At 39.9% G+C, this 143,044-nt stretch overlaps 6 protein-coding genes and 1 non-coding gene across 14 annotated transcripts in view; 4 read left to right on the plus strand and 3 right to left on the minus strand.

Annotated features, from left to right (window-relative positions):
* Positions 1–12,009: 12,009 nt before the first annotated feature.
* On the minus strand, positions 12,010–24,549 carry SLC7A13 (solute carrier family 7 member 13). Of its 2 annotated transcripts, none has more exons than XM_065053901.1 (5): positions 24,415–24,549; positions 18,536–24,248; positions 15,913–15,984; positions 13,866–14,230; positions 12,010–13,099 (listed from the first exon to the last, which is right to left on the minus strand). In XM_065053901.1, exons 2-5 carry the CDS (start codon positions 19,257–19,259, stop codon positions 12,854–12,856), a joined length of 1,407 nt encoding a protein of 468 aa, XP_064909973.1. In that variant the 5' UTR covers positions 19,260–24,248; positions 24,415–24,549; the 3' UTR covers positions 12,010–12,853. The 2 variants fall into 2 exon arrangements, with proteins under 2 accessions (XP_064909973.1, XP_064909972.1); XM_065053900.1 differs by having other exon boundaries at positions 12,019–13,099; positions 15,913–16,044.
* LRRCC1 (leucine rich repeat and coiled-coil centrosomal protein 1) lies at positions 24,540–44,352 on the plus strand. 4 transcript variants are annotated; one of them, XM_065053896.1, is made up of 19 exons: positions 24,540–24,727; positions 25,241–25,446; positions 25,795–25,860; positions 26,605–26,772; positions 28,572–28,735; positions 28,835–29,044; positions 29,821–30,023; positions 31,026–31,209; positions 31,552–31,700; positions 32,874–33,078; positions 34,787–34,926; positions 36,231–36,432; positions 38,273–38,458; positions 39,667–39,841; positions 40,551–40,714; positions 41,555–41,763; positions 41,952–42,089; positions 43,354–43,489; positions 44,061–44,352. In XM_065053896.1, exons 1-19 carry the CDS (start codon positions 24,669–24,671, stop codon positions 44,181–44,183), a joined length of 3,087 nt encoding a protein of 1,028 aa, XP_064909968.1. In that variant the 5' UTR covers positions 24,540–24,668; the 3' UTR covers positions 44,184–44,352. The 4 variants fall into 4 exon arrangements, with proteins under 4 accessions (XP_064909968.1, XP_064909970.1, XP_064909969.1 ...); XM_065053898.1 differs by lacking the exon at positions 43,354–43,489; XM_065053897.1 differs by lacking the exon at positions 25,795–25,860.
* A 3,189-nt stretch (positions 44,353–47,541) lies between these two features.
* On the plus strand, positions 47,542–62,883 carry E2F5 (E2F transcription factor 5). The gene is made up of 9 exons (XM_065053902.1): positions 47,542–47,763; positions 53,887–53,996; positions 54,634–54,795; positions 56,033–56,076; positions 57,479–57,543; positions 59,224–59,491; positions 60,177–60,377; positions 60,799–60,843; positions 62,150–62,883. The coding sequence occupies exons 1-9, from the start codon at positions 47,635–47,637 to the stop codon at positions 62,257–62,259; spliced, it is 1,134 nt and encodes a 377-aa protein (XP_064909974.1). The 5' UTR covers positions 47,542–47,634; the 3' UTR covers positions 62,260–62,883.
* On the minus strand, positions 62,841–67,300 carry RBIS (ribosomal biogenesis factor). The gene is made up of 3 exons (XM_065053906.1): positions 67,134–67,300; positions 64,094–64,210; positions 62,841–63,007 (listed from the first exon to the last, which is right to left on the minus strand). Exons 1-3 carry the CDS (start codon positions 67,251–67,253, stop codon positions 62,939–62,941), a joined length of 306 nt encoding a protein of 101 aa, XP_064909978.1. The 5' UTR covers positions 67,254–67,300; the 3' UTR covers positions 62,841–62,938.
* Positions 65,718–88,558, plus strand: LOC102092154 (carbonic anhydrase 13). Of its 4 annotated transcripts, XM_065053905.1 has the most exons (9): positions 68,274–68,619; positions 74,742–74,939; positions 75,303–75,351; positions 76,074–76,099; positions 78,374–78,492; positions 81,792–81,887; positions 83,008–83,070; positions 83,913–84,068; positions 86,360–88,558. In XM_065053905.1, the coding sequence occupies exons 1-9, from the start codon at positions 68,589–68,591 to the stop codon at positions 86,471–86,473; spliced, it is 852 nt and encodes a 283-aa protein (XP_064909977.1). In that variant the 5' UTR covers positions 68,274–68,588; the 3' UTR covers positions 86,474–88,558. The 4 variants fall into 4 exon arrangements, with proteins under 4 accessions (XP_021137174.1, XP_064909977.1, XP_064909975.1 ...); XM_021281499.2 differs by lacking the exons at positions 68,274–68,619; positions 75,303–75,351; positions 76,074–76,099 and adding an exon at positions 65,718–66,812; XM_065053903.1 differs by lacking the exons at positions 75,303–75,351; positions 76,074–76,099 and having other exon boundaries at positions 68,298–68,619.
* Positions 88,559–103,133: 14,575 nt separating this feature from the next.
* On the minus strand, positions 103,134–105,821 carry LOC102091973 (uncharacterized). The gene is made up of 3 exons (XR_010470651.1): positions 105,769–105,821; positions 104,558–104,713; positions 103,134–103,357 (listed from the first exon to the last, which is right to left on the minus strand). It is a non-coding gene; the product is annotated as an uncharacterized LOC102091973 (transcript).
* Positions 105,822–133,722: 27,901 nt separating this feature from the next.
* LOC102085370 (carbonic anhydrase 3) overlaps positions 133,723–143,044 on the plus strand; it is a 14,142-nt gene continuing 4,820 nt past the window's right edge. Inside the window, exons 1-5 of the mRNA XM_005499469.3 lie at positions 133,723–133,825; positions 133,890–134,087; positions 137,165–137,283; positions 139,004–139,096; positions 140,960–141,025. Coding sequence (XP_005499526.1) covers positions 133,789–133,825; positions 133,890–134,087; positions 137,165–137,283; positions 139,004–139,096; positions 140,960–141,025 — 513 coding nt within the window. The 5' untranslated portion in view covers positions 133,723–133,788. The remainder of the gene's footprint in view (positions 133,826–133,889; positions 134,088–137,164; positions 137,284–139,003; positions 139,097–140,959; positions 141,026–143,044) is intronic.

The following is a 143,044-nucleotide window of genomic DNA, read 5'->3' on the forward strand; positions in this document are numbered from 1 at the left end:
GTGAAAACCAACTTATTTACATATTAGAAAGAGGAAAGGAAATTTTACAGAAAATACTTCAAGGTGTATGTTTGAAGACAACTACTTTTAAGTTTGTCAGACACATTTAATGTGTGCAGCTTTGTGAATATGCACCCAAAATATTTTATAAGCATAAAACTCTTTATATTATGTTAAGGAAAAATAAAGATTATTGTACTGACTAAGACAGTAAATATTTTTCAAGACAAATATCCATAATATAGGCCGTGTGCCTGTTTGGTTTGAGCAGCACTTCGCTCTTAGGAAAATAATTCATTGTCAGTGATTCGGTAAATAAGTTTTGCTCTCATACTGTCTCACTTTTTTCTGCTCCTTTCTTGGATTCTTTTTCCACACTAACTTCTAAAGTTTTTACAAATATTGCTCTTTAACTTGCTCTTCAGGGAGAACAAAAATAATAGATGATATTAATGCTTTGATTGAGAATGGTATATTTCATTACCTGACTTGATTATGGTAACCTTTAGAATTAAGTTAATGGTGTGAATAGAAGAATTAGAAAAGTCATAATTCATTTATTAAACACACTGCAGCCCTTGCTTCAAATTAGCTGTTTACCAGACAGACAGTTCACATACAGGAAATGCAAAATGGGTGCAGATACAAAGAAGACAAAATAATACTCAAATTAAAATGAAAACATATGAAGCTATTCTGTTGTGACCTTGGACTTACAGATTTCTTTCAGATTAAAGCAAATACTTCACCAAGTACATAATAAATGCGACTGGTAAGAATAAAAACTTTACTGGCATAACAATGCTTTCATATTCTTGCAAAATGGACTACAGATATTGCAAAATTATGTGTGTAAATAATCAATTCCAGCATTTCTCAGGTAACAGGGTTTGAAATGTTCATCAACATAATTTCACTAGTTTAAGCTTTACTCTAACTGTGTCACCTCACATAGCAGTGAGGTGATGTGGAAGCCCACAATGATGCACCCTGGCAACCGATGACTCAATTAAGGCAGAGGAAACACTTCTCTGTCTCTACATACACTGAAAGATAAAAGAGGACTCCCTGCTTTGTCTCTTGTCAAGTCAATGAGCCAGAAATGTGGAGATTTAAAATGCCAGCCATCTCTCCCAGAGTCCTTGGAAGGGACCTAATCCACCCCTAAAAAAAACCATTCTGGTAGGAGTCATCAACTCTCAGCAACACAAAACAGGTCTGGCGCCTTTTACAGGACAGCTTCACATCTTCAAGGGTGACACTGATGATGGAGGCAGGGACAAAGGCTAGGAAAGCCTCAGCAAATGTGCTGTAAGCGTTTCTGGCACAGAAAAGGCAGAGCAGAAAAGCGAGTGCAGGCTGGAGGCCAAGGCACAATCAATGGAGAGCTCCAGCATGAGGTGCTCCCAGGGTAGCAGCCTTTGGACTCACCTGGGAGCATGCACAGGGCCAGCAGAGCCACGCTGAAGCTTTCTGCTCCATTCCCTCCTACAAAATACCCTGCATGCAGGGACAGGGAGTGGATCATGGAAAACTAGTGAAGTTGGCTTTTTCACCAGAGGCTCCCTGTATGTCAGAAGTCCCAGCTCCCTCAGCAGATTTCCAGCTGGCTTCCAGCAATGAAGTGGTGCAATGCACCTGCAACAGGCACTTAAGGGACCACCAGAAGGCTGTGCTGCCATTCAGCGAGACCTGGACAGGCTGGAGGACTGGGCAGAGAAGAACCTAATGAAGTTTAACAAGGGAAAGTGTAGGGTCCTGCACCTAGGGAGGAATAACCCCAGGCACCAGTACAGGTTGGAGGCAGACCTGTTGGAAAGCAGCACTGCAGAAAAGGACTTGATTGACAACAGGTTGACCATAAGTCAACATGAGTCAGCAATGTGCCCTTGTGGCCAAGAAGGCCAAACCGCATCCTGGGGTGCATTAAGACAAGTGTGATCAGCACATCAAGGGAGGTTGTCCTCCCCCTCTACTCTCCCCTGGTGAGGCTGCATCTGGAGTGCTGTGTCCAGTTCTGTGCTTTCCGGTTTAAGAAGGATAAGGAATTACTGGAGGGAGTCCAGCAGAGGGCTACGAAGATTATTAGGGGTCTAGAGCACCTTTCTTATGAGGAGAGACTGAGAGAGTTGGGTCTGTTCAGCCTGGAGAAGGCTCAGAGGTGATCTCATCAGTGCTTATAAATATCTCAAGGGTGGGTGTCAAGAGCAAGGGACCAGATTCCTTTCAGTGGTGCCCAACAATAGGATGAGGTGCAACAGCATAGACTGAAGCACAGGAGGTTCCATCTGAATATGAGGAAAAACTTCTTTACTTTGAGGATGCCAGTGCACTGGAACAGGCTGCCCAGAGAGGTTGTGGAGTCTAATTCTCTGGAGACATTCAAGACATGCCTGGACACATTTCTGTACAATCTACTCCAGGTGAACCTGCTTCAGCAGGTGGGTTGTACTAGATGATCTTCAGAAGTTCCTTCCAACCCCAACCATTCTGTGATTCTGTAAAAGGACACCAAAATCAGGGAAAAAGGAAATCTCAGTTAAAGTTGCTGTTCCGACTCCATCTCAGGCTGCTGAAACAGTACGAGAGGTCATGGGGAAAAAAAAGGGTATGCAGTCCCCTTGTTTTGGGAATACATGCAGACTGTTTGAAAGCTCCCATTATTTATCCAGAAAAGCAGATTACAGCAGCTACTGATTGCATGAGGACGTGCAAGAACAGCAGTGGAGTAATAAATACTGCAGTAGTTGGTGTGGACCTTCAGTGCACAACGGGACTGAAAAGAAGAGATGTTACATGCAAGTACAGTGATAGAAAAAATGCTGAAAATTCTCAAAAAATACACTAAGGAAAAATTTCAAGAGACAAATTCTGGTGTCAAAAGAAACTACTGCAATAGATTAATTTTAAACAATGTCATTTGAATTACCACAGTGAGAAGAGACAAATGCTCCTTTTTAATATCTGAAAATGTTCTAAGAGATGCATTTCAATAAATTTAATGAGAATGTTTTAGAAACTTAAGAAAAACACCCTCAAAGGATCTTCAAGGAGTTAAAATGTAGGCAGGGTGTTCTAAATGCATTAACATTTATGTGGAATGAAAGTTCAAACAAGACCCTTCAGTCCTAGATATGATTCAAGCCAATAAAGAACTAAAACCCTGCTGTGTTAATGGGAGCCTATCCATTGGTTTCACTGGGATTTCACTTCAGCAAGCCTCAGATATAGTCCTACTTTAATTTAAAGTTAGATTTTCAAACTCAAATCAGTACTTTTTATTTGAGGAAGATTTCTTAAACTGCACTGAAACTCAGCAGACAATGATAAATGCTGCTTTCCTGCCTATCTCCCAGTTTCTCACTTTTTACACATTTCAGACCAGATCACAGCCAGATACTCACTGATCAGCATCACTCTGCAGCTACCACCACATTTATTTTTGCCTGTTCCTCTGCCAGATCCCTGATCTCTCTTTGGTGCGGTTAGCTTATACTAAATACATCTTTCCCCAGCTTGGGTCTGGAGCAGGGAAGTCTTCTGGCTCTGACGGAATTAATCTTTCATTTGTCAACCTCTTTGACCACCTCAGCTGATGTTAGATCACAGACAGGGAAATTATGTTTCTTATAGTAAATGCACAGAGGATGGGGACAGACACTGTGGCTGTGGTCATTTATTTAGGGCTGCTGGTTCCTGACACCTCCACTGGTCCCAGGAAACCTCCTCTCAGAGGTCTCACTGCAGGTGAAAGCCACCTGGCCCTCACACAAAGTGCCAGACATGGCAGATGCAAATATTGTCACCCACCGTGCCTTCAGGTTGCGGTGGTTGGAAAGGTATGGGGAAGTTGGAGAAGTAGTAAATCTGTCCTTTACACATGTATCAAGTAAATTAATTGGCTTTAAGGATATACATGTGTTGTTGTTGTTGTTTTCTGGATTACTGTCTAGAGTGCTTGGAAAGCACAGCTAAAGGCTGCATGACTAATACATAAATCTGTGAGCTTTCCAACCAGCCAAGCAAGGGATCAGAGCGGGAGAGAGGCTTCTCTGTTTCCAGAGCCGTTTAAAAGGAAGAGTGACTTTCCTTCCTACCCACAACTTGCTGTTGGTGGATTTCTCTGATGAAAGACTTCAGCATGTAGTCAAAGACTGTTACATTAACCATGGGTGAAAGGAGATGCTTCTGCTAGACCAGACACAAAGGGAACTGTGGTCTGAGATATACCCTCATCTTTGAGGGTTGCTGCTGACACCTCCTATCTGAACGTGCTATTTTGTGCAGATCAGTCTAAAGTGGCCAAGTTGCACCATTGACCCTGCAGAAATCACCATGGCAGGCTCCTGGTAGGAGGCAGGTCATTTAAAACAGATGTCTTTTTCAGACATCTCCACATGATGCTGAGGCCTCAACGTACATTTCCAAAAACCCACCCCCAAGTTCTGAATTACTTGATCAAGATTTTCAGGGGAAATACTGTGAAATGATCAAGGACTGGATGCAATTCACCTGGGTCCCAGCTCTAGTTATTAATCTGATACCAGCTTTATTAATACAATGGCTCTGCCTCTTAGGCATAGGAATCCCTTTGTCTAACATACTGAAATATCTGGCTAGTATTGTTATGCATGCATGTTCTGAAAACAAAGAGCTAAACCAAAATAAGTCCTTAATTCAGGCCTCAAATTACATGTCTGATTTAGAATAGTTGAATAAGAACGCATTTTAGGAAATAGGGATTTGTGAGACTAAAAGATCAACTACAATGCTGATCTTTACATTATTTGTTTTTTCTTAATGAAACACCTTGTCTCTGGGGTTAATATATTATATTATTTATATATATGATTTGATATTGATTTGGATTATATACAATATCATTGTTATTGATTATATATAAAATCCCAAAGATTAATTATGCTTATAGTGATGATGCCCTAAATATTGAGTCTTCCAGTTGTGCAGATTACTAAGTTTAGTAAGGCTGAAGCTAGTACTAAGCAGGGAATGTGTCAGTGGGTTTCAGCTCCAGAGAATCTTTTGTGTTTTCTCCAACTAAAACATAGGCATTATCTTGATTGCAGGAAGAAAGCTAAGAAGAGCCCAACTCAAAATATCAATGCCACTAAGAGAATCAAGAAGTGACAGAGTTGCAAACATGATCAGCTACCACAAACACAATGTATTCTTCTGTTGCACTGGGAAAGTGATTATGAAGCATGTTCAGAATCCCCCAAGTTAAATGTAATAATGGCAATGCAATAAGCTTATATTTTTTCAAGATACTTGACTCATTCCTACTTTATACTTCTGTTCCACACCCAGAAATTATACAAAACTACCACAGCACATGATAAATCAATTAAAAGCTGGTAAATTACAAAACACAATTGTGAAAAAGCATGCATCCTCCAACAGATATATATTCCTAATGGAGTCATGTATCGCCTTTCATCCTTAGGCTCTTCAAAATATTTTATCTAGCCTGGAGAAAAAACACAAAGCTATCCCTGACATGCTTTTGGTCTGTCAAAGCAGAGGAAAATCACAAGTAATGAAATGGCAAGCTGCTGCTACAAGGCATGCTGGAAAATCTGGACACAGTCACTGAAATATGAATTTCTGTATCACCTCTCCGAAACAAGAAATACAAGCCATGTTTCTGGAATGTGGGAGTCTCTCCTGGGAATCACTGCTTTGGAGCAGGTGTTAGAAGTCTTGGCAAATAACGAGTTAAGCATAACTCCTTAGAGTGACACTGTGGCCAGGCTCAGAACACAATTCACACAGTGCAAGTAAAAATTCCCCTGTTTCACCCTATAAGAACTGTACTTTACATCATTTGTGCATCTGCTTCTTGGATACAAAGCCCAGTTTTACTGTCCTCAGAGGGTGCTGATCGGGCTCACTTAAGAGAAAATGAAGAAAGAATCACAAAATCAATTTCATTAAATAAACTGAAAAATCACTGATTTTAATGAAGATTTCCCCCTGTGAGCAGGGAAAGCTCTATAATGACTTGGTCTGTCTAATAAAATCTCTATGGTGAACAGAAATTCAATAATAGCAAACAAAGAAAGCGCTAAACGCAAATCAGAAAGTCAAAGAAAACAAATCCAAAGGGAAAATACTTTTAGCAATGCATTTTTTACAAACCAGAACAATTGTACAAGCTAGAGTATCAGTGGAAATAAAAACGAAATCAACCAGCAAGTGTAAGATATCAGGCAGAAAACTTGCACAGCAATGAATCCACAGAGGAGATGTTGTTTCTGACAGCAAATTCAGAAATTTCTTGTGCTGGAAGCTGAAGACCACAGTTCAGTGCCCTGCATGTTTTCATGTTTGGGTGACTTTTTGAGTATTACTACAATAGTTCTGCCAAACTAGTCCAACCACTGTTTGCAACGAGGATAAACTGCAGATCAGAAAAGTCTCTTTTACAAAGACTGAAATCCATATGATAAAACTCAACTGACATGTTTTGGCAGATGTCATGTTTATCCTCAGGAGTTTTTGAAAGTAAATTAAAAATGATTCCATAACCTTTTTGGCTTAGAGTGAACTCACAACCACAAACTGAAATCATTAGACAATTCTGAGGAAAAAAATAGAGCTGCCAAAATGTGCTGCATAAGAGAAACTTTTAAACAGTGACAGGAATTGCTTTGACAGAAATTTCTGCTACCAAGTGTGTCAAAGGGTGAAAATTTCTTACTGCAAAAAGGGATTAAGAATAAATAGGATAAATAAAATTTATTCTCATGTTTCCTGAATATACTTTCATTTTTAAACAGGACTGAATGAACATACTGAGCATAGCAAAATAACATATATATGGATTTCAAATTCAGTCTGAATTGCTTCAACTTTCAGGTCCAGGGTCTCGATATATCATTATCTGCCAAATTAAAGTGTCTATTAGAAATATTTTGCTCGCCATCAAGTAAAACAATTTCTGTGTGGCTAAACCAAAATATCCAGGTTCCAGATATCCTTCATGGTTGGTTTTGTGTCATTAACTTACTGCTGTTGGAAAGGATTCAGGGAGAAATCACAGCCACTTCTCCCTTTGTGGACAGAGAACTGGAACCAGTTCTTCAGAGGAGGTCTCAGCGTTGCTGCCAATGGAACACAAAGCAGGACCTCACCAAACTTCACTTCAGTTGACCTTTCCCGATGACTGTGGACCATTTCTCATAGCCACCAGCAACAACCCTGATCTAATAGTGTGCTGCCACCAGAAAGGAGGCAGTGGTTTTGGTTATTACATGACCATAACTCTTGCAGAGTACATTGTTTGCTTCTATCCAGCTGATCACAGAATCCTGACTTTTTTGGCTCTGTGCCCTGCCATCTTATTGTTTGTTTGGGGCTTTTTTTGGCATTTTCCATTGTAGGCATGCATAAACTTTTCAGTGATAGCTTCATTTTTACAGATCATTGACAGGCATATGAAAGAGGGTAGAATCAAGGTCTGATCTCTGTGGGGCTGCTCTAGAGACTGCTTTTCACGGGTTAAACTGAGATCTCATTTGACAGTTTCTAAAGCATTTAATGTGTGTCATGTTGATTTTGCCATCTTCCAGACATTTTGTAAGACTTTTCTCATCTCTTTTCAAGTAAATTTTTAATATTATACGTCAACATTATTATCCTTTAATCAACCAAAATTACAGAAGATATAATGTAAAGCTGGTTTGATAGGATTATTTTCCATAAACACAAATGAACTGGCATTAATTATGCTACTCTCTTTTAATCCTTTATTCAGTTTCATATTAGCTGTTCCATTATTTTTGTAAGGATTTATGTCACACTGAGAAGCCTATAATTACTTGGGTCATCTCTTTTATTCTTTTTAAATGTGGCAGACTAACTTTCTTTTACTCTCCTAAAACTTCGCATGTGTTACAAGAGTTATTAAAAATCAACATGAACAGTTAGGCTCCTCTAAACCTGTCAGATACAGGTTATCCAAACCTGCTAATTTAAAAATGTTTAATTTCCTGTTCCAAAGCAGAACAGCAACAGCTTTACAGTTCCTGAAGCGCTTGTGGCTCTTACCCCTCCACATCAAGCCAGCAAGAAATGGGAATGTTCAAGGTCCCCCATCACTTGGAATAAGCCATAGAGCGCACGGACAAGAATAATTCCTGACTGTGATCCAGAAGAGAAGGTGACAAGCGAATACGCTTTGACCTGTAAGCTGGTAAAACATGATTGTTTCTGGTTTAGCAGATGTGGGGAACCTCAGCAAGGCCCACAGTGCCACATACCAAACCTAAGATTAGAAGTCAGAAGGTCTGAGCTGCTCCACGTCTTACAGCTGCAGGCAGCTCCTCACACACCCTCCCCTGTGCAAACCAGAGGTTACAGCCAAAAAACACGAACAAAAATGTACAACTGCTTATTATTTATTATCTTTTTATTGGAATCACAGCTAACAATAACTATGAAAAGGGAAGTAAATAAATTAATTGCTGATTTTTTTTTAATTTCTTCTGTATGGTTGCTGGTTTTTGCCTCATAGTGAACCTTTTCATAAAGTAGCCAGCACACATGGAATTAGCAAAAAGTATATCTACAAGTGATTTTTAAAATAAGACTGATTATCATTTGGGTTTTTATATTGTCTTTTTATAGTGATAATAGGAAAAAATATTGCAGAAATACATATAAATATTATGTTAGATACCTAGAAAAACAGCAAGGGATGTTACAGGCCAAACTCGCCAGTATAGTATTGAAAAAAAAATCCACATTTTAAGTTTATTTGTTGTAAGGTTGAACTTCTGAAACATGCAAGTATGCATGAGCTTACAAGAATTATGAAGTTAAAGGTAAAAAAAAATAAATAAAAAATGTAAATAAATATCGGATATAGTCTAGTACTAAACCAGTCACACTTCTATACAGCATTTTCTGAGATATGTTCAAGTAGGAAAGCAGCTGAGACCAACTAGTGTCACTGAAAACAAGCTATAATGTTAAAATATTGAATTGCTCTTGGCCAGAGCAGTTAATAGGAGCTATACATTTGAATTCTGTTCCTTTATGCTTAGTGCTTGGAAATGTGGAATGATCCAGTAACAACGAGAAATCTATATGAATTGGACACTGCATTTGCTTCTTTGTGATTTGGCATTCTAAAACACTCAAGCAAAAGAAAGGCTGCATTAAGAGAACATCAAGTGACTCATATTCAGAAGACAGAAAATACCATATCCGAGATTGCTTTTATAATGTTAATGCAGCTCAGCTCTGTAAGTCCCTTTCCAAACAACAGGCCATTTAATAAGAGAATTATTTTTCAGAAGACATCCACCTCACTCGGATCTGGGAATATGTCAAGAGTTTGTGTTGAGGAAGACACTAAATTTGAGACAGCAAATCCTGCATTTGCTGTAGAAATTGAATTTGACATAGTAAATGAGGTGGTACTTGCAGAAGGGTTGCTGGAGTAAGAAATTTGAATATTGCCCAGAAGAATTCAAACCTCTCTCCCCATAAAAATCCAAGGTCATACTAGAATAATTTAAAACAATATTTGGTTACATTTTCATTAATTATGTTTTTCTCATTTTCTATACCCCATGTTAAATGCTTATGTTTTGATTTGGTGGAATTTTAAACTCTCATAGTTGTAATTTAACATTTCATAGACTTTATAATGTCCTAAAAGAATCACAGCTACCCACACTTGGTCAGAGGTTGAGTTATACGTTATCTGTTATTCATCCAAACCAAAGTGACTGTGATAATTTATTCTTCTTTCCTTTTTCACCATTCTTAGAACTTAATTCCAGGAGACTATGCACTCTGAACTTATTAATTATTACGAGAAATAAGGTCCCAGGTATCCAGGCTTAGGAATCCAACATCAGCAAACAATTTTGGCTGTACTTCCTTTGTTCCCACCTAAAAGGTATGGAAGAACTGAAATCTGCATATGGTGACTGAATATCCACACAAGATATGTATGCATCGATTCCTTTTCCTCTCCACTTTTTTGTCCTGCTTCCTAAGGTAAAGAAACATCCATAGCTGGACCTGAATCTCCATCAGTGGTTCTCCATCAAGATGTTTGATCTGCACTGAAGGATCTCACTTGTGCAACCCACACATCAGCTTAATTCACTTTCCCCAAAGCAAAATGATACCACTGCTTCAGCTGATGAGAGTGAAGACAAATTAGTAGTTGTTTGTGAAGTGCTCAGATGCTGTCATGAGGAAAGTCTGTATGAAATTAATAACCTGTATCAAGAGCAGCATCTGAGCAGAGAGTGATAAATAAAGTGCAAGGTCACACGTTGAAAAATGGGAAGAAAATAGAAGTGAATAATCTGAGCACCATCCATTTTATCCAATAAATGAGGTAAGGGTATACTGAAAGAACAGTTTATGATTTGATAATCAAAGGCCATTCTAAGGTGCCTCTACAGAGGGAGCAGATTAAATTTGGATGGGAAGTCTTAATTCTGACCTGGTTTTACTGTTCTTGTCCTTGTTGATTCTTTGGCAATAATAACTGAAAATTTGGGTTGTGTGCATGCCTGTTTATATGCCATTTCCCCATTTTTTGTTAACAGAAAAAATATCTGCTAGGTATTAAAAGAAGATACATAGATGCAATCAATTTACTATTACATTTCATTGGGTCTTTTGAGTTTTCTAATTTGCTGAAACTGCTAAACCTCTAAATTCAAGACTTGTATCATTAACACACACATGCTCCCATTATCCAAACATACCCTGATATGTGTATTCCCTAGGTACTCAACTCATTATCGAATTCTAGGGTAAAAACAAGCTCAAGTAGATCTACTGACAAGAAATTACATAGAAATTACACAACCAATTGAGCAACATCCCCTGGATGTCCGCTTTTTCTAACCATGTGGTCTTCAATACAACATCATTGCCCTATCCCCTTTTTACTTCTTATAATTCCCATTTTTATTTACAGATTAAAACCCAGGTTTAAATAGATTACTTGATCAAGACCAGTTGAAAATCTGTGGCACTGCCAGGCATCACACCTACATCTGCAAATCCCTGGTTAGTGCTTTAGTCACAGTAAAATCCTTCCTTCCTTTTAATATTCACTAGAATCAGTTCTTAAAATATTACTTCTATAAAATTGTGTCTAGTTTTGTGATTTTTTTTAATATTTAAATAACAAGAGAAATGTCTTTCTGACAGCACTATTGAGCTAAATTAAACATTGATTCCTGTCTTGCTTTCAGCAGGATCCAGTCTCCAGCTCAGCTGTATTCATTTAACTCCTCACTTGAATAGACTCTTCCTACAGCATTTTAAAAGGCCTAATTTTTACTTCAGATTTTCATTCTGTATATATCATCAGCTGTGAGAAAAGCCACTTTCTTCATGTACCGGTTTCCATTTGGGGGCTTTTTCCAGTGGAAAGTCAAATCCTCCTGAACCTTCAGTTCGTTCCTAGCATTACAGGACCTATGCTTCGGGTAGCTATGGATAAAGTCTTTATCTAATATTCTGACCTCTAAATTTTTGATATATCAGAGAACTGGATGTTCTAGCGCACACTTTTTCATTCTACTGTGTTAAAACCTAATGCTCTGTAAAACTATTTCTCTCACTGGCACACAATCCAGCAACCCAGAACATCACAAGAGCGATGTTAGTCCAGAGCCCTCTACTGTTTGTAGTCCTGAGCTTCACACAGACAGATTTGGAAGGGGGAGGAAAAAAAATTACACACATAGTTCGTGTAATCACAAAAACAACAGCACATATTAATAGATGAATCACCTAAGTATGAGATGTTTCTTGTGTACTGATTCTTTGGTTTTAAGTTTTAATATTCAGTAGACATAATATGGCCCAATTAACAAAATAAAAAATCAAGAATTTATTTATCTTGCTTTCATAAACAAACCAAAAGTGGAGGGAAGGAGGCCTAAAACACTCTTATTTCTCAATAACACCCAGAAGGAACTAAGAAACAAGGTAATATTAATGCTTGCTAAGATTAAAAAAAAAAAAAAAAAAAAAAGAGTAATCTAGATATCCTGAGTTTTATCACTATAACAAATAATATAAATAATTCTTATTGCTTTACTTTTTGCTTAGCAAGATTACACTCTGCATTCATATGTGTTGATCTAAAATAGCTAAGGCACACCATGCACAGTTTTCTTGGGATTAAAAAAGGTCTCAGTCAATTTTATAATGTCTTTCAAATGTTTTTATTAAAAATAAATTCAGACAAAAAAAGTAGCCAACGAACAGAAGTATAAAGCCTCTATAGCCAGCTACTATGAACTATAATTAATCCAGATAGCTTAATATGGAGACCAAAAATAAGTTGTACAAAGATGTTGATAAGTATGCATTTACTCATTTATTATATGAAAACATTAATAAGTATTGGTGCTACAATTTAGTCTTATTTCTATTAATGTGAGCGTATATGCAGCTTTAGCTGTGTCTTCAGGAGCAAGAGAGAGCATTTTACAGATTTTACCAGTTCAAGAGAGATTCCTATTTTAGATTCACCTATTAAATATGTATACACACAGACACACAAAAATATATACATATTATCTCCTGAAGCTAATGTCTATACATACATATGCATATAAGTATATATGCAGATATGTGCATACATGTATATGCATGTATATATATACACATGTATATACGTATGCAATATATGTATGCTCATGTATACATGTATATATTATATATATACACACATGCATGCACATCTGTATATTACACCTAAGATCCAACTTGTGCCTTCTACAATTACGGTTAAAGAAAATCCTTGGCAGTTCTTAGTTGCACTGGGATTAAACATTTGCCATTATTCACATTTGCTCTCAGCAGATCCATCGGCAGGAGAAACTTCCAACAGCAGCTGTAACTGGCAAGTAATTTTATCAAGAAATGCAAAACGCAGTTTAAAATACACAAAAGGGAAATAAACAAGAAGACTTCCCAGCATAAACAGGAAAGAATAAACATACTGCATGTTTGGAGACCAGACTATAGGAGCTACAACCAGGAAGAAAGACATTGCCACCATCACAAATGGAACTGGTAGAAACACCTGCAAGAGAAAGGAAAAAACTGGTTTAGGAAATAAACTCCACATGATTTCATGCATCATTCATAAGAGCAATAATGCAGTCTTAGCCACATTTGAGTACCGTTTCTCCCATTGCTGCAATCCTACCCAGGATGAGATTCATCTGACCTCAAATTCCCTACAAGACAGGCAACTTTTCTAAAATACTTGCTAAGCCTCCTTCTCCTGTCAAAGCAGAGAGACAGGCAGGCCCTAAAAACCATTCATCCACATCTGATACTATGGACACCTAGAAGAAACTCGGGGTTGGGTGCCTGCAAGAGGCCTTGACAACGAGCACACACTTCTAACCTGTGTTTCTGACAGCTAGATTGAGATTAAACACACCCTTAACGTCTGCAGCTGTGTCAGGAAAGATGACAGTAGATCAAGGTTTAATTAACCATGAGTGGCCGCTTTGGACGCCACACTGTTCTGGTTACTGCTCCACACTGGTTTGGTTTCCCATCTCACACTGTTTCCACATCTTCCACTTTCTGCACATACCCATCCCTTGTTTTCAAGTGCAAGCTCTCTGGGGCAGAGATCATCTGTTTTGTTTTGTTTTCTCCTTTCTTCCTACAGTGTGAAGTAAACGTGTTAAATAAGGCTCTAAACATTGTGGTTATTATTTGTATTTTTGCAGTGACTATCCACTTTTGACTTGCATTTGTTCCATAACTTTTGCATGCTACCCATGACTCAAAAAAAAGTCTTTAAAAATATTTTGTTACTTATTTCCATTTACTTTGTATGGTCGATGTAGATGAGGTTCCCGGTATCGAAGTACAATCAGGCTTGTACAAGTCAATCCAATCATAAGCCAGGCAGAAAATCCAAAGTAATTTGTTAACATAATAAGGTCAGAGGGGATTATAAAAATGGATGCAATCATGGTTGAAAAAATCATGGCTGGTGCTGGAGTACAGGAGTGGACATTAAGCATGGATATTAAAACAGGTAGATGTCCCGACTGACTTCCAGCATAGCTTAATCGACCTAGTGTGAACATGCTGCTGTTGAGGGCACCAAATATTGAGACGGCAACAGAGAGAGGAATGATCCAGGCAACCGAGGGGATCACTCGATCAGCCCAAGTGACTGCCACAGCAACTGCAAGAAAGCAAAGCATTAGTGTCACATAGGTACCATGTTCTAAATTACTGTCAGACTCAACAGAAACTTCACTTAAAATACGTGAAATCCCTATTATTTACCAGCAATGTCTATTTTTTTGTTGCGGTTGCCAAACATGACTCCTCTAATCCTAAGGGTATTTAATTCAAGAGCTAAAAATTTCCTGGGGGGGGGTGACAGCAAGAAGGACTGCTGCCTGCCAGAGCAAGCTGGGCAAACCTGCTGGGGCCAATACCAGGGTAATGAACTGCCCAGCGGGAGCAACCTGCATCCCACCACCATGAATCACAAACCCACACGCATGGGTAAGGCCACACGGGGAAAGAAAATGAACACATTAGTCCTCGGCGTGACCACAGCGGTGACATGATCTACTGTTATGAGGGAACCGCCAACAGGAGTGCGTGTACGGGCAGAGACGGGTCAGCGAGCGTGTTATTGATGAGGTTTTAGTTTGGGTGGAACAGGGAAATTTGAGAGTATTTCTGAACAAGAGATATTCAATATTTCTTGGAAAAAAACTATGGCCCATATTATAGCAAGGACTAATATTCAGTGGGCCTATAACCAACTGCCATCAGGAATATAGGTCTTGCAGCAATGTGGGCAACACACAATGTTATTAGAGTAGGGGAAAACAACCACCAAAAAACCTGTAGTGAACAAACAAGAACCGGGGCAATGTATAGCAGTGTTTGAAACAAGAGCTATAATTTTAAGGCTATGTCCTCAGCTGATGTAGATAAGCACAGCCCCCTCAGCATTTTTGGAGCCACTCATGCCAGCTGGGCAGCTGCTGTTCGCGGATACTCTGATATTCACTGCCTCTTTCATCGTAGGACAGATCTGTAAATGTGTGCATGTGTCCCAGCAGATCGCCTGACAATGGCTCAGCGATAATACCGGGTTGCGGAGTGACAGCTACACCACTCCCATTTATGTAATTGAGCTGTTCTCACAAGAAAAAAAAATAACCGATCTATCCAAATGACAAATGTTTTTTGGCACTCCTGGAGGCAAGGTCTGACAGCTCGGTCTTGTTAGAGTGGTATTTAAAAGGTGTTGTTTGGACAGTCAAGGAGAAATAAAGCTCCTCTTGTACCTTGTCACTGGTGCAGGATCTGAGAGATGTTTTACATACACTGGACTTTAGTATAGGCTCTTCTAAGGAATCACAATACTTATAATGAATAACCCCCCCACACACACACAAAATGGCTTCAGTTTTGTATCCATAGTATTTTCTATATTCCTTATGGTAGATTTGTCCACTTGCTGAACACTATTGGATTTAACCGGAGACACCATCAGGTAGGGAAAGAAGGAGGAGAGAGGACTAAAACCACAGGAAAACAAAGGCCTTTTCTATACTCAGTAGAGACCTGATCTCCACCTGATTTTCCAGGTTTTAACACACTTCTGATTTCTTTTTTGACAGTGCAGGTATAAGCCAACATTTTCTACAAATAATAACAGCTGTCTACATTCAATCCAATGTGTTTCATACAGTAAACAAGAATTCCCTGTTAAAACTTCGAAAGAAACCCAAACTTCCTGACTGTGAAGTTATATGAGCAGAACTAACCCAATAAACTGACATCAGATGGGTATGCTAATTGCCCACAGCTTTTTAATTAAAAAAAAAAACAAATCCATACCTGAAGATACAATTTCCTTAGGTGTGAGGACAGTCAGATATGAGATGTTCACCAGTAAATAAAAAACAATCACTGCAGGAAGAGCAGTCATCACAGTTAAGGGGATATTTCTGCTAGGGTTTTTCATCTCTTCTGAAAAATACAATTTAAAAAGACTAATAAAGCAAGCAATGTAGCTTCTGCAAGTTTGTTTCAGGAGTGAATCTGTGCAGAGCATGACAAGGTGAATACCAAAGTCCTGCCCCAACCACTAATCATAGCTGCTAAGCTACATTGTGAGGTCCTACTGTGGTTCTCAAATAGTCTATTACTAAATAACCCTAAACATTTTTTTTTCTTTTTCTTATTGAGCTATTTTTTAAGTATTACGGAAGGAAAGATGGATGGAGGTCTGATTAACTGATTAAAAAAAATTACAAAAGGACTGATTTGATTAAACCCATATTTGACTTACATTAGAAAATTGATGTGGTAAGAAATTTTCAAGTAGCCATGCTTTTAAATCACTAGCTTAAACATGAGACTCTGAAGTCATATTATTTATTCTTACATCACCTCATGTGTCCTGATCTGACACTTTCTAAGTGTATTTTCCTGCTCCTGCACAAAACCTTTATCCTTGCCAGTACATCAGGAAATGCAGAAAAGGTAACGGGAGAGACTGAAGGTATTGACAGAGGAGCAGTAATGCAGTTGCTTTAAAAGGGGGTCATTCCCAGCTCGATTCTGCTGTTGATTATCTTTTGCAGGGCAAAGATGACAGAGGAAAACTGTTCAGTGCTAAGCCTGGCATCTTAACTTAAAACTGATCTTACAAATAAGAAAAACCTCAAAATTTTGCAGTGGCACTGGCACAGAGGCACTGGCACACATTCCTGACTCTGTGATAGTTCCAGAAAAAGATGGAGTTGGTTTCCAGAACTTTACTAATTCATTCTCATCTCAGTCAAAAAGCACCTTTTTTGTCTCTTTCACTCTCGCTCCCCCTCCCTTTCCCACTTCCCTCAGCATTTACAGAAGCCTTCCTCAGCATTACCAACCAATAACTCACAAGGGGGATGAAGTGAATAGTCAAATGTGGAGCTTACTTTAGCTCTTCATAAGAGACAGAAACCCCTTTTCTGCCTCAAATATAATTTCTGTCTCATTCCCAGAGCATCAGTTTCGAGCCACCCCAGCGCCAGCCAACAGGCACAGAGCCAGAGGGACTGAATGAGCACAACAGCAGAATTCAGATACGGACTATCAGAGAATTTTGGATTTATTTCAAACGTAAGAAATACACTTGGTAATTTTCAGCCCAGAAGTGGACAATCCTCAAAATTGCCAATTTAAATTTATCTTTCCATTTGTTTTGTTACAGTCCTGCCATCCAGCTGGCACCTGATGCTTCAGCTGAAGCTCACAGGAATGAAGTTATTGTTGAAGAATAGGAAATTCAGTTCAGAAAAGGACAAGTACGTAGGTTGCATCTGTCTAAACAGCTGTGCTGCTCAGTGTATGGTATTTATTATTACTGCTAATTGATCAGAAAATAAATTTTACCAATAATTTTGTATATTCTCAGGCTTACAAAGCTAAATGCTTGCCTCTAAGGAATTCCTAAGATTTCAAAATTATACTTTGCTGATTTATTTCACTTTTTTATTGCAGCGTATTGTTAACACTGGAATAGCTGGTTTGTAATAACAGTAATTTTTTTAAACATTAACCTGATTTTCACACTGTTCCCACCATTGAACTTTGTGTTATGCATTTCACACATAGTTTATTTACTGTTCTACATGTGATAGAGGTCAATGGGTAAATAAAGATATAAAAGTAACACTCACTTGCTCACAACTTAATTCTATAAATCTGATTATATTATGAAACACTATTCAATTCGTGACAAGCATAACTAACATGAACATTATCTCTGTAGCTTTAACAAAAAACTGCTGTATTTATTATTGCCACATGTGTCATCGGATACAGAATAGGATAAGTAAATGGATATTCAAAAAGCTTTTGAATGTTTAAAAACTAGTCCAAGTTATATGAAGGGATTTAGACCACTTTCCTTAGATTCTTCTTCGCCTTCTGTGCAAAACTCTGTTTTCTCAAGGAAGTAACTACTGACCATCCCATATATACTATGTAATTATTAAATTTTAACACAATTCAAAATTAATTTGTCCAATGTAAAAAGCCAACTACGTAACCTCAGAGATTTAATACAAATTAATAAATTACCCTTTTTTTTTTTTTTTTTTTGGTCCTTACTGTGGACATAGTTTGGCATGCATATCTTAATCCTTTTCTAAAAATGTGCTGACACTGAGAAAGACAAAATGCAACTTCTTAAGGTATGAAAAAATCTGTTTATGCCTGAGACTTTAAGTGAACTATTCTGATTTCTCTTATACTCCTTTGGAAATGTCAGTCTGATTCTGGAGACTGCACAAGATGCAGGAAACTTCCCTAGAGAGGAACAAAGCCACTTCTACCAGCCCAGACAAACTCAGGACCCACATAGAACATGAAAGACGCTATGGTCTTGAAAGAGAGAGAAATTCTACTAAGATGAGCTGAGGAACGTAAGAACGGTGACTGCAGAAGAAAACTGAAAGGAGTGAGATACCTGCCATATAATTGAGGGACCACCAACCACCGTATGCATACAGCCCTTGGAAGAAGGCTTCGGCAACCTGCGACGAGTTGGGGATCTCCGAGCTGAACATGTCCTCAAACCTGGCCAGGCTCTCCTTCCTCCCTCCAACGAGGAGGACGATGCCACCGACAGCGATCACAGACAAGGCCATCATCTTCAGCAGGGTGAAGACTGTCTGCACCCAGGCAGCCAATCTGACACTGCGGCCATTCAAAATCCCCAGAGACCAGAGAACAGCCAAGGCCAAGCATTTCTTCAGCGTGTCTGGTGCAGGGCAGACGCCGTAGAAGGGCTGGGTGGCGTATTCAGCAAACAGCAAGGCTCGAGCAGCATTTGACGCCGGCTTGGTAAACGTTGACGTCCAGATAAACATAAAGGCAGGTAGGGATCCAAGGCCTCTTTTGATGTGGTTGTATTCTCCTCCGGAGAAGGGCAGCGCCGTCCCCAGCTCCGCATAGCAGAGGGAACCCATCAGAGACACCAGTCCAGATGCAATCCAGATCATCAGTGCGACCCCGACGTTGAGTAAGGAATGCTTTAGCACCCCCGTGGGAGACACAAAGATCCCTGCCCCAACAATCGTTCCTATAATAAAACTTACCCCATCGAAATAACCTATACTTCTTTTGAGTTGCATCTTGGCCTTTTGTTTCCTTTTCACATCTTTAGGACTGTCGCTCTCTTGTTTTCCCATTTTGTTCTGTGTTGGTTTTTTGGGTTTTTGTTTGTTTGGTTGGTTTTTTTCACAGCAGATTATATGACTTCGGAGGACTACATGTATTTCTGTCTCACTTCGTTGTTACCAGACTGTCACAGCCCTCCCTAATTGCTAGTGAAATGCTATGGGAAGCCTGGCTTAATCATTCAGAAAAGAGAGCATACTTTGGGTTCTGATGCCTTGTGTGTGAAGATGATTAACCAAACACTTCAAGAAGCACTGGCAAATCATGTACATGTTGGTTTAATATGTACTTCAGAAATTTATGGGGGTATTTTTAAAGAAACTGCCATAACAAATAGTGCAGAGTAAATGCTCTTTTCTTGTTTGATTTTCATTGACAGATTTCAAATTTTTTATGTATGTCTTCAGAGACAACTGTGAGAGGTGGGTAAATGTGACCTTGGCATCAGACCTGGGGGAAGGGGAAGGACATAGCAGCACGAAGAAACATGTCAGCCGTCTTTATGTTATTGACAGTGACACAGGCATTAGTTGAACAGTCTGGCACTATTTTTCCACCGTCGATACATAAAAATGAGAGTGACCACCAGCGAACACCATCATATTTTACCAAATCCCCATCAGTCACCAAGTATAGTGGAGCTTGTTTATACTTCACTCATTAAACACTGCCCTAGAAAGAAAATGACCAGTTTATTCCCAGCTTTTCTCAAGCGCTCATTGTTACAGCAGTAGCCAAGCATTTCCTGAGAAGGTATTAATCTTTGGACTCTGCTGCAAGGGGAAGGGGCTGTATCATCATTCCTCTTGTCTGTATGGGGAACAGAAAGATGAAGGATGAAAGGTCCCACCACCTCTTCAGGTGTGGCCACTGATTTTTCTACATATTTAACAATCCGTTGTATATTTTCTGTTCAAAATATGGAAAAGGAGCTTCTCTTCAATCAGATGTGGATATGTCACTGCCATAGACATCTGCTCCAAGAATAACGTATTTGTTCTTTCTAAGAGATGTTGAGAAAAATGGGCAGAGAGTGGTAAAGTAATAGAAAAAGCAGCTCAGCATATACTTTTAAGGGTTGTTAAATGCCCAAACTAGTACCTGCAAAGTTCTTACTTTTTGCCAGCTTTTTCCTGAAGGTCAAAGCTCCATAAGGCAGTGAACAGAACTCATGGTTTTACAGGGTGCAACTTGAAAGACACAGTGGTTCAGATCAGTCCTGAGCAGCTGGATTTTCACTCAAGTACCAAATAAATTAGTCTTAAAAATTAAGTTTATGTAATATGGCATCAGGTAGACATCTGTAGTTAAACTAGGCATGTGCATTGGCTGTTATTTTAATTTTTTTTTCCAATGATTCAGTTTAAGTAAGTGTCCGTCACTATGCAGAAACTATGGAGCATGGTCAGTGACAGAATCCACAGCTCCAGAAGAGCTTTTAACCATAAGACAATTCTTCCATCTTCTGCAAATCAATGCAGCACTCATTATATACCTTCACTTCCAAAAAACATCAAGTCCTACAGAGTACAAAAATTTTAGTTATACATGAACATCACCTCTATTTATAAAATTTTGCATGCATTTTAAATGGCATATATTCACTTTAGAAATTGTACTATGTATTTAAGTTCAAGTATACATTTACCATTTATTATGAATAATTCATAATAATTCAAAGTATTTATTTACCTGTATTCATGAACTGGAAATTAATTGTGACAAATGTTTTAAACAACTAAATATCTTATTTCCTGTTTTATTTCAATGCCTTCCCTGAATCTCCTTCTTTGTGAATGCATACCCATTTTTTGATATCCAGCAATCTTCCAAGTCTTTATTTACAGCTGGATTTGGATTACTATTTCTAGAACAAATAAATGTTACACTAAATGGCAGCTTGAAGTACAGATGCAACTGATTTGGTTTCGCTGTTCATCCTAAAGTACGTTAATTTCTAGCACAATAGAGGCATTTACAAAATCTCCCAAGCAGCAGATTATTAATAATAAGGATTTTTTACTCACCACAAAGCTGACTGATTTCAGAAAACCCTACTGAGATTATTACTTTCTCACGTGTGCTTTCTGCCTACCTCAAATCAATGTTTCTAGACTTTCAGTGAAATGCTTTGGAGATTTATGCAAAGCATGCTTTTCATTTTGGTGTGTTGTTGCCAGAGTAAGAGGAGGCAAGAGCAGAGATAATGACAACATTCCTACAAATCCAACAAAAACTGACGTTTGGGGAACAGCACACTGACACGAGCATTACCGGGGCAGAACTCAGTAACACAGCTGGTCACACAACAACAGGTAGTTTTCAGCCAAACTTCTTTCTTTTTCAGTAGGTAAGGGTAAGAGTTTTCTGAAGCACATCATAAATATTCACTCCCCAGGTTTTCTGTAACACATCCAACTTCTCCCTCTGGCTGAGAGGATAAATTGCCACACTCTATGTGATTATCTCCAGGTCTCATATGTCAGCGTCTCCTGCCTCACATCCAGCTGTGTACTCAATACCTGGTCACAATCACTTTGATGGCATTATCCAGGGACTCAACCGTTGAATATAGGGCAAAGATAAATGATTAAAATAACTCAGACACATTTGTAAGACAAGCCTGAGATCCCCCAGGTACATGGAGTACACTGAAAGGTCGTATCATCATCTAAATAAAACGACACAGTACTGCAGTTTTTACAGTCAACAGGGAATGACAACATTTCCTTTGAGTGCCAACTACCGAGTTCTCTTTGACAGTAAAGTGCGGTCAAGAGAGTGCAATAAAACAGCTACAGCTGATCCTGAAACTTCAGCTGATCATTTCCAGTTCTCCTAGCATTTAGGATTTTCCCTTTTAATTTTCTGACTTCCAAAGTTATTTTAGCCTTCAGTGTCAAGTTTTTCACTGTCAGCTATCGAATGCTTATCATGGCTGACATCTTCAATCACTGTTGTTTCTCTAGATTTAAGACAAAAAACAATACAGAAAAATAACGGAAGCATACTTTTGTGGCCTAAAATGGATATGTATTACATCCTACATGTAACGAACTTAATTTCAATGTACTTGGGTAAGGAGTCTCAATTTCCATCTTGTAAGAATTTCCTGTGTGTACTCACACAGTCTTTCCTATGATCCACTCACTGATTAGATGGACTAGAAAGAAGCCCAACTGTTTAAACAATGTCAGATTTTAAAATATTTGTTTAGTTCCTTTTCAATTAACTACACAGTGTTTCAAGCATGATATTGACTTATCTCTGCATCATCCTAAATCCTTTAATGGGAGAAGACACAGCAAAAATTAGAATCTAATTTGTCTTGCAAAGTTTCAATAAATATTCTTTGTGGTGTCTATAAAGAAGTTTACTGCTGCTGACATTCAGCAAGGATAAAGAAGCAGAGGAACAAAGCAAAACCTGAAGAGAGATTCTAGAAAAAAAGCAGTCATAGCTAGTCTTCCTTAGGATATGTCGAGACAGACTGTATTTAATGACTGAAAAACTTTATTTATAATCTTCCTTTTTTTCACCTCTTCTTTACCTCACCTTTTGTGGGAAATATGACATTTTAAAGTAGCGCTTCTGAAAAGAGTTCAACAGCTATTGACGGGTTTCTGTAAGTCCCATTAGTTAGAAATCAGTTTGCCATCTGCCGCACTGGATCCCATGATGTATTCACAAGCTTTCACTTAGAAAATTAGTCTGCACATAGGTGCAGGGGACAACCTACTACCTTGGCAATATCCTTTTTCCCTGGTACTCTGCCAAGCTTACTATACATCTGCCTTTTAATAAAAGACTTAAGGACCTATTACAGGTGTTTTTCTGGCAGGTATATCACTCTTCTTTTACTACTGATCAAGAAAGAGACCCCACATAGTAGTGAGCTAATGGCAAACCAAACTACACAGGGAAACCCACTCAATCTTGATACACTGCAATGTTTGCACTTTCATCCTATACAACTGTTCACACTAGCCATAGAGCTTACTTAAGTATTCCTCTTTGTTAAAATATCAATATAAGTGTGTTTACATGAGCTGCTGTATACATTCTTTGTTGGGCTGTAATGTGTAAAGAAAAGTATCATGGATTTTTTCCAGTAACAGATATTAATAATCAGTGGCTGGGAAGCATGTCCAATGATAACACTTTTTTGTGTAAATGTAGGTATTTAATAACTAGGTGTCTAGACTTTGTTAGGCTTCCCCTGTAGTAAAAAGCAAGAGATGGGTTGAAACTAATCCAATCCCACCGTCTGTACGAAGTGTTCACTGGAAATTATTCCACTTTACTTTTAGATGGTTAGATAAATATAACCCACCACCCACACCATCAGGATGCACCTGAATTTCTGTATCAAATGCTCAGGGTTGTACTGTAAGCTTATATAGTGATGCTATACCATCCATGAAGAAATTTCAGTATGGTACTGTACATGGCTACTACCATAGCACTGATATTTAAAAGCATGTACAGTCCAAGTAAGAAGTCTGTTAGAAGAGGTCTACCTGGGGGAGACTGGGGAGACCTCATTGGGGTCTACAGCTTCCTCACAAGAGGAGGTTGAGGGGCAGGTGCTGATCTCTTCACTTTAGTGGCCAATGACAGAACTTGAGGGAATGGCAGGAAGATGTGCCAGGGCAGGTTCAGGTTGGACATCAGGAAAAGGTTCTTCACCCAGAGGGTGCTGGAGCACTGGAACAGGCTCCCCAGGGAGGTGTCACGGCCCCAAGCCTGACAGCATTCAAGAAAAGACTGACAATGCCCTCAGACACATGGTGTGAACTGTGGGGTTGTCATATGCAGGGGCAGGAGTTGGACTCGATGATCCTTGTGGGTCCCTTCCAACTCAGGACATTCTGATTCCAAGTGGCTGAAGCTCAGGCAGGCCTGGGCAGTGCAGCAGGTTCGGCCATTGCCCAGGGGCCTGCCTGTTCAGGGCCGGTGTGCTGAAACCTGGGGATTCCATCGCAGTGCTAGAATCATCCCTAAACAAACAAACAAAAAAAACAACAAAGCAAAGCCCTGGTTGGCGCCGCTCCCGCTCGGCGCGCACCCGCAGCCCCCGCTGCGCGCTCCGGGCTCAGGGAGCGCCCCGCCCCCACAGCGCCTCAGCCCCACCCCCGCCCTGCGCCGGGCAGGCAGCGGCCTCACCTGCTGCAGTGCGCATGCTCCCAAGTGTTCCTCCCGCTCCCTTCCCCCCTCCGCTATCTTCCTGTGTGTGCGCCCTGACCACGGCGGCGGCGAGCAGGAGGGAGGGGGGAAGGGAAGTGTGGAGGTGTTGCTTTACGGCTGCGTTGTCGTGAGGGTGCTGTATTTCTATTTCAGCCGTAAAGCGCTGAGTGTCGCCGTTGGGCGGCGAGGGAAGTTTGAAGTGGGGCGGCGGTTCGTGCGGGTGGTCCAGCGCGATGGCGGGCGGCCGCGCCATCCCCGGCGAGCTCAGCCTCATGGATCAAGGCGTTAAGAGGTGAGGAGCGGGCGCGGAGAGCTGGGCCCTTGGGCTGAGGGGAGGCCGTGGCTGTGGCCGTGGGGGGCGCCGGGTAGGGCGGCCCGGCCGTGGAGCTAATCATAGGATGTCCTGAGTTGGAAGGGACCCCCAAGGATCATCGAGTCCAACTCCTGTCCTTGCATATGACAACCCCACAGTTCACATCGTGTGTCTGAGGGCGTTGTCCAGTCTCTTCTTGAACACTGTCAGGCTTGGAGCCGTGACACCTTCCTGGGGAGCCTGTTCCAGTGCTCCACCACCTTCTGGGTGAAGAACCTTCTCCTCATGTCCAACCTGAACCTGCCCTGGCACATCTTCCTTTCATTCCCTCGGGTTCTGTCATTGGTCGCCAGAAAGAAGAGTTTGGTGCCTGCCCCTCCTCCTCCCCTTGTGAGGAACCTGTAGCCGCGATGAGATCTCCCCTTAGTCTCCTCTCCTTCAGGCTGAACAAACCAAGTGACTGAAGCTGATGGCGATACCTTTCCTTTGCAGCCTGCTGGAGCTGCCCCTCTGCCCAGACCTGCACACGCTCAACGTGCATTGTAATCACATCACCAGAATCGAAGGGCTCAGCCATCTCCGGAACCTGCGGCATTTGGATTTGTCTTCAAACCAGATCCGCCGGATTGAGGGGTTGAGTTCCCTGGCTCAGCTGCGCACCCTCAGCTTATCCTGTAATCTCATAACCAAAGTGGAGGGTCTGTGATATTTATTTCTCTCTGTTTAGCAACTTATGAGGCTTTTCTAACACTTGTGTTAGAGCTTTCTTCTGGAAAATACGTGTGTAATTAAGCTTATATTAAGTTAATATAAGCTACTAACCATATTATGTAAATTTTAAAAAGAGCACATAGTCTTTGTAAGCTTTATCACAGAAGGATGCCTTAATTTAAAAAAAAAAATGGTTTTTAGTTTATGATTGTAGTTTATTATCACAATTTGTAGTTATGACTTTAAAAGGCTTATTTTGCAGGATTTTATTTGATGAAAGCAGAGCATTCTTCTGAAAATCTTAACTGTTTTTACTTTTTCTTCATTTTCTTTAGGACTGGAAAAACTCTTTAATTTAACTGTACTGAATTTGTCATATAATCACATACATGATCTCTCTGGTAAGTGACTTTGGCATGTGCAGTAAAAAAGTATTTGCCTCACTTAAATTTTGAAAAACTTGACCAAATGCATTTTTAGACATTTCTAGTAGTTCAGCCAATTGACTGAGTAATGCTACTAAAGGTGGCAATTGCTGCTACTCTCAGCCTTCAAGTTTCTAACATAATGGGTTGTTTTGAACTGGAATTTATTCTTCTGTGTTTCGCCAGACCAAGCATGTTCACAAAGTAGTCCAGTAAATATTTCAAACTCATTTCCAAAGTGAAAAATACAGCAGTCTCGGAAGATGCGAATTTGGATATGATATGCAAGTTTTCTTCTAAATCTGTTAGTAGGAGCAACAACTGACCGTATCAACAAAGATTCTAAGCTACAGAATCAAGGGAGTTCATAATAGAAAATTAAAAAGGACACCGATAACAATTTTGTTGATGAACTGAGTAATAGAAAGGAACTTGAAGCGAAATGCTTATTTTTCCCTGCTTCTTAACACTTAGAAACTAATCTGTTTCTTTAAAATTAGCTCCCATAAGTAGCTTGACTTTGGTACTATGTAGTAGTGTACCATAAATAATTATACATATATATATAATAAACAGGGATTTGGAGGAAAAGTTGTTGCATCATTACCAGTTATGGTGAATTATTTACTGAATATTTTTCAACAAGATGCTGTTTTTCTAAACCATGTAGTCTAGGATCATAGCAGAAATGAGTTTGTCCTTTTTTCCTCAAATTTTCAGGATTTCTGCACCTTCATGGAACCAATCATAAGATTAGCCGTATTGACCTTCACAGCAACTGTGTAAACAATATTGATCACTTACTTCAGTGCATGAAGGGGCTCCGCTGTTTGACGAATCTGACACTGGAAAAAAATGAAAAGGCCAATCCAGTTTGTCACACAGCAGGTAGGGATCTCATCTTAGGTATGTACTTTGTGCTTCTTAGGTCAGTGATTTCCCCGAAGCTGTCAGCAAGGTTCAGAAGCTTGTAAAATCATTCATAAATTGGCCAGCTTGCAGAAGTCTAAATTCTGTCAAAATGGATTTGTTTTCCATAGAGAAAGCTCCCTGTCTGCTGCCCTGGGCATATGCTCAAAGATGTAACTTCTTGTTTGCTTTGATAAGGTTCAACTTTTCACATTTTAGGCCAAGGCAAGAGATGGACAAAGAGTGATAGGAACAGAAAGTATTGCAGAAATGGGAGGAAGGCAGTATTACCCTGTTTCCCCAAAAGTAAGACAGGGTCTTATTAATTTTAGCTCCAAAACTTACTACTTTTTTACATGGATAGCTGCTTGGACACTATTTAAATTGACATTTTTAATGAACTGTAAGTAGGGCTTATATTTTGAGAATCCTCAAAAATCCTGAAAAGTCATGCTAGGGATTATTTTCATGGAAACAGGGTAATACTATAAGGTTGGAGGGTGGAGAATTTGAAGAATATACATAAAGATATTGTGCTATACAGAAAGTGAGGAGGCATGGGAGTAGGTGGTTGTCTTCTACTGACAGAGACTACAAGAGGAAGATGAGTAGTAAGCACTATCATCCTTTCCTCCTTTCCCCACAGCTTCAGTAAGCAGTGACAGACTATAAGTTGCTCTGCAGTAATTAGCATTTTCATCAAAATGGTAGGCAGTGTGGAGACAAGTTGGAGTGTGTGTGGGTACATCACTTTCAGTTCTGTTGAGGGTAGGTTTTTTTTGTGCTGTTTAAATACTACACTCTGTATTCAAACAAACTAAACTGTAGTATCCTATTTTGGTGTAGGTTTTGTTTGTTTTCTTCCTTTGTGTATAAGAAAGGAGAAAATCTCTTACAGCAAGTTAGAAGTGGAGGATTGATACTTTTGGGACAGCGCAAAGATCATTTTGGAAGTATTTTAATGTCAGTCCATGACTCTTCATGCTTCCTGAAATATTTAAAACTCTGAAAATTTCATTGCCAACTACAAAGTGTAGAACAGTAGGAATTACAATTACACAAAATAACAACCCATATCGTGAGCATGTAAATGATACAGATGTAATACGTGTACAGTTCTTGAAAAGAAACCTGAGATAATTGAGGGAAGGCGAATAAGGCCTTAAGTAATGTTTTCAAAAGCACCCATGAACAAGGTTTACAAATGCATTTAGACACGATGGAAGCAGGAGCAGGACTATTAAAGCTACCTGGATAACTGAGAAAATTCCATTGGTCTTTATTCTGGAAGTCTTTATGTACCTCTTCAAATCTACCTCATTGGTGTCACTTTCAAATGTAACTGCAATGTTTAGGAGCCCAAATTCTATGAATTTCAATAAATTTGACTTCAATGCCTTACAGTTTCATAACGCCTTATTTCACTCGCTGAAAAAAGGATGAAATTATCTCACCACTTTCAGAGCTTGTCTTTCCATTATGTTTGTCTGTCCTTGCACTTGGTACAACTGTTCTGGTTGTGTGTGCGACTGCAGTATGCTGAAAATAGGGAAAATCCCTGTGTAGACCGGGACCAGGCAGGCAGCTTCCCAGTTTGTGTAATGTTGCCTGCTGAAAGTCTTATGGTTGGGGAAAGATGAGACACTTGTAGATACCTCACTACTTTTATTTTCTTCTAATAAAATGCAATGAATAATTTAAGATGACAGGGTACCCAAAAACCACTAGATATCGCTTTTGGAGATTGATTTCAATTTAAATGTGGTCTTTTCCTCAAGGTTATAGAGAAACTGTTCTCCAGACATTGCCCCAGCTAACAGTTCTAGATGGAAGAAATATTGCTGGCGAACCAATGGACCCAGCAGAAGAAAAGCGTTCAGATTTGCAGTGTTTAGAAGACATTCTGGGCTTTTCATATGGGTGCCCATCACCCAGAGATCAGGTGCCATAGTTTTTGTGTGCTGATTTTAAGATTAGTAAATTTTATTTTTATATTGCATGCAAGTCATTATTGTTACATGGTTGTCTTTCCTTTTGATAGAACTCTGTTACCTTACCAGTGGTGACACCACATATCGACCAAGCGTTGGCTCATTTTCGTCAACGTACAAGAATACCAGTACAAAGTGCCATCAGCTCCTCTACAGAGCTTGCCTCATCTTCAGAACCAGAGAAGGCTGAACTTCATAAAATATACAATGAGATAAGAATTAAAAACATAGAAGATCAAATTTCACAGATACTGCAAAAGGTAACTTTTTTTTTCCTGTGATTGCACAGAAGTTTTGTTTATCAAGACATATACGCCTTTTACAATGCAAGAGTTTGCTGGGACAGACTGGAGCTTTTCTGCTGGTATGAATGTGCTGACTTAGTGCTAATGTAATTTTGAGAAACTGGCAATAAAATAAAAAGTCTTTAAAACTGAGTATCATACTTTGAATCATGAAAACTTTCATCCTAAATATGAAACATAGTTCTCCTAGTCCCATAGACTATCCAATCATATTACATTAGATACAAAATTTTCTAGGTTTGACCCTGAAGCTATCAAAATATGTAACTGAACCTGAGTAAAATATGAAATGCAGTAAAATATCTGTATTATAGACTTGGTGAAATTTAATTTTGCTAAGTAATAGGTCAAATTGGTCCGTTAGGTTTGTTAGGTATGTTTTAGTAACAGTTGATTGTGTACCTTGCATGTTTGCTGGGCTTTTTTCTTTTTAAGTGCTGCACTTGTTTTACATTTTGCACCAAACTTCTGCACCAAAGGATTCTAAACGGACTTCCAAGTACTTCAGAAAGATACAGTTACATGTTCTGAAGCATGCTGTTCTGTTGGGTTTTTTTTTGTCTTTAAAACAATGTTTTAGCAAGGAGGGATGGGGTAGTTTGGAAGCAATTCTTCTGTATCAGTATTATTTTGTAAATGTTAACTTTTTAAAAACAACACCTGAAAAGGTGTTAGAGATTAGCCTATTTGAAATTGAGAAATAAACAGATAAAACTTGTATCTGTTCTTAGGTATCTGATACCTCAAGAAGTGAAGCTCCTCCAAATGTTCTCAAAGCTAAGAGAGACACAGATCCAACTTCTGAGAGTGAAACAGAGAGTGGGAAAGAGAACAACAGGAAGGTTGTGAAAAGAAGCAAGATCCCTACTTACCGTAAAACTACTTTATCTACTATGGGTCATGTGAATCATCCTAAAAACAAAATAACTGACAGGTATCCTGATGTTTGCCGTATAAATCCAAAATTAATTTAAGCTGGGTATTGTCAGAGTGAACATAATTTGATTTGAAACATTTTGCTGAAAGTGACAAGTCGGGTAAATTAGCTCTGTTAATAATGCTCTAAATATCAGTAGGTACTGAGACTTTATAACAAATCTGTTGATTAGAAAACAACTGTGTTAAGCTTTAGATGCGTTCCACTTGCCCCAAATAAAAAGAGGTATTTGTCAGCTGGCCCTGCTCATTAATGTTTAATATACAAGCTGCTTCTTTCTTAATCTAACTGTTCATATATAACCTTCTGCATCCTTGTTTTTCTGTCCTTTAGGTGCTATGTATTATTGAAAAATTTTTGAAGTTTGCTTTTCACTCAGGTCATTTCACTATATGAGCATTTTCTGTCATTAGGTGACAAGGAAATTGAACTGAAGATTCCAAAATTAAGACTTTCAAAATTCTAATACTATTTCAACTTAGTTATAAATTGTGGAGACAGAAGAATTCTCCACAGACAGGAGAACTGAGTCAAATTAAAAAAAAAAAAAAAAAGATTCATGGTGTCAGAATGATGTTCAGGAGCATAACTGCCCATATCTTGTGATGAAACCAAAGATGTCATAGTAATTTGTTTGATTTACGTAGTAAATATCAGAAGTGATTAATAGAAGAAGATATAAATTGGAATATGTCAGTTTAGTCAGCCGCTGTAGGTCTACAGGTACTCTGCTTCTCTAACATTGTTTCATATCTATGTGATCATAAGATGTTTTTCAGATAGCATCTGGCAGTACTACACACTTTACAGCTGAAGATTTTAATTTAGCTGTTTGTTTTATGATCTGCTTGCAAATTATTTTCTGGGTGTTTTTGAACTCTGCACAATTCAGCTTTTACACAGAACCGTAAAATTTCATCCTGTAAAAGTGTCTGAATCCTCTGTTACTGTTTAAACTCTGAATATTCCTAAATATACTTTGATGTCCTGTTATTATAGAGAAGAGAAGAGTTCCTCAAAGTGTCTACGCTCCAGTCAGAGAAATGCTCATCTTAACTCATCACCTGATACAGGAGACTTGGAAGTAGTGGGAAGAAAAGCTGAAATATTAACTGAAAGACAGAGCAATATAGAAAAAGTAGAAGAAATTAATTCAAATGCCACAGAGGAATCAACATACCGAGTATGTTTTGCATAATTTCAAGTTAAATATGAGTATGTCTTCAGCTGAAGCCAAGCGTATGTCTCCTGGTGGAACTTTAGAATTGGAGGTGACAAAAATAATTGTGTAGATTAGCATTAAAAAAAAAAAAAAAGTAGAGTTCTTGTAGTGTCAGCTGGAAGAGAATTGATTTTATTTCATTTTTAGGGGGTTTTTGGCCTGGTGGCTTGCACTTTCCTCTGCCATCCATGTATTCCAGAAAGGGAAAAAAAATCTTGTCCTGCAATTATTAACATTGTTTGTCTTTTTTGGCTACACTTGAATGTTTCCTAATAAGCTGATTCTTAACACCTTCTTCCTAAGGTGCTGATTCAAGAACTGGATCAAGAGAAAGAAAGGAGGTGGAAAGCAGAGCAAGCAGAAAAGAAATTAATAGAGCATGTCCGAGAACTACAGAAACATGCAAAAGAAGAAAAGAACATTCAGAGTATGGCTGTATACACTACAGGCAGGTAGGGAAACAGAGTGCTGTAGTTGGAGTTTTGGGTTTTAATTCAGGACAATTCAAATTAAAGCCTTGAGAAATGAGAACAGCTTTAAACAATATACTTGCAAAATAATGCATCAAGTAGTAGGCCTAGAATTTCTCTCTGTATTACCTACGGAAATTTCTTTCTACAGCTTTCTTCCTGTTCTTCTCTTGGAACACTATCAGTATGTCACTTACCTACATTTCCAGCCATTACTTGCCAAGCAATCTGTATCATAATTGTACATTTTCTTTCAGCTCAAATTCTAGTAGCTGTTTCATGTCATAATTTCAGCTTCCAATTTCCAATCTCCCTTTCCACCTATACAAACAGCTCTTTTTTTTTTTTCCTGTGTGGTGCAATTGAGTGAAGATGTTTCTGGCAGGCCAGAGCTGGCCAATAGGCAATACATTGTGTGGGTCAGGTCTAGCATATCTTTGGATAGACTGCTATTGTCATCCTTGTGTAGTTCTGAGCAGTGTCCTTTTTTTTTTTTTTTCAGTTCTCCCTTCTAACAAAGCATTGTTTGTTGTCAGCTATGATTGGAGATGTCAGCTTTATTTGATGAATATGATGCAGTTAAGAAAAATCCAAAGACACATTTTCTTTCTTGTAAGGAAGAAACAAGTCAAATGCTTCCTGAGTTACCATCCATGTCTGTGATTATTTCCCTCCCCCCCCTTTTTTTTTCTTTTTTGTTTTAGGTTCACTTTCTACCTTTATTTGTTTTACCTTGGATAAGAGGCTTATGATGTTCCTTTTCTTTTGAAATAGTTCTTGTATCAAAAATTATTAGAATATTTAAGGGTATGGCATATTTTTCTTAAGAAAACTACCAAATTACAAATTGATGCTATATGTTTGACTTCTATATAAAGTAAAATGAAACCAGAATGTCATTTCCTTAAAGAGCATCTCTGAGGTTGTCTCCAGCTTAATTTCTCTTAAAATTAAACTACATATAGTCATGCTACACATGACTTTAGTAATAGTTTATATATCTTTTTAAACAGGTTTACATGATGGCGCTGTATATAGTAAAACTCAGCAAAGAGCAAGATAAGGTGCTGCAACACTTACTAACGTCTTCTTCTCAATGTATTTGGTATCAAACTAAATACTATTTGTATACAATTTTCTTGCATTCATTCTCAGGTTAAAAGAATTTATATTGAAAGAGAGATATGTTAAAGCACAACTGCAAGCAGATGTCCAACAACTGAAAGATGAAACTGAAAGACTTACTAATGAGTTAAATCAGGCAAGAAATAAAGAAGCAGAACATCAGAAGGCCATGCAAACTTTAGAAGAAACACTATCCAAGATGGAGACACACAGACTGCAGCAACAAACAATAGAGGTAAATATTTTTCATGAGTAAAGAATAACAGCAACAGGATGGCTACTCAAGATATTTTAAAAACACTAGATTTTTCAAGCCTTAAGTCTGCGTTTTCCACAATAAAAGCTGATTGTTTTTTCTATGTAGTAGTAGTTAATAACAAGTATACATTTTAATTATCAATTAATGCATTTTATAAATATAAATATCTCATGTGATGTGGTCTTAAGACAAAGGAAAAAAGTCCTATGTACTTAAAACTGAGAGTTTATATTTTCTGAAGATACGCAGTAACAAAGACATTTTTTTTAAATGTTGCTGAAATCAATAAAGATCATATTAGTGGGATGGAAATCTGGTGGTTCTGTTTGTTTTGTCAGTCTAAGGAGTTAGATGCTTCTAATTGCAACCACAAGAAAACAGTAATTGCTGAGAATCGTTTTGAGGTTTGTTTGCTTTGGGATTAGTTCATTTAGTTTCTACAGCTGGGGAAGATCATGATGCTTTTGTTGTCAAAGTCACTTTGTTCAGTATACAAATACGTTAAGATCAAGATGCTGGACCCACATATTGCCGCTGTTTCTGACTGAACAATTCACTGGTGACTTCTCAGTGGCAAAAAATCAAGTTGAGTGGACAGTTGTGATGGCAGCCTGCAAACAGATTTGGGACTTTTTGTTTTTTTGGGGGGGTTGTTTGTTTTCTTGTGAGCATTGGCAAGTAAACTGGGTTGCTTCTTCATTCTAGCTATGCCATTAGACAACTGACACTTAGTCTGTTAATCACTCACAGACTTGGTACTCTGGAAAGCAAAGAGATTACCACTGTGTAAGTAGCAAATGTGGAGACCGTTTGCTTTCCTTAGCAAGATAGTAGTTACTGCTCAGTGCTTGAGCACAGAAGGATTGAGGTAAATGCTACAAGTAGTGATTAGAAATAAGAATATCTCCATTAATATCACCTCTACTGTTTCTTTTGCATGCTCTAATTTGCAGCCTTAATTCTGAATTAACATTTCATAAGTAATTAAAACCTTTTTTATAACTTTATTCATATATTTTTCCTACTTGTTGAGACAGAAAAGACAGCTTTGTATGTAAAAGGCTTAAGATTATAAAATTATAAATTATAAAAGCTTGCATCAAATGGAAAAAGTGGAGTGTGCCACCTGGTGTTTATACTGATACTCCATTTTTTGCAGCTCTGTTCAGGAATTTTAATCTGTGAAACTGAGAAAGATACAGAATTCTGTTAACTGGATTGTTTAAAAAAAAAAAGTGGTGTTGAATACAGCTAAAAATGTTTTGCTTGGAACTAATGCAAGCATTACAATATGAGAATTTGTAATCGAGGAAATCATTCTGACAATACACTTGTTCCACTTCTGCAAGACACCTTCAGGTTCTTTTTTAAATTAAGTAAATGTTCTTGGTTCTTCAAGAAAGCTGTTTTTTGTGTGTTGTAGCAAGTTAAGCTAATTTTAAACATCTCGTCTTAAATTTCTGCAAGTGCAACAAAATGTATTGAATGGGCTAGGTAACATAATTCCATAAAATTTTATGAAAAATACTGACAGTTGTGGAGCGTGCTGTAAACATAATGGACCAGGTGGTCATGTTTGAAACTTCTATTAAAGCACCTGTTCCTTTGTAGTCTAATATAAGACATGAAAAATAGATAACAGTTTCAAGAAAATCTTGTTCCTCTCTTTATGAATTCTACACAGATGAAACAGGTGCAAGAAGCAGAGCTTAAAGCATCAGCAAATGAAAGGGAAGTACAGTTACTTCGAATATCCTTGCGACAACAGAAGGAGAAGATAAAACAACTACATGAGCTTCTCATATTAAGAGAGCAAGAGCAAAGGTATGGGGTCTTCTATTTTTCTTTTCACAAAATACAGATACTAGTGTTGCAAATGTGTTTTATTTAAACGCATTCAGGAAAATGTGGAGGTTTGTTGGTTTTTTTTTTTAATGGGAGAGATGGTCTTTATGAAAATGTAGATGTTTTCCCACCCATTTTCTTGCTCATCTAAGAATATCTTCATATCTTGTAGATTAATGATTCATAAGTAGGCAACTGTGTTCTTCTGGCCTGTCATTTGATAGGTTGTTGTCTTCTTATATGGCTGAACTTTTTATTTCAACGCTAAATAGATAAAAATAAAATTGCATTTGAATTATTCCGCAGATTTGCATATACTACAATAACACAAAGTGTTCGTAACAAAAAAAAAAAGTCTGCTTCTACAGTATGTTGCAGTATTAGGGTAGGTGGGTGGGTGGCTTGCCCGGCTGTTCTCCTGTTTGCCTCCCAAAATTTCCTGTTTTTGGAAAATACCTGAACGCAAGTTCTATGCTGTTTAAGCTAATATAATAAAATATGTGTACAAACTAAAGCAACAATTGGTATGTGGTATACTAGTATCTGAGGGAGGTTATTAATAAAATAAGGTGGTTACACTTGCAAATTGTACAAGCATGAGTGTATTCAAACACAAAAATAACTGCAGGTTTAGATGGGAAGAATCTGATAGCTGTGTTTTGAGAACTTCCATTTATTATCACATAAATCCTCAAAAGATGTAATGAGGACAGTGGGTATGTTTTGTGTTTGTGGTTTCATTCAGATGAGCAGAATAGTCTTCAAGTGCAGGGTAGTTTTGCTTCACCATTCTCCCATAAGGATGCTTCCAGCCAGAAAGGAGGCTTATCCTGGAATACAACAGGACCCTAGTGCTGCTGCTTTTCAGGTTTTGGGTCTGAGAGAGAAGCAACAGTTGTTGTGTGAGGGTGAAGAGAATGACTGTGAAAGAGTGGAACTGGCTGTACAGTGCTTCTCCTGATTCCAGTGTCTCTTTCAGATCTTTGCTATTAGCACAGCAAACAAATGGTAACTAGCAGCAAAAGAGCCATTTGAATAATTTGTACAGAAGCTTGAATCAAAAAGTGAGATCATTCCTTTGAGTGTTCTAATGGTAGTCAAGGCACTTTCCCTCATCTCAGGACCATTGTCATAGAAGACTGAAATCTGTCTGTGAGACTAAGGAATTTATCCCATTTATTATGTAATTTGTTATCCTTTTTAAGAAATACTAAGGAAATTAATTGAAACAGCATTGTGAGATACTGCAGTTCTTGTCTCAACTATACGTTTGGTTACTTCAGGAAAGAACTTGAAACTCGAGTTGCTTTAAATGGACCTGAATTTCAAGATGCTGTGTCAAAACAAGTGGCTAAAGAGGAACAGAGGCATGAACAGCGTGTTAAAGAATTTGAGGAGAAAATTAATATGTTAAACAAGAAGTATATGGATTTAGAAGATGAATTTCGTTTAGCTTTAACTATTGAAGGAAAAAGGTTTAAAGAGGTAAGACTAAGAGAACATTTCATCTCTTTAAAGTGTTTGGGTTTGTAGTTTTGGATTGGTTTGTTTTTTTTTTTTTTGATCCTTAAAATCTTTGTTCTACGGATTCATCTGAAAATACTGGTAGTAAGATTTGAAATACTAGTTGCTAGAAAATAAACACCCAGTGGCAAGTCAGCACTCAAACAAACAAAAAAAAAAAAGGCATTTTTGTTTGTTAAGTAAAACTTAATCAAAAGAAGTTAGAAAACTTCTATCTGGTGGTATTAATTTATTTTAAAAGATGTTGATATATTCAGTTATAAAAACTTTTGTGGTGTTTTAATAAGGTTATGGTTATGTATATACCAGTGTATTAAACAGAATCACAGAATCACAGAATCGACTGGGTTGGAAGAGACCTCAGAGATCATCGAGTCCAACCCTTAGTCCAACTCTAGTCCGTTTACTAGATCATGGCACTAAGTGCCATGTCCAATCTCAGTTTAAAAACCTCTAGGGACGGCGAGTCCACTACCTCCCTGGGCAGGCCATTCCAATGCCTGACCACTCTCTCTGTAAAGAATTTCTTTCTAATATCCAGCCTAAATTTCCCCTGGTAGAGTTTAAGCCCATGCCCCCTTGTCCTATTGCTAACTGCCTGGGAGAAGAGACCAATCCCCACCTGGCTATAACTTCCCTTCAGGTAGTTATAGAGAGTGATGAGGTCACCTCTAAGCCTTCTCTTCTCTAGACTAAACAACCCCAGCTCCCTCAGCCTCTCCTCATAGGTCTTATGTTCAAGTCCCTTCACCAGTCGTGTTGCTCTTCTCTGGACCCGCTCCAGCACTTCAATGTCTTTCCTGAACTGAGGGGCCCAGAACTGAACACAATACTCCAGGTGTGGCCTCACCAATGCAGAGTACAGGGGAAGGATCACTTCCCTTGTCCTGCTGACCACGCTGTTTTTGATACAGGACAGGATACCGTTGGCCTTCTTGGCCACCTGGGCACACTGTTGGCTCATGTTGAGCTTCCTGTCAATTAGCACCCCCAGGTCCCTTTCTGTTTGACTGCTCTCCAGCCACTCTGCGCCCAGCCTGTAGCGCTGCAGGGGGTTGTTGTGACCAAAGTGCAGCACCCGGCATTTGGCCTTATTGAACTTCATCCCATTGGAATCAGCCCATTTTTCCAGTCTATCCAGATCCCTCTGCAGAGCCCTCCTGCCTTCCAGCAGGTCGACACTCCCTCCCAGCTTGGTGTCATCAGCAACTTTATTATTAAACTTTTCAAAACTGAATTTTGGATGTGCATTTTGAAATTCAAATACAAAACTTGCTTACTAAAATTCCTTAGATAACATATAAAATAATGTGAACACTAGCTATAGAATTAAGTGAGATAAAATTTTAAATGCTTCACCTTCATTAACTTCGTTTTCTTCACTTTAAATCAGTTGGATACATGGGAGAAGATGGCAAAGAAAAGACTGTTCTTTCACCCTTCAAATCTTTCTCTTGCAAGGAAAAAATCTTTCCAGATTTCATGTTAATCTTAATTAACAATGAGATTTAAACAAGGCACTGTTTTTATTTCCCAACCTGTGATTTTTTGCACTGCTTCCCTTCCAGTCATGAACTAATTTTTTCCAGGTTTCTGTTTCTTACAAACTTGTAGCTGAGTAGAAACAGTTTGAGTTGAAGCATCACCAACAAACTGGTAGAAAGCCATTTTCAGATATTCATTAATTTCACATACTGTTGGTGAAATTCCATTTCTTTTGAATTTCAAATGTCATTTGTCTGTATGTATACATACTTTTTGCAAATGTTAGCGTTTTTAAAATTGTTTCATAAAACTTTAGGTAAAAGAGGGATTTGAAAGTGCTGCTGCTGATCTAATTGAATACAAACAAGCCCTCTTTGAGTTGGAACAAAAGGAAAAAGAGATGGCAAGTCTGATCCAGGACCTGACAAGTATAGTGAAAGAACAGAAAGAAAAGATTGCAGAATTAACAAAATCAAATGAAGAAGCTACAGCAAACCTAAAGGTATGTGTTCAAAATCATTTCAACTCCATAGATGATTTTTTTGTAATATTTTATCTATAAAAGTAAAAATTCCATACAAGGTAGATTGACTAAAAGATGTGTGTTTCCTGTTGCACTAAAACCTGATATTCAACATCAGCCTTTATTCTTGCATCTTGCACTTCCTTTCTCACAAACACTTTGCTTCTCATATAGCAAAATCTAGACTTGTTCATGTCTTCAGAAGTGCACTCCTTGCCTTGTGAGCACTGGCAGTTTGTATATAAGAAGTGGTTGCTCTAAACTGAGATTTAAAAGCCTGCAATAATACCCCCAAACTTCTGAAGGCAAAGCAATATGATTCTGCAGTGGTCACTGTACATTAAGTAAAAATGAAATTGCACAAATAATCAAGTGCACTTATTAGCAGCATAATATCTCTGAGAGTTGCATGTAATTAGTAGTATTAGCCATTATCTACTGTCTAATTTTAATGTTAAATACTGCGGGCACAGTTGCTTTATCTTGAACTACTGATCACTGTATGGTAACATATTATGGTACTATGTTGTCCATAAATAATTATTTAAAATCTTAGGAAAAGAACTTTTAAACTGTTGTGTGATCCAGGCCGTGTATGTATCCAGTACAGCACTGCACAGCTGTTTCTAATCTTCTCCCTACACGTTGCTGTTGGGGTTTCCAAACACTCTGTTGTTACACAGAACAGGACTCTGCCAGTCAGTGATGCTGCTAAAAACAATATTTTAAAATAGCTATATTAAACAGCTGTAATCTGTAAAACAAAAAGTAGCCTGCATAACTGAAGATAAAACTTCATCATGGGAAGTGGAAGTTCATCCCAGCTTCTGTCTGTTTGCTTTTGATTTGGTTTTTAATATCTTGACTCTTAGTTTCTCTTGGTTTTTGACTTATGCGTTTATGATTCTAAACAAGTTTTTATAATGGGATTGATAATTTAAGGTGGCTATTTAGAAATCAGCTTTACAGCTTCCTGGGGATCAAAGTAGGTCTCTTTGAAGGAAATCTTTGTGTTTCAGCACTGGGAAGAGATGCAGATAGAACCTTGTATGCAAACAGAATATTCCTCAGTGAACTTAGTTTGCTGTATATCAGTATAACTTTCCTAGCTGCTTAGTGTTGATTGGAAATTTTGAATACTTGTTTTAAAGGTTCTTACTGTCTTTTTCCAATGTTCATTCATACAGTGTCGAACTGGGGAACTTGAAACTGTGACTGAGAAGGACAAACAGAAGGCTCTGCAAGTTGAACTTCTGAAAAAGGAAAATGGAAAACTTATTTCTCAGCTGACAGCCCAGGAATCTGTGATTGACGGGTTAAAAATGGAAAGAAAAATATGGGGACAGGAGTTGGCACAACAGGGTAAAATTATTTTTATTCTTTTGCAGACAAAATGGTGGTGTTCAATGCCATACCTTTCAGATAAAAACTCCAGTGCGGGTGTAATCATGACAAGGTCTCTGGATGCCTTGTTGATCTTATCCAGCTGTAAAGATGGTGTGCTAAAATAGATCTTCTGTTCTGCTATAGGAACTATAACAGCAGTTGTGGGTTAGTTCTGAATGCATTTTATCTATTTCCCTAAAATGATATACAAAGAACATTTACACATGAAACGACAATAGGAAAACAAGGATTTGTAAGTAGTGTTATGTAATGCTACTAGTTTACTAGATTAATGTGAAAATTTCAGTAGGGATCTTTAAACAAAAAAAAAAGTTAAATATGTTTAATATTGGGTGAACAAAAGCTTGGGCTTCTTTTATGTTTTCCATGATTCATGTGACTCAGCACCACCTTGTGGGCTATTTGAGATTGTCTGAGTCTGTAAAAATTACTGTTGACTTTTGTTGAAATTTTCAAAGGATAAAATACAGACTGTCAGTTCTGCGTTTCTTCTTAAGAGTTACTGACCTACAGATTAAAGCACTAAAGTGTTTTTAGTGGGCAAAATGGTCATATTCAGTCTTTAAGGTGGTTCTTCCCCTGCATACCCCCCTTCCCCAACATTGTACATCCTGAAGTCATCTGTAAACTGAGTGCTGCAGTGTGAATATCCTGTTTTATCTAGGAGCTCATCTTGCTCAAGATCGGGGAAAACTGGAGGCAAAAATTGAAGTTTTAACAAATGAAATTGAGACGTTAAAAAAGCAAAAGGAACAAGACAGTGATACTATAAAAATTAAGAACAAAATAGTGGATGATCAGACAGAAACAATTAGGAGATTAAAAGAAGTAAGTGCCATGTCTGACGATTTGTGTCCTTAGCTAAAATGAAGACTGGCAGTGAAAGTTGCTGTAAAGGCTGTAATGGAAGTCGTCTCTGCAATCCTAGTTTTACCAACTGGGGAAGCGCAGTTGGGCCGTCAGGGCAACTGATTTAATTGAGAGGAGAAGAGGACTTTGTATTAACTTGATGTACAGAAATACTACTTTGAATCTTTCGTTGAACCATATTTATGTAAGGACTTTCTTGTCTTTGCCTTGCTTCAAGTTATTCTTGATAATTCCTCTTGAGAGGAAAAAACAGGATAGCATAATTCTTACTGTGCATTTAAAAGGGGGAAAATATTAATTTTGCTTCAGGTTTACTTTAATTTTTTTTTTTCTTCTTGTAAATCAATATTTTTAACAGCAGAACTTGTACGTTTTGTTCTATTAATTCCATTAATCTCATTTAGTGACTTAAGACTTTAGCTTATTAATCAGAGCAAAGTTTTATAGTATGTTATGTAAGTCAAGGTTAGATAGTTTACTCATTAAACTATAGAGCCACAAATCAGAATGCGAGTTCAGTGATTTGTAGATGTAGAATAAGTTATGTTAGAGTTCTAAACTTTTCTTTCCATTTCAGATCTTTGTTTTGATACTTTTTTTTAAACTGACTTCTTTCAGATGAAGATTATTTGACTATCACTTTACTAAGTGTTTTTCATAAAATGATAGGTTTGGAAGAGTAAACTTCTATGTCAGTCTCTGTTTTATTCCAGCATAGATGAAATGATACTCTTTAAGGGTAACAATAAAGTTAAAATGAAGGGACTTCATGTGTTCTAAAATATTTCTCTTCTAAAGGCCTTACAAGAAAAAGATAAACAAATCAGAAAACAGCACGAAGAAAATGTGGAAGCTCAGAAATTTTTTCAAGTACAATTGGACGAAAAAGCTGCAGAAATTGAGGAGCTAATGGAAAAACTGAAAAGGCAAAATGAAAGAAAAGAGGAATTAAAGCAACTGGTGGAAGAAAAAGAAGTAGAACTTGATGACATTAAGAATGCACACAGGTGATACATACAAGTGGCAATAATTCTTTGGGATTGTAATAGCATGCAGCACTGCCATGAAGTTCTTTTTTGTTCAGAGAATACTTGCTTGCAATTACAACCCACAGAAACATGGAGAAATGGAAACTTTTTCCACCCTCCAAAGGAGTAGTATCTGCATTCATTGTAAATATGTGTTTGATTTTCAGTGCACTGAAAAAGAAGTGGCAAGGTAAAGGAGAGCTATTAAGCCAGCTGGAGGTGCAAGTTAAACAAATGAAGGAGAGCTTTGATATCAAAGAGAAGAAGCTGATTGAAGAGAGAAATAGAAGTCTTCAAACTCAGAGGTGAAAACCTTCATAGCTTATTTTGTGACTGCTCAGTTATTATAGAGTTGCACTGTGAAAAGGTATAAAAAATATTTGATGTGGTGAAAGAACACACAATACCTTTTTAAGTACCTGGTGAGCCCAGCTGCTCCAAGCTCTGCGTGCATGCAAGTAGTTCTTGCCATACAGGTGACTTATTTTGTGGAACTGGTGTTCAGTTACAGCATTTGTACTTCAAACTTCTTAGCTATGATGCCATTTTCTTTGAAAATAATTGGAGACTACACTACAGTAGATTGCTGGATTGCTGCTTGTCATGAGCATAGTTTGATAGCATTATTTTTTTTTTTACTTTATTGTGGCCCCCTTCTCTTATTTTTCTTCCTTCCAACTATTCTTAAGATGAGCTAGTCAATAAGTCTGCATATTTATCTAGCAGTGATAACCAGACTTACTGAAGGAATGAGCTAGTATGACTAAGGTTTTTTGCCTTACATTTTTAAATTAAACAGTTTAAAATTACCAGTGAAAGTGTAATTAGGGAAGGTCATTTGATTATTAAATGAAAGAAAATAAATGGATGGTCAAGTTTGATTTAAACATCAAAAAAACCCAAACAAAAACAACAAAAGACAAAAAATAAATCCCCACACATTTCAAATAGTCAATAGTTACTAGGTTTTGTAATGGTTGAAAGATCAGTAGTGAAACTGAAATTTTGTTCCAAATAACTATGTTCTGTATCAAAATTTTGATGTAAATTCATTGTATAGTGGAATAATTTGCCTTGCTTTCTGTTGCTAGATATTTTAGAATTATCCCCTAAAAGCAGAATTTGCTTGGAGCCAAGGAAATGCTTCACTGCTGTGAAGCAGACACTTTTCTATTTCTGTGAGATGCAGGCGGCCAGGCTGTTCACAGGATTGCATAGTTCAGTCACTGACTTCTCAGGAAGCAAAAACGTGTTGAGCAGATGTTTGAAAACAGGGACTCCTTATCCCTCTTGATAGTAGCAATCCCAAATCTTTGTATTCTTTGCTAGTGATTAAATGTTTTTGCTAAGGGGAGGGTCAGAAGCCTTAAATGTGGTGCATAAAACTAGAACATGTACTTCTGAAGCTAGGTATTGAAATAATTGTCTTAATGCCTGTGTTATTAAAACCTCATTGAAGGCAGAATTGGGCAAAGCAAAATACTTTGATTGTTTCCAGGAGTGTGGTGATTTTTTGTTTCGGTTTTTGGGGGTTTTTTTTGTATTTTGTTTTCTTCAATTATTTTTTAGGATTGCTGTGGAAAAACTCCATCAAATGGATGATGCTTTTAGAAAACAACTTGAGTCCATGTTGGCAGCTCATCAGGCAGAATTATTGCAGCTGTCAGAGGAAAAGGAAAAACAAATTGAAGCAGCAAATGAAAAAGTAACTTTAATACTAAATTTATATGTTGACTGTATTTGCATTTTTATTCTACAGACACTAGAACAGTGGTGCTTAAAGTTACCTGGTTTTCTGGCTGATCTCTGGATGGAAGCAGCCTTGGTTTAGTACTCAATCTTGGCACCGCAAGAAAAATCTCTAGAACTGTACCCTCATGAGGTTCTGTATTCAAGCAAAGCAATAAACATTCCTTATCTATACTGGAAAAAATAGTTATGATTATGCTGTATAACCCATTTAACTCACCTAGGCCAGTGTTAACAGTTACTGATCCCGTCACGTACTGCATTCTTATTAGCGTGACAACTGGTGCTTTTTCTACATAGCAAGTATTTTGGTTTTGAGAAATTACTCACCATCTCCTAGCAAGTTAATACTTTTTTTAAAGCAAAACTCTGCTACTGCATCCAGTGGCAAAAGCAGTGCATTGCTCATTTAAACATAAGCATATAACCCTTGCATTGATCATCAGTGTTAAAAATTGACTAATTATGGTTTTTTTAGGTGTATTAAAGAAACACAAGAATTCTTTATGATCTCTGTCCTCTTTCAGGTTTATTGTGTCGAAGAAGAAATGCGGCAGCTTTTACAGGAAATGGCAAACAATAAAAAAGCCATGGAAAGTAAAATAAGACGACTTACACATGCACTGAATGATATTCAACAAGACCTTTGAAGATTATTAATGTATACACTGAAAACATGTATTGGACAAACTTAAGCAAATATATACACTACAATGCACTTTTTTCTTGTTTGCTAGAGAAGAAATTATTTGTATTTTGATGGTTCAAGAAACATGTAAATATTTGTACAATATTTTAATAATAAATAATTATTTCTAATCATTGTTTATTTTTAACTGTTTTGTCAGTATGGGTCAAAACACAGATATAGATGAAAAGCATCATACAAAATTATGAATTAGCATGTTTAATAAGGGAAAAGAAGGTAGAAAGGCCCAAAGACAAGTGCTTCAGGTTTTTCTTCATTGAGGTAAAGATTCTTGTAATGAGAGATGCAAGAACTTACCTGAAAAAGTGTTTACTCAGCCACTGTTGATGAAGAATGTGCAGCTCCTGCAACCTAAGTCATTTTTGGCAGCACAGTGTGGTTCTCTACCAGCAACAGGCTTCCTACTGGGCTTTTGAAAAATAGGAGATAATAAACTAACAGATTCTTATGGAAGCTACTCATAAGCCTTCTGTTAACGTGGTTGTTCTACTTCTTTCACAATGAAGACTTTACTGTCTCTACTGTCCATGTGCATTTATTTCATTTGTTTGTTATTACATCCTGAACTGTCCATGTACTACCCTTTGATTAATGCTGCAGTAGTAAGTGAAACAGTAAATAGTAAAATGAGTTCTGTGTTGCTACACCAGGTGGAGCTCTTTCTTCCCATCTGGCAGTAGCTGAAGCAGAGTCCTGATGCCCCAATGACAATAGAAGCCACTAAGTTTTTCCATCAGCTTGTTCAGAACCCAGGCATAAGAACAATGATATGTTATAACTCTGTATATTCATTTACATGCCCGGCAGCCCAGTAAAAGCACTGGTGCCAGCAAAAGGCCCCTGGCCTTTGGCTAATTGTGTGAGGCTGGTTGGGCTTGTTATCAAGCTGTGTGACCTAGAGCTTGATACCTCTTGTGATGAAGTGTAGCGTAAGTGTGGGTTGTAAAAGGCCTCGAGAACACGGGTGCAAGTTGAAAGCATAAAAAACTACTCAGTGATGGTGAGGGGCTGGCACAGCTTTGAGAGCTGGGAACGGACTGCTTTGGCTTTAAGAAAGGAAGCAGCAGCAAAGCAAAACAGAAAAACAGCCCCACAACTGAATAAGGCACCTGCAGCGGACTGAGAAAACAACACCCCCTCCCTGCTTCACGCAGTAATGTTGTCCAAGGGTGAAGGTGGAGGGTCAGGAATTGCCTAGAGATTGCAGCCTTATAAAAGGGTCAGATCCCAAATCTGTGGGAGGGGACTGAAGTAAGAGCCCCACTTGAGCTGTCTGCACGCAGAGATCCTGCACCAGGCCCTGGAGACCTCTGAGGGCTGGAGCCACCAGCACACTGAGGAGGCGTCCACTCTGGTGCTGTGTGCTCCAGCGCAGGTGGGATACAGCTGTCACGGACTGACTGCTTCGTGTCCATGCTAACAGCTGATAATGTGTGAAAATTAATACATTCTGGTAAAGTCTAATAATGAACTTTCAGCACAATTGGGTTAATGAATGTAATTTTACTGTAAAGTTTAAAATTAGCCTAATTTATGGGTCTGCTTGCATGCCAGTGATCTCTTGACTCTGTGATACAAATATATCAATGTTATCTAAATGCAGAAGAAAACGTGTTCTCATTCTTACCTTGTGCTCTACACACTCTTGCTTCTTCAGAAGCCATATTATGTGAGGAACTACCTGGAAAGCTGTTCTGTAGCATTTACATGGAAGTCACTCATGTAGAAAGGCTGCAGCATTTCAGAGCACTTTTCTGTTGTGTTTATCAAGTGTTTCCTTGTGCCCTCCTTTTTCTTTGCTTATTATTTAACCAAGTTACACCCTGGGGAGAACAAAATGAATACCTGGAATGTACCAGGAAGATAAAAGAACTTACTTTTACTCCAATTCAATTTATTAATACCAGCTTAGAGTTTCCTCTAAAATTTTCATTCTGAAACGATTTTCTGATTTCATCATAGTGAGTTGTTACTATTTGTTACTATTTTTTTCAATAAATTCTCTTTTTTCCTTGCTCTTGGCTCATACTACAGTATCAGGGTACATGCCCGCATTAGTAGTATTTGGATTGTTTGTTTTTCGTGTAGCTAATTCTTCCTCTGGCATTGTTTCCCTCTTTATGCTTGCATGGCTACCTTAGAACTTTTTAATAGATACTTATTTCTACCTTGAGAAAAGGCCTCAAAACAATCAAATAACAAAAATACGGCGTAGATCAAAGCTGTGCCAAATATACCTATACTGAGGGATAAATTTCAGCTGGAGATAACTGGAAGGTGTAACTGAATACATAAAAATAAAAATGTGAACTCTGTCCTTGTCAGATGCAAGACTTGTTCTCCTGCATCGATTGTGACAATTTAAAACTGAATCCATGATTAGATTTTGCTTTGTTTTCATTTCCAGACAAGATAACAGAACTATTTAGATCAATATTGAATGTATAATCAGTCAGGAAATTCCTGCATTACCTCAGACCAGTAGAAATGTGACTCAGGGTCCAGAGAGTGCATACCTGCTCGCTCCCATACATACCTATGTTGCCCTGAAAGTTATATTGGCTATGAGGGTACAGCTCTTGTGTGACACGGCAACGTCCCTTCATCGTGTGGCCCCACTGCTTTGTGTGGTGGGGCACCTGAAGATCTTTCCACAACAGCGTTTCTTTCTTGAAGTGCATCTGTTGAATTCTTACGAGATGTGGACTTTAAAGCTTCTCTGTTTTTATCCGATGGTGACTGAAGGAAGGAGGTGAACCCCAGCGGAGGGTGAGGCTGAGTGTATTTGGACACCAGTGCAAGGGATGGGGTGAGCACCCGCAGTTCCCGGTGCCTCCTGCTGGAACGTCCCGTGTCCTGCCTCAGCAGATGTGAGAACACAGTTTACAATTAATCTGAGTGTTCTTGCATCAAATGCACGCGGTGAAAAAAGAGACAAAGAGGTGTTGTGCAGGGGGCACGCAGGCACTCTGGTGTGTCGCCGACGCCCCGGTCCGACCCCGGAGGCGGCCCCAGGCCTGCGCCACCGGCCCTGCAGAGACCCGAGCGAGAGCCCGGCCCGGCGCGCCTCGGCCAGGTGTGATTCTCCTGCCGCACGCCGCGGGCTCCGCCGGCTGGAGGCAGCAGGAGCAGCACCGCGCCGCCGGGCTCCCCCGGGAGACGGCCGCCACCTGCCCCGCGGCCGCAGCCCCGAGGGGCGGGCCCGGCCCGTTCCCCACGGGCAGCCCCGGGCCCCCGCGGCCGAAACATGCCGGTGTCCAGGCAACGGCGGCGGCGTCACTTCCTGCGGCGCCGCCCCTCCCGCCGCAGCCCTCGGGCCGCGGCTCCGTTCCGGGCTCGGGCCGTTGCAGCGGCCGCGACACGTGGCGCGGCGGGGCGGCCCCGCTGCCGGCATGGCCGCGGCGGCCGAGGCGGCGGGCGGTGGCAGCAGCAGCCGCCACGAGAAGAGCCTGGGGCTGCTGACCACCAAGTTCGTGTCGCTGCTGCAGGAGGCCAAGGACGGCGTGCTGGACCTCAAAGCGGTGCGAGGGCGGGGCGGGGCGGTGGCGCCATGCCGGGGCCTGCCCGCGGCGGGGGGACGGCGCCCGCGGACCCGGCGGCGCGCACAGCCCCGCCGCGCTGCCCGGGGGGCGGCACCGGGCCCGGCCGCCCGCCCGCTCTCTCCCTCTCTCCCTGCCTCCCTCCCCGGGCGGCGCGGGTGCCCCGGCCCCTGCCGGGCTGCGGGTCGGGTGGGGGCTGACAGCCGCGGGCGGCTGAGGTACGCCTTCCGACTCTTTCCGAAAGGAGTGGAATGGTCACCGTGCACAAAGTGCAGCTCCTTGTTTCCTTGTTTTCTATTTAGTCTTTACTCTCCTGTTTTGCGCTCTGCACTGGCGCAGTGTATGGGCAGTTACCTAAAACTCTTTCTCACCTGTCCCCCTCGATGTCCTCCTACTAAAGAGGAAAAACGATGTTGAAAAACAGACCATCACCTCTAAAGTACTTTTTGTAGAAATATAAAAATGGTTATTTGGCGGGCTGGGTGGTGAATAATCTTCACCCACTTCTGCAGCCCGCTGCCTCCCAGGTGCGGAGGCGCTGGGCTGCAGCCGCAGGAGGTGAAGCCCTGGGGTGAACCCGCCGTGCGCCAGGTCACTCCCGCCGGGGGTGTCACAGGAGGGACCCTTGGTCCGTGTCCTGCTCGCCAGCCCCCTGCAGGCTGGGGCTCTGCTTGCCCGTTGGGGTGCGCAGCACATGGGGGTGAAAGTGTGTTTTTCCCTGGCTGGTGAAGGTTGTCAGCGCTGCCGAGGAGTTGAGCAAAGTGCCATTAGAGGCTGGCTTGGTGCTGTGGTTACTTAAGACTTTTCTGGAAAGCTGACCTTATTTGTCAATTATTCTTAGCGGGCTCCAGGAGGTGAGCAGTGTTCTCGCGGTGTTTTTGTGCATCCTTTTTCAGGTAGCAGGCACTTCAGTGGTGTTAGAGTGGCCAGTGAAACTTTAGCGTGAATTAGGAAGGATACTGAATAGGTTTTATACTCCTTTAGTGATGTTGTGCTCTGTACACAATGAATTTCTTTGTCTTTAATTGCCTCGTTCTGTAGTAAAATGGAACTAAGCTGTGCACATACTCAGTTTGTAAGACATTGAGTAAAAAAAAGAACAAAAGAGGATGGGTTTGAACAATGAAGTTGAGCTCTGTAGTGGGATGGGATCACAGAATCACAGAATCGACTGGGTTGGAAAAGACCTCAGAGATCATCGAGTCCAACCCTTGGTCCAACTCTAGTCCGTTTACTAGATCATGGCACTAAGTGCCATGTCCAATCTCAGTTTAAAAACCTCCAGGGACGGCGAGTCCACTACCTCCCTGGGCAGCCATTCCAATGCCTGACCACTCTCTCTGTAAAGAATTTCTTTCTAATATCCAGCCTAGATTTCCCCTGGCAGAGTTTAAGCCCATGCCCCCTTGTCCTCTTGCTAACTGCCTGGGAGAAGAGACCAATCCCCACCTGGCTATAACTTCCCTTCAGGTAGTTATAGAGAGTGATGATGTTTCTGATTTGCTTTTATGAAGAAGGTAGCCACCCATAGGGAATGACAGAGTGGATAGCCAAGGAAAAGTAAATGGGCATTGCAACAAGTCATAAAAATTTCTGCTGAAGACCTTTACTGGAAACTGTTTTCTGAATTACAGGATGCCATTTGTTGGAAGTAACTACTCACTGAAGTGAATAAATCTTTGGTACTTTCATTAGCAATGAGTCAGTACATACATTTCTGCAACCAGTATTTCTCATAAATAAGTCACATATCTAAGGAAAAATGAAAACCAGCATGTGTGTTATGCTGGTGTGCTCAGGGAACTGAAGAACAGGACAGTCTTGAAACGGAACAGAGCGTTCCAAGAAATGATCCATGCAGTGAGGATCTTCAGCTGTCTCCCTGCTGACAGGTATTGATCATCTGCTGTTGTGCTGGTGATTAGTATTTCTGTAGCAAAACCAGTAGTGCACTATGAAGAAAATATAATTTGGAAGCATTAAGTATACTTCTGGCTTTGCGATGTAGCAGTTGAGAGTGAAAAGCTGTTCCACACAACATTTCCTGGTGATACATGTATAATGAATAGTTAAGCTGTCTGCAAGAGGACACTTTGGACATGTGTGCTAACCCACCGTGAAGCAGTAGTGATGCACTGTCTGATTTGTGCAGTTCCTTGCTTTAGGTGCAGGGAGTGCTTTGAGTTCTGTATTTTTAAGTGTTTCAGTGCTGGACACTTCTCTGCTAACATCTGACAAATTATGGAAGTGAGGTTTTTCTTGGAATTTGAGTTCTATAATGCTTATTTTAAAATCAAATAGCTATTCTTGAATAATTGCTTAACTGTCCCTGAATAACCTTGTATAAACAAATCTAGTTATGGAAATAAGCTTAAAACTTTAAGAGATGAGATGCTAGGGAAAGAAAACAGAGTTCCTATATGCAGCAACCCACGAATTTCAGGGCAGAGAGAAAAAGAGCACAATGATTGAATAAGGGACAGGCCACCTGAAATGACTCCCCAAACATGGTGTCTTCTTTCTCTTAATTGCTTCTGCCTTGATTTCATAAATGAGTTTTGTTTCTAGAAGAACACCATCCCTGCTTGTACTCAAGTAGTTTCTCATCATCAGTGCAAAACTTCAGGTATTTTAAAATCTACTTGTTTGCTGCTGCCTTTACAAATGTATTGATTTGGAGCAAATAACAACTGCCTTACGCTTGCTCTATTCCACAGAGGAAGGAAAAGCTTATCTATTAAATTTTATATTCTCTTAAGCCTTATGTGTGCAGTGATACTCAGAAGCTTTACTCATGTGTTGCCAGGCACACTATTAAGTGTAAAACTCCCACCAAACTGTTGACAGTCCTCTGAAGGAGAAGATGTTGTCATCTGCTGTCGGCGCAGGCTAGAAGATGCAGCACGTCTTTCCTTTGACACGTGGAGAGCAAGCGCACATTGCTGGCTCTTCTGCTGTGTTAAGCACCTCTGTTATGACTCTGCCATGGTGCTCGAGCGGATTCTTCTGCTCTTCAGTGCTAACGCAGCCAGTGTGCAGCTGATAATTCCCACTGCCTTCTGTCAGCTCCCAGGGAGCAAAGAAGTTGCATTAGAATGCACCTGCTTTCTGGTTGTCTTTTTTAAAATTTAAATGTGTGTATGTGCATGTCTGTAGCTGAAAGTATGCTGAACAGCATGTTTTCTGTGTTCCAGAAGCTGCACAAGCTGAATGCACACAGAACTGAAGCACTGCACCTCGATGTGTTTCTTCCAGTTTAGAACTTGTCTCTGAGACACTCCTGTAGTGCTTGTCTTGGACACATATGTAGTCAAAGTGTGAGGAGATACTAGAAGGAATGACTGTAATGCACCAGCTTTATATTAAAAAGATTTTATGAAGAAACTCCAAATACAAATGATTGAGAGGAAAGCATGTGCAAGATACATCCAGCTGTCTCATCAGGGCCATTGCGGTAGATGTCCCTTTCTTGTGCTGCCTCAGTCTGTTTCAACCATTTGACACAGGCTGTGAAATGATGAGTTTTAAAAGTGGTTTTGACAAAAGGACATTTGTTTAAAAGTCTCCGGAGGCTCTTTAAATTATTGAAGTCCTTAGTGCATGGTTTGTGTGGAAGAACTGAATGCCTGAACCTCATTTCTGAGCCATGTGCCTATCAGAAGGTGTTACATTGGTAAATGCTAGAGTGCTGGAGAGGCACTTTTCTATTGATTTTTAAAATATCTGTAAAACATCCCATAACATTTTGATAAGATTATTAGGTTATAAGACCAGCACCAGAAAGTGATTGTCTGGATTAAACTTTCTAGACTGGCCTCACTTTGATTTCTTGTTGGAATTCTTGTTGTAACTAGTTGGACTATATAGCTGTGATTGAATTATTTGCAGAGCTAGTCAAGCCAAATACAAATGTAACTGTGTCTTTCATTTTCTCAGTCCCTAACCTGGGGTTCTGGAGCCTGGTTTGCAGCAGCAGTGAATCTCCACTGCCAGTGTTAATGGGAGCTCTGCACTGTGCAGATGAAATGCAATAGAATGTAGAGTACTGAGACCACTCCAACTTTGAAACATCTGAAGTTGGGTACTCAAAATTAGTGATATTTCTTTTTTTTAGTCTTAAACTTTGGTTTGAAAATTAAGATTAGTAAAGCCTTTATGTATTGTACAAATGGGCATTTTGAAAAATGTCTTGAGGTAATGAAATCTGTCCCCAGAGCAGTTTCTTCATCATTCAAACCATGAGCAGTAAACCAAGTCCTACGTCCACATGTTGAACAATGGGAAAAAGGCAGAAAGTAATTAATCACAATAGCAGCTGATTAAGTGTGTGCTCTCCATTCCTTGCACTGAGTAATGTCGAGAGCTGGTAGAAATTGTGCATCTGAAGACTGTAAGTTATAGAGGGTGTTGATTAAATGTTGTGCAGGCAGTATCAGTTTGGTCACTTCCTAAGTTTTGAAGGCTTCTCTTGCAGTCGTTCTAAGCAGTGTATGCACACAGCAAAAATAGCAGGTTAAGATAGCAGGTACATGTACCTGCTGATACAAATGATTAAAGAGCCTGTTTTCCTTGGAGAGAACCGAAGTGTGCGCTTTATATGTATTTTGTTTTGTTAGATAGGAAAAGATTTTAACAAACTGCTACAGAAGACCATGCAAAAGATAAATGTCGGTAACAGTGTGAGTAGAAACACTGTTTAGTAGGTACATCGCTGTCAAGGAGAACAAACAAGTTTTTATACTTCATGGCTATAAGAGTATGCTTTTTAATTTCCTTTTTTTTTCCTTTTATTTTACTTCACTAGCAAAAAAATAATTGTACTACTAAATCCTGGTAATTAACTTACTAATAAGAAAATATCATTTCTTTGGAAGATTAGTGAGTTTATGGTTCAGAAAATGCTGTAAGAGGAGTTACATGGACTTTGCTATAAAATGATTTGATTTTCCTTCCTATTTGTGCTTGTCTCAGGTTGTACTTATCATATAGGCCACTTTACTAAAAGCATTATTCTAATAGATTTTTGACAAACTGAAATAAATCATGATGTGCCCTTAGTGGAAATCAGCTGGTTTTATGCATTAGTTCAAATTTGGGATGTAGAACTTTTTGCCAGCTTTCTCTTTTTCATTTTTTTTTTCTTTTAGTCTGTTTAATACAATGATTACAAGGGATTATATGTATGCGAGGGTCCTGAGTAGTTACAGAGTCAGACTCCTCTTTGCTTTCTCTCCCTTTGGCTAATATTCTTTGAACTTGAGCAGCTTTGCAGCATCAGAGAGATCAGGGTGTGGAAGGCACAACTACCTCATTTGCTTATTTTGTCTAAAGTCTTGCATCAGGTACATAAAAGCCACTGTGGAGTGAATTACAGCATGAAGCAGAGTGTTTCCTCTGCCTGACACTCTGCTTTGAGTGACAAGCTGTTACAGCATGCAGACACACGGCCTAGCTAGCTATGATGTAGGAGTGATAGCGTGGCAGCGGTGAGCATCGCTGTGAGCTGAACCAGGGTCTGGTGACTGGGAAATGATTCTTGGTACTCGGTGTGACAGACCGAGCAAGCCCCGGTGCGCTGTGAGGTGGGTCCGTGCAGTGACACATTAGAGGACGATGCTGAGTGTGAAGTATCGCAGCTCTCCTGCAGCCACTGAGGGAAATTACAGCCCTGTTGTTCCGTATCCCAGCACGGTTTAATCCAAACAAAGACTGCCAGTGTCAGCGGGATGATAAACGTAATAACTCGTTGCTTTCAGAGCCTTGTTCACTGCAGGATGTTCCTGTTGGCCTTCCTTGCTTTTTCCTACCTTCTAAAAAGAGCATTGCAGTTGAATAGCAAACACTCCAAATACCAGACGTGGTGTTGCAGGAGTCTGATGAGGGCAGACTCGCTGGCCTTGAAGGAGGCGACTCCTCTCAGCAGGCTTTGTACAGCACTGCAGGCAGGTGCTGAACTTTCAAATTAATGATTGAGCATCTGGCTTTTGAAGAGCCGAACCTTCTTCCTTCAGAATGACATTATTTGGCAGTTTTCCAAGGGAATGGCTTAACAGTGTCTTTTGCCCTCAGCGTGCAAGTTGCTGATACTTGTTCTTCTCTTGACAGGCTGCTGATACCCTTGCTGTGAGGCAGAAGAGAAGGATTTACGACATCACCAATGTGTTGGAGGGGATCGATCTTATCGAGAAGAAGTCAAAAAACAGCATTCAGTGGAAGTAAGCCCTGTCAATTCTGCATATCTTTACATGCCTAAAAGCAACAAAAATTGTCTCATTAGACTTGTGACTAGATATGACACTGCAAAATTAACCTTACACTCAGAAATTAGCAGTATGGCATTTTGGAATTACAGTTAAGCTGCAAATGAACTTTGTCTTCCCTTTAACTTTCTTCTTTGATACATAAAATCGTGTTTCCAGCATACAGGAGGTAAACTTGCAGAAAACTTATACTGCTGCTTTATAACTAGCATTTGTAGTGGAAAAATTTACAGTAGATGAATCTGAGATGGCGACTGGGACATGCTGTCTCCACCTACCTACTCGTGTAGTCCATGCCTAATTTCTCTTGGGTTGCTTAAGGTGAAAGCTCAAGCTAAGAGGGGGAGGAGAAAGGGCCTGCAAAGCAGCTCCAACGCAGAAAAAGTGCATTCCAAAAGAAAATAGGTAAAGCAGAATTCTAAACTTGAAGTTAAGAATTTTGAATTTTCTGTTAGAATGCTGCTGGGAGGGCAAACATTCGTTTCCATCATGTTGAATATTAGCAGATTTTCAAAACGTTTAGTCTTAAGAAATTTGCATGTTTGCGTTAGATTTTCACTTGTGGTTTCCTGCACCCTTACACCTTTTTAAGAGGAGTAGGTGCTGGCTGCAACACAAAAGAAGTCATAGACAGGCTGAGATATCTGGAGGCTGAAATTGAAGATCTAGAGCTAAAAGAAAAAGAATTGGATCAACAGAAACTGTGGCTACAGCAAAGTATCAAGAATGTCATGGATGATTCCACAAACCATCAATATCCTTTTAAATCAATTGTGTGCGTCTTGAAAGCAGAATTAAAGCAACACTTGAAGTGTAGGTAATGGGTAAAGTGTAAGGTAGTCCATTTTATCCAGAAGGAAGGAAAGGCAAATATTTTTTTTCTCGGTTTGGCTCAAAAAGGAAGAAAATATAACTCCTATTTACATGACTTTTTAACCTCTGTGACTAACCTGAAAATAATGTAGACCATATAGGTATACGTATATATATGGCAGTAACTTTAAGGCCATAGTATAACCCTGGTGTCTTATTTTAAATAAATTGTATTGCTTTTCAGCACTTTAATTTATACTTTCTTAGCAGAGCTTTACAAGACTCTTTTTTTGTGTTGCTTCGTTCTCTTGAAAAGATTAAGCTATCACCTAAAGATAAATGGAGTTGACGAAGTCCTGAAGCTTGTTGGGTTTGAAACTGGAAAAAATGTTTTGTGTTATATATCCCCATAATAAAATACCTTCATAAGCAGAGAGTTGCAGCTACATAACTTGTAACCATGTGTTTAGCTGTCTTGCAAGATATTGAACAAAACAGACATCTGAGACTGGGAGCAGGAAAGTGCCCTTCTTATCTGTAGCAGCAGTGGTAAGTACTTAAAAATTACTTGAGTTGCTCTACAGAAGCTGTTTCTGAAAAACTGATTTTGTAGCAAAGGAGACTGAAGTTAAATGTTAGGACAAATTTCATTTGGGAGAGCTCACACTGGAATTGGCCCCTCAGTGAGATGGTGGAATACCCATCACTGGAGGTTTTCCAGAAGAGGGGAGGCGAACATCTTTCTGGAATGTCGTAACAGTTGATCGTATCTTGAGGTAGGGGATGGGGATGGCAGATGAACTCAAGTCCCCTCTGGCACTATTTTTGTGTGATTCTGGGAAATCCTGATTCACACTTGAATTCTGTAGTGTCATGTTCGTGAGGTAAATGCTATTCTTCAAAACAAGATTTTACATGTTCTCTTTCTTTAGAAGAATCTTCTCATTTAAGGTACACAGTTTTTTCCTTTTTGTATTTTCTTCACAGATACGTTTTTTTTTCTTTAAAAGACAGAGCTCTACTATTTTTAAGTAGCTGTTTTGAAAGCCAAAAATCATGCTTGATTACAGCCCTGAGTAACAGCAGTAAGTTTATAGTTTAGACTTAATTTGGACCAACTTCTTTTAAAGGGCAACAAATATCAGTTCCGTGTTGCTTTATTCCTTGACATAAATTACATTTTCATATGTAACCCATGAAGACATCTGCAACTGCTTCGATGGTAAGTTGCTGCCAGGCTGCATTTCTCAAGCGAGGGATTTCCTGATTTTCCTCTTGAAAACTAAGCTGCTAACTAACCTGTTTTTTTCCTGCAAGTATTTTGAATCTAGAGAAGGTATTTAATAGGCATCCGTGCTAAACAGATGTTTCTCACTGCTGTTCATGACCAGCAAGTTCTGGCATTTTCTAGTTTTAGTCGCAGGTTGTACAGAACGGAAGTTCAGCTGTTTGCTGAGTGCTGGTTTTGGATGTCTTTTTCTGTATTTATGCTTTGCAGCAGCTCACCTCAGACCATTAATGGAATGAGGGACAGGGCATGTCAGTTCAACCCAAAGGAAAGACCAGGCAGGTCCATATTTCCTGGAAGTTTCTGGTGGCAGCTGTGGCCAGTGGGAGCTCCTGATGATGCCATATAAATGGAGCCAGCTGAAGTTCAGTGATGGGGCATTGCTATAAAATCAACAGGATTCCTTCAGTAGAGGAGGTTGGAAGAAATTGCAAGGAATTGGAGGCAGAAGTCACTTCCCTTGACATCCTCTCCTGATTCTGGGGCACACAGCTTCCAGCGAAGCTCAGAACCATCTTTTCTTTGCCACAAGGAAGGCTGGATTTGTTTTTGAATAAAAATGCAAGATTAGACAACTACTGCAGAGTTTAACAAATGAGCTATTGCTAAAAAGAGTTAGTAATTACAAAATGTGGAGGCACATAGTACAGCACATAGTACAGGAGGCGGAGAAAGAAAAGGATTATTCCAAGTTACAGACAAATGGGAAATGATGTGCAGGTCGGTGAGTGACCTGCAGGGTAAGGCAGGTTGTGCCAGTGCTGTTGATGCAGTTGTGATCTCCTGACTTTAACCAATACGTTTTAGTGCGCCCGTTAAGCTCCGGGTGAGTTTGGTAGCCAGCTGTCACATCCCACTTGTATGTGCTGCAGAAGCTGTGAGCTTAGACCCTGGGAAGCGCAGGCTCTGCAGACCATCATTAAGACCTTTTCTTCTATCCTGTACTACCACCATTCTGCAAACCCATCAAGTGAGCTGGACCAGAGAGCTGTTCTAGCTGAAAAAGAAACTAGTTAAATATTTTCACTTCACGTTACATATACAACTAGGAGATCTGGGGATGGTAACAAACAGGTAAAGGAAGTGGTAAATATGGTATTGCTGTGAGAAACGGTTCTTGCAACTGTGGTCTAAATATTGGAATTCTGTGATTATTGTTGTAGTATATACTTGGATCTTATAGGGACTATGCAAGTCCCATCACAAGTTTATTTATGCTAGAATTATGCAGTATTTTAAGTGACCTTACAGAATTACCATATGTGAATGGATACCATGCAAGACTTGAGAAAAATATGTACACTTAACAGTTCCTTAAAAATTGCTGTTTAACCAGGAGAGACACTTCTAGCAATTCAAGCACCTTGTGGTACACAGTTACAAGTACCTATACCCGAAATGGTATGTACTGGTTTCTTTTACCTAAGTGTTCTAGAGGGACAGTGGAAAGGAAGAGCTACTTTAGAGCAGAGGATTTACCTATCTTTGTGCAAGAGGAGACAGAAAAATGAACATTAAGATTATTTCAGTAGAGAAGAGAGAGGCTGGGTGGGGAGAAGTGTTTGTACACCAAGGTAGACTAATGGTAGCTCTGTCTTCTATTAAAAACAAGATAGAATAGTGGATTTCTTTGCCGTCTGTTCTCTCTTACTTTTAAATGTTGCAACTTTCCTGACTAGGCCTAATTGTCGTTAATTCTCTTGAGAACTTAACTGGCAGTGACTTTTATGTGTCAGATTTCTCTTTTGTATTATTAAAACAGGTCTCTTACAGAAGAGACTTAAAGATTTAGTTTACATTTAGTTTATGGTTAGTCCCATGGTACTAGACTGGATAGAGAAACAGAGTGCAGTCTTGCTTTAGGCAAAAGGCTTAAATGGGCAAGATTAAAGTAGGAGGCCAAATTACTTACCTGTGCCCATCTTTAATATTTTTTTTTTCTTGCAGTGCTCTGTTTTTTAATAGGATTTTCATAGTTGGGAGAGAGCATTGTATGAAGCATGGTAGCCACTATGTTTGTAGAAGGCTGAAATTCACCTGACAAGTTTTACAAGCTATTTTTAGTGAGGCTAAGCACAGTCTAATATCATAAGAGCACCTAAAGCTAGAACCGTAAAGCTGATCAGTGGTCCTATCTTTGTCCGCCTCTGCTTAAGTCAGTTCAGGCAATGCTAAGGTTCACTGTGGGACCAAAGTCAGCAGCTGTGACGTTGGCTTGGAGGTTGTTTTTTAGCTTTTTGTCAAGGACTAAAACAGCAGATCTTTGTCATTGAGTTCAAATTGGATGTTTTTGCTTTGGTTCCCTGAGGCTCCTTTGCCACTTTTCTCATTTTTTTAGAATGTACTTGGCTGAATTAGCCACTGCAGAGTGAACTGTCTCCTTGAGAAGCTAGTCCTAGCTGTATTGCCTATGTAATTTGCCAAAAGAAGGCCTGGCAAATCAGCTAAGACATCGTTTCTACTAACTTGTCATCCTGTCTTCACTCAGTCTGTGTGAAATACCCATCTGTTTTAGGGTGCTTGGTCCCAACTAGGATCATTCTGAAGCTCTCTCTAAAAGGAAGAAATTTAAATGCACATAAATCATTATATCATTATTGTTAGTGATAAGATGTAGCCCTGCTGTAAGTCTCATGTAAGTTGAATTCAAGATTTAGTTAAGCACTTTGAATAATTTTATGTTTGTGTCCTCTCTAACTGTGTTCTGGACAGGTAATACATTACAGGTTTGTAATCTGTTGGGGTTTATTAGAGCACATGTATTAGTTTGTTGGTTTTTTTTTCCTGGCTATGATTTGATAAGTGTGTGCCAATTATCACCTCTTGCTAGTGATGTAACTAGAAAAGCACTGTGGTTATCTTCTGCATTAGTTTGAGAATTCTGACCAGACACCTTCGTTACTTTCTGTGGGAGATAACTCTGTGCAGTTGCTGTTAGGTTTTGTAAAGTTCCAAGTTCTCAAGGAACCGTAACTTTCCTAATATATGATATGATATGATATGATATGATATAATATAATATAATAGTATAATATAATATAACATAATATAATATAATATAATACCATACCACCTTTACAGGGCCAGAATGGACAGAAGAAGTACCAGATCAATCTTAAAAGTAGTTCAGGACCTATCCATGTGCTGCTTATAAATAAAGAATCAAGCTCATCCAAGCCCATGGTGTTTCCAGTTCCCCCACCCGATGACCTTGCACAGCCCCCATCTCAACCTGCAGCTCCAGCAACTCCCCTTAAACCTGCTGCAGCTCCTCAAAATGCACCAGAACAACACGATCTGAACCAAGGACAAGAGTTACCGCAAACATCAGCTGCGGACACGCCATCAGGTGGGTCCAGGGTTTTTCCTGCCTCTGATGGGTGGGGGAGGAAGGGAGCTGGAAAGAAGGAAGTTGTTAGAAAAGGTGGTATATAAAGTAAAGATTAAGAATTTGCATAGCATAGCAGCTGTCTGTTAAGAAACCTCCTGAGGGGGTTAGTAACAGCTCAGGAGGTTATTGAGAAGCCTCTTCCTCTTCTGTCTGGTGAAACAGATTCTCCCCTGGTAGCTTATCATCTTATACCAAACAGGTTTTGGATGTCATCCTGTTAATTATTCTGAGGTGCTTCTCCTGAATGCAATATGGAACGAAATTGCCAGCCGCTGATGGACTGTATGATTTGAACGTGTACCTTTTAATGAGGCAGATAATACAGGCACCAGTTCCAGCTTTTGTGCCACAAGGTCACTTACCTTCTTCCACATAGCCACAGTGAGAGACTGCCTGAATATCAGGTATTTTTTTCATAATAGTAAGTTAAAATGAAAAGATTTAAGAAAATGCTATCAGTATTACAGAGTGCATTTCTGAGGGGTCCTGATTAAATTGTGCCTGTGACTTTGGAAGAGGGAGACTCCTCTCGCCTCATCCCAGACATTGGTCGTCATCTCCTCAAAAGACAAAGCCGGGTGCAGGCTTTTTATGTTTCGTTTTACTGTAACAGATTTGATAATGTGCCTTTCTGTCTTTGTAGACAACAGTGTGCAGCAGAAGAGCACAACCCCTGCAGCTCCTTACTCCAGCCCTGCAGAGTCAGTGTTGTACCCCAGCCTTTCAGGAGACGTTGCCCAAGCTACAGCTGGCTCAAATGAATACCAGGGCTTGCTGCCCCTGGATGTTAACTGTATTCTCAAGCCAAACTCATTTGACATAGCAAAGATGGAAGAGCCCACAGGTAGGAAGGAGCAGTTACTGTTTAAATGATTTTATTAGTTTCCTGAGCGCTTCTTTGTGCGCAAGCTACTGATGAGTTACACAGAAGATGGGCACTTTTCTCATAGAGGAAATGACAGACCTTTGTTCATCTCCTAATGAAGCCACAGAGCCAGCTCTGAGTAGCAAACTCGTTTTGAGCAAAATACCTTTGCCACCAAATAAGCTTCATATTGTACATGGCTCTAGGGTTAGAACGGATCAGAGTGGGAAACATACCAGGAGAAACGGAGTGATACAAAGGTGCACATATTTTACATGGACGTGGCATGGTATCTCCAGAGCTCCTACCTTCCACAAGCCACACTGTACTTTGCAATTAATTGTTTTCATGCAGAGAATATCTGTTGACTTCCATAAACACATGTTCCTGTCTTTCACAGGAAATATAAGTGGGGATATTATTGATGAACTCATGTCTTCTGATGGTAAGTATTTAGCATCTTTACTTTTCTAATAATCACAGGTAGCAGCGTGGCTTTTGTGTGAACAGCACTCTTGGTACGTGTCTGTTAAATCTGATGCCAAGAGTCAATATGAAACTACTTCTTTCCCCTGTACTGCCTCCTCTATCTTTGTCATTCTTGTCTTTGCTCCCCTTTCAGTTGCCTGCAATGGTTTTATTTAACAATCAAAATATAAAAGCCTTAATCCAGCAAGCACTTACATGCATGAGTAACCTACCAGTCCCTAATTCAGGAACATTGAAAGAACAGGCTGATGCCTGGAGTGCTGCCTTGAAAAAAAAAATCTGGTTTAATTCTGTTTTGCCTCAGGCCTCCTGTAGGAGCTTAGAGTAAACATTGCAGAACATACTTAGATGCCTGCATGCAGACTGATACACAGGCAGCTGTGGTACACTAACACAACAAATGTCACCTGGTTCTGCTCTTCCACCTCGGTGGCCATATGAGTGCAGAACTGAACCACAGCAACTAAGTTCACGTGCTCCATGCCTCTCTGCTGTGTGTCTGGCGAAGGTGCCAGGCAGGGCTGAACGTGGCTGACATTGTTCCTCTTGCCCTGTAAATACACTGTCAGCAGCCTCTGGTAATATCTGCCCTTCAAGCAGACAACCCCAGGGCTTATCCAGAAAGAACCATGCAATTATTGAGATGGCATTATGTGAATGTGCCAATGTGTGGCTATAATGGAAACAATCTCCACTTTTGGAGCAGGTACAGCACGCCCAGCTCATCTGCACTAGATTAGTGTTCTGAGGTGCAGTGTGAGGGCTGAGGCTTCTCTTCTTGCATTCCCTCCTCAAAGATGGTGTCAAACCGAAGTGCAGTGCACAGAGAAACTGCTAGCTTCCATTTTTCATCTGTAAAATCGAGATAATGGTAATGTACTTACTGAAAATAATAAATAATTGATGTATGCAATAATGTAACAAGACAAAGGAATATAAATTGTGGGTTTCTGACGAAAGTTTCAAAAGCTGCTCAGGAGGTCCTTTGCTGCAGAAGGAGAAATTAAGGCCATATTCCAGAGTTATCGCTCCATGCCAACAAATTCACTAAAAATACTAAGCAAAAAATGTACATGTCACTTACTGCTGTAGTTTGGAGGCAATACAGGTATTCACAGTGTGTATCCTAGCACGCTTGTCAGATTATCAAGACTGTTTTAAGACTAACCCTGATACTGGTGATGACAAACATAATGAATTATGAGATAGGGCTGATATTCCAAAAGTGGTTTAATTTAAACTAAACTATTCCTGCTTTACAGTTTTTCCTCTCTTACGACTCTCTCCTACTCCCGGAGATGACTACAACTTTAACCTGGATGATAATGAAGGAGTCTGTGATCTCTTTGATGTGCAGATACTAAATTATTAGATATTGTGTCAACCAGACTACTTATCTACCTCTAACTATAACATTCTAGACTTCTTCATAACCTAGGTGTTTGAATAATGAATGTATAACTTCTTAGTTCACTGACTCTGGGAGTATATTTCCTTTTGCTTCCTTTGACTACTTCACAAAACAAATTCAACAACCAGAAAAAAGGGCTTTTATCAAATTCTGGCATGTTTTTTCACCTGAGTGTCTTCTATGTAATCCAATTATTTGGACTTCTGTTTAGTAAGAAAAGTGAAAATGCTTTATAGCCTTTTGATCATTTCTTTTTAAATGATTAGGCTTCTTGCTCACAGTTAACAGCATTTTCTTTGAAGCTTTACTGCCAAGAAGCTTTCTATTTTTTTTTTAACCTTTCAATCAATTTTGAAGCTTTCACTGCCAAGCTGAAAAGTGAAGGATATCAACTTGAGTTATGCTAGATTGTTTCAGTGAACCAATTTTGTGAAGTGCCTTCTGTTATAGCACTTTAAGTTTCTCACACTGACTTCTGACATTCCACTTTCCTAGATGATAGGAAAGGTCTGTTTGTAGTTTGTATTAAAGCGTGCCAATACTTGTATATTAACAAGATTTTTTTAATAAAATTGTACAAACAAAGCCATCAGTGTTTTTGATCTTCACTTCTTCCAATCCCTTCATTGTCCATTATGCATTACAACTGAGATAACAGGCTTGTGGCAGCATCCACATTTGCTGGTTCCTCTTCCAGATGTGTGGAAACCTGAAAAAAATGAATTACAGTTTAAAGTAGACAGCGATATCTTTATACTCTGCTTGGGGGGAAAAAAAAAGGCAAAACTTGTTGTCTAGAAGATTAGTTTGTCTTTATATATTTGATTTAGGATAATTTTGCAGTCATAATTCAATAATTTGGAATAATTCAATAATTCCTGTCTGTATGCAACAGCAAACCAGCAGGGATAATAGGGCCAGTGGCATCAGCTGCCTCGAAACTCCTCCTCAGCCTCATCCTGTGCCTGTGGAATTGTCACCTATGTTTCATTTTTTCCCTCAGCCTCTCCTTAAGGTATTCGATACTCATTCTGTTGCTCCCAGGCATACAGAAACTTGATCACCCCAGGCACAGTATTATAAATAAAACTTGACTCATGTCCACTTTTCCCAACTCCCTCTGTTTTCCCCAATAGCCAGGATCGCTTCATCTGTACTTTGTCCTGGCCCACTGTTTTCCCTCTCCCCCAAACCATGCCCACTACATCACAGAGTCGGCATAAAGAGTTTATACAGAGGTTGTCTGCAATTAAATTATTTTAATTACTTCTTGCCCAAGACTGCATGTAGCCCTGTTTAGAACAAAGGAAGATGAGTGAAACACTGTCTTGAACCCTAAGTGCTACAGGCAAGAACTCTAATACAGAAATTGTTTCAGGTGTTGGTACTTCTGATGAGGGAATATGAAGGCTTAGGAATTGGCATGCAGAGCTGTTTGGTTCAAAGGACTATCAGGTGCTTCAGGCAGGGGAACAGCAAAGTTCATCCTTACTTGCTGTATCTATTTGTGTTGAGGCATAAGTCTCAAATCAAGGGGCTAGAGCTGGAATTAACTTTCAAAAAATCAATTAAAAAACAGCTAGAACATAATTTGGAAATATGTTTTAGAAGTTATGTAGCACTTGAATATGCTAAGCAAATTTCAATATTACCACACCACTGAAATTAATAAAGCTGGATTTGCAGCTTTAAAGCAACTGCATGATTTGCCTGCAGTCGTAGAGCCAGAACATAATGCTTTGAACATGCATTTACCTTTCATTTACATTGTCAGATTTTTACAAAGGGAAATTACCTTCTGATTCTTCTGAGGTTCTGCTGCAGTGCCTTTTGATATCTGCTGTATTTCTTTCTGAACTTCAGCAAATGCTTTATTTATTGTGCTAGTTTTTTCAGCATTCCTAATGTTTATCTGGGAAGAGAAAAAAAAAGACACATTGGTATTTTTAAGTGAAATTCCATTGGCATGTGAAATTGCACCATTTTTGTACACTTAATATACAGGCAGTGTTATATGCATTTATTCCAAAATTGCTTTTTAGTAGGTATGTTTTTAAAGTTGAGTTTATCTATTACTTATGATCAAGTCATGTATTAATAATGTTCAAATAAATTGAAAATTGTGAAAGCAGCTAAACTTGTTCTATTGGAAAGGGAGCCCATAGAGATCCAGAAACAGAACACAGAAAACAAAAGCCAGGCTGCGGACAGGCCCTGCTGTGCTGCCTTCAGCTCATCTTACTGGAGTGGAGTTCCAGGAAGGGCTCCTTCCTTCATTTGTAAATTACCTTACTATTTTGAATTCCTTCCAGTAATTTGCCTTTCAGCATCACACCCTGCATTCCTACTTGTTCGTACTGTAGGTCTATCAGATTTTGTTACTACGGTATTTAAAGTTCTGTGGCTGCAGCAGACAAAGACACGTATCTGGTCCCTGGAAACCTCAGCCTCACTTACTAGCCCTAGTCTGCCTTCATAAGTTATTTCAGCAAAGCTGCTTGCTTTTGAAGGGGAGGAGCTAAGGCATGGACACATGCTGTGCTCTGGGGACAATAACCTGTGGTGGAGGAGCAGGGTGAATGTATGGGGCCATCAGCTCTTTCACCACTGCAGCAAATATAAATTCAGGTGATCTCAGCCTTAGCACCTGTTGCTTCTGAAGCACCAAGTTTGGAATCATAGCCAGATAACGTCCTATGATATTGCAGATGCTCCAGAAACATGTTCATACATCTTCAGGCAACTCCAGATTTCAGGATACCAGCTGCTGTTCCCTGTAATTCATCTCTTGGCATTTCACACAGAGAAGCAAACTGTGAATGCTTACACATATTCATTTTGCTTTCAAGGCTTCCATAGTTTCAGAGCATGTATACTTTCACAATAATTCCATTTATTCTGAGTGACCAAGAGAACCAGTAGTAAAAAAGCAGTAGCAAGAGGCTGGTAAAACAAGCCTACTCAGATTAGCTTTAAATTCATAATAAGCGGTACAGTGACTCAAGAAATACGGACTCAGCTCCTGGCTCAAATCAGAGTGATGGGACTGTGTGCAACACAATTTACGAAGAGCCCAGGTTTCCCATTAGGGCTTGTTACCATTTTCCAGCTTTACAAGGGTGCTAAAAGGATCCAGTTAGTTTTAAATCCCAGTATCCTCAGCTCTTCTGGCAAGACTCCGCCATAGAAAGAGGCTCTGTAGCTAGCATGTGTATCTACATCTAAAGTTGTTTGAATAGTTATAATGGGCCTTTATCTATTAAAGAATAAACCCAATTTAACAATTTTTTCTGAGCATCTTCCTATACTGCTTAATGATAAGTAGATCCTCAAAGGCTTAATGAATTAAAGAATCCAGCATCAAACACACAGAATAAAATTTTACTCTTAATAAGTTACTTGCTTTTCATGATTATGTTTTTAAACCTGTTTCTCCCTTTATTATACAGAACCCCCTAGACTAAGTGGAGATGTGATGCCAGCAGTGTGAAATTGTTTCTTTCCAAACTTTGTTATGTTCCTGTCTGTCTACCAGATCAATTTGTCAAGTTGCTTTAGCTTCCAGGAAAAAACTGGAAAGGGGCTTTTATAGAGATGATACTCTTTATGCACCCAGCAGATTTCTGTTTTTACTATCAGATGCCCTTCTAGAGGGACCAGCTGAACTCTGAGCAGATGGCACAGCTCACACTGGAGGGAGGGTTTGGGAAGAAGACACTGTAAAGAGACTTCCAGCTACCAAGAGGAAAACTCTTGGTAAGATGACCCCCATCCCTCTTCCCCTGCATCATTCCCAGCCACACAACTGACTCTCTCCCTCTCCCAGGCAGTGGTGCTCACCAGACATGAACATGGCAGAATTCTGTTTTTCCTCGTTCGTAATTGCTTTAGTGTGTTAAATTGGCTCACAGAGGGTTTGCAGAGCATCACAGCCCATCTAAGGTGTTAGAAGGGGGAAAAGAGGAATTAAAACAGCAGTGTTCACTCTTAGATTTGTTCACTGCTTTTCACTGACATGGTTTTACTTGACAGCTGAGACAAACAGTGTCTGGATCAGAAAAGGCTCCATCCTTTCTGGTTCTCCCTCCCCAAAATGTTTGTCTTGGCACTCATTCATAATCATGCTTGTTCAACTCACCAACCCAGCAGAGAAAAAATGCAAAATACATTTTTAATTGCTTGTGCTGCTGCCTTAGCAAGTTAGCATCAAGGCAAGCTGTGACAACAAAGCCCAGTAAAGGGGTGTGGGATTGGAAACATGATGGAAAGGCACAGGGCTTCACCTCGCAGATTGTGCATCTGGTGGTTTGTATCAAGCAGTTTTCTTAAATTGTGCTCTGAATCGCACCAGCAGGGACGCTGCAAGGGTGGTATAGGAAACGTAGGCTCATTAAACAACTGAGATCTTCAGCATCACGTTCCCCAGGACATCCCGAGGTGCCATCAGGTTCTTTCTAAACGACCCCCCTCAAGGAGGACAGCTGGAAGTCTTACATGGCAAATGCTTGGAGGAGGTTAGTAAAATAAACTTGCTGCGTTTCTCTTTTTTGAAGATTATGACATCAACATATAAACGGCATTTTCAGGTGAAAATCGTGTGCTTTGGCCTTTTGTACCCAGAATACTTGCCCGTGGAACTGCTCTATTCAGCCGGACACGAGCGCTCCCTCCGCGCCGCAAAGGCCTCAGAGGCCGCACCGGCCCGGCCCGGAACGAACCCTGCGGGAGCCCCGCGTGAGGCCCAGGGGCGACACGGCTGGACTGAGGCCCTCCCGCCCTGGGGACGCTACCCCGGCGCTCCCCGGGCGAGCTCCTCCTTCTCCCGCGCCACTCACCTGCTTCAGCCCGGAGGTGACGGGCCGCGCCTTGCCCTTGGCCTTGGCCTTGACGGCGCCACTTTTGGCGATGCGGAACACGCTGACCGCCTTGGCCGCCCGGCCCCGGCTCTTCCCCATGGCGGCGGCACCGCGACGGCCGGTGACGTCACACCTGCGCGCCGGGGAAGCCGCCAATCACAGAATCACAGAATGTGAGGGATCGGAAGGGACCTCGAAAGATCATCCAGTCCAGTCCCCCTGCCGGAGCAGGAACACCTAGATGAGGTTACACAGGAATGTGTCCAGGTGGGTTTTGTCTCCAGAGTAGGAGACTCCACAACCCGCCTGGGCAGCCTGTTCCAGTGTTCTGTTACCTTCACTGTGAAGAAGTTTCTTCTCAAATTTAAGTGGAACCTCCTGTGTTCCAGTTTGTACCCATCGCCCCTTGTCCTACCATTGGTTGTCACCGAGAAGAGCCTGGCTCCATCCTCGTGACACTCACCCTTTACATATTTACAAACATTAATAAGGTCACCCCTCAGTCTCCTCTTCTCCAAACTGAAGAGACCCATCTCCCCCAGCCTTTCCTCAATGCGGGAGATGCTCCACTCCCTCCATCATCTTCGTTGCTCAGCCCTCACACAGCGCTGCCGTTGGGCGGCCGGGCCGCGCGGGGTCGGCAGGGGGCGCTGCGATCCGCTGCCCGCTCGCCTCTGACCGGCCCCGGGGCGCCGATTCAGCCCCAGCGACCCCCTCCCAGTGTTCCCCTCCGAGTGTTCGTCCCCCTCCCAGCGACCCCCTGGTCCCGCTCTCCCCAGCCAGCTGCCGGCACGGGAAGGCTGAGCTTGCTGCTCGTGCTGCCGCTCACCACCGAGTGAGACGCCACGATGCCAAAGCACATGCGGGACAGTGCCTAAAACACAGGGGTTTAAAAACAAACAAACAAAGCCTAGTGGGTTGTAGGAAACCCTTCTGTCTATGGGGTGAATCTTCTTGCGGCCAATGTCAAGGTGAACGGCAGGAGGGGCCCAGGAGAGCCCGCAGCAGGGCTGGCAGCAGGGCCGGGCGGCGATGCTCACTCCGCTTTACTTTCGGGGGGTGTGGCGGGGAGAAGTAACCCCAGAAACAAACACTTATTTCCCTGTCTTTCTTCGCCGCACAACTCGCGGCACTTGCGGAAAGGTGGCTGACGGAGCGGTAACACCTGCTTTGTCAGAGCGCTCCCTTGCGCGGTGGCACGGCAGCTGCCAGTGAGCTGCTGCTGCCCCCGGGCCGCCCCGACGGCGCTGGGGCCGAGAACCGGCACGGGGGGGCCGGGGCCGGGCTGCGCGGGCGCGGAGCGCTGCAGGCGCCTTATCGGCGCCCGAGCATCGGGGCGTCGCCGCCCGTCGCCTTCAAAGCGGGCGGCGGTGACTGCGAGGGCGCCTCTCCCGTCCTGTCCTGTCCTGTCCTGTCCCGGCAGAGACCAGAGCCATGCTGCACTGGGGATACGACGAGCACAACGGTAGGGCGGCGAGGGGCGGCGGGCGGACGACCTGGGGTGGCCGCCGTGCTCCCCGCGGGGCCGTCGAGGCGGTCGCTGTCACGGCGGCCAGTGGAGGCCGCCCCGAGGGCAGGTCCCGCAGGTGGCTGCGGCAGCTCCCGAGCCCATGGGCAAGCTGAGTGAGCTGGAATGCTGTCGACGCTTTGCAACGTCAGACCGAGCAGATTTTTGTCTCGAAATAGTGCAAGGCTGGCTGCTGCGAGAGGTGTTTCATGCGTGCAGCGTTGCCTGCCGGAGTCGGGTGGGAGGTTTGCTCGGATTTGGAAACATTGATGTGCCTCATTCCCTGTAGGGATATCGTTTGCTGGTGTAGGCAGCGAGTTGTGTGTACATATCAAGTATTTATTAGACGGTCACGCTGACCAGTGCTGCTCTACTGGCAGTGCCTTTCTGGCTGTGGCTGTGCTCCGCTCTGTTATATGGTGGGAAATACCAGGTACTAGACTCAGTTGTTTGAATGCATAACTATGCACCTGAGAGGAGATGCTTTTGGATTTCACTTGTTTCATGGTTTCCTTAATCTTGCTGGTCTTTGAAGTCCCAAGATGTGCTCATCAGCACGCTTAAAGACTTTCTTCTGTTTTGCATTGTAAGTCATGCAAACACTGCTCCTGTGTTCAGACTGGCTCACAAGTCATGCAAGTAGAACTGAAAGTGCTTGTGTAGATTGGGAGAGTCAGCTCTGATAAAGTAGATAGAATAACTTATGTTGTCTGTTATAATACACAGATAAATAAATCACCACGATAGTAAAAGGAGAAAGCTATATATTTGCATATACTAAGGTCTATAGTAGTATGTTTTGTTTATATTATTACTTGGACTTTGGAATACTGTTTGCGCAAGTACTACCTTTCCTGCCTGGTCCTTTTGTTCAATCTTTTCTGGATGGATATACTTTTCCAGAAAAACTGGGTGGTGGTGGATCATGGCAATGTTATCTTATTAGGCTTGTTATCTACAATTGTGCAGTCTCCTCTACCCCTCCCCTGAAGACGTAAATGGGTCTTGTTTTTCAATTTTGTTTCTCTATATGTTTTCCAAGAGTGCTGTGGACTTTACCTGCACTGTCCAGATAAGCAGCTCACTTTCCCTCCCTTATCCTATCCCTCCTCCTTTGCTATTCTCAACTTCTAGGAAGGGGAGGGCACCAGAATTTCTATCGGGGTGGCCATGGACATTGCTTGAGGCCCCATTTCTCCTATGAAACTCTGTTTACCAGCTGATAACGTATTTGGGGTGGAGTTTGGCTTTCTCTGTCCTCTCTTGAAGCCCCTGGCAGCGGGGGTGGGTAGTTCCTCATCAGTTCATCCCCTTGTCCCCTTCCTCTCCCAAGCAACTAATGATGAGAGGTGTGGATATCCAACACCTCACTGCTCTTCCCTAGCATCAGTTTTATTTCTCAGCTTTTTATCTTCTTATGCATTTGTTTTATTGGTTTTGCTTGTTTATTGTTTCACTGAATAGCAGATGCAGGAGATTGCTCTAGTTCTTGAAAAATGTTGTTGCTCTGCATGGTCCTGAATAGTTTCCCTGAGATCCCTAAGATTAGTTTTTGCAACTAAGGAGACAGAAATAAAGTAAAATTAATTAAGTTTGATGTAGTCATCATATATTAAAGTTGATTTCATAAAGAGTTAGAAAGACATCTGCGTTCAATCTGAGTTCTGCATTTGTTACTCACAGTGATAAAAGCACTGTTTGTTGGTTTTTTTTTTAAACCAGGCAAAAATTAATTTGCCTCTTAGCAGCAATAACGACAACATAAATCATTATGTGCATAAAGTAAACTGTCAAATATTACATATATGTGTCTGCATATGTGGTATATCTGGTACACACAGAATTAAATGTTCTTCTCTGCTTGGATGCATATATTTCTGAAATGCAAAGAGGCATTATTTTATTTTGATACAAACCTCGTTCTCTGTTTTCTTGTCACTGTTATTGCCTCACAGTTTGGATGGTGCTTCTATATGGAAGCATAATATTGAGGTCTTGAAAAGTGGCTTCGGTGTGGCATCATGTGTGCTTTTCTTCATAGAATCATAAAGTGGTTTGGGTCGAAAGGGACCTTAACCCATCATCTGGTTCCAACTCCCCTGACATGGGCAAGGACACCTTCTACTAGAAGGTGCTGCTACTTAGCTGCTCAAGGTTCCCGTGAAGAGGGAAATGTCTTCACCCTTCAGAGAAACAGTCCCCTTAGTTAACTGGGGAACTGACTTAGTTAAAAGACAAATTGAGAATCAATTGCCTTTGGTTTACTATTTTTTAACTAAAATTTATGGGCAGTGCTTATGTGTATTGTGTTTTACTGCAAACATCTCTTGGTCTAGTTACGCCTCGAACACTGAGGTATTTTATAAATAAAAAGGGATATGGCTTCCTTATACTATTTATTTCTCTAAGAATAATTACGTATTTTTGCTATCTGCTTTAAAAAGAAGCACATAATTTTACCCATTATGAATTTCCTATTGTTTTTATTAGAGCTAATATTTTTGTAACCTAATATGCAACTAAATTACTTGCAAACCTAACTTTAAGCATTTTGGATATGACAAACTGGGCAATGGATTCTCCTCAGGAATAAAGGAGGATGTGATCCTGCAGAGGTCAGACCATGTTAAACTAATAATCTTTCTGCATATAATAGCAAACTTTCAGAAAAAAAAAAAAACACTTTTTCACCTATGTAGAACCACAGAGTAGTTGGGGTTGGAAGGGACCTCTGGAGATCATCTAGTTGTACTGTATTTATGCAAGCACAGAGGCTCACTGCAACTCAACCAGGTGCTGTGATGTCTCTGCTGGGCTTGTTTCAAGTTAATTTTGCCTTTTTAGGAAACACATCACCTTTAACTCCAGCTGGGTACAAAAGCACCGCCTTTAGGTGTTATAGCGAGTTGCATCTCCTGACAAACTCCTACCTGCCTTCCTTATGAGATCTAGTTTGTGAACTGAATTATTTGTGCAATGCTGGTGGGTACCATGAGTAGCGATAGTCTAATCTAAAAGTGACAGGGCTGTGCATTGCATTTGGCAACTCTGTGTCCAAAACAAAGGCATGCAATCTTCAGAGCAGATGATTTATTTTTCTTGTCCTAAATCTTGGTTGCAACAGCTTTTTCTTTTTTCCTTTTTTTTTTTCTTTTTGTTTGTTTGTTTGATTGTTTTTCGTTAAGAGCTTCTAGGTAATCTTCTCTAGCAAAAGAACATTTTCCCATCAACAGGAGGGGATTTCATAAGTTCAAAAACTGGTATATTTAATCATGTTCCTCCTGTAAATTAAAAAATGAAGGGAGGTGAATCAGTGACTTACACTTTCTTGGGTATGTCTTACAGTACATATCTAGGAAATTAAACTGCACATTATGTTGAGATGGAGGCATAATAATTCAGATCCAAATTCAGGATAAATTTTCACCCTGGAGATTCCAATGCCTTGCATCTGGTTGTATGACACGTATTTAAGCATCTCTTTCAACTGTAATGACTTATTTTCCAACAGTAATACACAAAGCTTGCTTTGGAATGGAAATCCTAGTAATGAATTGAGCCACAGTTTTCGTAGAATTGTAAGAGTATGATAATTCTATTAGATTGCTGGTAGATAATCTAGTAAGGAATACCACTTGATATAACTAAGCGGTGCAAAATAAGCTGAAGTTGATTGATCTTTTCCTGTATATTTTGAAAAGTCAGATTTCTGGCAGTCTTATGTTACTGACATATGTTTAATCACCAAAGCAAAAGATTATTTTGGTCATCTAAGCTAAGGACAAGTACAAAAGCAAGTACAATGTCTTTTTAGAACTGAAGTTTATTGTTGAATAATTAGCTAATGCCAGAATCACAGCCTTGGTTCCTCTTTTTGACACATTCATATTTATGAATGCAAATCCTTCATATTATTTGCTGTACGATAATTGTTGACACAGAGCAATAGGACAAAGGAGTTAAGCACATAAATATATTTTGCCTTTTCTCAGTTTAGGAATATCCTAAGCATTAAAATTATGTAGCAATAAGCTTTTTCTAAGCATCCTAAATAACAGCAGTTAGTTAGGTATAAATGATGGAGTAGTTCTTCAATTAATAAAATCGTGCATTTCATCTCTACAAGGTGCTGGGACCTAAACACAATTAAAATTTTATCATATGCTAAGCTATATGTAATTAAAATATCTAATAGCTTTGATGACTGTTTGTGAAATGAGAAGAAATAAGTTTAAACAACTTTGTTTTTCAAACCAGTAGGATTTTTATCTTCTCTCTTAGAAGCAGTTTGCTTAATGAGTTTAGTTAACAAAGTTATTAACAAAGTGACGTTTTAACAAACTCAAGACTGAAGGCCTTTGCCTTTGTTCTACCTGAGGTTTGAGTCTTAGGCTGGTCTGTACAAGCTACTCCTTCCCTCTTCCATTTTTCGGTGCTGCCCCACGGCGCCCTGGGACGCTCCCTTCCCTGATTTACTACCCAGGCGCTTGGGCTATTTTACCACCTGTGAGTTTCTGAGCTATGTTCACTCCTTTTGAAGTCAAGGAGAGAAAACTATCTAACAACTTTTGATGTTAGGCTATTAATCACAGCATAATAAATTTTAATCCCTTTTTTGTCGTCATGTTTACTTAAGTGCTAAGCCATCCAGAAAGACCCAAAACAACAGGCTGATTTTTAGACTGAGATCAGTTACCTTCAGTATAGGGAGTTATAAGATTTCCGGTGATGTAGATGTTACAAGATCAGATTCTGATGCTCATATTTAAGTTTTTCTAATATCCAGTCTCTCATAGGTGATTTATTATGCTTCTTACCCAAGGTAAGCCAGGAGGAAAAATAAGTGCTATGCTCTTTATAATACTGAAAGATCATATGCTCTGCAAACTTTTCCCTTTTCCCTTACCCTCTTTTCCATCCTTAATCTTGCTTGCTGTCTTTACCTTATAGAATATATCCCCCAGGCAACTTATTGTTCCTATTTTTCTTCTATGGCCTCTTTTTGTGTTGTTTATCATCCAGCTGTGATTCAATGGTGGCACATATATTCTTGCTGAGGACTCTGATGTTTGGTAGATAAGAACAGACACCTCACACATCTCATCAATTAAGCTCTTACTGTTTTAGAATGACATTTGCCATTTTTCTCATATCTGTATTGTTGATTTACAGAGATAATGCTTTCCAACTGACTTTTGGCTTAGCTTGCATGGAGAGAACAAGGTTAACCTGGGATCACTAGTATTGTTTAACAGCTTCTTTAGTGTTTAATTTCTAGCAAACCTTGGTGAATGGTGGTGCAAGTCTGTGTCTGGAAGATCTGGAGGTAGTAGAAACCCAGACTTTGTGCAGGCACAACTGTCCTGAGTGTTCCTGTTCTTTGCTGATTTTGCCTGGACTATATTAGCGTGTGGGTGTGTTGTGACAGCTGGTTTGCAGGGCTGATGGGCTGAGAGGAGGTGATGGGTTGTGCAGTGATGCTCAGGTTATAGACGCTGCCGTCAGGCCCCAGGAGAGTCTGCCTACCACTCAACCTTTTAATCTTTTTTGACATTTCCCCATTTCATTCAGAAGATGTGATCTCAGGTCTTTTGCAGCCAATGACTAAGGCGTATATATATTAAAAAAAAAAAAAAAACCTCTTAAAGCAGGGATTTTGGATAGAGAGGAGGTAATCCTTAAAGACATGAGACTTGATATTAGGCAAAAATGGCATGTCCAGAATTTATTGGGGCACCGTGCTGGTTGGATACAGGATGCTTGATTTGAATGAGCATTTTGTTGGATATGTCTTGTGCGTAGTTGAGTATTAACTGTGAATAATTAAATATCTACCTACTGCATGTGGCCTTGCTCAAAGGCCAAATACCATTAGATACACGGTGCAAGGTAAATAAAGGTGTCCTGAGAGCTGCTGTTGCAATGTGGTGCAGCAGAAGTGGCTGAGTATTTTCATCTGCTATTTTGATGCACCCTTTTTGAATTTAGAAGTCACAACCGAGAGAAATTCAAGCAGCGTTGTCTTTCATATGAAGCAGGGCGCTGCCATTAATTTAGACTTCTCCTCCAATGTGTTGCAGGGCCTGCCCACTGGAAGGAAGTTTTTCCTATTGCTAATGGAGACCGTCAGTCACCCATCGACATCAAAACTGAGGAAACCAAGTATGATCCTTCTCTCCGCCCTCTAAATCCCAATTATGATCCGGCTTCTGCTAAAATCATCCTGAACAACGGGCACTCCACCAGTGTTGAGTTTGATGACACTGTCAACAAATCAGGTATGTTCCTTTTCTGTCACACTGTGTCTTCTTCTACTGTTTCCACAACAGAGTGTAGATGGCCTGGGCAGCTCTCGCTGTTGGGTATGAGCTCCTCATAAACAGTAAGACTTTGCTTCTCCACATGAGAAATTCCTTTTTTTTTTTTCCTGTCTTTCAGTATGATACAATGTGGGAACATATTTGGACATGAGTTTGAGGTTGCATTTCTCAGAAAGTACTAGGATTCCCTTCACACAAGGATGGTTTGTTCCACCCCAACCACCTAGAAAGCTCCAGCCCCCCTGTTTGAACAGTATTATGTATGATTTTTCAAGTGCTGCTCTCTCTCACTGCAGATGAATCCTTTGTGTCTCATTACAGGTTCATTCCAACTGAAACACTCAAGTCTCTTATCTGACTTTAGCTGCAGGTTTGGTTCTATTTTTTTCCCTTTTTTTTTTTTTTACAATCCATACCTGGACATGTTGTGTCAAGAAAGAGCCAATACAGAACAAATGAAATATATCCCAAGTGATCTCTTTTCTTCTCTGAAAGTTATTATTATCCCTGTCTTTTCTAGGAGTATGTAGCTTCCTTTTTTTTACAAGCAATAATTGTTATTTAGAAGTTCTCTGGTTTAACACAGTCTTTGTAATGTTAGTGCCTTCATCTTTAAAGCTTTCTCTTGTATGGTAGGCAAGCTAGCACACCTTGCTGTGAAATTGTAGGAGTGCAGTTTCTATGAGCAATAAAATCCTCTTGTGGCTGCGTGAGGCTTAGCTGAGGATCCAAGCCCACATGGTGCATTCACAAGGGCCAAAGCCAGAGGAAGACTAATTTGTGATCACTGTCCATTAGTCCTGAGGAACTATTGGCTTATAGTGGCAACAGGGAGAGATCTAGATGGAGATAACATCATACTTTGCTTTCTCCGGACAGTCTTAGTTCAATTCTTACGTTTCCTGTTGATACAAGCAACATCAGATGTTGCTTGAAAATCATCCGCTGACCATCAGTGACCTGGTCTGACATGGTGTGTGTCAGATGCCACGGGACTACCCAGAATTAATCTCTGCTTCAAGTGTAGTAGGTGTGGGTGGACCAAAGCACATCTCTTAGAAAAACATACAATTTTAATTTCAAAATTTCCAGCAATGACGAACCTACCACAGCCCTTGGTAAGTGGTTCTAGTTGTTAATTACACTCACAACTAAAAGGAATCAAAATCTCATGTTATTTCTGGTGTGAATTAGAACAAGTCAGCCTTCAAACTCCTTTTCTTTTTTTAAAAAAAAGCAATAAACATGAATATGAATACACCAAGAACCTCTTCCACTTTCTAACTCCATCCATGAAGTGGCAGAGCCTGAACACAGTACTTATTTCTGCAGGCTTACACCGATACCAAAGCAGTGGTAATGCAATCCTCTTCTTACTTTTTTCCTCAGGCTTTATCTCCAAGGATATAGTTCGTGTTGTGGCAAAGTACTGGCAGGTGTTGATCAGATAATTAACAAATGTAATCATCCCCAGTCTCCTTCAGGAGACTCCGTATCTTATTTGTGTGGACTAGATTCTTCAGTTCACATATATGGCTTTACATTTTCACCATTATTATGCCTTACTTATCAAATAATTCAAGTCCCGTATCTGTAAACTGAGTTATTCACTATTTTTCCTAATATTTGTCACTGACAAACTTTATTAGTAATGCTTTTGTTTTCTTTCAGGTCATTGATCAAAAAATACTGAATTTCCTAGGGCCAAAATTTGGCCTCTGGGGCACCCTTGTGAAGTAAGCACTCTTGGCATACGGTGGTTTTGTGAAAAAAAAAAAAAAAAATGGTACTAAATACATTAGCATCTTTTAATACTTTATTAACTGACTTTCATATGAACTATTTCTTCACTTTGGCCAGAACTGAAACTTGACTGTCAAGTCTGTAAGTGTTTGTGTAATTCTGTTTATCCTCTTTGTTACCACATTATCTCGATTCTCTGAAATCAGTCTGTTGATGTTTCAGAGGCCTCTTCTTCCAGCTCTCTTCAACCTTATAGATAGTGATATTTGCCTTAAATACCTTCTGACTAACTTCTTCCCTAATTACTGTTGGAATGGAAGGGTACCATCACCGTATGATGTGATACAAATACATCATCAGGCTATTTTCCACATTTTTCAGCAGAGGTATTTCGTTGAATGCTGATGCATTTCTACATAATTGTCTTCCTGCAGCCAGTTAGAACATCAGTCATTACACATTTCTAGGATCATTTGTCTCCACGTTTTCACATCTTGAAAGAAGAAATTTGTTTGAGGAGTGCCATTTCCCCATCCCCTTTGTTGACTAGGTTTATAGGCTCTGTAAGAGCATGTTTTAGAGCTGGAAGTTTTAAGGAGGTCAGATATTCTTCCCCACAGATAAACACTTCCAGTTCCTTTTCATTAGCCTGGCTGCTTCTGTTAGCAGATAGGCAACTTAAGAAATTCTTCTTTTATCTCTATTTGGTAGTACTTTGTTCTTAAAATTCAGGTTTTGCACTAAATCTAGAAGAGATAAAAAATTACCATTGTCCTCCCAAATGGTCTTAATTCAAAAGCCATCTGGTTAAAGGTCCCTTAAAATCTCTATAATGAACCAGTAAACCAGCCCAGTCTAATTCCCAAACCCTCAGAGGAGATATGGAGCCAGGAGACTGGGGTTATTTGTTTTGTGGTGAATAAGGAATCTTACTGAATTCAGGCTTCTGTGCAGAGATGTTTTGGATCCACCTGTGATTAGCAAAATATGAGCACTTGCAGAAGCAAAACAATAAAAAGCTCACCCATATGTGTGTTAAGTCAAAATAAATGGCTAATTAAGTGTAAGTAATATCGTAATTGTACAACGTATATGTAGTCTTGGGTTCATTTTATTTATGTTAGTATATACTGCTTTTTCTCAGACCTTATGTAACTGGATCTAGTTGCAAATGAAGGAAAGAGCCTTGAAATTTTTTTAAGCTCCACGAACTTTCCTCCAAATTTCAAAGAGAAGAAATTCTGTTCACCTTATGTTTTACTGATCCTACCCTTTATTCATAAAACCTGTATTCTAAGCTAAGTTTCTTAGTGAATCTTTTCTATAATTCAAGAGAGGAAACCACTTGCAAGATAGAAATGTTTTCCCATCTTCTGAGAAATATCCAGCCCATAGCAAGACAAACCTGCTGATAATAACAAACTCTTTAGTGGGCTATAATCCACTAATCTACACATAAATGCAATTTTGAAAGTCAGATTCTGGACAAGTGGGTGTTTCTGCAGTACTTCAAAGAAATGGGAAGCCGTCCGAGTCCACGTTTGAGAAGGAGGGGACCACCCGAAGGCTGAAGTCTGGTGTGGGGTTAGAAGATGTGGGTTAGGGCTCCCGTTCCTGCGGTGAAGCCTTGTCCTCTGCTTGGGTTTCAGTGCTGACCGGGGGGCCACTCAGCGGGACCTACAGGCTGCGCCAGATCCACTTCCACTGGGGCTCCAACGACGAGGCCGGCTCGGAGCACACGGTGGATGGGATGAAGTATGCGGCGGAGGTAAGGCTTTGCCTCTGAGCTTGTGGCTCCTTTTCTGTTGTGAGAATCATGTTGCCCCTCCTCTTCCCACTCTTTGTTCTCCCCCCATTTTGATGAAAGGCAGGAGGTCTTCCTGAAGTGTTACATGTTTGGTCCTTTCTCAAAAAAAGAATGTATTTGAAAGCTTTGGAGAGGATTAAAAAAAAGAGTACAGAAGACAAGAGCATGATAAGAGCAAGATTTAATATTCAAGAGTTACCTTAAACTTTGTCTTTCGCTGTCTCTTCCTTGGAGAATATTTTCACAGTCAGCTTCAGTTACAAACCACAGAATTACTTGATTTGTGGCCTGTGCAGTGTAAAATTTATGCAAGACTTAGGAGAGTTGCATCTTGCGGTGCGCTTAGCAATGTGATGGTTATGAACCGTACCTGAACACTGGTGGGGTGCCTGCTGGAGGTGCAGCGTTTCGGTGGAGGCAGCGCGCCCCAGGGACAGGAGCAGCCTCTGCTTGGGCAGGGAGAGTCCGCTCCTCCTCTGTCTCCTCCGCTGCATTTGAGTAGCCTGGAGCATAAATTCAGTGTCTGATTCCTCTTTGCAAACAGAAGTAACATGGAGTGTTTTGATGAAACTGAGGTCTTTAGCAACAAATAATTCAGACAGTGAAGAGTTTTCTGGGGTTAAAAAGAAGTAAAAAGTATAAAACTAAATGGTAATGGACAAACAAAAGACATAATACTAAAGAAGAAAAAAAATGAAATGTATGCACAGTGGTGTGATCAGATTTTACTGAAAATGCTATAAGAGATAATGGTCAGAAAAAAAATCAGTTTTCTAAAACTAATGGGGAAAAGTGACATTTGCAGTGTTTAAAGGCTTATGTTTTCCACAGGAACCAGGTGAGATGGAATATAAAGAATTAATAGAGGTGCTTTAAAACCATTAAGTACCAAAACCAAATTTCTAGCTGAGAAAATATGTATATCTTTCCCATCTAAGAAACCAAATGGAAGGAGAAAATATCTCAGAATTTCTAGCCAGTCTAAAAACCTTTCCGTTACCCATTGGTTGGGTAACCTTCCAGAAGAAGCTCTCTAGATGGCACTTTGGCTTGGGGATAAGAAACCCAGTATTAAGATCAAGTCTTCTGAGCACTGTTCACAAAAAAAGAAAATATCTCAGAAGGAGACATGAAGATGGTTTCAGTGCTCACCTTTATAAGGAAGATGTGTAAGATTTCAAGAAAAAGCATCAACCAAGTCGAAGAAGGAATTAGTGTACAGGTAAAGAAGACTGCAAGGTTCGGCTCCCTAATCCCACCGGGAAGCAGAAGGGATCCATGGCTCCATTATTTATGACAACGTATGGTCTGATCAAGGTCTCTTCACAAGCTGCAGTGACAGAGCGGTGGTAAGACGGGATATATTCCTTAAAGAGAAGTCACAAGCCATTGAGAATGGGGCTGTACCCAAAAGTGTTCCACAGCTCTGTTTGGGGGTTTTGGTTTTGGGGGTGGCGGTTTGGTTTGGGGGAGGATGGCAAAGCTATCAGGGCTGGGGTGTGGGCTTTATTTAGCTGTGGGAATTTTGCCTTTTGTTCTTTGTTGTTTTCTTGTTTTTTTTAAAAAATGACAATAAAAGTAAATTCTGACTGAGAGTATCTGTTTCCTTTTTGTGTATGTAAAAATGTAATAGTTTAAAAGTTATTCAATGTAGCTTTTGTAAACTTGTAGTAGTGAGTGGTGCAGGCGCTATGAGCTCCAGTATACTAATGCATTCGAGAACAGTTTAGTGAACTGTGTTCTCCTCCTAGTTTAATTTAAGATATGTTTAGCAACTTTCCTTCAAGGATCTGTGAAGCTGTGAGCCAGCATGTGTTTCGTCGTGAGCATACATGTATTATTATTATTGATTTCAGGGGGATTCCTTACTTGCTGGAAGCAATGTTTCAGCACTTCTGAGTCCAAGTGCTTAATGAACATTAATTATACCCAATAACAGCAAGTAACAGCTCTGTTTTACAGATATGCAAAACTAAAACTCATAGAGGTTAGGCAGGGATTGAGATTTAGAGCAAAAATCTTCACACTCCTAGATCTCTATTTCAGCCATGCAGATGTGTTGCTTCCCATAGAAATAATTTAAAGCAAGTTCCAGCTTTCACAAATTGCTCTTACTTTAGAGGTCTTAAAGTGCTGCATTCCAAAAGTGAGCCTTTTTTATTTTCCCCCATGGATTCATCTAATTTTAACTCATTCAGTGGAGCTGCTTTTCAGCACTCCTAAAGTTCAAAGTCTGACAAGATGGTCACCAATTTTAGAAAAGCCAGTACCGTGACCTGTTTCTGACCTTCTCTTTATATTTCTTTTTAAAACTATGTGTAGTAAGGTTAACAAATCACTGAGAACTTATGGGAGTAATTAATATTTGTGAAGTACTTAATCTTAAGCGCTGTGTGTTTGTGCTCTCTGCAGCTCGGCAGTTGGAGCATTGCTCAAGGCTGGGATGTCCTGGTGCTTCCCAGGATCCAGGAGCTCCTGCTGCAGAACATGGCCAGGACTTAAAAAACCTGGCTTAGCAGGAGGAGCTGAGGTGGGATGGGGGTAGACATGATGGGGTTTTTCTTTCCCCACCTGACTAAGTGGTGTTTGTAAGCTGCTTAAGCAATTACCACAGGACTGTTCCAGAATAATGCATGTTGGAAATGCAAATGCTCCAACCTGAGATAACCAAGCTGTTTGTGAGTGCCTAACTACTGGTAATCACAGAAAGAGACATTTGGAAAGTATAAAAAATGAAATCTTGATGCTCAGCTTAAACTGAACAAGGGAAAAGGGGTCAGTGCAAGTTTAATGTGTGTTCCTCTGCCTGTTTTCTAGCTATTTATGTGGCTGATTAATGTTACTGAAAGCTTCATTAAGGAAAAAGAGGAGCAAAATGCTAATGACATCCTTGTGATTTACAGTCAGTTTTTTAAATCAGCTGTACTAAAAATGAATTTAAAAGCTTTAGTTATGTAACCTTGGGATATCTTGTCTTAGCTTCTCTGTTCAAAATCTGGGGACCTAACAGCAGTTTGCCAGGCACTGTGGTGTGCTGTTTCCTGCTAAATTTTGAATAATCCCAGCCACTGGAAATGCTTTCACCATTTGTGTGAACTACAAATTTACCAATTTCATTAAGTATTTGCATTTAGAAAACTGGATGGCTCCTAATACAAAAGAGTGAAGTAGAGTATGCAAACCGGTTAAAGTTGTAGTATTAATTTGTGACTATTTGAGTTCAGCGGGAGTTGATGCTGTCTGTGTCTCTTGCTTTTCAGCTTCATGTGGTCCATTGGAATGCAGAGAAGTATTCCAGTTTTGTCGAGGCAGCTCGTCAGTCAGATGGATTAGCAGTCATGGCTGTATTTCTGAAGGTAAGAATAGAATGCCTCAACCTGCCTCATAAATCTGCGTTAGGAGCCCAGAGGGATAATGGTGATGGTTGGTGTAATTATCACTAAAGACATACTTGTACAAATGGGCATTAAGTTATACTGTTTCCTTCATACTATTTACTTGCCAATATAGAAAGCTGTGCTTCCTTGAAGATTAAAAATATAAGATTAATACATTTTCAAGACAATGAGACTCTTCAGTTTGGCTAGTCTGCACTCCCTTACAACATAAGATGTGGATCTTAATTCAGCTGCTCATATATGGATCCCAGTAACTTGTCCATGACTAACAGGTTTCGTTAGGAGGGCAATCTGATTTGATTTGAACGTTTCTTTAACAGTTTGTTTCTGAGCTGGTAGTTTCTTCTGAAAAATAGTAATAAAAAACATCCCAAAACCAGAAACTGGAGAATTTCCTTATAGTTGTTATGTACCTCTTTGCCTTCTGTATCCATTCTAAGATGAAATTAAACTTTTGCAACGGCTTCATTGACTTCTGCCTGAAGAAGCAAATGGAGAATTCACACAACCCATGGCAAAGGATAGAGCTTTGGTCAAACCTGTGGTTTCAGCCTGGCTGCCACATCTTCCAGAGCACAGCCAGTGCTGGTGCAGTCAGGGAGCCGTTTCAAAGAACTTCAGTAATTCTGTCTTTCCAGTTTATGTTATAATGATTCAAGGAAAGTTTCACTGGATTTCTTAGCACACAAATTCCCCTTGGGATACATCAGAATGAAGTTTTCACTGTTTTGAGCAATTCAAATTTCAGATGTGAGCCTGCAACTTTTAATATCCTGCATATAAAACATGAAAAATGAATTACTTTTGTTCCCCTGCAGTGTATAGTTTGTGGGTCTGTTGTAGCTGAAATAATTACTATGAGCAGGCAGAATAAATAATGCCAGTGAGGGAGTGCATCTTCTTTATGACCAGTACTATTTGTAAACACCAGCTAGTCACAGGCTTATACTCACAAAATCCATCAGTCAGTTAAGTAAAGTTGTATAAAACAGTTTCATTATGTATTTGCTTTTTGATTATTTATTTTTGCTATTTTTCTCTGGAGCTCAAGTATTTATTTTTTCTCTGGTCTTAATAGATTGGTGAATGCAACCCTCAGCTGAAGAAGATCACTGACCGCTTGGACACCATCAGAATCAAGGTGAACAAATGTTTCTATAAGAATACTAATATTGGTGGTTGCTTTTGTTGTATTGGTCTTTTTTGGTAACCTGGCTGCTACTCCCTTCACCTTCATGTTCCCTAGTTCCACAGCTATCCATATCTAACTGATGTAGGAGAGTTTAGGAGTATTCTTGTAAGGTTAAGTTGAAAACTAAGCAGACAAATAATAATTTTTATACAATAAGAGATCAGAGGAAAAGGCTAATTCCTCACAGAACCTAATCTCTGACAAATCTGTTGCTATGAGAATAGTAACAGGGGAAGAACATACACTATGGAAAGTTGTGAAAAAGGTGAGGAAAAAGTTTTCTCCCCTCTTTTGTTGAGTACAGATACATGGTGAGAAATAACCTATTGTTTTTGTGAGAGAAATCAGCCAGACGCACAAAATCATGTTTCATACAGGCACCTCTGGCCTGGTAGCCAGAACAGGGAGAAGTGGGCCTGGGAGGAGTAAATGTGGAGGGGGAGCAGGTGGCAGGAACCTGTGGGGTCACTCTGCCAGTCCCACAGAGACTACGTTGAAAGTCCAACATCTTCTCATCTCTCCCTCCAATTCCCATCTTGTGGTCATTTGTACCTGCAGGAGCCTGTGTTAACATGGTGCCTTTGCTGGCATCCTGCTGGCCAAGGACAGCAGCAGCAAAGCTGTCGCAGACGTGACACCTCACCAGGAGGACACTGGCTTGCTGCTGCCATCACCCAGGACACTGCCAGCCTACCCAACGGTGGAACAAGCTCTACCTCCTTTGGCATGATTTATCATGGCCTCTTGCTTTTAAACAATATTGCCCTGTTTTTCCTTTTTATTTTTTCCAGGGCAAACGAGCACTCTTCACAAACTTCGATCCCAGCTGCCTGCTTCCCAAGTCCCTGGACTACTGGACTTACTTTGGCTCTCTGACCGTTCCACCTCTTCTTGAGAGTGTCATCTGGATTGTCCTGAGAGAACCCATAAATGTTTGTTCTGAGCAGGTAATTTTGATTTTTCACTGCTATAGAAATGTTGCTTTTGTAAGACTTGAAATTATAAATGCCACCCGAAGATATATTTTTTGCAGACTTTGGCATTATATACCTTATCAAATTGTCAAAGGACAAAATATGTCCATCGTATTTATCCTGACTTCTCGTTGCCCTTCTGTGTGTAACAGGTATTTATTATCCATTTTTTTAAAAAGAATCTGCATACTTCAAAAATTAACAATCAAAAATAACCCACAAGAAACTTACGGAAAAAACATGGTTCTGCTGAGACTTAGAAATCCTGGGATTCCATTCAATTTGATTATTTGCAGATCTTGTTCAAAGCTCTTCTCTGGCCTTTTTATTTGGCAGATCAACAGTAAATTTCTTCTTACATTCCAAATATGTAAAACTTGGTGAATTTATGAAAATAATGAAAAGCAAACACAACTGTAATAAGTTGGGTTTTATGTTAGGCTATCATAGGAAAAGTGTGATACCATATATGAGAGGTCTGTGTACATTTCTTGTTAAGCTTTGTGCCATGTATTAATGTTGCAACAGTGACACCCAGTGGGCTGATCATCTCAGGTATGAAGAGTTTTTCCCACTGAAGACACTGAAATGATGTTAGATTATAGCTTCTAATACTGGATGTTGATAAGTACATCACCTGCAATATGTTACGAATATTCTGGGCATGCTGTAAACCTTGAGATTTTTGTACCACAGCATTTGTCTCATTCTTGGTTAATGTTACAAAGACCTCAGAAAATTCATTACCCTATACCACGTACTCATCAGAAACAGAGATGTTGTGCAAGATGTTAAGACTCTTCACTGAATGGGATGCTTTTTAGTCAGGAGACCTCAAATTCTGTTTGTAACTGATGTGAAGTAATGTGTTTGCTCAGTGTGTGCATTTGTCTCATCTGTGTCTCTTCCCCACTCCCCTCAGTCTGGTTTTGTAAGACTCGCTGCAATGCCTAGGGATCTAGGATTGAAACTTTGTGTTAAGACATCAACTTCAGGCCTAAAGACAAGCCATACTTCAGGTTAAAATGTTCTTATTTGGGCTAATCTATAATTGATACATTCTAAAATGTGAAATAGTATGTGGAAATACCTATGTGTAACACATTTAGAGGACATGGTATTGGAAACAATGTCAAATACAGTGATGCTTTGCTAGTAATTTTCCACAGACAGTATCTGTATCTTCCATTTTAAAGTATAAATATGCTATATTCTTATAAATATAAGCTTGCATATAGCTAAAAGTGTTTGTTCCCAGTAATGTCCACCATTTTGACTGATCAGTTATCACCATGACTGATACCATTTTGCCATTTAATTTTATTCCTCAAGTTTTATTTCAGGTCTTTACCGTTTATTACCTACTTTTTGGTGCACTTTTTTAGATTGAAAGAAATTAAAAATAAATTTAACATTATTAGAAAATCACAGGGAGCCTGAATCACAAATGTTAACTTTAGATTGGAGTGAAGCAAGACAGTATTGACTTTTTTGCTCTTAATGGAATTGAGATGCAGTGTGCCATAAAATTAAATGCTCTATTAGAATTGAATGATTTTTGTGCTGTCCTTTGATAACCTAGGAGGGAGGTAAAATGGTATATAGAAATAGTCAATATGGGAAATAATAGAGAAAATACTAAACTTCAGGTCAGGAATCAGACTCAGACTTCCTGAGGTTGACACACAAAGCTCTGATCTTGGCTTCTGCTGAGATCAGCTTAAGCACAGAAGCTTATGCTGAGGTATGAATAACTGTTTGTTCTGTGTCTTCACAAGGGAAAAATTTGGAGTACGTGTTTAATATATAAGTGCTAATTACAGAAGCTTTCTATAGCACCACACCAACTATTCCAGGTTAATTGTGAGTATACTCTTTGCACAAGAAGATGTACACAAGTGCACGTAAGAAATCTAATTTTTGGCACAAAACATTCCAGAAACTCTAAGCTATAAAATCAAATTTAAAAATATAAAAAATCCTGGGTTAGATCAGGTTATGGAAGACAAAGTGTGAATATAGGAAACAAATAATACCTATGCACAATTTCATTCTGACACGTATTTTGGAAGATGTTCTTGTTAGTCATCGTTCTTCATTTGCAAGGACAGGAATGGTGAAACTGCCATTCCCCATATGCCATAGAAAAACACAGTTCCATTCTTACCAGTGGAAAAAAGGTAGGCAAGTAGCCTTAATATTTACCACATGCTTTTTCATTAGTGAGGTTTTTCTGTTGAACCTTGTGTCTCTCTTGATTGCAGCTGGCCAAATTCCGCAGCCTCCTGAGCACCGCTGAGGATGAGGTCGCCTGCTGCTTGCTGAGAAACTACCGGCCTCCCCAGCCTTTGAAGGGACGACAAGTCAGAAGGAATTAAAGGAGTAAAGCCAGCGTAGTCTCCCTTTGAAGCCAACAGCTGAATTAATTTTAATAGTTAAGATACTTTGTGATTTTTTATTTTTTTTTTGGTAAGCTGTTTTAACAAATAAGTGTTTTTTTGTTACTGGTTACCATGCAGTCATTTCTCACAGACAAAAACATCCTGAGTTGTTGCAGGTTCATCGATGTTAACAGGTCTGACTGTGTTTGAGTGCGTTGGTTTGGGAGCACTGAGGCGCTGGCGTCGCACACACAGAGCGCACTGCTAATTGTAGGGGCCAGAATCTGCCACCAAATTTCTGAACAGGATTCCTGATACTAATGGCAGTAAAGGTTGTTCTGGGATTATTGCTCTGGTCTCTAACATAACATTTATCTTCTATATAAGACTTCACACTGTAATTCTTGAGAAAAAGATATTTCAAGGCTGATATAATTTAATTGCTGACTTTTGCAATACCATGCTTACCTTCCTACAAAAAGCAGTAATGACTAACAGCATTTAAGTAAAACAGATATTTGTGTGATCCTATAATTCTGACTGCTTCATAGCAGTAATGATGTACTGATCGATTTTCTTTTAGAAAGCAAACAGTGAGGTTTTTGTATATTGCAGGATCATGCCAGGTGGTTTAGGTATTCCTGAATTCCATCACAAATAGTGATGAAATTGTCCTGAAACCTGAAAACCGCAAGGTGGAAGGGCATAGAGGGAACTGTTCCTATATCCACTCTGCTGCATTTGATGAACAAGAAGGGACTGTAACACTATATCCACATAGCATCAGACTTGTACCACTTAGAATCAGGGGCAGGGGCAGCTGTTGCTCCAGGCTGTTTCATACGAGACAGGTTGCACACTGCAGTGCAAAACACGTGCTGAATACCTCACATTGTGCAGTGGAGCGCAGCACTTCACAGATATGTCATGTCTTCTAGGTGCTGGCTGATCTTCTGCTGGCATAGCTGAACTTGGGTGGTTGCACGGATATTCCAAGACCAAAGACAGTACTTAGAGCAAGCCAAAGAAATCAGTCAGGTCAATATCTAATAAAAGATCAGCCCTCAATAGCCATGTGTTGAAATGTGTGTCTTTATGAATTGACTTGAGCCTGTGTCTCTCTCAGGAGCTTTTGTTATTTGAATATAATTGTTTGTTTTACGCCAAATTTATTTTTATTATTTTTAATGAACATTCCATAGGATATAGCTTAGTATAGGATTAGATTTACTCTTGAACTGTGAGAACTACATAGTGTAAATCAGTGATACCAGAAAGAGGCAGCTAGAGGTTTCATGGGAAGCAACTACCACCAGTTTCTGCAGTACTTCTGACCAACTCGTCTTCCATGGCTGCTCTCCATGAATTTGTTTGTTTGTTTTTTTCTTTAATAAGTTTTGTAGATTGTGCCTTTTACCTCAACAGGTCTTTTGATCTTAGATAGACAAATATGAGAGAAATCACAATCAGGATTGACTTTATATACCTTTTTTATAACTGAATAAATTAGACATAGAGACATAGATATTTTAGCTTAGTTTAAGGTAGGTGGACTTTGTTTTCCCCTCCCCAGAATATAGCTACTGTTGCTGCAAGGCCTCACAATGCCTTCTGAAGGAAAGGACACAAATAGACCATGGGAGAAATAAAAGGCATTTGGCAGCAGCAGCAGGTACAAGTATTAACCAAAAGGGAAAAATCTGCAGACACTTTTTGGTTTCTGGCAGAGGGAGAAGAATGCAGCTGAAAAGACTTCAGGCTCGTTCTTTCTGAATGAGGATGATTGGGAAGTGTGCATGGAGAGGAACAGGAGTGTGTTGCATGTTTTCACACCCTTTTTTAGACTTAGTGTTGGATCTGATATGTTTCCGTGTCACATAAGTAGCTGGAGAACATGAACAAAATGTTTACAAATTGCAGGAAGGTTATAAAGTTTGTTTGACTCAGAAGATAAAGTGTTAAGGCTACTGATTCATAGCACAAATAAATGTTTTACGTGTTGTTTACATATTGAAAACAATGGAGTTGATCCAGTGTTTTCATATTTATAAGGATTTTATTAAAATAAAAAAATGGATTTTATGAATATGTCCTGTATTTTCTGTTGAAGAAATTGAAGTTTTATAGAGAAGGCTGCAGTTTTTTATAACTAGCACCTGCAGCTCTATTTTTGGAAAAAATTGTCACCCTCATTTGAAGTCTGTCTTTGGGCAGTGTGGTATCGGGTATCTTTTTTTATGCTCCAAGTAAAATGTCTTTGGCAGTGGTAAGACATGCAATCAATTGTACGTGAAGTTTCTGATAGCACTTTTTCAAACTATTGACAATTTTTATAGCATTATGCAAATAAGTTTTAGAAAAATACATCATCCACAGTAATTCCCCTAATGGGGAGATGCTGTGTTCGTGTTAGGTTGACCTAGCATGGTACTGCACGGTACTGCACGGTACTGAAAGCTAGTGGTGGCATCTGAAAGCAGCTCCATGGAGAGGGATCTGAGGTTTCTGGTCAATGGCAAGTTGAACATGAGCCCACAGTGTGCCCTGGCAGCCAAGAGGGCAACCATGTCCTAGGCGCATCCAGCAGAGCATGGCCAGCCGGGCAGGGAGGTGATTGTCCCGCTCTGCTCTGCACTGGTGCAGCCTCACCTGGAGCACTGTGTGCAGTTCTGGGTGCCACAGGATAAAAAAAGATATAAAGCTACTGGAGAGTGTCCAGAAGAGGGTTACAAATCTGGTGAAGCATTTGGAGAGGAAGCCGTATGAGGAGCAGCTAAATTCAGCCTGAAGAAGAGGAGACTGAGGGGAAACCTCATCCTGGTCTACAGCTTCCTCACAAGAGGAGGAGGAGGGGCAGGCACTGAACCATTCTCTTTGGTGATCAACGACAGAACATGAGGGAATGGCAGGAAGATGTGCCGGGGGAGGTTTAGGTTGGACATTAGGAAAAGGTTTGTGGAGCACGAGAACAGGGTCCCCAGGACAATGCCCTCAGACACATGGTGTGAACTGTGGGGTTGCCATATTCAGGGACAGGAGTTGGACTTGGTGATCCTTGTGGGTCTCTTCCAACTCAGGACATCCCATGATTCTATGAAAAAGACTAGACATTCTCAGCTGCCTGGAATCCCTTGGGAACAGCTTCCCAGGTTATCCATCTGTTGCAACTGTAAGGTGAGAGCATGGACCTGGTCTCAGCACTGAGCACTTGGTTGCATCCTCAGTCACTAATTTACTCTATGCCCAGGCTGCACTGAATCTCAACCAGATGACATGATGTACTCCCAGGGAGTTAAATCTCACGTGAGGGCTCTGGGCTCTGTGCTGCACTAAGATGACTCCAGAGCAAACAAGACTAAAATATGCCATCACCCCCCCATCTGCAGGTCTCTTTGATCAACTGTTTACCCTCTGACACACTTGGAGCCTTTGTACTAAGAAGAATGAAATGCTCAGTGACCAAAAAACATACAGGTTATTTGCTGAAAATAGTAGCTGTCAAGAACTGTATATGGCTGGATGGTGGGTCACCCATAAATTTATTCTCAGAATTAAATAAACTGCAGTAGGGGTCAGCCCTGTTGGTTTTGGCACAGGAGGGAAGCGGCATGCTCTGCCATGTTTATAGCCTTTGCCAGCCATGCTCATTATGTCTTTCATGTTGCAAAGACAGAGTTTAATATCAGCTGGGAATTTTCTTTATGTCAAAGAAAAAACTTGGGAAGTAGCTGCCTTTCCTTCAGGAGTACAGGCAGACGGATCTGTTTGTTGCAGTACAGCCAGTTGCTACGTACCTCTGCTCTCTCTGTCCCTTCAGAGATTTGTCTCTCTATTGCTTCAGCAAACAGGACTTTGCTGGCTTTCCAGACATGAACTGGGACCTAAAAGAAATTGAGGAATAAATTCCAGGGGAAAAAAAAACCAAACCAGTCTTTCCAAACAATCCATTTCAAAATTACTGAAAAAAGGTGGAATATGGCACATGAATCACATGAATCAAGTAACAGAAAGAAATATGTAATATTATAAACTTAATGAAAAGGAAATTTGGGGGTTAGATTCTTATAGCTTTAGGCAGGCAAGGAGCAGATTGCTAGAGATCCATCTTTCCTAGCTTTCAGATGTCAAAAGTTGCAAATAACTGAGAGGCACAGAGCACCTTTAGGTTGCAGCTTTGGCATAAAGGTATAAATGCCAGAGGAATGTTGCTCTAGAGATGGCTTTTCTTTTATTATCCACTAACTAGTACAGAAAAGCATTGTGACAATCTCCTTTGTCACTTTGGCAGGCATTGGAACAGGCTGCCCAGGGAAGTGGTGGAGTCACCATCCCTGGAGGTGTTTAAAAGGCATTTAGACGAGGTTCTTAAGGACAGGGTTTAGTGCTAGAGTTAGGTTATGGTTGGACTCAATGATCCTGAGGGTCTCTTCCAGCTGAAATTATTGTATGATTCCATTAGATAGACCAGATCTAACTTCCGACCTGTTCTATTTTTTTGTTCCCCTACAGTCTGATCTTGCTTTGTAGTTTTAGCTGTGGAGTAAAGAGTTTGTTCCATTTTTGTTTTGAATTGTCATTGCTGTGCTCATTTTTCTGTGATTTTTCTATGATTCTTCTTCCCTGGCAGGTCGTTAGGACTGAGGATAAAAACCTTAACTTATAAAGCATCCTACAAAAATTTAGTAGTGTCATACTTCCACCAGTGTTCTGCACATATAGATAGCCTGCTTGTTTTTAATCTTAAGTCTTGCTATTGCTTGTTTGCACAGATCTAGCCTAATAGAGATTTGGTCTGTGACTTAGTCTCTTAGATACTGTTATTTTCATACCTTTTATTAGTGAAGTATTTACTCTGTAGACAAGTGGCCTTTTCTGTCTGTCTGCTGTTTCCAACTTAATGCTTTGGTTCCTATTTTTGTCAACCTCTCTGTCATTCATGCCAGAATTTGAGGACAGGGAATGTCCCTGACAGGAGACTACTGGATTGTCAGGTGAAAACAAAGATTTTCTGCCTCCGCTTAACAGAACTGGTGTGCTGCACAGTCAGTTCCTGTGTCACTTCTGTTTTATCGAATTTCACCCATATACTTGGGTACACAAATTGGAATAATTTGTAGATGCTCCTGATAGTTTCGGTTTTCAGATGTAAATCCTACAGGTTGCATTCAGCAGATAAATTAAATATATTTTTAATGAAGATTGATTTAATTTTTTTTCTGTCTCTGATTTGAAATATTTTGAATAAAGCATCAGTTGTTCACGTGTCAAAAGTTTCCTTGCAGTTCTTCTCTTTGCACGAACACCAGACAGAAATGTACTCTCAATAAAATGCATTTAAAAAAACCCAGCACTTTGGCATTTTTGAGAAAAAAAATAACTCGGTCACCCTTTGTATGTTTCAGAGAGTCTGTTCTCTGTTTTCTCTGTTTAATCTTGAGTTTCTTATCTAGTTTGTGATGTAATGAACAAACATTTTCTCTGGAAATCATGAAGGATCTCAGCATCCAAACTTACATTCCAAAATTGTTTTTAAATTCTCATGGTTGTGTAGAAAGCGCAGGTCCCTGTGTATGAATAGCTGAAAGAAGGCTGTGTCCCCAGGTCTGCAGATGGCAATGGCAATCCAGAAATTGTGATGTTTATCTAAATAGTATTTGTCACCTTTTTCATTGCAAATACAGTTATAAATAAGAAAATATCAAACTAAATAATATAAGAGTCATGGTACCACGCTATTCTACATATATTAATTTTGAAGTCTGTTAAAAATGTCTGCAGAGACTAGCCAAAGAACTTCCAGCCTCTTGACCCAATGCCCAAAAGAAACCTTTAATCTCTCAAAATAGTTAGTTCATCTTCAAGACTGCTTCAGGGGACCTTCATAAGAAGGACAAAGCCAGAAGCAAAGCCCAGAACAAAGCTCTTCACATGTGTCTGCTGCAGCCAACCTGTTTGACTGAATTAGTTTTGAACTGACTGATAGACAGCAATAACTAAATATGTCAAAATAACATCAAAACACTATTTATTAACTAACATTATTTGAGTAGCTGTAACATGGTGTGTAGTATTTTCAGCAGGTATCCTGAGCAAATCCTTGAAATATTCTTTTCTGTACTCACAGTCCGATGGTGTCAATGTAATTGTTGTTCCTACATATTGTTCCTAAAATATTTAGGAACTATACCAAACTATCCATATATATTGTCTTTGTATATATGTTTATCAGTAGATACACAATACATTATATACAAGTTATGTAAGTGTAAGGGATATTTGGTTTGAAAAGGTGATAACAGACTAAACTACATTCAGTAATCTAAAACGTTGAACTGACTGAAAAACTAAATGTTGAGACGGGAAGAAAATGAAGAAAAATGCCAAAGAGAGGAGAATGAATGTCGAAAAAATTTTCTAATAGAAGGGGAGCCTTTAGCATATTGTTTTTGCCAATAGATGTCACTGTAAATAAGGCAATGGTCTGGGTGTCACCTTTACACTGACACAGCATCCCGAATAACACCCACGGTGTCCTGAAGTCTCAGCCTGTGGAAGAGTATGTAATATAATTCACCTATTAAGGATGTGCTGTTGCTTGTGATTTACTCCCTTTCTTAAAAGTAAAAAGATTATGAAAAAAATATTACTTTCAGGTACGTAACAAAAGATGTTCAGATTTGAAAGACCATATTTAGCTGAATCCGTGCATTTAAGTGCTCCCGTTTTCCTTAAGCAATTCCCATCACGGAGTTCCACACATGCCTAAAAGCCACATGCCAGAAACAACCACTATAGGAGCAAGGTAAGTTTTTCTGTGTTCTAGCTGGAAGTTAGAAGAAAACCATTTGTGTACGGGGAGCCTGGACTGTGCACGGCCACATCAGTGTTACCAAACCGGCTCTGTAGGTCCAGCCTGTTCTGGCTCAGCTGGACCTCCCTGAGCACAGGGAAAGCCGCTGGGCAGAGCACAGGCAGCAGGTCAGGCTGTGCCCGCACCTGAAACCCTGCGAGCGAGCCCTGTGCAAGGACAAATTCACACAAGCAGTAAGTACAACTGAGCTTAGGTGATCACCGCTGAGCAGGTTTTTTGCAAAGGTTAAGATTCATAAAGAAAATCTGAGCAGTTATTTGAAATGAGTTTCAGCTTCAGTCTCCTGACTGAGTCAGATGAATGGCGGTGCTCACTTCAGCTGTGGCACCACTCTCACCTCACTCTGTGTGGGAGGTTTCAGAAAGTCTACCTGTCTCTCTCATGTATGAGATATTTAAATATCACTGCTAGGACTCAAGGCAGGCTTCCTGGTTCACACAAGCACACTGTTAATCTGTGTCAACTGGAAAACGATCTTTGTGATTGGAGAAAGATAGGAGCTGCAATTATGGACAGGAAAATACCGTTTTTTGTTTTTTTTTTTTTAATTGATTGGATAACTGTCATTTTTATTGATCTGGATTTCACCCTCTGTGTCAGTGTACAGGGTGTATATACAACCTACACTGTCCCTACCTCTGGGTTACGGCAATCAGGAAGGAATCTAGTAATCTAGTCCTGCAGCGGGGACATCTGATAGCAGAGTGGGAACACCCAGGATATCGGAGCTGAACAGCACCCGGGTATGCACACTGCTCAGGTGTGATATTGCATAAAACTCTCATGATCGTGCTTCACTTTTCCTTAGTGGCTGGCACGGGTGGGTTGCATCATGTATTCAGTGGTGTTTGTAGTGTCTTGCACTAAGCTCCTACCAAAATGGGTTGAGATTAAAAAAAAAAAAAAAATTAAACTAAAGAATTCTCTCTTTCATCCTCCATCTACTTATTCATGCAAGAGGAAAATGTGACTGACTGAACTGCTTTGTATTGAGATGGTGGAAGCTCCATTTTGTTTTCTAAAAGGTGTGTATTGTTGTTTAGTTGTGTTTTACACACTGTTACTTACATGTCTGTACGGGACTTTTTTTCTAGTATGACTTAATGCTGTAATCAGCCTCTTCAGAGTCAGTAGTCGTCCCAGTCTGGGCACTGGGTCAACTATTCAGCATGCAGGTCTTTGAGTGCTAAGATGTGCTTCACTTCTAATACTTAGCACTCGTGTTGTTAGGCACTGTACAAACATTAGCTAATGCTTCTTAGTGGTGCTAAGAGTTACCTTTCTTGTTTGGCAGGGAAAAGCTACCCAGCCAAGACACAAAAACACTACCCAAATTAATGGCTAGGTAGTTGAAAAGAAATATGTTAGTTGCATATTATTGTTGATATCGCTCTTTTTTCTGAGTTTACAGGGAGGTATAATATCACACCCGCAACATAAGTACTACCCAGTTACAACAGTGAAGAGTTAATATTAAAAAACCAGTGTAGCTGGTTCAAATGCTGCCCATCAGGGCACTTGCAGAGACAACAGGGATCCCTTGGGCTGACCAGGGAAAAACCACCTGCTTCTTCAATCAGTGTGTTACCAACCAACACACTCTGCCTTTCCAGAGGGAAATCAAGCATATCTCCTGTGCTTTGCAGTGAACCTAATAGCAGTGCCTATCATGGTAAATAAAACAAGTCAGGGCCCACTTTCTAGTCCTGGAACAAGGGCCATAACATGTGCTGAGTCTGTAGAGCTGAACTTTCCTGCTAGACTGCTGAAATTTTCCTCACACCTTCTTCCATGTGGTCTATTGGGAACCATCACTTCACCTGCTCTGGGCCCTCTCACAGAGAGCTTTAGCTGACATTTGCTGGGGAGCTTCCACTTGACCATGGCCAGGTCCTGACCGTCTCCAGTTCCAAGTATGGGCACAGCTGACACTTCTGGTGTGTGCTAGGAGTGCCATGTGCAGCAGTGTGACCCAGGCTCCACCAGCACCTCTCTCCTTTCAGAATCCCACTGGAGAACCTTGTCACCGCTCAGTCTGGACACTTAAGTCTCCATAAGCTGGCTGCTGTGTGGACACCACTGCACGTGGCATTCCTGCATTATTTAGATGTCTCATAAATAAGAGAGGCAAGTTGGTGTCCGCTTTCTGGAGTTCTCAACTGAATTTAGCCACTGGCACTTGTGCCAAGTTTCATTATAGGTGCCAAATGCATCTTCTGAATCCTATGGTAAGCCTTTCTTGTGTCTCTCCTTATTTACAAAACAGGTTCATTAATGCTTGTTGTGTTCCTTATCTGTTGTCTTTCAGCAGATATTCAAGATTTTTGTGACTTTTGTGCCACAGATGCCAGCACATAAGTGAATGCCGATGTAACTATGGAAACAGCTACCATCTTTGTTAGGTATATGGTCAAACTAGAGCCATGTAGAAGATGACTGTAGTCATGTATCTGTCTCAGGGAGAGCAATGGAAGGCGGTTTTGGAAAGCTGTATTTTAATGGTAGGTCTAGTCTAGGGGACTGAGCCACCTCTTACCATGGGAGCCCTGCAGAGAAACTCCATTCTTTTCCTAACTCTGCACCACTTTTCTTTGTGGCTTTGCAGTAATCACATCACATCACATCAGTATTTTCAAACTGCTACTTAAGTCCTTGTTTAGCCATTTCACAAGATGCTTTTCATTTCCTTGAAGTACTGACTACCTAAGAAATCTCCTAGTTAATAGAAGCTCCAGCCTTGTGACTAGCTGGGTCACTTCTGTTGTAACATTTAGAGATTTCAAAGCATAAATTTTGGGAACAAGGGCTCAGGAGTAGCTGCTGAATCTTATTAGTTTAACCATCCAGTTGGAATAACTATATCACTGTAAGTTTGCAGATCTACAGAAGAACATAAATATGAATGCTGTGTGTGTCACAGCCTTGAACACAATTAAGTTTTAATCTATACTTATTTATACTTACAATATTGTTCTGTTGAATAATTTATTTGAATTCAGTCTATGCTCCTGTCACAACTGGCTCAACTTGCTGTAGTATCACGGAAATGAGATTTCAGAAACAGGTCTAGAGCTTGATAAGAGTCTGGTCTTGCAACTGCTTGAGCCAAATATTTGTTCTCCACCTACCTCTCATCAATCAGATACACTCAAATGAGTTAAAATGTAACCTGAAGAAATAAATATGCATACAACCAATACTTGGAAGGAGGGCTAAAGGATCACAGGACAGGTCAGCAATGTTCATACCAGAGAAACCTAGGAGGCCAGAGGCAGCATACAATGAGTGAAATAGGAAACAATTCTGTAGGTCTTGGCAGAGCTTTCCTCTGCAATAATTATCTAAAGCTGTCTGGAGGCTTTCCCTGGAGGCTTTCTCTCCCTTGACCCAATAACAAAAGAATCCATGTTGCAAACTTTGCTGTGGGATATATAATGGAAAAGTAAAATGCAACATCATTGTAAAATCCTGCCAGATGTTAATCCTACAGACTTGTAAAAGGGCTGAAAGCACTCTGGAGAGTAGGAGTGTGACTGTTTCGGGCACTCCTCTCGCATATGTGCATTTTCACAGACAGAAGACACAATGACTCCATTGGACCACGCCTCTGAAGTATGTTGGCATTGCAGAAATGGTCTGTATGGTTCCATGAAGATAATTAAGAAATGAGGTTCTGTGAAAGGATATTAGACCACACTTCACAACAGTGCAAATCAGTGTCAGAGCACAGAGTTTGGTGAGGGAAGAAGGGGGACATGCAGATGTGACATCTCCCAGAGGATAGTGGGGAAACCCAATTCTTGCACAGAAGTGGCTGTAAATGTCTCCTTCCTTGTTCTTCCTCATGGGGAACCTCCTGATAAGACAGGGGTGGTCCTACCATATCAGTTGCTGACAGCTTTTTTTTCGCCACTACTACCAAATCTGTCCTAACACATTTTTTCAAGGTTAAATCTAAACATTTCCTGACAGCACATCGTTGGTGTGCCAAGGGTTAGTGTCTCCTTATCATGAGGAAACAGTTTGGTTTCAAGGGGCGGCCCAGATGACCGGATTGCCCTGGCCCTAAACCCTCTCCTGATTAACACCCCTCCAGCTGATGGATGGGTTTGCAGCAGGGCAGGAGAGGGAATGTTCAGAGGTACCTGTTATAAAGCCATGGGCAGAACATGAATTGGTCTTTTCTGTTGATTCATGTTATTACATCGTTCTGGTAACCGAATGTCCCAGGTAGAAATGAGGGTTTATTGCAATAGATTTTTTTCATGCCAGGCACTCTTTTTTTCCAGTCCTTCAGCCTCATTCAGTGCTTTATCCTGTTCAACTTAAGCCAACAGGCAGTTTGCTAAAGATTTCAGTGAGAATAAGAAAAGGCCAAACCACCACCACAAACCAAATTTGTGGTGTCTCAATAAACCACATCCTTGTGGCCGTCAGGATTCCTGTGCAGACCTGATTATTTTGTGCCCAAAAGGTCAAAAATACTACTTAAGGAACTGTCTTATCTGGTGCTGACAAAGTTAGCGCTCATCTGTGTGGGTTGAGCCCGGGACTCAGCTGGAGCCAAATGCAGGGCTGCGGCTGCACAGCCCAGCCGCAAGCCTGTCTCCAGCCGTGGTCCACAGCAGCATTTTGGCAGCCACACGCTGCCCCCCTGGTTACTGAGGCCTCGCTTGGGCAGCCACCATCCCACTGAATGACATGTGCCAAGAGCCGCAGGGCATGCGACACGCGTGTTTGCCCCCTGGCCATCCTTGGGTCTCTCTTGCTTGGGCGGGATGGATTTAAGCTCACAGGTGTGAGTAAGGGTGAGTGAGGAATGAAGCCGATTCACCCCACTGGGGTGGGAAGGGAAGAAGGAAGCCTGGGGCTTTCTCCAGCTCACTGTTAGGTTTCTGCACTGGATTGTGTGTGTGTGTATTTATGAGAAATTAGGCAGAGGCTACGCACTGCTCAGCACAGTGAATATCAGGGATAGGATATTCCAGCTTCTCGATTTCACAGTTTCATCCAAATGCAAGCCATGGCTCTCCACAGACAAAATAGGAAGTGAACGTAATGGATATCTAAAAGGGGATCATCAGGTGGCGATAGTTTGATGATGAGGGAAGTGCCCATTTCAGGCTGCAGGAACAGAAAGTGCTGCTGCTGTCACTGCTCCCAAAATGTCACAGCTCGATCCTGCATCAACCCAAGCCTCACAGACCCCAGCAGGCCAGCACCCCTCTTTGCTTGGCTGCCAGAGGCCACCAGGAAGCCCTAGGGACAAAATACACCGGTCCCCCGGGAGCAGGTGCTTCCTTGTCACCCAGGGTCCTTTAGCACCCTTTTGAGAGGAACCTTACACCCCTGGTTGACTTAGTGCTGCAACTGATAGCCCTTAAAGAAATTAGTCACGGTACACTGTACTGGTGTGAACACAATCCCATAGATGTGTTTTTCCTACACATCTAGTATTTAAGCTGACTTGGCTCTAGCTACACTATGGTGAACTTTGTGGCACAATTAGTTTGTTGATTTTAAAGTTTTTATGGTGTGATCTCTTCATTATCTCAGAGCGTTGCAAAAGACTCAATGGCTTCAGCAGTCAAAAAAATACGTGTGTTTTGAGTTCTGTTCTGCTGCAGGAAAACATGAAAAAGACATTCAAGGAAGCTACAATGCATTACCATAATGTAGGCAGCAGTATACCATTAATCCTGGTGGGATATTTTTCAGCTTTCCTCTTTTTCTTTTCTTTTCTTTTCTTTTCTTTTCTTTTCTTTTCTTTTCTTTTCTTTTCTTTTCTTTTCTTTTCTTTTCTTTTCTTTTCTTTTCTTTTCTTTTCTTTTCTTTTCTTTTCTTTTCTTTTCTCTTTTCTTTTCTTTTCTTTTCTTTTCTTTTCTTTTCTTTTCTTTTCTTTTCTTTTCTTTTCTTTTCTTTTCTTTTCTTTTCTTTTCTTTTCTTTTCTTTTCTTTTCTTTTCTTTTCTTTTCTTTTCTTTTCTTTTCTTTTCTTTTCTTTTCTTTTCTTTTCTTTTCTTTTCTTTTCTTTTTTCTTTTTTTCCTCTCTTCTCCTCTCCTCTCCTCTCCTCTCTTCTCCTCTCCTCTCCTCTCCTCTCCTCTCCTCTCCTCTCCTCTCCTCTCCTCTCCTCTCCTCTCCTCTCCTCTCCTCTCCTCTCCTCTCCTCTCCTCTCCTCTCCTCTCCTCTCCTCTCCTCTCCTCTCCTCTCCTCTCCTCTCCTCTCCTCTCCTCTCCTCTCCTCTCCTCTCCTCTCCTCTCCTCTCCTCTCCTCTCCTCTCCTCTCCTCTCCTCTCCTCTCCTCTCCTCTCCTCTCCTCTCCTCTCCTCTCCTCTCCTCTCCTCTCCTCTCCTCTCCTCTCCTCTCCTCTCCTCTCCTCTCCCTCCCCTCCCCTCCCCCTCCCCTCTCCCCTCCCCTCCCCTCCCCTCCCCTCCCCTCCCCTCCCCTCCCCTCCCCTCCCCTCCCCTCCCCTCCCCTCCCCTCCCCTCCCCTCCCCTCCCCTCCCCTCCCCTCCCCTCCCCTCCCCTCCCCTCCCCTCCCCTCCCCTCCCCTCCCCTCCCCTCCCCTCCCCTCCCCTCCCCTCCCCTCCCCTCCCCTCCCCTCCCCTCCCCTCCCCTCCCCTCCCCTCCCCTCCCCTCCCCTTCCCTTCCCTTCCCTTCCCTTCCCTTCCCTTCCCTTCCCTTCCCTTCCCTTCCCTTCCCTTCCCTTCCCTTCCCTTCCCTTCCCTTCCCTTCCCTTCCCTTCCCTTCCCTTCCCTTCCCTTCCCTTCCCTTCCCTTCCCTTCCCTTCCCTTCCCTTCCCTTCCCTTCCCTTCCCTTCCCTTCCTTTCTAATCGAGACATTAAAAAAAACTATCAAATGCATTGATTTTGTCAAGCAATTTTGTTGAGCAATTTAAAACATTTCAAGATGTAGTATTACATCTGGACATTTTTGAAATGGTCTGCTGTGACTGACTTCAATTCCAAGTGGTTTCTTCCACTGCCCCACGTTGTTGCTGCTTCCAAGCACCCCGTTTCCCATGCTGTGCTGCTGGGCTTCCCCAGCACTGCAGCCCTGCATCGCAGCCCCTGTTCTAGATGGGATTAGAGATGCAGAGGATTCCCAAAAAGTCCTATGAAAGAAGCGAGCTTCTTGTACAATGTCTTTCCTTTTCCAAAAGATCTACAGACCCTACAATAACAATCCCTAAGCTGTATTAGGAGCTATTAAATAGGCCTCCTCAGGCCATCTCACCTACAGGACATTATCAAAGCACACTTATCAGTTGACATCTATGTGGTGACAGCTATGTGATTATAACAGTACACTTCTTCCCTCAACATGAGGGAAAAGTTGAATTAGGAAGGATTTTCTAAAGAAAAAATTACTGTGGAACATTAACCAACCCAATTTTGTCTTATGACTCCAATGAAGGAGTTCTAGTTAATGCAACCAGCAGAGATCAAGATGGAAGGGGTTTCTGGAGCCTACCCTGAAGTCCATTCTGCTGATCAGATGCTAAATGCTAAGTGTAACTACTTTTTCACAGCCGTGGAGCTACACCAAGGAACTTTATTTTAGCAGAGCTATTGTATTTTGAAAGTCTTTGCAATAGAAGGAGAAGCTTAACAGATGTTCTCTAGATGAGATGCATTCATGGTAGCTGGCATTTGTCTGTTTGAGACTGAAGGTGATTTACTGTGGGCTCTGGCTATTGATGCACAGTACACAGCAATATTTTTATGAGTGGATAAAATATTGAGCAACAAATGAGAAAACAATTCATTCTGGTAAAAGGCAGAATTTGTATTCTTAAATAAAACTTTAAATATTTATGTTTTTCTGTGACATTTCCTCAAGTCTTTGGCATTGAGAAATCACCCATTCAAGCTACTGCACTGGGTAATTTTTCTTTCCATCTCTTTTATATTGCCAGGAAGTACCATTAGATGCCAATAGAATTATAGTTTTATGTCCTAAAATAAAATCATATTCATATTCTGTTCCCTTTCTTTGCTATAAAGATAAGAGATCTCTCCTTCCTTAGTAGTCAAAGTCTAGAGATACTACAAAATGATCTTGACTTTCCTTGACCAAGTGAAGGACATTTCCTTTGCCTTACTCTCTTAGACCATGAATTGCTTCTTCATTTTCTTGGTTGTCATAACCAGATCCATTTGATTTTCATAGTTGTTTGTACTTGACATTTTCATTTGTATTTTATTAAAGTAATTTTCCGGAGGAGTTACACAAAGAGAAGCCAAGTGAAGTAATTTATGTTAGAGATGAACTTGAAACAAAGCAGCAGAACCAGCTGCCCACTTCCTGTCTCCCTTTGTGCACACATGTAAAGGTCTCCAGCAGATTGAACCCACAGCTCTGCAGCTCAGGTCCACTCTAAATCTGAGAAATTGCAAGATATAGATCAGGACACTAGTTAGAGAGTTTTTTAAAGAAACTCTGAATGAGACAGGTCGTTATAGGAACTTATTGTTCTACCTAACAGATTTGTTCCCATTTCTCAAGTTTGTGCCCATTATAATATCTTAGAGAATTTTGGGGGGTATTTTGGTTGGTTTTGTTTGTTTGTGGGGTTTTTTTGTATTTGTGTGTTGTTGGTTTTTTATTGTTAATTTCAGGTGTTCTGGTATGATAATTGTTGCCATGACATTATGGTGACAAGTCACAGTCCAAGGCCTTATTGATCCAATTGCTGGATACACACACTGTTTTAGCTGAAAAGGTGGACCAGGAGCATGTCCCACTGAATGCAGTTGACTGCAGCAGAGGTGGTATTTTGTATTTAGAGCAATTCAGTTTTTGATCATGTTGTGAACATAGATTTGAAAATTTTCTCTATGGGGGAAGTGTGAGGAACTGTAAACATTTACAGCACCACTTTTACTGTATAGTCAAAGACAGGCAAATGTTAAAGAAGAAACAATATCTGTAGCAACATGCGCTGTGAAACCCCAATAGATAATAGTCACTTACGTAATTAAGTGAAGACACTTCATTGGTTCAGTCAGATAACATTTAGATTATATAATGGGGTCAAACGTAAACTTAGTTTTTGTTCTAGTGCTTTATGTTGCTCCTTGTAGACGTCGACCTTATCTTCTTCATACCTTTGGCATTGCTGGCTGTTAAATAATTCTGTTATCACTGCTGCAGCCATTTGCAAAGCTGAGTGCTGCTCTCCTTGAGAAATAGTGAAATTGGTGTCCCAAGTGTGTGGCTTAAATGTACAGCCTGGTGCTTTATTTTTCCAAGGATTTATATCTATAATTCTTTATTAGATGCTGAAGGTGACATATAACAGCAATTATCACACAATTTATCTTAAAACATTGATAGCATAGCACTGTTATAGTACTGCTTCATTTCAAGGTGCTTTCTTTATTAGTTTAGTTTTAATCAGGCATATATCAGCTAAACTAGAAAAAGAAACCGTTTATATTACCCAAATCAACAATAACCCATTAGTAATTGCCATAAACAGCAGCAATTTCATTGCAAAATATAACAGGCGTCTCATACAGTTGCATAAACTCTCCTTGTGGGAAGCTGAGTACTGATTAATTTCACACTGAACAGTTACTTTTCTTATCACCATTATCTACTTTGCCAATCAGAAGGAAAGTAAAGATTCATTAAAACGTTTAAAGTACATTTCACAATGACAAGTCATGCACTAAAACAGATTAGTTGCCCACCACAAAAAGTATATAGATTAATTCCAGTAAAACACTAGCCAAACGCCACAGTGAATTACAGCAGCTTCCGGCAGGACAAGAATTTTGCAAGCTAAGAACACATGGACATTCTCACTACTTTGGAAGATTTTTCCACAGTCTTTGTCTAGGTGTGTTGCTCCTGCTGAGCAGACTGGGCTCCAGATTTGCCTTGCTTGTCTGGAATTAGCCTCTCACCACTCTGTCTTTCAGTGGTTGGGTTTCCCGGCGATTGCTCAGTATGGGACAAGGTGCTTCCCCTTCAGCAGAAGACAAGATTGTGTGGAATTGAACCAGCTAAATGGGGTGAGGAAAGAATGTATTTAGCTTTGCACTTTTATGCTGCATGTCAGTGAGAAATTGTTATACTCCCCAACTAACTTTCTGTTTTGTTTTGTTTTGTTTTGTTTTTTTAATATAAGTATCATAATATTGAATTGATCCAGTGGTGAGTCAGGTTTTGTGCTCCCACAGAATTACTGGAACTAACAACCATCTTTGAGTGTCCTATTCTCACCTATATTGAACTATCATCGAAACTTTCAGACAGTGGTAACATTGTGTGATCACCTATGTAAAAAACATGTGGTCTGTTAAATTAAAAGTATCACCAACTGCGAAAGTTAAAAACAGTGCCTTAGACCTAATTCAACTTTACTTTAAACATTGCTTTTTGTGTCAAACTGTTTGTACTTAACTTCTGTCCCCTATCCATTGAATAGCCCAGTTTATAACACCTTGAACAAATATTAAGGATCTTCATAATATTCAAGTTATTTCTACTACATGCATGTTTTTTATTTTCAAAGATTCAAAGTATTCAACTAGTCTTATCTGGAAATACATTAATTCAAACACTTTTGTAGGACAGATGATAATAATTTAATGGCATAAGACAGTTTCATAAGGGTTTAGAACAGAGAGAATACTTATCTCAGTAAGGCCAGTAGAGGGGTATTTAGCTTGTCCTACAGATATTATTAGGAAATTATGCAATAATAAAGCAATAGGTACAACTCCTAAACACTACGATAACACTGAAAGGAGGACTATACTCTGGCTAATTGATCCTGTGGCACATCACAAAACGCCCTGCTCAGGCAAGCTTTTGGCTGAGATTTGATGAGAACATGAGTTTATTTTGGGGATTCCTGTAAGAACGAAGATGGGAAGAATCCACTTTCTTCCTGGCTTCTACTTTGGGAAACACAGCAATGCAAGGAAGTTTAAATATGCAAATCACCTTTCTTGGAAGCAGCTCCACTGATCTGAAGTCATCTTATCTCACTTTCCACAAGACTTTTTAAGATGTGAGTAGACTAAGCCAGCAGAGGCAGAATCATGTTTATTAAGAGCAATAATGTGATCTAAAGGTACTACTGATTCTACAGGGAAAATGAGACAAATAAACCCAATAAAATGCAGCAACGCAATGTAAAGTGATAATGTCCCTGAAGCTAAAAGACAAGAAGGGTCTTGTTCCTTGTAATACTGTACCTGCTCTGAGCTGATAGTAATTGGCTCTTTAAGGATAATCCAGCTGACACTTTCATGGAGGGGAGGATGAGTCAGAAAGCCATTGCAGGTCCAGTAATCCAAGGATTTAGGCAATAGGCTTGAAGGATCAAAATCAGAAAAGGGAGCTTGCTTACCCTGTGGAAGATACACTGTGGTAATGAAACTGATGAGTAAGACAGGATTTACATCTCAGGCTACAAGATGCTCCTAAAACATAGGAAGTCATTTCAAAACACTAGTGTTTTCTCATAGCATCAGAGATGAGTTGCTCACCCTGGTGATAATTTTAACACTGAGAAACATATAGGCTGGCACCACTGACAATGAGTGGTGTTATGCAAAAAAACCAAAACCAAAACAAAACAAACCCACCAAAACAAAACAAACAGCAACCCATGAAACAAAACAAAATAAAACACAGCTTCCTACACAAATGGTATCAGATACCAAAGAGTTCAGTCACCACTGACTGAAGAGTTTTGTTGTTGTTTTGTTTTTTTAAATACTGAACTCTGTGCTCCTGAGGAAATAACCGCTTCAGTGTATAATTAATTTTCAGCTGTCTGTTGAGGCTAAAGGAAGGATTCACACAGGTTGACAATGTTTCCATGTTCAGGGTCAAGGCTACATTTATTTCTAAAATACTGTGGAAGATGCTGCATTGTACTTTTAACATGCTTCACTAAAATTCAGATATTCAGATTCTAACTCTGCTTATCTTGTGCCTTTATAAGAGGCTTGTTGGGAACAGTCATGGCTTTGCAAGACAGCTTAAGAAAAGTGCAGTTGTGGTATTCATTCTTCTCCCTTTTTTTCCCTCCTTCAACTGAGTGAAATTCCAGTTTGACTATTGTGAGGCTGTGTTGGTGTTGGACACCAGGGTAATTTTAAGTAGACGGACAGACGGATGGAAACGTAGCATTAGGTAGGAATCAGGAAATCTATACTCTTACTGTTACACAAAGAGCGCGTAGCTCTTTTTAGGGTGGAGCCCCAACAATACAAAATATCTTATGGGATCCCATAAATTCATATCTAATATCATGCTTTCAGGTTCCACATCTCAACAGACTCCTTCAGCTGAAACCCTGCCTTACTCTGAAGTCTTCAATAAGGCAGACGAGAGACTACATAGATTTTTAATTCAGCTCCTTTGTATATTATCATGATGAGGCTGTGATGATGGTCACCTTAGTCTTTACTGAATCCAAGGCCTTCAAGACACCCTTCAGGTTTTCGTTGCACAAGCCAAGCTGTAAATAAAAGAATACTTTAAAGTCCTAAATATGTAACAGTAGTTTTATTCTAAGAGAATCAAGAGTAAGAATATGCTTTATAAATGTTGATCAGTTTAGCTTTGCAAACCTACTATGAACAAAACAAAATTTAGAACCTCTGAAGAAATAACAGGAAGTTTTTCTTCTGCTTTTCAGAGTAATGCTAAAAGTAGTGCAAAAATGATCTGTGGTTCAGGAATATAAGATTGCTTTGATCACTTGTGCACACATGACTCAAATTGCCTTTCTGTGAAAGTTCACATCATTGCAAATGGAGTGAAAAGCAAACACGAACAGTGTGAGCATTGCCTGTTGGAAAGGTGGATGAAACACCACCACAAGCTCAGCAGCACTCACGCCTTTAAAACACAGCTTTTGAAGGCTCTGTGGATGAAATGGGGATTTGGGTAAAACATCCATGTACAATAGAATCATAGACTAGTTTGGGTTGGAAGGGACTTTCAAAGGTCATCTAGTCCAACTCCCCTGCAATGAGCAGGAACATCTTCAACTAGATCAGGTTGCTCAGAGCCCCGTCCAGCCTGGCCTTTAATGTCTCCAGGAATGGGGCATCTACCACCTCTCTGGGCAACCTGTGCCAGTGTTTTACCACCCTCATTGTAAAAAATTTCTTCCTTGTCTCTAGCCTGAATCTCCCCTCTTTTAGTTTAACACTATTACCCTTTGTCCTATTGCAACATGCCCTGCTAGAAGATGGTCCCCATCTTTCTTATAGGCAGCTTTTAAGGTGCAAAGTTGATAATATTGGCTAACATGGGATAATAGACAGTCACCACCACCAATTTAACATAAAGACATGTTTCTCCGAGCCCTCATCACTGACTGCAGTTTGCATAAGGAAAGGGAAGCGAGAAACATGTTTTCAGCACATCAGTAACTGACCTTCAGGGAAACAGTGACGATGGCCAAGCCATCCAGCTTGTCAGAAGCCTCAGCTGCATTCGAATACTTGTCCGCATTTCAGTGAACCAGATGAAGCTAAAACGCAATTGACAGCATCACTTTTGCTGGTTCTATTACAAAGAACTTGGTGTGAAACTGATAAGGTGCTTGTGAATGCCTGTGGATTTATGGTGTCAGGGCTCACACCCAGGCTCTTTCCTAGGGCAGGCAGAACTGCACATATTCCCAAAAGCAATTTTGGGGTAAGTACACAGAGATGTGGAAAATCACAATTTACAAGGGACGTACATTTTTCTAACTCTGCTGCTAACAGTCTCTGTATGTGCTTTTATTTCCTTTAAAAATGTAATACATGAAATAGTATAATGAGGAGTTTAACCATTTTGCTACACATGGTGCAATATTTATTCACAATAGGCCCATTTGCTGCAAAAGATTGGTGGTATGGCCGTGAATATCAGGCTGTGAATGGTCTATATTCAACACTGACTTTCAACAACTTTTCAGTTTTGACAGTATTCACTTAACTAAAGTTTTGAGGGACTTTTGTTCATCTCAGTAAGTAACTAATTATATCTTGAGCTATTTTTGTGGGAAATACAGATTTCCAAAACCTTACTGAACTTGGAAATCATAATAATTTATTTAAATGCCTTCTCATCTATGAATATGTTTCACAGTTCCTTAGCAACTACGTACCTCTATGGTAATAGTCTAGTCCAGGATTATTTGTATAATGTTTCAGCAATATGGTCATAGTAAATATCAAAACTTAAAATACAAGGAGATTCTGAAACATAGAGACAGAACATGGAAATGACCATATAATGCACATAATTTTGAAATTCTGATTTAAAAATATTTTTAAAATATTTCTGGTATTTTTAAAGCCAAATTCCTGTCTTCTCAACTAAACATATTTACTGTTTCAACATATTTAAACTATTGATTTGAAGCAAACTAATAAACACTTAATAGCGTGCCGCTTAAACACAACTGAAGTGCACTATCTTTTTACAGCAGAAAGCAATTCTAAAGTGACACCCCTTTCTAATCTTGGCTGTATCAAATGAGATAGCTTTAGCATTCTGAACAGCGGAAAATTTCCTATTAGGAACATACCTCTGGCTGTGTGCTCCTAATGCCTAAATTAAAAATGTATAATCCATCTCATTAGATTGTCATGTTGTAATGTTCCTAAAATCTAAAAGGCTGCCAAAGATAACATTGCATGCATTAAACATTAATTGTTCATTGGCATGTCGATGACTATTAGCTGGACACTATGACACTGGAAAACAAATAAAATCTATTACTTCAGAGGTAGTTTTTAATTATTGTAAGACAGACCTTGCTTCATTTTTCTGAAGACATTTAACCTACTTGACAGCTGCTGAGGCCCTTAATAGATAAGTTTTTACCTCTTTCTCTTCACTAATTTCTTTTGAGTTTCCTTCTTATTTATTGTTCTTGAAGAGCCAGGGAAAGAAACAAAAACAAACAAACAAACCCCCCCCCAAAACACCAACAGCAGTGATCAGCATACTTGTAATTTTGAAGAGCTCCAGCTACAATTACAGTGTGGCATTGGGTGATCTGACTCTCTAAAAAGCAGCTGATTTACTATTAAGCTGAATGTACTTGTACAGCTAATCTTTTGAACATCTAGCAGATGTTACTTACTTTTAAACCTGCATCTTTCAACCCAATTTCGTTATTTAAATATGGGATTAGATCATCTAAATTTAGACCACAAAGCCCAATTTGCTCTTGCAAACTCAACTTTGCACATACAGAGATGGCATTACTTTTTGCAAAATAAAGTAATTGTCAAGGCTACCTACATACGCTTTTATTTTTTCTAGGGATGGTATATAGGACCAGACTTTGAAAACTTGACTTTGACTTTTCTTTCATTGACTCTACCTCTGAGGTGAATTTCCTTCCATCCACTGTGTGCTCTGAGCCTTGCTCATCTGTGGAAATGAAACTGCTGCAATCTCTATGTTCCAGTGAGAGGAACACCTCTCAGCACTGCAAATGCATGAAAAAGGTAAAAACATTAACCAATAAAGTCTTCCTGACAGTCAAGTTACAAATTTCAAAGATTTTATAACTAAGCTGTTTTCTCAATGTTAACGTGTTTTGAAATTAGATTATTTTTAAACATTTGGAGGAAAAAAACCCAACAACCCTGAACAGTTCGTGCAGCTAAGCCAAAGTTACTGAAGGGTTTAAGTCTAGATATGTATATGAGTGCATTGCTTGTAGTAAATCTGCATGACTCCTAAATATGGTTCCAAAATTCAGGTAAAATATATGTGAATACACCTTCTACTCCAGAGAGAAAACAAAAGGAAAAGTAATGCAGAAAAAGAGCATTTTGCCAGAAACAGTAATTGGACTTTAATAACTGTAGAAAAAACAGTCCTACTTCACAGAATTAACTTCTCTCTAAAATTTGTATTATTTATGACAGTATCTTAAATGTGTCTTCACAGAAGTAACAGTTGTACTTGACATTTTCTGAATTTAGACTATGAGGTACCACTGGCGTACTTGGATGTTATTGACACTGATTATTGGTCATTACCATTACTTCCTTGCTTACAAGCACATAAATGTGTACGGATTCTCACTGTGGTGATAGACACCTGTAATTGTGCATGATGCTTAGAAACATGTGCCTGGAGTTCTTGCAGCACTTGCAATATTATATATCAACACAAAGAAATCTCCTTTGCTATCAAGGTAATAAGATTCTCTGAGGAAAAAAAACTAGCCCAGAGTGATTTCTTATGGAATTATACTTTGAGTAACTTTTACATATGTATAAAACTTGTACCACATGTTGATTTAACAAAAAAAAAAAAGCACAATTGAGTAACTGTGTTTAGAAAATCTACTCCTATCTTCCCTTTTCCAAAACAGTGATTATCCTGCAGGTTTCCTACCGGGAATTACCGGTCCTTTTGCCTTTAACATAAGAACACTTGACAACAAGTCCTAATTTTAAAGAACATAATTTGTATCTTCTGTGACACTTAAAAGGTGTTGCCAACCAGTATAATTAAATTAACAAGCATACCCTTATCTACAGAAATACTTCTGAAAGGCAACTGGTCTTGTTTTCTATGCAAATTAGAGCAAAAGAGAAAGAAAAAAAGAAAATATGCCACATTCCCCTCTCCAGGTCTCTTTTTTACTAACCTGATTGATTGTCCTTATCTTTAAATTCACATGGAATGAATGTCCAAGATTCACAATCTCTTTGCATGTGGAAGATTTCCAAGTGACCTGGAGAAGCCCCAGAAATGCATCTTTTTTTACTTCCTTGGTTTTAATATCAATAGGAGACTGATGGTCTCCACTGTCAACAGGTTATAACTTGTGCCAGTGCTCAGGTCCTAGGCAAAATAAATAAATGAATAAATAAAATATTCTACTTCAAATTCTGTACCAATACAGAATTCATTACTCTTTCCCTTGGAACAAATTGCATACATAATACAGATACTTGATATGTTCATAATCCACGTAAGTCTGAAGAATCTTTATAAGGAAAGGAAAGAAATATTCAATGTATCATAAATAAATCTGACTTTCTATTAAAGATAGCTTTTACCATTGTTGCCTTGATAACTCCAGTTCAAACTTGCCATTTTTTAATCCTTGCAAGGTACTGTCTTCTTTAAAAAGAAGTTACTGGTGCTGATGAAAGCTGTTAAGATTTGATTTTCTGCTGAATTTCTAACTTACACCTGGGGTTTTATATGCCTGCTTAAACTGTAAAGATACTAATATTTTCTAACCAACTTTTGTTTGTTTCATATGACTTCAGAATGGCATGAGAAGATATGGTAAGAGAAAGGATTGTAATAAGGAAACAGTGTGGTTTGCAATCTGTTTACTTTTTGACTCAGAACATATATTAAGACCGATATGAGATAGATGCCAAATTAAAACACACATCAATCTAACTGTTCAAATGTTGTCCACTGACCTCCATACTAAATCTTCACAATCCAGAGGATAATTATGGTATAAAAGTGCAGACTACATAGAAAGCAATGGATGCTCAGCCTCTTTGAAAATCCATGGCAATGATTTAAGACATCTATGTGTGGATTTTAGAACATAAATTCTGACAGTCACTAAAAAATAATCAATCTCAGTAGCTTTTCGTGGTGGCAGACTAATAACAATAAATAACAAATAAGACTAGCAAGAGGAGGTCCAAGGCTTGCTAAGTCCTACTGGCTTCAGATGTTTTGGGAATGATCTCAAGCCATTTTTGTACTGCTGGGAATCTCCAAGGCAATCTTCCAGGGGACTGATACCTGATTAAGTGCATGATAGAAATCCAGCTCCCAAAGTTTTCTCCTGAAGTAGGTCCTATCTTGTAGTTCAAGAATATTTACACACAATCACCTATTTCTTCAGCAATAAGATACTATGCCCTGACTCTGTTTTAAAACTAACTTCTTCTGATATATATGGGATTTGCCTGGCTTAAACTCTGTCTCATATGTGCTTAAAAGCAGGATTGTATTTTTAGGACCATATGCTTGACAGGTACTGCAGCAGAGTTAAATAGTTGTGGTATTATCTAAATTTCTAACCGTTTGAACTGAGTGCATGGAGTAATTTTTTTTTGTATAAAATAAGGTTTATCACAGATTATGTAAGCATTGCTTTGTCATCCTGCATTGCAAAAAATGGAACCTGTTGACATTTTCCTGTTTTTCTTAGACTATTCTCAGTAACAGGAAGCTACTGGTATCTGCCTTTGCAGATGTCTGCAGCTGACGTCAGGAATTTCAGATACCATTGTGCAAGTAATGTTATAACCTGTAAAACTTGTGGCATTGATGTCAAGAAAGATGATAGCTTTTAGGTGCGTCTCAGTTGTAGGTGGACTGCAACTTTCTGTTAATTTTTTCTTGTTCAAAAATTATGTTTCATCAGCATGGAATGTGTTCAAAGGAAAGTTATCACCACAAACATTTGCTGAAAGACAGACAGCTTCACTTGCTTAGTCCCTGACAAGTCTCCTAGTCAGATTACTAAGATGATATCACTGTTTCACTACATCATGAAATTTCTGCTTGAAGGGTGCACAATTTATGGTCCTTGGGGAAGCTTGCTGTGTGAAGTATGTGAGAAACGAAGATATCAAAACTAACAAATCAGCTGGAAATATTAAGTGTGCTGGACCTGGCCAGTTAGTAACCTGTAGCTGTGCAACAAGGAGTTTGAAGACCTCAGTAACCAGGCTTGCATTGGGCCTTCAGCGCCCTGTTGGGGTAAAGGGAACTGGGAAGCCTGCCCCTGTCTTGGCTGCTACCGTCTGGAATGGCTGTGACAAATTACTCCTATGTTTAGTGCTGAAACAGACTCAGGCTGGTGTTGGTGACTATGTTTTGAGGCTTCAGAAACCAAACTGGGCACCAGACACTAAAAAGATGCAGCCAACTGCTCTGGAGAACTAAGCTGTATAGCAGGCAGCCCAAGAGCCCTGAAAAAGCCACCTTTGGCCTGGGCACTCAGGACTTGCAGCCTCTCTCCTCCTGCAGGAGAAGATTTAGAGTTTGGATCCAAGTTAAAAGGTTACAAGCGACATGGAAGCGGCCCAGCTTCCCGCTTGTCCCCTGGGACAGTTTGGTGTTCAGGAGGGACAGATAAGCCTGGTTCATTGGGACACAGGTGTTCATGGCTCAACAGTTTTTCACTTTGAGAATCAGAACTCTTTTTAATGTATTTGTGGGGATATTTAGCAGCCTTCAGTAATATTTAGAAATTATTTAAAGAACAGTTTTGAAACTGAACATGTTTCTTGCAGAAGCGAAATCTTGACTGTTGACCAGATCTGATGTCAATTATCATCGTTCCTTTGGAATAATGTAGGATAAGTTCCTTCACTCCTCTGAGAGCCACAGCACCAAATCAACTACAGTTGTTCACACAGCCGGATGAAAGAGCCAGAGACCCCTCAGTTCCCTGTCTGCTATCAGTCATCTTTAAACAGTGCTAGTCATTATAAGTTAGTTATATGGATAATAACAAATACCTCCTGTCAGTGGCCAAGAACTATCAGCTAGACCACTGAAAAAAACAAGTGACCAGTTAGATAGGACTAGTTCAGAGAGATCTGAAATTGTGTTTGTGGTTTGAGCAAAACAGATGGTGTGTTCCAGCATGATATGTAGATAATACAAAATAATTCAGTGGCAGAGCATACAGAAGAGTGGGGAAAGATAATTTTGAATTTTCTAAGAATGAAAGGAAGGAAGTGTTGGGAATAATAGCCAAAGGAAATATAAATCTTGTCTTGTTAGGCAAATGCAATGAGAATCTAATGTGGAAAAACTGCCATAATATCTTTTGCTTGATCAGATAATCAATGTCAATTTTCTGACTATGAAAAACATTCTTACTGTGCGAGGTGAGCATGGCAGAGATTCAGTAAAATGATCTCTTGGAAGAGGAGCCACGATTTCAGAATTGTGACCTTTTTACTGTCTCATCAGCCAGGCTCTAAAGTAATCCTAGACCTCAGGTTTAAATGCAGTAGACTACATGTGACTGACACAACAACTGGTTTGCTTCTTGAAACCCAACACAACTAGCTTATGATTCCTCTTGTTATACCCTTTTATTCATCTCTAAGTGCACTTCAGCTTTTAACTATGAACCTATCACTGTTGCTAAAATATTTAATTACTAGTCTTTCTTAAATAAAGTGTAAGTTGTTGATTCTTACGTCTTCAAATTAAAACCTGTTAAAACCAATTTTTCTTTTTTTTTTTTTTTTGTGCATGAATGTAGAGAATAAGGATAATGTTATGAAGAAGTTCTCGAGTTCATGAAGAGCTTATGAACCAGGATTCAAAGAAAAAAAATCCAGTATTTCTTTGAATAGATTTACCCCTTTTTTAATTCCTGAAGTTACAATGTGGCCATATGACAAAGAAACTACTGCTAGTTGCACAGCGCTTGCCATTTGGGAAACTCCTTTTAGGTCCCTCTTCCACCTGCCAAAACCATTTCACGGTTTTTTGCAACAACTTCATGCTAGACAGAAAGGCTTCTCAACTCAAAAAGCACCTTTTTTTTTTTTCCCAAAAGAAAAGCTTTTTACAAATTTCTATAGGGACTGAAGTAAACTACCTATAAATGTAAGTTAAAATGTTTTAAAGCATTTTACAATTATCTTTGTGGCTCTCATGCATTCCTCCAGAGTACTTGTAGCCCAGACATTGTCACATTATACTCATGCATTAGAACTACAGGAATAAGTTTCTGAGACAGCAACCACAAAATAAATGTCCCAGCAGCAGAGGGCATGAGAAGGCTGAGGATCATGGATGGTAATGAGCTTCTTAAAACACGAGCCTGTATTCCATCAATCCCTGACTATTACCTCCACATTTTAGGCCATCCACACTGCAGGGAAATGTTAGCACCTTTCCAAGAAACTGAGATTAAAGAAATGTGATATCCTTGGCAAAACCTTCATAATATAAATAGAAGTGGATCCCTAGCTTTCCAGACAAGTGTTGACAAAGTTTTAATGTCTAAAGCTCTGAACCTACACACCACTAGAGATGTGTTTAATTTTATGCGTAGCAGGATGTCTGTTCACCTTATTTGCAAGTATGAAATTAAAAATGAGCATAGTTTAGGAATGAATACAAAATAGTCTTATTTTAAGGACACTGACCAGAAAAAAAAACATAAAACATTTCTGAAAAATATTAGATTAAATGAATGTTCACAGGATTTTTTTCATTTTTTAACTGTCAAACACTACATATCTTGATAGCGAATTTATGAAAAAAATCCTACAAAAAAGCTTCAAAAATATTTCATTAGCTCTTGTAGTGATCCTTTTGAGTTAATGTTTACAAAGAATCAAGATATTGTTATTGGCAATGCTCTGGTCAAAATAAAATAAGATGTATTAGATAATCTTCACTTCTAGCTATTGTAAATAAAACAGTTGGAGGATAGTTGCAAAGCTATGAAAGTTTTGGGGTGAACTAGGAGGAGGGCACACCAAAGCCACCAGACATCGCTTGATCTGAGGAAGCTCAGGCCATACATGTACAAAGTATTACACAGGGTGCAAGAGATAAGCATCGCCTTCCAAATGAAATAAGCTGTAGCAAACATTGGCCTGTGGCATAAAGGTGGGTGATAACAGGACCCCAGTGGTTGTGAACGAGCTGTTGTCTCACGTCACCTCGCATCTGCTCCCAGCATCGGGCTCTGCTGAGGACAGAGACGCAGCTCAGTGTGTCACTGTGGTGGGATCAGCCCAGCCCCTCCTTGGGAGGGGAGAAGTGCCAGCCTAGCTGGGGACTTTCTTCTGCTGCGGGCTACAGCTTCAGGCTTTTAGCTGAGCGTTTGATTTCAAGTGATGAAAGATAATACTTCTCTATTTTTATTTCCAGACAGACCAATAAAATGTAAAACTATCAGCCCCATAACTCCTTGTCCTTATTATGAGAAACTTTTCTTGTTACAAGGTGTTTTGTGAGCCTTTGTAGTCCGCATTTTCTAGCAAACACTAATGAAACATTATAAATGTCATTATGCACCTCATACTCAGGGAACATATTGAATTTTACCTAATAAATTTAAATACCAGAACAGGTTTTTACGAGAGGGGACGATGGCTTTTACGAGAGGGGACGATGGCCAAATATCAAACTCACATGGTGGACATGGCATGGTAATAAATACAAAATTTGTTATTTGCAATTATACCGATACAACATTAAGCGATCTATATCAGGAATGGTGGAGTAGTTCTACGGAAGTTTTTCTTTCCTTTTAATTCTGTACCTTAGTATGGAAGAAGCACATATAGCTGCAACAGACTTAATCTGGTTTATAGATACAAAATATGAAAGGGAAATATAGACTGCTGTGATGGTATGTTTTACTTGCCATAAATTAGGGGTTTTCAGCCCTTTGATTGCCAGATGCTTAGACATCTCCTGGCAAAGACAGAGAAATCAAAGCCTTCTGAAAGCAGGCTTGATCTTCTCAGTTGTCTTTCACCTTGAAAAGAATTCACAGACCCCAGGACTTGGGGCCAGAAGTTGAAAACACATTTCTGTGCCATGAGACTGCTGAAGATTGTTACCTGCATGATACATTTTCAGGATTTGGACCCTTCAGTTGGAGCTGCTGATCAGTTTGAATATATTAATAGCTTTGTCAAGTGTCACCGCTATCACTTGTGAGCAAATTTGAGCCCTTATGTATGGCACAGATACTTGTCCAAAGTAACCAGTATTGTCTGCTCAAATGTATTTAATTTTCAAAGTTCTGTACAAAACAGTATATAAATAACCTCTTCGGTGATCTGTGATAATATCTATATTCTGGAAGTTTCCTTAGGCATAAATAAATCTCATGATCTTGCACAGAACCGACTGGTGGATAAACAAAGAAAGATAAATGCCCTCTTTCAGGGGTATTACTGGCTGTGGAAACTGCATTGTTTTAATCAAAACCTGTTTCTGATAGACAGAAATCATTTTAAGCAGGAAGAGGCACAGTAGCCCGTCAGCTGCTCGGGAGTTTCCGCAGGGAGCTGTGCCCTCTGCTGCCTGATGGAGCACAGTGAAGAAACAGCAGTAAAAGACTTGGCCAGTATAGCTTTGACCCAAAACACAGGTGAAATGGAACAATTCAAATACAGGAATATTTGATTTGTGTTTGATAGTAAGCTGCATTGGGTGGCTGAGAATATTTTTTGTTTGTTTCCAGTCTCCTGAAAGACTAAGCCTTGAAAAACAGGAACGGCAGAAATTTGAGAAAGTTTGTTTTTTTTCTTTTGTCAGTGACTAAGCATTAAAATGCACGTTTTTTTTGGAAAGGGTGGATAAAAAAGCACCAACTCTTACATCAAAACAGCAGTAGATAAACAAATGATATATAGCTACTGAAAAGGTTGTTTTTATTTTCATTATTGTTGAACCTTTTTTCATCAAATACTGTTTAAAACTCAGTTCAAGGCTTATTTGACTGTATTTCTGGCTGGCTATTATGACTTTAATTTTCCATACCTTTTAATTCTACTGTCCACATCAGTGACACTCATGAAGAGTAATTTCTGTGAGCCAGTTAGGGATGCAGGGATTCTGCCACAGTTTTTCAAGAAGAGTTCTTAATAACAAAGGGAAGTAAAAAAATAATAATTTCAGTGTCAACTGTTCTGCAAAAGTATTTCTCTTTTTGAGCTACTGAACTGCTAAAAAAAACACCTGCATAAGTCACACATGCAAGTTCTGTTACAAATGTAAAATGCAGATATGTAGCTACACAAATAAGCATACTTACGTACCATAGATGTAGTTTGACTGATTACCATTCTAAAGATATTACTATGCTAGCGGTGTTCCCTCTTTTTATGCTCCTCATTAAACTCCACAGGCATAGAGAAAGTTGTAGAAGTACAAGCTGCTTGCTGGCACGTAGGTAGCCTGGCTGGTGCAGTGTGTGCTTTTTCACCAGGGTGTGTTTGAAACCTTCTGCAACTTAACAATTGTGATCTATAAGTCATATTTGTTAAGAAACAGAAATAGTTTCAGCAATGCTACGGAATTTATGAGTACTCCAGAGCCATTAGAGCAGCTCTGCCACCTACAGACACATCATTTCTGTATTTGCACAAAAAAATATCCACCTTACACTTGTGTAGAGTTCTTGCAAAAATTAAACGAGCAGATATCCTAACTGGGCCATCCCAGCATGTAAACCAGAAGTACAGGACTGTGACGAATGATCAAGATTTGATATAAATTGTACAGAAATCGAGCAAGGTTTTTGCAAGAAACTATACATATTTACTCCATAACCATCTTCACTACTGGACATTCCACTGGGATGTAACTGATGCCAAACAGGACTAAGAGGAATTTGTTGTTTTAATAGATAAATCATGGTATCTTTTCTATTTTCAAATGAACAGCAGCTTTCTCAAATTTGTGATAAAAGCCTGATGTGCCTGAAGAAGATCTGCTTGCCCCATTTTCTCTAGTTTCTGCTGGAGTTTAGGTGAACTGCATGTTCCATTCTCCCTGACAACACCAAATCACACTCCATACTACCTAGTTATCCTACTCCTCTCACAGAGGCAACAAAATAATAAACTCTGATGTACTGGCAAATGATCAGAGAGAATTGCGTGAGTCCCAGACTGCAGGTCTCCTCACAGGTTAAAAAAAGAAAAGTTTCCCAGCCCTTTTCTGTGCAGAGATGGCCTGGAAAACCTGAAACAATGTAAACAGACAGAGGTGCAGGATTGGAGCCAGGGAGTTGATGTCAGTGTGACAACAGACAGAAAGCAAGAGTGTTGCTGAAGAGAGACAAGTGCATGATGGCACAGCCGCACATTGTTGCTCTTTCCTCTCCAGAGAAGTCACGAAGAAATCCTTAAAATATCTCCCTGTCCCGTGCAATCTCCTTGGCCATTGTCCATCCCATTGCTGACAGAGCAGGGATGTGGGACATCATGAAAGAATCTCCCAACTATTTCACTTCAGCCCTGAAGAATATTTCTTAAAAAAAAAAAAAAAGGAATTATTACTTTCTTGAGGAATTCATATTCTATGTGTTTCTTTACAGTTTTCCCTATTTTTCACACTTCCCCGTAGCAGTGTCTTAAAAAATGCCTACTCTTGTTCAAAATAACTGTACCCTTGTGTTTCTTCAGTGGAAGAGTAAAACCACTCAGATTATCTCAATATCAGCACTCTTTGGCAGCTTTCTGAAGTGACAAGAAAACAGTTCTAAATCATGATATTTTGGATTCTGTGTTTTGGAAATGGAACAAGAAATTGAGAAGAATCTGGGGACAGGCTGTAAGATGCCAACAGGAAATGGACCTACAGAAGCATTAGGGATGCAGAAAAAATCTGGGAGGTGCAGAATAAAATGAGGCCAGACTGGAACTGAAGACATGGGAAGATGGAAAGGAAACATATGTGTAGGAGAACTTGGTGGGGTAAGAGTTCAAGCCTGTGGCTCCCTCACTTACATACCATGAGTACCTCTAATTTAGACACACAGACCAAGGCTAACTTAGCGCTGCTTGATGTTGGCAATAAAATATTTCTGTCCTTAATAATTCTGTACTTAGATGGTGATGCTGATGTTAAGTGGAAGCTGGACCTTCTTTTTCTCATCTTTGTGTTGCTCTCTGCCCAATGCAGCAACCATGGGATTTCTGTTCACTGTTTTTCTTACAGAAGTAGTGCTCTGGGTGTTTTCTTAGTTGTCCATGTGATGCTGTTGTTGCATTTACACTAAAACCTGCTGTCCTTGTAGGAAGGTTAATCTCATCTAATGCAAGACTTTGGACTTAGATACATTATTTTCCCTTATTGTTTCACTATTCCCTTATTGAACATCAGCATATGGTGTACCTGGATGGTTCCTGTACATTAACGATATCTATATTTTTTTTACATGGCAAACGAATCTGGCAGTCTATTTATTTCATCCAGAGACCACCAAGACCATTAGTTCTTCTACTTCTTTCCAAAATTTGCATCAGTAAGTGAAATGAAATTTTAGCAACCATTTTAAGAATAAATTTTGCAAGAAGGTCATGTGCTAACTGAAACTAATATGTGTCATTTTAATGTGTGTTCTGAAACGTGAGATATTTTGGGGTTGCTATTTGTGCAGGAGGTTGGACTAGATGATTACCTAACATCCCTTCCAATCTGAGTGTTTTTATGGTTCTGTAAGTGAAGTTTTGTCTGGCATATTGTAAAACATTTCCCTGTCACTATGAAAAATATTGGAACACTAGATAAGAAATATACTGAGTTTCAGCAAATCTGGTTTATTTTCTGTTTATTTTCTATGATCAGATATAGGAATCAAAGAATGTGTTGTAGAGAGAATATGTCCAGAGTTAAAGATAAGAAGAATGAGTCAAGGATGTGGGCATTGCCTAGGGAATTTTGGACTTTGTTGTGCAATGATTTTTATAACTCATTACACTTGATTTAAGACATACATAGATAGTCGCCATTCTCTGAATTTTTGTCTGTGGTGAAATCTATCACGTGAATGAAGTAAAACAGCAATCAGCCCAGAATCTATCACTTTGTTAAGATAAACTATTAGAACTGAGAGTTCAGAGATGCATATTTGCAGGAAAAACAGGGTATCCAGCAAGTGACCCTGTGGGATGTTGCAAGATGGGGATGATCTCAGCTATTGCAAACAGGAGACTAGTTCTAAATGAAAGGGGATTATAAAAGCTATAATTAGCTAATGCTTCCTAAAAGCCTAACAAAACTGTTGCGTTTTTTCCATTCCAAAGTGCAATACCGTAGTGAGATCAAGTATCAGGTAGTAAGTGTAGACAGAGAAACAAATCTTATAAACACAATATTGTCTGCTATTATTTCAGGACAATCTTGTAAACTCCCTGAAACAGATACTTTTCTTTTAATGATGCTGTGATTGCTGAAGGACTGTTCATTTGTTATATTGGAATATAATAAGCACATCACAATTAATTGTCACCAATTTATGTGAATTTTATGTACATGTCCATGGGTGAAGCTTCTTTAACCTCTAATCTGTGCTGTAAATTGTGAAGAAAGCAGATGGATTCCTGAAGACAACAGAATTGCTTATCTCTTAAAAGGAAGCTTGCTTTTCTCAGAAGTGGTTTCACTGCTGCTTTATTTACTGTTTACAAGTACTCGTGGTATTAACATAATAACCCCATGCGGATGACTGTGTCTGCTCTGCATGAATCTTATTCTTTGTCCCCAGAGATTTCAAAGTACACACATACGCAACAGTGTAAACCCTGATGGAGAAGAAGCCGAGGGGCATGGGAGATCTCTCCTCTCACAGATGACCACCAAATGTGGCTTGGACTTCGCTGTTTACATGTGGGTGACAGAGGAAAGCACCAGAGAAGAAACAGGACCACTAGCAATGCAAAGGCTTTTCAGGAGTGTCATAAATGCTGTCTTACAAAGGACGGGCAGTTTGTTCCATCTGTTAGAGGTGTGGGAGAACACAAAATGCTTTGCTGAGACTTGCATGGACTAAATAAGGAAGTGCAGGTTTGATTCTCTCAAGTCCACCCCAGTACACCCAAAGAACACCTGGTAATTCCATAACAAGATCAAGTTTATTAATTTTTGAAACAAATTCATAGTTTCTTTAAAACTGAAATTTTATGTCACTTCAAAACCAGACTGCTGTTACTTAAAATAAAACTCCACTATCCGTGAGAAAAATATTACTCATCTGAACTGCATCTATAAAATGTACAAGCATATTTGAAGTGTGACCACTTAAATCGACATCCAAAGAATTGGTTATAAACCTAAAATTCTGCACGTGCTTAAATTCTCTGCTAGGCTGGCTTTGTGTACTAGATGGTTTGGCTGGCTAGCACCAGTCCTTTTCTTTAGTTTTGAAGGCAGAGGAAGGTCTGAGACTATCATCAAGTATTTTGTCCTTCATACCACAAACCTGTCACTGTGCCAGTGTATCAGTGGTCCGTTGAATTACTATTTTTTTCTCATTATATTAAATAAATGAAAGCTTTAGTTATTAAGCCATAGAAGCAAATAACTCACTGAATATCTGACCATCTAATAACAGCAAATCTTAGTCTTTCTGAGCCAATGCTAAGAATCATAGAATCATAGAATTACAACTACCTGAAAGGAGGTTATAGCATGGAGGGTGCTGGTGCTTCTCCCAAGTAGCAAGTAATCGGACAAGAGGAAATAGCATCAAATTGCACCAGGGGAAGTTTAGATTGGATATTAGGAAAAAATTATTCACAGAAAGGGTTGTCAGGCATTGGAACAGGCTGCCCAGGGAATCGGTGGAGTCACCATCCCTGGAGGTGTTTAAAAGGTGTTTAGGTGAGGTTCTTAGGGACATGGTTTAGTGCCAGAGTTAGGTTATGGTTAGACTTGATGATTCTGAGGGTCTCTTCCAACCGAAATGATTCTATGACTCTAAGAAGATGGAGACTCCCTTTTTCCAAGGAGACACATGGAAAAGACGAGGGATAATGGGTACAAGTTACTCTTGAGAAGATTGCGAATGGACACATGAGGGAAATTTTTCATCATGAGAACAACCTGCCATCGGAATAATCTCCCCAGGGAAGTGGTGGATTCCCAACCTTGGACACTTTTAAGATTCAGCTGGACAAGTGCTGGGTCATCTTTTCTAGACTGTACTTTTGCTAAGAAAGGTTGGACCAGATTACACTTGTGGTCCCTTCCAACCTGGTATTCTATGATTCTGTGATGTCAAACCTACCACATGCGTACTGCGCTACTGATCCGCACATCCACAGTCAACCTGCTGTACACCCAATACAGGAGAGAGCTCAAACATGCAGAATGACAGTATGTTGTGTGGATAGCAAATTATTATACTCTGCACATCCAGAATGTCCACTTTCTGGTATTTCAGGATGATTAGTAGCCAGTGTTATTAGATGTTAGTCAGTAGGCTGCCACCCAAAAAAGGAAAGACATTACTGTTACCAAAAGCAAAAGACCACTGTCAAAGCTGATAAATTCAGCAGGGCTTAATGAAGGTGTTGTCCTGTACATAAGGAAACAAGGAGACTTAAGATACCTTTTTTTTTTAAAAAAAAAAAAACCTTTGGGATTAGAGCACTGCTAATCCACATGAGATGGCTTAAGCCCTCAGCTTTAGCGATTGTTTTGGGTAAGGGTTACTTGACTTCACGGACTATACATCTTGTTATTTAAATTGAATTATTTGTATTTGCTTCTGTGGTTTGGGTAGATTGTATGTTATTTTACCATACTAAATACAATTTTTTTTACAACATTACAATTTATTATTTTTTTATACTCAAAGACATTTTACAGTTAAACACAGACCTTCATTAAACTCAGAGAAGTAGAAATAAACACTTAAGAACAATGCATTGGATACTCAGATGATGAAATTATTTAAACTTTTTGTTGTTGTTGTTGAGCACAGGGCAATCTGGAGTACTACAACAAAATAGATGAGTGAAACAGAACTTACTTATAAAGCTAAAATACTGCCCTTCCCACTCCTCCCAACAGCAGTTGTGTTCACAGTATCCCCCAACACTGCAGTTACCAGCCCAAGGTACAGGGTAACCACCTGTTGAACAAAAGAAGCTTTTTTAATGCAAGACAAGGGTGATCTTCTGTTTCTTTGTGAGAAGGTAAAATCAGGTTTGGTTTATTGCCCTTTCACATTGGGGAGCTGAGTTTGCTGGAATTCAGAATAAAATATTAGTGTTACAACATATCATAACTATCTCTTTTATTGAAAAAACTATTGTTAATATTCTGCAGGCTTATCTGGAAATCAAATTTTCTACCGACAGTATAAAACTCCCTGCTGTTACTCTTTTCTGCCTTAGGTTTGCTGATTATCTGTGAATTGAGAAACTTGTTCAGAACATAAACCTTTTGAAAAGAAGGGTGGCACTGCACAATGAAGGTTTTCTTCAGCCCTTGTGAGACATGTGTCGTGGTTGAGACAGACAAATGACATAGACCAAGTTCTTCCAGGATGAAAGTAGTAGATGCTATTTATTGCCACAAGTGCATTTTTATACAGTTTTACCAATTCATGTGTTTCTTCACTATTTGTTACATGGGTGTGAAGATTTTGATGGGATTTGTTAAATAAATTGCTTAGTGGTTGGGGGCTTTCAGGGTGGTTGTTATCAGCAGTGAAAACAGGACTGATTGTTTTGATGATTGTTGTGGTTGTGTTACTAATGTTGTCATGCATGATTTCTCTGCTGCAAAGGGCCCTGCAGTGGACAATGAAGGCAATATTTTTAGCACAGAAACAAAAAGGTGGAATTGTGTGGGACTATGGTGGGTCAGTGGATTCCTGATGGAGGGCATAGGAACAGAAATTAGCCTTGAAGGTATTAAGGTGAGAAAGATGGGAGTAAAGGAGTATCCAGAGATGTTAAGGAGGTACCTGTGAGAGAGAAGGGAGTAAAAGAGTAACCTTGATGCTAGCAAAAATAGCCAATGAGATGTTACTGCTGTAACTTGTAACCAATTGTGAAGAGACACATGAATTGGTAAAACTGTATAAAAATGCACCTGTGGCAATAAATGGCATCTACTACTTTCTTCCTGGAGGAATTTGGTCTGTGTCGTTTGTTTGTCTCAAGCACAACAGACATGTTTTTAAGAAACCAGTGACAGAGATTGTTGAAAGAAATGGGGGAAGTACTAGAAAACAAAACATTTTGTTTTGACATATTCATTTTGTCAAGCAACATTGTCTTTTCACATTAAATTTACTTGAATAATTAAAAATAAACCAAACAATGAAAACTATGTCAGTGATATAAGTGGATGTTAAGATTGGTTTAACTCAAAATATCTTTTCTTACCTTGTTTTTAATTTTCTGTTTAGCAACTGACATTATTAATTCAGAGAATTTGACTTACAATGTAACTTTTTGTGCCAATAATGTTTATTCAAGATTTTATATTTTTCATTACTCAGGATTCAGAAGCAAGAAGTTACTTGTATACACTTGCAAACATTATTTTGGTTACACAAGTATGTGTGTTCTCTGCAGGTGAAAATTTGTTAGCAGAAAATGAAGATATAACTACATGTTAACATGAACTGGCTTTACCTTCACCGTTTGGTATATTCAAATGATAAAAAGACAAAAGCTAGAGGCAAAAATGTCACAGTTCTACTCTTCTGAGGAATTCAAGATGCTTTTGTGCTTTATTCCTGCTTTATTCAAACTAATACTAGACTTCCCAGGTGAGAGAGGGAAAACACAGATGTTGCATGACTGCAATGTTCCTCTTACATAACCTCTACCTTTCTTTGTGTGTAGTAGTGAGATGCAAGACATTGCTGCTGGACTGGATGACAAACAATGAATGCAATAGCACAAGCGTATGCTCCTTTTTTTATCTCCCACCTGAAATATCTAATTTGATTCAATTTTGTTAGCTTCTAATCTCTGGAGTTTAATTGGAAACTGATTAATTAAACTGTTTTGAGAAAGGGCTGAATCATGGCACATATTCTTCCAGTTGCAACAGAAGATCATAACCTACAGCATCTCTGAATTTATAGCTAAACAAATGCTACTGGTCCTGGAATACACAGATGAGAACTGCTGGCCTATTGCCCAGCTGTGTGTGTAAGACCTATAATTGAAACACGGGGTTCATTCCCTCTGCCGAGAAAGGTATAGTGATGCAAGGTTAGAAAAATATTTTCCATGTCTAATGCCTTAAAATACTTTGCTATAATTTCTGTGGAGAACCTTTGCAAAAAGCACGTTGTTGAATCTGGGAAAATGCCCAGCCAGAAGCACACAGAAGATGACTGAACAGTGAGACTTGCTTTGCAAATACTAATGTTTACAGATGAAAATTGAGAAAAACAAACATAAATTTCAGGTTGCCATGGGTGTTCAACCTGCTGTTCTTCACAGTCAGCATGCTTCCTTCCTGCAGACCACAACTCTACAAGGAAACAACAAAATAGCTTGGCGATGCTGTGCGGTGCAGGCATAGGAGATCAGATTTCCTCCCTTCAGTAAAGGAGTTTGCAGGAATCATATTATTCATCTTTAAAACAGTCTTGTGAGATATGGAGCAGGGTGCTGTATTCTCTGCACAACTACAGCAATGTGAACACTGACCGGGGAGTGACATCCACAGATCCTCAGAGGACATCACTGTTAGAGACTGGACTACATTTAATGTTTTTTCGTTTCGTATCATGTGCCTTTCACTAAAGTTGTGCTAGCCCGGAGGAATTTGTTCTACGAACAGCTGGAAAATCTTTGCTGTGTCCACATGGGACATTTGAGAAGCTGGCAGATACTGTTTGGTTATACAAACTGCTAGTATTGACTGGCTTGAGACTTCTTATAGGTATTTCCTGATCTATAATTCTTCAGTATCATGTATTTTATACTAATTTCTCCATTTAAGACCAGCATATTTCTTAAAACTAGCAAATAGGAAAGATCTACTATAGGTTACATTTTGCATCCAAGTTGTGCAGTAGTGAACTGGTGCATCATTCATGTCCTCAGGGGATGCATCTCAGTGTGCATCTGAACAGGGAAGTTTCATTGATCTTAACTCAGCAAATCAAAAGCATTTCCAAAGTCTATAATGATTGCTTGACTATGCAAAAAGGAGTTTCTTGAAATTGCTACCGAAGTGAAAGACAGCAACCCAGCACCCACCAAATGTGAAGAAACAAAGAGAATTGTGTTCCCAGGTGCTTTCTGCAGTCAAAATTGTGTTTTCCTCCAATGACAGTGATTAGGATCTGTGCTTGTGACAATCTGAGGAGTATCTAAAATCACTGCTGTTGGGAGGGCCAAAGTTTGTAGTTCCAGGTTGCCCATGTGTGGCTACCAGTGGACAGTGCTCGTATGCTTTGGGTCAGGGGTCCCAAGCCAGGGAAACAAAAAGAGTTTCAGTATTCACCGATGTGTTGATTAGAAGCCATGACCATTATGGTAGTGGTAGAAGCAGCAAATATCAGAGAGCATCTTGCAGTGTCACTCCTTGGTATGATGCTGTTACTGCTTCCAAAAAAAGTGTGAAGGGCAGCACAATACAATAGTAGTCACTGTCTTCATTGCAAGCATGAAGTATAGTTTCCTTATTTGCCTTATTCTTACCATATTAAGGCTCTTACTAGTGTTTGTGTCAGAAAACATTCTGTCCTTGTCTAAAAGAACAGCTCCACAATGACATGAAGGGTTCACTAATTTAAAAAAAAAACAAAACTAAATTAAAATGTCCAGAAGATATTATTTCAATACTTTTTACTGTTGTTATAGGTAGCACTGCAGCATCCTTAAGGTCAAACATCAAGAGTTTAGTTCTGAAAGGGTCTGAGTACTTTGGCTCCATATTTCAAATATATTTCCATACCTCCGCACCACTGTGGGCATGTAAGTAGGATCACTAAAATGACAATGAGATTTGAATGGCAGAGTTTGACTGGATCACATGACATAAGTCTAGTATTGATCCTCAAAATCAATCATGGAGTCTTGGTAACAATTCAGGAGAAAAAAAGAGTATTTTTTTCCAAAATACACCATATAAAGATGCATTAGGCAACCAACACGTTTGTAGAGAACAAAAAGTAACACTACAGACAAAGTTAAAGAAATTGGAAGAAAGAGATCAAGGAACAGAAAGACACAGAAAGGTGGGAATGGAGAGAGAGAAACGAGTAAAATCTTTTGTGCTGGGCAGACCACTGTACGGAGTCATGCTGAACTGTCAGACCAACAGCATCTCACAGTTGTACTGCCAGCTTTAAAGAGCAGATGTGTTGCAGAATCCACAACCCAAGCTTGTAAACAATCGTGCTAAAGAAAGTCAAATATTGCAGAGGAGACTATGGACATGCACCGATATAAATTAATAGAAATGGGATTTGCAAAGCAAAGGATGGAATCTGAGGATTTTGTCCATAAGACTGTAATGTACTGCTCTATTACTGTATTCTCAGGCAGATTTTTAAAGATTACATTTTAGAATTACTGTGTATCATTGTTTTAGTCTCCTTCTGTGGGGCTTGTTAAAAAAACCCAGGGTTCTGATGTATTGTTAATTTCCTAAACTGTTCTTCTAAGAAAAACATTAACATTTCCAACCAATATTGCTTTTCAGTTACTGAAGGCTTTTTACCTTTTGTCTTCTGGTGATACCTGTTCTTCAATATGTGTTGCTGAAATGCGTGTATTATATTTGACAAGCATGGGATTCCTTATACTTACTCCTTTTTAACTACATACTCCTTGCTATACACATGAATGTTTATGCTGCCACATGTCAAGTTATTATGCTCTACAGGTGATGCTTTCAGAGATGTTTTGTGGCCTCAGAGTGAAATCTCAACTCCATTAAAGTGAAGAGAAGCACAGGTGTTGACAGAAATTGGATGCTACGCTCTGACCTTTCAAAGTGCACAAATGGTAAGGATGCACAAGGAGTGACTGTCTCAGGGCTTTGGGAGACAAGCATCTCAAGGGATTCCTGGAAGAAGATAAAGATCTGAAAACTCCACTGCCTGAAGAGGGCATGTTTCAAGGGCTGGAAATGCATCCAATGATTCTCTTATAAAATTCTCTTTTAGGAGGACGTGTCTCACTGGAAAATATGTGTGAAGCATTTCTGATTTGCTGCATCATTAACTATGTGACATACATCATCAAGATGTAAAGCTCTTATGAACGCGTCCAGCCTCATCTTGGCATTCCTGTGGCCTGGTTAGGACTGTTCCCAGGTAGATGTTACTGCCAGAGTAGCACACAAAATGAAGGTCAGACATAAAACTCTACCTTGATACAAAAGAGTTGCCAAACTGCTGGAATTTCCAAACAGACACGTCCAGAGCTTATAAAAGCAAACAGTATAGGTCAGATCCTCATACTTGGATTATTTCAAGTCAGAGTGTGCCAGTGTGTATAAAAGTAGACAGCCCGGACAGATTTGGATTTCAGTGTGAATGTCGTACAAGCAAATCCCTATGGGAAAAAGAGAACAGTCATCTTCCAGCAGAGTTTATCGGTTTATTTTTCAGAGGCTTACCTTAAACATGCAGTATATTTTTGTTGCATGACATCTGTATGTGATATTTAATAACTTTAGGGTTGTTTTTTTTTTTTTTTTTGGGTTTTGCTTGTTTGTTTTTCCCAATCAATATTCTTTAAAGTCTATGCTCATTTTAATAATAGATTGACACAAGGAAAACTAGTTTACCTTTTAGTGCCTTTTGCTAAATCTGAAGTCTGGCTTATTGTTTCCGTGTTTATTGTATCTCCTGAACTAAATATTAAGTTCCGCAAATGGTAATGTAGGTTCTCAGCCACAACAGGAGAAAGATGGGATTTTGCAAGCAAGATCCTAGAGTCTGAACTGCAGACTGCTGAATAATTATATGTCTTCTGAAATGGAAAGATGCATTAAAAGTCTGCCTAACGTTTGTTGAGATATGCTACTTTCTGCTTTTCATCAAATAAAGTAAAGGTAGCTAAGAACTCATCATGTGTAAAACCAACACAATTGACCCAATATGCTTCTGTTTTTCCTTTGGCACATCTTCCAACACAGACCTGGCCGTCAATGGGGGTTTCCATTCATGCCTACAATGCTTTCCATAGCATGGCATCTCAGTGAAGTGGAAAGCATATGACAATTTGGCTTTTTGGCTATGTCATGCCACCATGGCATCCCTCAATCAAAAGCACTGAGTGACATGCCTTTCTTGCACTGCCTGGCATGCAATGTGAAATATGTCAAAAAACATAGTTGCCCCTTCCATATTGTGTATTGTTTTCTTCCACAAGCTATTAAATATAGTGGAATATATTTTATATTTAGATTGGCCACAGGCACTGAGTAAATGCTTTTGCTTGTTTAACAGTGTGCTCATTGTGGGCACATCCTGTGCTCTGGTAAAGCCCTCTGCATGAAATCACCCCTGGGAAATAGCCCTGAGCATGGCGGAACCTGGAAAGCTCAGCTTCAAGCAGCGGAATTCTTGAATTACGCCCTGCTGGCATATTTACTTCTGTGTGTCCCCTTACAGTCAGGCATTCCTAGCTGTCCCACTGGCCCCGGAGGCTGCTGGAAATCAGCATGCTGAGGCAGAGCAGCATTTTGGTTGTTCTGTTTATGTCAAGGTATTGGCCAAGCCAGACATGGCTGGCAGACTCCCAAGCTGCTGTAAGTCAGTTTTCTATGCGTTATTCTTCTGTACATGCTTGGTGTGCTCTGGGTAAAGCCAAGGCTTTCAGCCATTTTCCAGGCTCTGCTTATTCCTGCTTTCCTTACTCAAATAAAGTATCTTTGATTTCAGATGAGGTATTTTGGTGAGATCAGCATGATTATGCCTTTTGTTTGTTTGGCAGACACAAACACTGCATGTGAATTACAAGTCTAACAGACAGTGTCCCATAGCTATAGCCCATTAATTAGCACTAGTCTCTTTGATTTGATCTCTCATCTAGGTGATAAATGTACAAAATCCTTATTGGTTAGCTACCCAACAGAACCAACATGTTTTATTTATTCTGTCAAGCTTTTGAAGTAAACTCGTCACCAGGTGTCCAGCTGTGGTCCTGCAATTGTGTACCAGCTTCAAACAAGAGTATGTCTGCAATTACCGTGTTGGCTAAAATGTCTCATTTTCAGTCTCAGTTCACCCCACTGCACTTCTCTTCAGTTACAGGAGTATATGATGTATGTGCTTCTCTGCTTTGCATGCGTGGTTTCATTAGCATTAACAGAGAAGCAGTTTAGCATGAAGACTTCTGGTTTATATCCACCGGGACCAGATTCTGCTACTTTTTTTATGTTGCATATTTACAGATACAGCAGTGACAGGTTGCTTCTGGGGGTATCTTTCAAAGTTAAACATCAGCTGTGTTCTTAATGAAATCACTTTCCATGCTATGTCACTTGCTTTTTATTTAAGTCCTTGCATTATGTGCTGTATTCTTGGACCATTCTAAAATGACAATCTGAGAGAAGCCAGATTTAGTATTGATTCATCCTGCACTTCAGCTAGCAATCTCCAGTTGATGCTCGGATCACTTCTGCCTTTAAGGACAAAATCAGAACACTAAGAACAAATGCACAACTTTCCTTCTTCAACTAAAAACACAGCTAATGATTTTACTAATACTGTTTAGATCTAGCCATTAATGATGCGACTGAAATCTGCCATTCACTTGGGTCAGTTTAATTCAGCTCCCCGATTTTCCTCTTACCTTTCCTTCCCTGGCTTCTCAAACCTTCTCTTTCTGATGAAAGAGATGCCAACTTGCTATGTCAGTGCTACCAGCTGACTATCACTGAATACAGGTATATTCCTGAGTGTGACCTGATTAAAGCATAAAGTAAGGAGGGCTGTGCTGGATCCCCTGCCATTTTGCACTCTTCTTGCCAACTCCGAGGTAAACAATTTCAGTCGGGATTTTTTAAAGTGTGTAAGAGATATAGGACGACTTCTATGAATGCCGTCCGTAAAAATGTTGTACTTCTATTCTTCACTTGAACAATGGATATAATATGATTTATTTTCAGAAGATACTGCAAAGATGCTTTAATTAGTGGCACGGTGCAGGACCCCGAGCGAAGGTACTGCAGAAATCCTGAAGTTTTTCATGAATTATATAGGTCGATCCTGTTATGCTCTCACCTTTGATATTTCAGATAGCTGTTGGCTTTCTAAACATGTCAGAGATTTAGAAAATAGAAACATATCACTGCAATGCAGCTGTGCATGCGCTAGGTAACGCCACTCTTCCTAAATGTTTAAAACAGTGATCTTTTCTTAGTTATAATGGGTTTTTCATAACAGAAGTATTTACTTCCTAGAGAAAGCAATGTTATGCAAGTTAGATGATAATGAATTTCTGAGCCAATATCAGAAGTAAATGATAAATGCGAAGGTAGGTCCTAAGGGATGCAAAAATAGTTTTCTTGTGATTACCTCTTCAGGCAGATAAAGCTACTACATTTTCTTTTTGCGTTGCCTTTGATGATGAAAGCAACAGGATAACAACACCAGGACCACAAAGTCAGGGAGATGCTGCGATATGACTCAGTGCCTGGGGCTGACTCCAAGTACCTACAGCACTGATCCCAGTATTTGTCACTTTTGTGTAAGTCAGTGCCCAGCAGCCGCGACATTCAGATGCTGACAAAGAGCTGCTCCTCTGGGTGAAGCAGAACTAAAACTCCAGTGAGTTCAGCTCACTGGAGAACTAAAACATGGAGACTTACTGTGGGCATGGGGCTCCTTAACAGAGAATGTTGTGTAAGTTCTCACATAGAACAATGAATTGAAACACCAGGGAAAGAACACCTTTTTCTGTGCAATACAAATCATGTTCTTTACCTCTATAAATGGCTCCAATAAACATTACTTTTATAGGTGAAGTTGATTAAAAGTCTCTCTGAGCCTTCAATAAACAAGCCCTTTAAAACTGTCTGTTTATACAGACAGAAAGTGAGCCACTCCAATTAGAGTTTCATGAGCTCACAAATGTTTCTCTCTAGGAAGATGAGGTAGAAACCGTTTCAAAAGGATTAATGTCTAAGTCTGCTGAATTAAAATGGCAGCAGGTGTCAATTTTACATGCCTGTCCTTGCAACAAATGTGACATTATCCATTTGACTGATGCAGAGTAAAAGACTCTATTTTCTGTTGGTTGGAGGTTCTCTTTTGAAAGTGAAAAGATGTCATTTTCCGTACCATTGTACCTAAATCACCTCCTAGTATTTTGTTAACTGAATTCTGCCTAAGGAAGATATGAGTAACTACATTTTTTGAAGGACATTTTGATAATGAGCACATTTTCTTTGTCTTTAAAGGTGATCAGGGGAATGTCTCATGATATCGTATACATTTCTAAGGTTTAGTGAGTTTCAATCTGACATATCTTCTCTGTGTAAAGATACTATATACATCTCAACTGAAGTCTTCTCAGATGCAGATTCCTAAGTGAGAGATCTTGCCCCACCTTTCTCTCAAAGGGAGAATGTCTCCTTATGGTTAACTTTAGAGCAAGCAGAATCACTAAACAAATTTAAATAAATCATTGTAGTTACCCTAAATTAAATCCATATTTAGTTATTTATTAGCCTAGCTATATAAATAAGCTAGAAGGGGAACTTTTATCTTCCAGGTGTTTTTGGAACATGAAATATGATGAAATTAATCTTAGGCTCTGTATATTGCAGCTTCTCAACCCTTTCCCTGTACCTCACCAATACTTTACCACCTCTGAAAGCTGCAGATTTATTTCTGTGTTACTTTCCAGTGGGTACAAGGAGTATTTGAGCAAGTTCACTGCTATGTTGGAAATCATGATGGTTCACTATGCTTCTTGGATGGCTCCCAAATACTTAGCTTAGGATATTATTTAGCTTGAGGTATGTATTTTGAGGTAGCATTTAGCTCGACATAGATACACTTGCAGCAGTGATAACACGGAATGACAAAGCCAAGGGAGACAGCAGTGAAGCAGGCACTTGAAAGAAAAGCTTTGAGTATTCAACACAGATGTAGGGACAAAGCCAACTAACACAACCATACCGATCACTAATTCATCATCCAAAAAACAGATGTTTTCCTGACCTAAATACTGACCGCTAAGTTACCTAATATGAGAAACGCACTTAGTGTAAATCTCCCTGCACAAAGGAGAATTGACTGGACAATGTCAAACCTGAATTTGACCAAACAGGCAGGAACGGCCTCATTTGGGGCTGGCAGGGGCCAGGTTTGTGTAACTGGATGGTTTTGCAGGCTGTGAGATAACCTGTCAGGCAGACACAGTGTATTATGGAGCTGTTCAACAGGAGTATTTGTGAGAGCAGGGAAGCTCTGCAGCCTGCCCACTTCAGGAGCTCACCCCAAATAATCTGGGCAGCCTTTACAGCCTCAGCACTGCAAATAGGGGAGAGCCCGCAGGCTGGGCCGGGCTGCGTGGTGCATTCCCCCCTGGCCTGTGCAGCAGGTTCCCCCTCCTCGCAGCGGCCCCTCCACCCGAGCCTGGCTGCGCGGCCCCGTGAGGGCGGCGGGCGCTCCCGCCATTCCTGCCGCCGGTTCAGCACCAGCGCTCCTTCGCTCCCCTCAGGGCGGTGCAGCCCCCGCTCCCGCTGCAGGGCGGGCTGAGGCCAGCCCCGCCGGAGGGCGGTGAGAGTTGCCGGTGGGTCCCCCGGCACCCCTATCCCTCTTAAGGGTGGTCGACAAAACTGCTCCCGCCCCTGCGCCCCCCACCCTGCCCGCCTCGCAGCCTCCCGCCACCGCCCTCCCCCTGCCCACCCCTCAGGGGAGGACGCGGAGCCGCAGCGGTCTATAAAAAGCCCCCTGGGGCGGGCGGGAAGGAGGGAGGGCAAGGGACGGGGAGCGGGCGGCACTTCCACCATGGCCCAGTCTGTGTGGGGCTACGACAGCGACAACGGTGAGTGGGGGCTTGGGGCAGCCGAGGCTGAGCCGGGGCGACATGTCCTTGCTTTTCCTCCCAGGACCCGAGCGGTGGCATGAAAACTACCCCCTGGCCAAGGGAGACAAGCAGTCCCCCATCGAGATCAACAGCAAAGACGTGCAGCACGACTCATCTCTCGCCCCCTGGCACGCCAGTTATGATCCCGGGGCAGCAAAAACCATCCTGAACAACGGACGCACCTGCCGGGTTGTGTTCGACGACACTTTTGATCGATCAGGTCGGGTTCTGGTTCAGCTTTTGGGGGTTGTTGGGAACTGGGGTGTGCAAAACACTGGGAAGCAAAACATGGTGGTGCCTGGCCTAGGGAGTCTGTCAGGGAAAAGTCATTTGGGTATGTGAAAAAGGCTATCCGGGAGATTATTTGGGTGGATTCAGTCATATGTAGATCTACCATAGGTAGAACAGGGATGGAGCATCCCTAAAATACAGACTTCTCTTCCCCAAGTCCCCTCTTTCAATGCAGACACCACATCATCAGGTTTGGTGTAAGGGGAGAAAGTGTCACCAGGAGGGGTTTAGTGTCTGCTCTGAGCCACTTCACAAACACAACACTTATGTCTCTCCCATGGCAGTGATCCTAATTTCTTCTTTTTGTATGGGAAGTCTTAAGAACTTCCATAGCCTGGAAAAACTATGAAAGTAACATTTACGAAAATAGCATTCCATAGATTCTGCAAAGCTATGAAATGACTTTGTTATTTAATTAGAGAGCAGTCTTGCATGTCTAGGTTAAATTGTCCAAAACTTCATTCCAGAGCTCCACCAGTGTGTAGCTCTGGATGCAGGCAGGCAGGAACCGTCAAAATGAATAATAAATTCACAATACAGTATAATGTGAAGACATCTCAAGAGCATGCAGTATTGATCAGTCCTTTACCAAGAAGGAAAGCAATCTAATTAATGGAAAACGGAGTTACTTTCCATTGTATTTTTCTGCATCTGCTTTGATGGCATTTTTATTGAGATTTTGTTCTTAGCTATATAATTAATGAAATATATCTGCAGTACATTGAAAGATCACTCTCTTATTTATTGTGATGAGCTCATTGTTTCCTTGGACTCCTTTATTTACCATTACAGCTACCTGTTACTGTTCCACATCTCACAGACGGAATCTAAGCTATTCAGGACAGGGTCCATCTCTTTGTTATGTATTTGTATGGTGCTATAGTATTTATTACCAGAGTTTATACACAGTGACCTCAGACAAATCATAAATAGCACTTCTGTTATAATGCAGGATGCCCTTCCACAAACACTGCATAAAATCAGTACCATGACTGAAAGCATGGGAAGCAGATTGCTTGTAAGCTTTTTTACATGGCAGTTCTGCTCTGTCTTCTTTGCAGCTTCCTTAAGGCTGAAATATTGAGACAGGCTGCTCAAGAACATCTCTGCCCAGGGAGCTGTGTTGGAGAGAGACACTGATTTGGCCAAGCAGAGCTCAGCCCTTGGTGCAGCCCTTCCTCTAAATCATCTTCCTTCCATTCCCACCCACCTCTTCCCTCCCCATCATCTCTGTTGCTCCTCTGCACACCCAGTGTGCATGTTCCCTTCCTGATGCTGTTACTGACTTTCTGCAGGCTGCTGGACTCCAGCCTTTCACAGGGATGTGTGTGACTGGAATCAAATACAATATCTAACAGTTTTAAAAAACACCTGAAAGAGCATTTCACAAACTTTACCTCATTTGTTGGCTTCTGCAGTGGCAGCAGCTGAGGATAAGTAAGAGTCACAGATTGGATTCTAATTTGAAAAAAGAAACCTAGCTTTAAGATAGCTTTTTTTTTTTTTTATCTAATCACATGGGAAAATTTGAATGTTAAAAAGATTTATTTTTATGCTGGAGAGATCTGTATATAGTTATGAAGTGCTGTTTCTGAGTGCTTCACAGTATTTGAGCTCTGGAAAGGGCCACCTGTAAGAAATGACTGCTAAATGAGTTTCCAACTCTGATATTGATTTAGCTTGTAAATGTAGATCACATAAACACATCTCCTGAAAGTTCCTGCCACCCATCAATACATGTGAGGATTTGGGCCTTAGAGTCTACACCTTATCTTTCCTACATTCAACAGTGAAACAACAACAACAATTAATAATGTGACATATTTTCCATTGAAGGCTTCTATGGAAGACTTAGTCAATACTGTATTGAAATAGTTATAATTTATTTATTTATCAACAAACTTAAAAAAAACAAGAGGAACTGCATGCCTAATACTCAGAGTGCTTTGTTTCTGCCCCCAATGTCTGAGACACCGACTAACTAGTAGCAAAGTTAAACCTCTCACTCTGTGTAGGTATTCCAGCACATCTGATTTCAAGAATTAATTTGAGACCATTGGACACAAGAGGATTTAAATATTATTTCAATGTTGACTTTGAACTTCAAAGTTATTGGTAGAAGTTCAAACTTGAATGCTATTTAAACAAGGCCTTCTGGCACTGCAGTTGTGAACTGCATTATCAGCTTTCTGTATAAGGAATCACGTCTCATTCCTGCCTTAGGTAATGAATGAAAAATATGTTTGAGATCTTATCCTCTAAGCAGTCGCTGCTCGAAAGAATCCCCAAACTGAAAGAGCAGGTGTGATGTTTGGAAAGTCAGAGTTGATGCAGACTGTCAGGTCAGCATTGTTTGGCTAAGAACAAAAGAAATAATAGCATCTTAATTTGTTTCATTGGTGACAATGTGAAATGAGGACTATAGCTTTTGCTTGCTAAAGAACACTTTTGTATTTTATTTGAGCTAAACTTTCTTCTCTTCCCTGACTTTCAAGAAATAGCGGTGTTTTTGTTTTGTTTTGTTTTTTTAAGAAGCAGCAAACTATGCTGTAGCCATTGCTTTGTTGTCTGAACTGTAAAAGGTTTGCCAGGCACGGACTAGAGATTGCTTCAAAGCACCTTTAGGTTAATGTCACGGTCCTATCCCCAACCATTTCACAACAGACCATTTCCTGTCAAGATTAGCTGTGAATACCTTCCTTCTCTCTCCACATTGGGCACTATAGTGTGTCCACTTGCTGGGAGAAAAGGGGCTTGTTGGGCAGCAGGGGTTGGATTCTATGCTTGACTCCCAGCAGGTTCCACAGTTTTCACATCAAACAGGGCTCTTCCTGAGTGATAACAGAATTTGGCCCCTGTCTTGTAAGCCAGTGAGTGCTGTGACCCCCACTGCAATCAGCTGGCTTTACAAGAGGTGCTCCACGCTTTGGAAGTGTGGGTCCTCATTCGGTAAGGGTGTGTGTCAGCGTTTTTTGAGCTGGTGCTGACACAGGTTGTCACCTGCAGTGCTGAGAGGGGGGCCGCTCACGGGCACCTACAGGCTGCGGCAGCTGCACTTGCACTGGGGTTCCTCCGATGACCATGGCTCTGAGCACGTCATAGACGGGGTGAAGTATGCAGCTGAGGTAGGACTTACTGTTAATAGTTGTATTCAGTTACTAACTGGAATCTGACTGCGCATTTGAACAGATTAACCATTCTCCCTTCTGCAAGTATTTAGCTACGGATTTTTCTCTAAAATCTGCCTATGAAACTTGTGAATATTCATGAGTGTGCAGGGGGATAAGTTGCATCTGCCAACAAATGTATCTTTGCAAGTATATACTAACATTTAATTCGCTACTTAAAGCAAGAGTTTTGCTGGTATTTTGGAATGTTTTAAAAACATTTGAGACAAAGCAATCTGTTATTTCCAAATAGGAAGATCTGTTTTCTTCTGATGCTTTTTGACTTTTAGCCATTTCTGGTGCAGCTTGAATTACTAAGTTAGTTTCAGAAAGGATTACTAATGAATAGAAAAACCTGCTAAAAGCACATTTGATAAAATGACATTCAAAATTAGATCCACCTTAAAACTGACTCAGAGGGGTAAAGAGTATCTTCCAGTTTCTGAACATCTGTGCTTTAAAATCTGCATTTATTTTTGGGAACTGGAAAACTGCCCACACAAAGCCTGCAATAGGATTTTCTTGCTTACAGGGCTTTGCCCACCTATCAGGGAGAAAATTCAGGCGGGTATTTCACTGAATCAGTGTGCACAAACATTGCAGAGATGACTGTGGGTGATGGGTTTGGTTTTTTCTTTTTTCCTATTCCTCAGCCCCAGCCAGACTGTGTTAGTGCGCTGCTGTCTGTGCCCGACTAAACAGACAGATTCTGCTTCCTCAAGTTATTTGTTGGTTAGTTCAAGCACAGACTTTTTACTCTGCTTTTGTTTGCAGTACTCAGTTATTGTCAGGACAAGAAAATCTGGAATGTATGCAATTTTGCTAGAATGTAACCAAAGATACATGGCTGCCATCTGTATCCTTAGCAATGATATCCTTAAGCTCAAGAGAAAAGAAACAGGCAGCAATACATTAATTTATATTCAGAGCAAATTATTTTTTTGTTATTTTAAATTAACATTAATGTGATTAAAATTAAAAAGAATGTTAAAAATTTGCATTCAAAATATGTACCAGCCTCTTTTTTTATGGTGCTGTGTTACAGATGCTACTTATTTTGAGATTCCACACTGCTGGTTACAACATTTGTAGCTGTGTGTAGGAGCCACAGATTTTCTGGAAGATGTGAAAACTTGAAGTATATCCTGAAAATACAGCATTGGTGAAAGTAGAAATGAGAAAGAGATACCAAGTTACTGTTTCCACTCTTTTCCAGTACAATGTGCCAAGAGTAGTAAGAGATACATAAAAATAATGTATGCACTGCATACAACCCAGTCTAAATCCTTGAGCTGATATCTGCATAACCCTAAGATCTAAAAATCTACTTGAGCTGAAGTCCATGTCAGTAGGTGTTTTATGTACTGCATGTGTGCACGTCCTGTGCTTGGGTTAAACTGTTTATAGTTGCATTGTCTGATTAATTTTTAAATGTATTGTGTGGAAAACACAATTGTATTTCTTTTAGGCTTCATTTAAGTGCAAAATGGTGCTTTATAGAAAGTGTGAGTGCATGGAAGCATGGGAACCACAATAGGAAATACTTATATAAAGTTTTCTTTTTCATGTCCATTCCTTTACTTATTGTGTAGTGGGAACTATTTGTAACTTAAAAGCTTGTAAGACTGCGCTGTTGGCAATTTGTTGCATTTATAACTGAGGTCTCATTGATTTTTAGTTACATATGGTGCACTGGAATCCAAAACATGGTAATTTTGCTGGAGCTTTGAAACAACCTGATGGTGTGGCCGTTGTGGGCATTTTTCTGAAAGTAAGTGGCAGGTATTCAGTTTTTATTATTTTCTGTGCTTTCTGTCTTTCTCTTTTTCTAGCACAAAAGCTCCCATTGTTTTTCCCTGCACTGTGTCATTTTACAGGAAAACATTCGAAGCAATGTGCAGATCGAAGTTGCACATGGCCCGGTGTCCTCCAGATTCCATGCACTAACCTGTTCAGAGCCTACTTATAGCACCATTCGTGACACCAGTGGCACGTGTCACGGGTGGTATTGAACAGGGGACACAACTTCACACCTGGGACACTTGCTGACCTTGTCCCTGGTGGCTGCCCAGCTCTGCTGCGTTGTGTGCTGAGAGGAGAGGACAGTCTGCCTAGGGAGAGTGTTTCCTCCTGCCCTTTGTCAGCTTGCAGGTGTTGTGTCCACCTGCCAGGGGTTTGTGTTGGCTGATTCCCTTCCTTGGTCTCTTGCTGATCCCCACATAAGCTGGGAGTCAGAAGAAGTTCCAACAAACCTGCCTTGAAAAGAAAGAATTGATGGTGAAAGAATTTCACTGAACATTTTAACTTTAAAATACAGCAGCTTCATAACAAAATAATACTGTACTGATATTTTCCAACTGAATTTTTTATAAACTTAATAGAAAAAAAACAATCCTAGCATTAAATCTGCCTGTGGTCTAGGGGACTGAGAAACACTAACAGGCAGACAACATAATAGTCATAAATTACGCAAGCTTCAGCTGTGTGGCTGTCATTTCACTTGCAGGTGGGCATTTCAGGTCGAACACAACGTCAGAGAATAGCTCTCCTTTTATTGTGTTATCACTAGTAAGCTGCATTTGTACAAGCAATAGCAAGTGGATGTAATTAATTTTGCCACAGTGTCCCTGGACAGGCTAGATACAATATCATTCTAATTCTGTTACACTGTGAGCCAGCCTGACCTTTTTCTTGTGGTTAGTTTAAACTGAAGGTCAGCGCCTGTCCAGATTCTCCCGTATGACTATGTCCTTCAGTTATTCTTCCTTTGTAATTTCTTTTGGTCTATTTTAGGCTAAGGCTTTATCTTGTAAAACACAATTTACGAAGCATAACATCTTCCTATTAACCATGCTAAGGTCAGCTAAAAGGTCTAGAAATGTAGGTAGTATCACTATATTTTCTCTGGCCTTTTGCTGTTTCCTTCTTGCTTAGCATAGGAGCTGTTGTTTTGCTCTGGTTTTGTCATGATCTCATAACTGAGTTTTTGAATATTACTAAACCAGAGATGAAATTAACACCAGAAGAAATGAATGTAATCTATTGTGGAATAAGACATGGCAATAACAGCATGTCGTATGCATACTGTCTTTACTGTTCTGGGATGCAGAGACATGTCAAAACTTTTGGAGGTGGAGAACATCAGGAACTCAAGCGTGAAGTGACCCCATAGCTTGAGGAGGTCATGACATGAATCTTGTAATGTCTTTCATCAAGTCTGACCTGACTGTGTATGTGCTGCAGAAAGTTTGAAGTGTCTGCAGGAGCTCCAGCTCTTCAGGGTATCAACACTTTGCTGAATGCTCATAAGTCTCACAGTGTCTGTGGGTTTGGTTTTAAACTGGGAGCCAAGGGCCTGGCCCTGGAGGATGTAGATGACACTGTCTGAGTGTGCAGTTTGTTCCTCAGACAGTGTGAATGACTTATAGACCCTTTCTATGCATTTTTAAATTGCAAAGTCAGTTACTTGACTCTGCTATTCCAGATGTTCTTTTAACACGTGTAATTTTGTGTCAGTCTGTACCAGATGATCTGAGAGAACAGCTGCCCAACTTGACAAGTGGGATGTACTGAATTTCTTTCAAATTATGTGGAATATGATGAAAAAATACAGGACTTGTACTTTGCATTACAGGTCGGAAAAACTCCCAAACCAGAGATGAAGAGAATTCTTGAAGAAATTGATAACATTAAGACTAAGGTATCTAAACAGCTTTCGTGATACAATTTAGTTGAAAAGCAGCAAAAGCAGAAATCAGAAGTTCAGATTAACTCTTTTTGTCATAATTCTGATACCTAACAGTAGAACCAGAGGTGATATATTGGACTGCGGAGCAGGACACTTTATTTTACTAGAATAAACATATAACCCCTCATTTCTGCAAGTATTCTTGTTGTAGAGGATTTTGTGTCAATCCTGGCATGCACAATTGAGTCCTATCGATACTGCTCTGCAAATATATGCTTGTGTGCAAATACCAAAAAGAAATGAAAAACTTTTTGGTTTTGAGGACAAGAGTGGCCAAACCAAATCCATATAATTGAGTCAGAAATTTAGTTAGCTTGAAATGAAAAGGAACTAATAGGAATGATGGAGTAAGCTCCCAGTCAGTGTAAGGGAGACTAAAAACCTCATTAGTTTCAAGATGGAACTGAATTCATTTATAAAAGGGATTACATGGGACAGTTTCTGCACCAGTCCTGGGTTCTGTCTTCCTATGATACTAGAACTAGAACAAATAGCATTGCAAAACTATTCTAAACTGGTTTTCAGTTTGTTCAATGGTCTAAGGACCGAAGTCCATACCTATTGCATAGATAAAACTACAGAAGGTTCTTTGCAGAAAATTGTGATGCTGCATCTATTGTTATTTAACATAAACCTAATCCCTAGGTGTAGTTTAGCAATTCTACTACATTAAAAGCTTTATGATTCTAATGATGCTAGAAGAAAAGTAACTTTTTTTATTTGACATTTAACATATCACTAGGTCACCAGAAGTGAATTTGACAAATTTTCTGAGAATTTTCTTCCAAATTCAGTGATTAATTTATGTGTGTATGTCCTGCCATTGATGTGTGAGTCTGAGCCTGAAATCTCTTCTCTCCTCACTCAGTCATACTACTTTTATTTTTTAAACCTTTTCTTTGTCTTCAGATACAATTCAGTTCTTTCCACTGAGGGAACTGAAGGCGATTTTTTGGCCATTTACACACGGAAGAGCTTTGCCACAGTTAATAAAAAGTTGATCAATCACCCTATGAAACAATGACATGTAATGGTGTCAGGATGGCGGTGATACCTGCTCGGTTACATTCTGTATCTGAGACTGCCTAGCTGGGGATTTTATGACTTTTAACAGCAAAAAAATAGAAATCTGATTTCCTACATAAAGATATTCTCTGTAGTGGCTCTGGGAAAAGCAGCAGTTGAAGAAAAGCAGAGAAAGAGAGGTGCATATGCAAACAACCATATCCTGTATTTTATCTCTTCTTTTCTTTCCTATCATCATATACAGTTTACCAAGATTACTTGTTTTTCAGGAAGGATTAATGGGAGGTATCACCAGTATACTTGTCACACGTACAGTCTCAATTGCTGTGATACATCACAGGCAAAGGACTTTCTCGGACACTGTATTGTATTTACTGAAAAAGCACAGTTTTGTTTGTGAAGTTATTTGCAAAGTCAAACTTACAGAATAATTTTGTCAGGAAAATATGTTTGGAGTCTTGACATTATTCTTTCTACCTATATTTTGTGCAAGGATGTGTGGAAAAGATTTCAGCTCCTCCCACTGCACGTTGTAGGGTAATACTCTGTTCCGATCTAGAGAAGATTCTCCAAGATAGAACTAGGAATAATAGATTTTGCTTTCCAGAACTGCATGTTAAATACCACTAGAGAACTGAACTTTCTTATTTAGTTCTTGTTGCCCTGAGAGGACAAGGAAATTTCATCAAACTCATGTGGAGATACTCTCCTGAGTATCCTATTTGCTAGAAAAGACAAACTTTCCAGGAAATGTTGTCTAATGCCTGCTGTACTCCCTTGTCTGGTAACAATCACCTTTAGTTGAGGATACTAAGGATCCGCTACTTTTCCAGGAAATACTTTATTTTTTCACATTAAGTGTAGTACTGCCAACAAAAAGATTGAGACTGTGACCATGACAAAGGAATAAGAGCACAGTTTCGGGAGAGATGCAGATTTAAATTC

The sequence above is a fragment of the Columba livia genome, chromosome 2 (assembly GCF_036013475.1).
Source record: "Columba livia isolate bColLiv1 breed racing homer chromosome 2, bColLiv1.pat.W.v2, whole genome shotgun sequence".
In the NCBI taxonomy this organism is placed as follows: domain Eukaryota; kingdom Metazoa; phylum Chordata; class Aves; order Columbiformes; family Columbidae; genus Columba; species Columba livia.

Excerpts from the sequence above, each read along its gene's own strand:
- LOC102092154 (XM_065053905.1), top strand. The coding sequence starts at position 68,589 with ATGCTGCACTGGGGATACGACGAGCACAACG. Across the intron at positions 75,352-76,073 it reads TTATCTGACTTTAGCTGCAG|CAATGACGAACCTACCACAG; the intron begins GTTTGGTTCTAT and ends CAAAATTTCCAG. Across the intron at positions 83,071-83,912 it reads TGGACACCATCAGAATCAAG|GGCAAACGAGCACTCTTCAC; the intron begins GTGAACAAATGT and ends TATTTTTTCCAG.
- SLC7A13 (XM_065053900.1), bottom strand. The coding sequence starts at position 19,259 with ATGGGAAAACAAGAGAGCGACAGTCCTAAAGATGTGAAAAGGAAACAA. Across the intron at positions 16,045-18,535 it reads GTCCCTCAATTATATGGCAG|AAGAGATGAAAAACCCTAGC; the intron begins GTATCTCACTCC and ends TGTATTTTTCAG. Across the intron at positions 13,100-13,865 it reads ATCTACATCGACCATACAAA|GTGTTTCTACCAGTTCCATT; the intron begins GTAAATGGAAAT and ends TTTCTCTTGCAG.
- LRRCC1 (XM_065053896.1), top strand. The coding sequence starts at position 24,669 with ATGGCGGGCGGCCGCGCCATCCCCGGCGAGCTCAGCCTCATGGATCAA. Across the intron at positions 39,842-40,550 it reads ACAGGAGTTGGCACAACAGG|GAGCTCATCTTGCTCAAGAT; the intron begins GTAAAATTATTT and ends TGTTTTATCTAG. Across the intron at positions 40,715-41,554 it reads CAATTAGGAGATTAAAAGAA|GCCTTACAAGAAAAAGATAA; the intron begins GTAAGTGCCATG and ends TCTCTTCTAAAG.
- RBIS (XM_065053906.1), bottom strand. The coding sequence starts at position 67,253 with ATGGGGAAGAGCCGGGGCCGGGCGGCCAAGGCGGTCAGCGTGTTCCGC. Across the intron at positions 64,211-67,133 it reads TCACCTCCGGGCTGAAGCAG|ATAAACATTAGGAATGCTGA; the intron begins GTGAGTGGCGCG and ends TTCTCTTCCCAG. Across the intron at positions 63,008-64,093 it reads AACCTCAGAAGAATCAGAAG|GTTTCCACACATCTGGAAGA; the intron begins GTAATTTCCCTT and ends CATTTTTTTCAG.
- E2F5 (XM_065053902.1), top strand. The coding sequence starts at position 47,635 with ATGGCCGCGGCGGCCGAGGCGGCGGGCGGTGGCAGCAGCAGCCGCCAC. Across the intron at positions 47,764-53,886 it reads GCGTGCTGGACCTCAAAGCG|GCTGCTGATACCCTTGCTGT; the intron begins GTGCGAGGGCGG and ends TTCTCTTGACAG. Across the intron at positions 59,492-60,176 it reads AGCTGCGGACACGCCATCAG|ACAACAGTGTGCAGCAGAAG; the intron begins GTGGGTCCAGGG and ends CTGTCTTTGTAG.